Source organism: Tenrec ecaudatus, chromosome 3 (assembly GCF_050624435.1).
Source record: "Tenrec ecaudatus isolate mTenEca1 chromosome 3, mTenEca1.hap1, whole genome shotgun sequence".
NCBI classification, from domain to species: domain Eukaryota; kingdom Metazoa; phylum Chordata; class Mammalia; order Afrosoricida; family Tenrecidae; genus Tenrec; species Tenrec ecaudatus.
The window spans coordinates 208,113,717-208,238,658 of record NC_134532.1 but is presented as its reverse complement, the minus strand read 5'-3'; the positions used below and the strand labels follow the sequence as shown (position 1 = coordinate 208,238,658).

The 124,942-nt window shown below is 48.2% G+C and overlaps 1 protein-coding gene across 1 annotated transcript; it reads right to left on the bottom strand.

Moving 5' to 3' along the window:
- Positions 1–18,197: 18,197 nt before the first annotated feature.
- Positions 18,198–83,922, bottom strand: TAPT1 (transmembrane anterior posterior transformation 1). Its single transcript, XM_075544509.1, has 14 exons — positions 83,701–83,922; positions 67,018–67,148; positions 50,404–50,522; positions 36,190–36,352; positions 35,809–35,944; positions 33,172–33,269; positions 32,920–32,989; positions 28,141–28,221; positions 27,318–27,427; positions 25,376–25,435; positions 24,303–24,371; positions 22,083–22,159; positions 20,285–20,445; positions 18,198–19,443 (listed from the first exon to the last, which is right to left on the bottom strand). The coding sequence occupies exons 1-14, from the start codon at positions 83,885–83,887 to the stop codon at positions 19,214–19,216; spliced, it is 1,692 nt and encodes a 563-aa protein (XP_075400624.1). The 5' UTR covers positions 83,888–83,922; the 3' UTR covers positions 18,198–19,213.
- Positions 83,923–124,942: the final 41,020 nt, after the last annotated feature.

Genomic DNA, 124,942 nt, shown 5'->3' with positions numbered 1-124,942 from the left:
CTCATGTGCCCTTGGTAATTTATACATTGTTATTTTGTCATATCTTGCCCTATCCAGAGTCTCCCTTCAAATGCACAAGGCAATCGAAACTATCATGGCTTGGGTCAAGCACACCTCAAACTTCAAATTAAAATCCTTGCTTTTCAATATTCTAAAGAGGTCTTGTGTGGCAGATTTACCAATTGCAACTTGTCTTTGATCTCTTGACTGCTGCTTCCATGAGCATTGATTGTGGATCCAAGCAAGACAACATTTTTGATAACTTCAACCTTTTCTCCATTTATCATGATGTCACCTATCGGTCCAGTTGTGAGGATGTTGGTCTTCTTTACATTGACTCATAATCCATACGGAAGGCTGCGATCCTTGATCTTCCTCAGCAAGTGCTTCAAGTCCTCACTTTCAGCAAGAAGGCTGCGCCATCTGCATATTGCTGGCTGTTAATAAACCTTTCTCCAATCTCGATGCCACACTCTACTTCATAGAATCCAGCTTTTCGGATGATTTTCTCAGCACACAGATGGAATAAATGTGGTGAGAGGCTACAGCCCTGACACACACCTCTCTTGATTTACACCGTGCAGGGTTCCCTTGCTCTGTTGTTCACAGACCTGCCTCTTGATCCACGTGCAAGTTCCTCATGAACACAACAAAGTATTCGGGAACTCCCCTTCTGCTCAAGGTTATCCATGGTTTTTAACGATCCTCACTGTCGAATGCCTTGGCAGAGTCAATGAAACCCAAGGAAACGTCTTTCTAGTATTCTCTGCTTTCAGCCCCAATCCGTCTGACATCAGCAGTGCTATCCCTTTTCCAGGGCCTCTTCTGAATCCAGCCGGAATCTCTGCCTTCTCCCTGTGCAGGTACTGCTGCAATCTGTTTTGATGATCTTTTTTTTTTTAATTTTAACAATTTATTAGGGGCTCATACAATTCTTATCACAGTTCATACATATACATATATCAATTGTATAAAGCACATCTGTACAGTCCCTGCCCTAATCATTTTTTTCTCCTCTTTTCTTTTTTTACATTTTATTAGGGACCCATACAACTCTTATCACCATCCATACATATACATACATCAATTGTATAAAGCACATCCATACATTCCCTGCCCCAATCACTCTCAAAGCACCTGCTCTCCACTTAAGCCCCTTGCATCAGGTCCTCCTTTTTTTCCCCTCCCTCCCCCCTCCCCCCTCCCTGTTTTGATGATCTTAAGCAATCTTTATTTGCATGTGATATCCATGATATTGTTCTATCATTGGAGCATTCTGTTGGATCATCTTTCCTTGGAATGAGCACAAATAGGGATCTCTTCCAGTCAGGTGGCCAAGCAGGTGTGTTCCATGCTTCCTGGCAAAAGCAGAGGAGTGAGTGCTTCCTGGGCGTCATTGGCTTGTTGAAACATTTCAGTGGGTATGCCATGAATTCCTGGAGCCTTACTTTTGGTTAATGCCTTCAGTGCAGCTTGAACTTCTCCCTTCAGCATCATTGGTCCTTTCTCATATGCTACCACCTCCTGGAAGAATGGAATATCAACTAATTCTTTTTGGTACAGTGACCCTGCGTATTCTTTCAATCTTCTCTTACTGCTTCCTGCATCATCCACTATCCTGCCCATAGAAGCTTTCCAGATTGCAACTTGAGGCTTGAATTTTCTCTTCAGTGCATATTCAGCTGAAGAAGTGCTGAGTGTGTTTAACCCTTTAGGCATTTGCACATTTCATTATAAATTTGGCTTTGTCTCCTCAAGCTGTCCTTTGAAGTTTTCTATTCAGCTCTTTGGCTTCACCATTTCTTACAGTTGCTTTAGCTACTCTGAGATTAAAAAGCAATTTCAGTCTCTTTGGACATATACTTTGATCTTTCTTTCCCGTCTTTTTAATGAGCTTTTGCTTTCTTTATGAAGGATGGTCTTTATATTCTCCCACAATTTATCAGGTCTTCTGTCTTCTGTCCTCAATATATGAAATCTGTTCTTGAGCTGTCCTGGAAATTCAGGTGGGATAGACTCAAGGTCACATTTTGGCTCTTGTGGACTTGTTTCAATTTTCTCTAGCTTCAATTGATGATCTGTTCCACAGTTAGCCCCTGGCCTGGTTCTAGCAGCTGCTGCTGAGCTGCCTCATCATCTCTTTCCACAGGTTTAGTCCATTTGACTTCGGTGTATTTTGTGTTGTTGAGAAATAGTGTTTGCTATGAACAAGGTGTTGGCTTTGCCAGTTTCTATCATGCCATCTCCAGCTTCATTTCTATCACCAAGTTCTTCTTTTCCAACTACTGTTCCTTCCTCTTTGTTTCCAACTTTGGCATTCCAATTGCCAGTAATTATTAATGCATCTTGATTGCATGTTTGATCAATTTCTGCCTGAAGTCATTGGTGGAAAGCTTCAATCTTCATCCCTCCCTAGTTTCTGTGGTTTGTGCCTAAATCTGAATAATTGTTGGACTGATTGGATTCCTTGAAGGCAGATAGTACTTCAGCGTTGTACTTCGTGATTGATTTTGCAATGTCCTTTTGTTAATGACCGCAATGCCACTCCACTTGATTGGGTTATTCCCAGCACAGTAAATCATATGATTTTCTGATATCGGCTCATGCTCAGAATGTTAATCTTTGTACATTCTATTTCAATTTTGACCACTTCCAATTCTCCTAAACTCACGCTTCCTACATCTGAAGGTCCAGTCATTAACCGATTTTGCAGCTTTTCATCTTCCCTGGAGTCGTGTCCCATCAACATTTGGAGGTCCCGAAGTCTCTGCTCACACAGGCTCTACCTGCCTCATGTCACCATGGTTGACTCCACGCCAAGAAATCAGCTCCTTCTCAGTCACAGTTTGAGTGCCTTCAACCTGGGTGCCCCACCCTTGGGCAGTACCTCTGACAATATTTTGCTTCCTTTGTTTAGGCTTTTGGTATTTGACAATGTTATGAAGCTACGAATAAGGTTTTCAGCCACTCTTTCCTTTGATGTGAGGCGCCTAGCCTTTTTTAGTCTGTTCTGCTGAAACCTGCTCATTTTGGGTGATCCTGCTGGCTTTTTAAATATTCGTGAAATAGCTCCAGCATTATAGCAACATGCAAGCCACCCCAGTATGACACACTGACAGACAAGTGGTGACCAAACAGTGTCGGAAACCCCTGTCCTACACGGTCCCTGTGGGTCGGCATCGACTCGATGACAGGGAGTTTGGAAAGTACTGCAATTTGGTGGAAAGTTTACAGAGCGCCTCATTTTCTATTGAACGATGGATGCACATTTGACTTCATGACCCTGATGGAAAACTCCACCATGCGACGGCCCTCTTCGCCATTCTGCACCCCCATGGTCACCGTATACATCTTTCCCTCCCTGTCCTGATTTCTGAGCACAAGCCCAGAGCATGTGGTCAAACTGATCTCATTTCCTGTTTAAAAAGACCACAATGCTCAGTACACACACTCTTTCTAGACAGGCTACATTATTGCAATTAGTGTTTAGCTTCAAGAAGATGACAGGGGATAAAGTCATTTAAGGCTAAAGATGATCTCAGGGCCGCCATTTTGGAAGTTCATCCTCAATGGCTCTTGAAAGTCAGAAAAGGGGACCTTTGAAATTCACCCCTGCTTTCTTAATCTCTGAAGTGCTTCCACACGTTCACAGAAAGGCCAGGGACACACCCTCCTGAGAGCGCAGCTGTTTGTTCTGTCCACCCAGGAACCTCCTTCCAGGCCTTCCCTGGCCTCACCATGTGGCCATGCCTGTCATGAGGCCTAGGCAGCATGGGACCCCCAGCTGATCCCACCCACCTGCCCTCAGGACCCAGGGCCCAAAGGCCAGATTGTTGACGGCAGAGCCTTACCTATTGTGGTAACTCTGTCTCGGCGTTAGGAAACAGGATCCATCATGAGGAGAAGAATTCAGGGGAATCGCTACTACTCAGCAAGGGGCTGGGTGGATTGTTCTGAGATTGTCCAGCCTGTGGTTGGAGACTGGAAAGCCCCGAAGGAAGAGCACTGGAAGAAAGTCTTCTCAAGCCACATTCCCCCCAGGATGACCTCCACAGAGCTCCCAGCACTTAGCAACGCTGGTGCTTGATGCCTGGGGATGGCCTGGCTTCTCACCCCCACTCCCGCTGCCCCATCTCGCCCTCCCGTGCTCACACCTGCCCACCCGAGGCCTGAGCGTGGCTCGCCGGCCTGTCAGCTCATGGCATTCCATCCCAGGTCTGATGTGCTTGGAACTGAGGCACACAGTGCTTTCCAGGATTTGACATGAATTTAGTATGTTAGGGCCCACATTGAAACATGTAAACAGGAAGGAAAACCTTCCCGATGATCAGAATAAACTTTTCACCCTTTGGGGGCTCTGCTTCAGCTAATCAAACTAGCCCCCCAAGCCAGTTATAGGGTTCATGGCTCATCGAGAGCATTTGGGGTTTGTGAGGCTGTAAATCTTTACAGGAGCGGATACCTGACAACAGACAGGTGGGAAAGGGGAACAGAACACCCACCAGGAAGGTGAACTTAGAACGATGGCCCACTGGCGGTGCCGAGGGCAGCCCAGGGATGGAATTCGGGAGACAGGAAGGAATGGGAACGGATATCACATTTCTGGAAATGAGACCACAGGAAGGAAATGGGGTGAGGACCAATACTCGTGACATGAAGGGAAACTGGAGGAACTATTGAATGAAAAACGGGTGTGTTTGGCTCAATTTCACCCACATCTGCATACAAAGTTAAAAGACAAGGAAGCTTTTTTCCATTATGTTTGCCGGCATGCCCTGGGCTTTGTTATATTCACTAGTGTGATCTTTGTGGACATTTTTGAAAGCCGACGGTGTTGTGGGGCGCCGTTGAGTCGTTTCTGACTCTGAGCGACCCCATGTACGACAGAAGGAAACGCTGCCTGGTTCCAAGCCTTCCTCTCCACCATTCTTATGTCTGAGCCTTCTGCTGCAGCCACGGTGTCTGGATGGAGGTCTCCCTCTTTGGGCTGCGCCTCGCCGTTAGCCAGCACAATAGCTTTTCCGGGGCTAGACTCTCCTGACAACATGTCCTGAGACAGGGGAAGGGTGGGTCCCCGGAGAAACCTCCTCAAAGAACCAACCCATAAAAATAAAAAGTAGAAAACCAGAAAGCACAGAGGAGAGATTCTTCTACGGGAGCTTGGACCAAGAGGGACCCCCATGCCTGAACAGAGCAGATGCTCCAGCCAGATAGACCCACAGTCTTGCTCTCCACCACCCTCACCCACTGGGGTGCTAAAAATAGAAAACTCTTCTTTGAAAGATGTCTTTTAGAAAGGACCTGTTCTGGCCCTGCCACCCTGACAGTAAGATACCCTCCCCCCATGAGGGTGTCCTGATACACCATCCCATAATAAATCTTGCCAACGCCTCCCAGAAGCCTCTAGTGGAATCCACCTTGGAGAACAATTGCTCCCACGTCCCATTAGCATAGCCCAGCCTAACTGAAGCTGGCTGCCTCGAACTGATTCCCACTGCCACGGACCCTGTGGGACAGGAGAGCTGCCCTGTGCGTTTCTGAGACCATCACTCTGCTGGGCATAGAAAGCCTCGCCTTTCTGCTGAGCAGTGGCTGGTAGTTTCCAACTGTTGGCCACCATCGCATTGTCGACCTGGTGGTTAGCAATCCAATATGTAACGCACCAGACCACCACGGTTCAGGGCAAACCCTAACAACACCCCCCCGCCTTACTCCCTCAATTTTAATGACCATGTAGGAGGCCCTTCCAAAAAAGCCAAACAAACTCAGCCATCGAATCGATTCCGACTCATAGGTACCCTATAGGACAGACTAGAACTGCCCGTATGGGTTTCAGAGACAGCAACTCTTTATGGGAGTAGAAAGCCTCTCTCTGCCAAGGTGGTTTCAAACTGCTGGCCTTGGGGATAGCAGTATAATGCTTAATGATGTAGCATGGGAACTGAACATACCCTGTAAGCCCCTTCACTTCAGGGAGGCGAGGGTAGCAAGTCAGAGTCCCCCTCGCCTCCACTAACTTGCCGCTGCCTCTTTAATAAACCATTGCTCCTGTGGAAACATGCTCTTGATCAGCTGTAGGAAAGAGTCCTTCTTTATCGTCTTGGCTGGGGAACGGCGCCCCCCAGTGATAATCCGACGTATGTGGAACAAAGCCTTGCCACCTAGCTTTAGGGAGCAGGTTGGCTGTGCTTCTTCCAATAGGCTACATACAGCCTCCAGACTCTTCTACACCAATCAGCAGGCGCTGTGCCCCACTTCCCAAGCCCCAAGTGCAGCCCAGGGGCGCCAGAGGAACTACGACTAGCCAGTGTGGATCAGAGCTGCCAGCTGCTGCTGAGAGCAGTCTGGGAAGGTTCAGCTTCTCTGATGAGCGGGGCCGACTTCCTCCCTGCATCCTATCTTTAACACAGGCTGTGAGGCTTCACCAGGGAGGGGTTGCGGGGGATGTGTGTGTGTGTGTGTCCATCCCTGGGTAGTTCAAAAGGTTCACAGCTAACAGAAAGGCTGGAGGTTTGACTCCACCCCTGGGTGCCTTGGAAGTAAGCCCTGGCGATCAACGTCTGGAAAAGCAGCCTTTGCGGCCCCCACGGAGCACATTTCCACCGCGGTGCACACGAGTTGGAATCCACGCGATGGCGGCTGGTTAGCGGTCTGGCGAGGCCGGCAAGTGTGGCAGCTTCCTTGACGCCGAGAGTCAGGCGTGGGTCTTTCTGCTTCCAAGTCCCTGCTCTTCCCCATCGCCTCCAGTGGTTCCCTAACAGGGGCGCTATTTGAGAACAAAAGGTGATGTCATCTCCCTCCAATCCTAGGTAGCTCTGCATATGGTCCAGCCTCTCAGGTTATGTGCTCAGCAGGCAGACAGAATACCTACAGTGAAAGGCTTCCCACCCTGATGCACACCTGTCCTGGTTTTAAGCCAGGATGTATCCCCTTATCCTATGATCAGTGATTCCCAGAGTGGGGTGCTGGAACGATCCAGGAGGGGCTGCAAAGGGAGGTAACTTATTGCCATTAAGTTGATGTCCACTCATCGTGACCCTGTAAGACAGTCTGGAACTGGCCCTGGGCGTTTCCAAGACTGTAACTCTTGCAAGAGTAGCAAGAGCAGCCTTGTGGTTAGAAGCCCAACGTGCAACGCACTATGCCACACCAGGGCTCCTTAGATCTTGAATTACAGGCTAGAGCACAAACATTCTAGATTTTTAAAACACTGTCGGGGGTGGGGGTGGGTGGGCAGTATATATATATTTCCTGAAAAGAGTTGGCATTCAGTTGATGGCTCTTGGGGCCAGCAGGCAACACAATGGGAGATCCATGAATAAGACACAGGGTCCAGCTCCAGCAGGAGAAAGAGCAAGGGAATTCTGCTCGGTCGGTCTCTCTCTCTCTCTCTTTCTCTCTCACTCACTCATCCCAAAGGCCACACCCCCAGTGAGGTGTCATCAGGCAGCGACCTGATTGATAGGTTGGACACTGGTCCTACCTACACTCTAGGCATCACAGTGGTGCTGGGCATTCCTCGGTTTGTCCTCACATGACACCTGCTTCTCCAGTGTCTTCAGGAGAGTCTCTGTCGTCTGCAATTCTCCAACCAAACCTGGGGGCTTTGGGGCCAGGCCCAACTCCTTACAATAAGAACTGTTCCATGGGCATTCTTGGCTGCCATCTTTGTAGAAGCAGACCACCAGGCCTTGCTTCCTCAGCACCACTGGTGGGTTCCCAGCACCAAGCTCAAGATTAGCACCCCAAGGCCAAACAAATGACAATAAGCACTGCCATAAAGTCAAGTCCGACTCACAGCGACGCCGTGAGGGGTTCTGAGGCTATCAACCTTGAAGGCAGCGGAAGTATCATTTGTGTCTTCTCAGGACTTTCCCAAAGTGTAGACTAAACCCACTGCTATTGAGTCAATTCCACACTCTTCTCCCACAGAGTGGAAGGTGGCTTTGAACTGTGGATCTTTTGGTTAACAGGGGGGCATTTAACCATGTGCTAGCCAGGCTCTATGATACAACTATAAACAAAACCAAGAAACCAACCTTACTGACATCGGGCTGATTCCAACTCATGGCAACCCTCTAGGACGTCTAAGGCTGTGAATCTTGGCCAGAGCTCCTCTTCCTCCCAGGGAGAAGTGGGTGGGTTTGAACTGCTGACCTTGAGGTTTACGGTCCAACACCTAACCTACAGCACTGGTTCCTTTTACATACATCAAAGCCCCAAACCAAACCCACTGCCACCGAGTCGTTGCTGACTCCCAGGGAGGCTGGAAAGTTGACAAGAGTAGACTGTTTTTCTCCCCAGGAGCAGCTGGTGGGCTGGCACCACCAACCTTGCCCTTAGTAGCCCGACACTTAGCCGACAGTGCTGCCAAGTATAAGGGGCAGAATTCCATGACATATTTTTTTAGCGGGGGTGTGTGGGGACACAAGTTCACACCATGCCACAGGCTGGAAGGTCTTGCTTAGGACAGTGCAGGCAGTCCCGGTTCATAGTGACCCTACTACACCCCAAATTACGCCCTCTGGTCTGGCGCCATCCTCACGATTCTTGTGAGGTTTGAGGCCATCGTTGCCGCCACTGTGTCAATTCATCTTTCTAGGGTCTTCCTCTTTTTCACTGGACGCAAGTCCCAATAAACCCATGTTGCAGGGCACAGCTCTGGGTCATTTCTCCCTCTCTCGGTGCTTTGTCCCTGCTGGGGCTCGCCTCCAGGAGGAAAACAGCAATTCTCCAAGAGGCCGGATTACCAAAACAATCCAGTCATAATCCAGTTTCTAAAATAGCACCCAGCAAAGCCAGTCTGGGGAATCGGATTACAGGAGAGTCTGGAAGCCGGCGGCGGCCACGGACACTGAAGTGTGCCTGCTTTCAGTAGAAACAGATTTCCTTTCAGAAACCCATTTGGGGCCGATCTCCAGGGCAGAGAGCTTTGAAGGGCTTGGACTCTGTGATGGGACAGACTTGGTTTAAATCATGGCTCTGTTAGCGTCTAAGGTGCCCCAGCGGTGCTGTGGGTTCTGTGCTGGGCTGCTACTCACTGGTTGGTGGTTCAAACCCACCAGCAGCTCTGAGGGAGAAAAATGAGGCTGTCTGATCCCGTAAAGACTTCCAGGCTCAGAAACACTATAGGTCAGCTGTTCCCAACCTGTGGGTCATGACCCCTTTGAGGTCAAATGACCCTTTCACAGGGGTTGCCCAATTCGTAACAGTAGCAAAATGACAGTTATAAAGTAGCAACGAAAATCATTTTATGGTTGAGGGTGGGGCTCACCACTGCATTAGGAAGGCTGAGAACCACTGCTCTGGGTGGTCACGAGGAGTTGGGATCAACTCAATAGCAGCGGGTGTGGGTTTAGGTCGGTGGTTTTGCTGAGAAAAGAACTCCCTACGCCTCAGGGTTTTCCTCTGAGCAAGGGGGGCTTGGCTGGGAGCATCCGTGCAGAACACAGGTCATGCATGTTAAAGGACCTTGGGTCATGGCATCTAGTAGATGCTTAATTAAGCTGGCTTTTCCATTATTGCTGCCTTAGTGGTCATGAGTTGGGTTGCGGATCCACAGTCGGTTCAAACCCACCAGGCACCCTATAGGAGAAAGCTAGGGCTTTCTACTCCCATTAAGTCTCAGAAATGAGGGAGGGGGAAGCGGGGAGGGAAGGGGAAAATGAGAACCTGATGCCAGGGGCTTAGGTGGAGAGCAAATGTTTTGAGAATGATGAGGGCAATGAATGTACAAATGTGCTTTACACAATTGATGCGTGTATGGATTGTGATAAGAGTTGTATGAGCCTCTAATAAAATGATTAATAAAAAAAACAGAAAAAAATGATGGCAGCATATGTGCAAATGTGTTTGCCACACTGGGGAAATGTATGGATTGTGATAAGAGATGTAAGAGCCCCCCAATAAAAGTATTTTTTAAAATAAATAAATAAAAATAAATTAAAAAACAAAAGTCAGTGTGAGAAATGCACAAGGGCAGTCCTGCCTGCCCTATGGGCGCCGTGAATGGGCAGTGGCGCGGAAGCAATGACAGTGCTGCTGGCTAGAGTTCCCACTGGTTTGTCAGGGGCACAGAGAGGCAAGGAACTTCGTGAGCGGAGTCTGAATCTACACCTTTTTTAGAATTCTCCCGGGTTACAGAACCAGGCGGTCTGCTACCATGGAAGGAGGGGTCCTCAGGGCTCTCGAGACCCCTGGGACAGCAAGGAGATAGAGCCCCTTCTTTCCTGCTGGGCTTGGCAACGAGCAATGGATGGGCCCTGAAATCCATTTGGTCTATTCTATTTCATTCTGACAGCATCTTCCTGTTTCCAGTTCCCACCACGTGAGAGCCAAGGTCCCTTTCCTGCAGCTGGGGGAGGGGCGGCTATGTGCTTCCCCCACTCCACTTCCGCTCCTGAAGGCCCACATGCAGTTGAGTCTGGGAATATTCTGGAAGGGTAGCCTGCTGGAAGCTGTTCATCACATGGCATCCAGTAAGACACGATCGGACAGGAGTTGGTTTTTCCGCACTCTGTGGGCTCGTTGAAAGAGTAAGGCTCGATGACCATACCATGTTCCAGGTCCCGGCAGGGCCAGCTGTATGCTTGCCCATCTGAGGACAAGAGGGCCCCCCAGTCCTTTATCCCCAGCATCAACAGACACCCAGATTGCTTTTTCCCTCCGCAGCAGAGAAGTCCTGGTGGCACAGTGACTAAGTCTTGGATTGCTAATCGAAAGGTCAGCAGTTCAACCCCCTCAGTCGCTCCATGAGAGGAAGCTGTTGGAGGTGGGTCATGTCCTCAGCAGTGCTGCCAGTCCACCTATCTAGCACTAGAGCCTAGTCCCCCTCCCCAGCCTGCAGAGGTGGCCGGTGGATGCTTATCAAGGGAACGTGCACCTTGACCCAAGATTGGCAAGACGTGGAGAATTTCAAATCCTTCTGGAAATCAGACTTGCTGAAACCATTGTGGGGAGGAGGGGGGCAAGCCCCAAATCTATTGCCCGGAGCAAATCAATCTTCAAGCCTTGATCTGAGATAATCCCATAAAATCATCTTCAAATTAGACAACGATTTCAGCTCAGTGAAGAAGGAATGTTTGCATTGAGCTGTTTGCTGTTTAAGAGACCGATATGCAATCTGCAACCAAATTCCCAGCCATCGAGTCCAATCTGACACCCAGAAGTCCCCTGGACAGGTTGGAACTGCCTCTGTGGGTTTCTGGTGTTGTTAGTCTTTACTGGAACCGAAAGCCTCATGCTTCTCCTGCAGAGCAGCTGGTGGGTTCAAACTGCTAACCTTGTGGTTGGCACCTCGATGCATAACTCACGACGACACCGGGGGCTCCTAAACCGACAACAGCAACTCTAAACAAAAAAGTGGTTGAGGGGACAGAGCACCTAGGGTAATGGCCATGAGGCCATAAGGGTAGCAAGAGCGAGTGGGGTGACAGCACACACAGAACATGCTCCGTGTCCTTGACCTGCACATGGAGGGAAAGGTGCGTGGGTGTACGTGTTACCACGCACACGGCACCAGAAATATTTGGTGGGTGAATGTCCGGAGCCATGAGGCCCGGCCATTACTTGGAATTTATTAGGACTTGCCTGGAGCTGTGAGGCCCGGTCCTTACTTGGAATTTATTAGCCTGAGCTCTGGGCATTCTTCTACCCCAGCCTACGTGACAGAGCACTGCAGCTGTAAAGCTTGAGCAAACAAGGGGTGATGCTCTTTAGATAAGCACCCGTGTCCTGCATCCCCTTGATTGGGCAAAAGATCGTCCTCCCCTATGCTTGATTTGCATGTACATGCCACTCCTCTGCGTACCTAATTGAAGACTGTAAGCCCTTACTGACTCACGGGCAGGGCACGCTCCCCTGAACTCCCTGATTGGCCTGTTGCCAAGGTAGCCTAATCTGCATGTGCGGCTGAGGCTCCCCCCCCCCCCCCCCGCTGGTCGTTATAAGCTGTGACTCTTTGTTCATTAAAACAGGACTTGATCGGGATATTGTCTTGTCCTCATTCTTCGTGCCTCTTGTACCCCCCCAATTCCCACTCTCTCCTCCAGGATCCACGGTGAATGTCCCGTGGGACGGAGCAGGTGAGGCAACTCAGGAGCCAGTTCTAGAGGATGTCTGTGTGAGTGGCTTTGGGACAAAAAATGGTGACTAGATGGATAAGAAGGGGAATGGAGGCAGCCTGGCAGGAGAGCTGGGGACCAGCACAGGGCATGTCCTCGTCACCAGGCGTGAGAGGGCGGTTTTATGTCCAGTAGGCTGGGCCAGGACTCTGCCCCGAGGTGCTTTCTCACAGTGCGGTCCACCCCACGATGGGCTCTACTGTGCAGCAGCCCAGCAGGGGTGTGGTGGTGGCGGTTCCTCAGACACCATCTAGTCGGTTCCGATTCGTAGTGGCCCTAAGGACAACAGAAGGGAACTCCCCTGCTCTTGGACATCTCGGAGTTGCTTCTACACTGGAGTCCACTGTCACAGCCATGGTGTCAGCCCGTCTACTTGAGGGCCTTCCTCTTTTTGACTGCCCCTCCACTTTACCAAGTACAATGTCCTTCTTTCAGGCCTAGTCTTTCCCCAATACATGAGCTGACGTCCCTCCCTCCTTGTCTTGAAGGAGCATGCTGGCTTTACTTCTTCCAAGACAGCTGTGTTTGTTTTTGGCAGTCCACAGTACTTTGCATATCCTTCTCCAGCACCGTAACTCAAAAGCATCGGTTCTTCTTCAGTCTTCCTTATTCAATGTCCAACTTTCATATGCTTAAGGCAATTGAAAAGACCATGGCTTGAGTCAGGCGCACCTTAATCCTCCCTGCTTTTTAACACGTTAGAGTTGTGCAGATTTACCAAATGCACGGCATCTTTTGATCTCTTGACTGATGCTTCCATGATGCAGTTTTAAGCAAAACAAAATCCTTGACAGTTTCAATCTTTTCTCCATTTACCATGTTACCTGTTAGTCCAGAAAATAGGGTGGAGTACCACTTTGATGTGGTCACAAGCATGATGCAATAGACGGGAGGATCCATTTGGAGTATGGTTCACTCTGAGCACAGATTGACATCGGAGGAAGGAAGCTCACTTCTGCTGGGTCTGGATCCTGCATCAGGTGCATCGACCTCCTATCATAGTGTCTTCCGGTCCCAGGAACCATCAGCAGACCGCCAACTTTGGGTCCATTCAGCTCTGCACCCACCAGCCTGTGGTCTTCCTGCCTCATCTTTCTCATCCCTGTTCATCAGCTCCTGCAGCTAGGAGTCAGAAGTCCCCAGCTTACATCTGACCCACGGTCATGAACTTGAGTGGGCTTACCCACTTTTACAACTGTGTGAGCCAGGTCTTGACAGGAATCCCTTTTTATATACAGACAAATACAGTGGGTAGATGGAGGGTCATGGTCATTACTTAGGACTCTGACCACTGGGCCAGTTTAACCCTGTTGTCCCCCACTGGACCCTGGACAAGCTCTGCATGCATAGGCCTTAGCTTATTCATTTCTGCACTTTGCACAGTGTCATGGTTAAATCGGGTCCCTTCACAAGATGTGTTGGAGTCTGAGCCCTGGAATGGGGCTTTGATGGAGTAGTGGGTTACATGACAGGCTGCTAACCACAAGGTCAGCAGTTCAAACCCATGAGCTGCATCTCTGGGAGAAAGATGCTTTCTGCTCCTGCCAAAAGGGAAGAGTTTCGCCATGTCCTACAGGGTAGATATGAGTTGGAATGGACTCAATGGTAGTTATTGTGGCATTTTTATACCTGTGGATGTGATCCTGTTGGGAAATAGGATCTTCTTTGCAATGTTAATGATATCGCACTTGATAATCCCTTCTGAGTTATGAAGAGATCAGAGAGGCAAGCTGGCCAGCAGAAAACAGGCTGAGGACAAAGTGAGCTGCATCTTCAGGTCTGACTGCTCTCAGGGTTGATTACTGGCTACCAGCCATTGAGCCCTGGTGGTACACTGGTTAAGGCAGGCAGTTTGGATCCACCAGCTGCTTTGCAGGAGAAAGCAGTGACAGGCTTTCCAGAAAGAGCTACGATGTCGGAAACTCCATGGGGTGGCTCTATCATACCGGACTCAAAAGGTCATGCTGACTTAGAATCGATCCAATGGCAACAGGAAGTAGGTGACAAAGAAAATGACCCCAGGACCCAGACTCACACTCTAGCTTCAGACTTCCAGCCGCCTGAACTGGGAGAACAGGTTGTTCTTTTAGCTGGGAATATGTGGCGTTCCTATTGGAGCAGTGCAAGGAAAGGAACTGAGGGTGACAGGCAGGTGTCCCACTTGAAGCTGCTCAATCAAGTCATGCTTCAGGCATGACAGCCATCTCTCATCTCCCCTCTTACTTACCTTCTTCAGGTGCTGTCGCATCAGTCCCTGCTCCTTGCGTCCCCAAAGACAACAGGACAAAACACCGCCAGGTCCTGCAACCCCCTCCCTCGTGTTGTCCTCGAACTCACTGTTGCAGCCACTGTGTCAACCCATCCTCGTGTCCAGGGTCATCCTCTTTTCCACGGTCCTTCTGCTTCACCAAGCATGAGGTTCTTTTCCAAGGGCTAGTCTCAAGTGGTAACATGCCCAAAGTACCCGAGACAAAGTCTTGCCACCCATCTTCTAGGGAGCAAGGCTGTACTTCTTCCAAGATAGAGTGGTTCTTTTGGCAGTCAGTGGTACTTTCAATATTCTTCTCCAGCACCGTCATTCAAATGCATCGACTATTCCTTGTTCTTCCTGATTTAGCATCCAATTCCCACACACATGAGGTGACTGAAGATACCATGAATTGGGTCAGATATGATTTAGTCCTCAAGGTGACATCTTAATTTTTCGACACTTTCAAAAGGTCTTGTGTAGACCTTAAATATCAAAACCCAGACTCACCGCCATTGAGTCGTCATTGCCAACACACAGAACAGGGTAGAATTGTCCTGTGAGTTCCTGAGACTCTACGGGAGTAGAAAGCCTGGTCTTGCTCCCATGGAGCGGCTGGTGGATTCTAACCACTGACCTTGCAATTAGCTGCGCAAGAAATGGCCACTACACTACCAGGGCTCATCTGAGATGAGTGTGTTCAGTGAAAACTGTTTCCAAATTCACGCAAGAAAGTGACCCACTGCTCACTTTGTGTGACCTGTAATTCTGGATCTGGTCCCTTTAAAAAAAGGTGCCACGGGCGCTTTCAAGACATTCCCATCTGCCACAAAGGCAGCTGATTTTAGAAGCGGGATGCATGTTCCTGCCTGCAATACCAAACGACCTCATACCCAGCTCTGTAATACTGCGCATACAAGGACATGCCTTCCACTAGATGGCCAGCACATCTCCCGTATCTCTTGTCAAATCGCCATTTAGAACAAGCATGCCTTTTGTTCAGTGCTGCGGGTGTGAGCTGCTCCTGATAAGCACTCTTCTCCACAGAACGCCAGTGTTTGCTTCAGCAGCTCCCTCCCTGCAACTGTGCACATTCGTCAGAATCAGACTAAACCCACACCCTCTCGAGCATCCTTGATGTCTCTGGCACTTCCAGAACGAACTGCGGCATAGCAACAGCCACTGGGCGACACCATGTTTCACACAGGAACGGCGTTGAAGGCCCCTAACCACTACTTTCCTGATCATGGTATATCCTTCTCCAGGGACTGGTCCTTTCTGGTAGCACGATCAGAGCGCGAGAGTTGAACTCTTCTTAGGAGCCTCTGGCTGGGCTCTTGGTTTTTAAGCAGCAAGGAGTGTTCTAGAGGCACAGTCTCGGAAACTCACCCTGCCCTACAGTGTCGGCTCAGCTCCCCTCCAATCCCCCTGGGACAGGAGAACGGAGTCTGCTGGATAACCCACTAGCAGTGTGCACCATCTAAGGAGAAACGACTTCCTTATATTATATCCTGCAGAAGAACTGTCCAACTGCTGAATGATTATTTTAAGCAAATCCAATCGGAACACCACAAAACCAAACCTTAATTGACAGAAATGTCAAAGGACTGTATTTCAAAACTTACACACACCTTTGAGATCACGTGGCCATCATATAACTTATCACCAGCAGAAAAGATTTTTCTGCCTAATGGTGGATCTCCTTTCTCAGGAGAGATGGGACTTGAGCTTGCTCAGTGCCAATCCCAGCATCTAGAAGAGTCTTGGAAACCAACACGGGGAGGGATAGGTAAATTTTTATCGAGAGAATACATGGATGATGTTGAAACAGTGGTTTTAATTATTTTGGAGATGCCATTCCTCCTCTGCTGAACTGCCAGGAGTTGTATTTTGTGGGTCTAATTAAGACGCGTTTCTTTCCCTTTTATACGGTGGCGGTGGTTAGGAGCTGCTGGATGGAGTTAGCCTCACAGTGACCCCAAGTGTCCTCCCAGTCGGGTCTCCGACACCGTCATCTCTCAGGAACTGTGGGAGTTTTAACTGCAAACTTTTGGGGGAGCAGCGAGGCACCGAACTGTTGCTCTATCAGGGTTCATGTTTACATCCACGGAACATTAAGTCTAAATGTTGGCCAGCGCCACTGCTAAGGTTCGCTGAGCCCATGAATGACCCGTGCTCTCTATCTGGGTGGTAAATGAGTGCGGGTGTGACCTGTCGTGGTCCACGTCGATTTGCTGGGCCACCAAGGATGGCGTGAGCTTAGCAGGGGCTGTAAGATGCAGGTGTGTGACTGTCAGTAGCAGCGGGCAGCCTCCTCTTTCTTCCGCCGTCCAGTGCCTGGCCCCCAGCACCACTGTTGAGAATGCAAGAAACTTCCTCTGCTGACGGGGTTTCCCAGCATTCTATCGTCTGAGCCCACACAACCTTTTGGAAGACAAGATGAGGCGCTTTGCACCACGAAGGTCCGGGGAAGCAGGAGCCCCAGAAAACCCTGTCTCTTAAAATGGAGAAGTCGAGTCTGACCGACGCGTGGGTAAGACTGTCCCACGTCACGGGAAGCATTAGCAAAAGAAATCCAATGACCTTTTTAAAAAAGATTACAAAATTGAATTTATTGAGTTTTCACACAAGATGCACTTAGAAAATTAGTAGGGAACGCCACTGTAACAGAGAAAACGACCATTATCCGGGCGCCTCACAGCATCTACAGAGGAGGTGCATGTCTTCCCAGTGAAAGCCCAGACACAAAGGATCCCAGCTGACCGGAAAGACAGACACTGTCTGCCCGCACTCCTCGGGAGTGCAAGGCTGGGCCGAGGTGTCTCCAGCTTCTTCCTGCTCACGGATCTCCTAACTGATGAGAGAGGAGGGGGAGGCGAGAATAACAATCCCAACAGCAGGTTCCATTGACACACGTAACAAAGCCATGAAAATAAACGTCTTTTCATTTTTAACTGAAAATACATTCTGCTCTCACAAAAGCAGTTGTGTACAATTTCCTCTCTGACCCCAGCAGAGCACAACGCCAAATGGTTAAATTCACTTCTTGTATTTCAAAGCAACACGTGCCGAAGGCCGCTTTCTCTGTCACCCAGGAAACGGGCAGATGGTCTCAAGTTCACCTTGGGCTTCACTAATGGAAGTGAAAGTGTGCCCGAGACATCTGCACATGGGCTGGGCTTCTCAATCACAACCGTTCACAGAAGCATCATCTTCGGGACTGTTCTGAACACACAGCTTTTAGCTGCTTACAAAAGGCAGAGAGGAGTCTCAAGTACAACATGCTGGCAAAGAACCTGTCCTTTCAGGAGGCCACAGTCAGCCACGAAGCCGAGATGGAACCTGGATCGTGGTCCCTTGTGGCTGCCCACACCCACACCCACACCCTTCCCTGCTCCCACTGACCTCCGTCACAGCATGTTCTCTCAGCGCAGTCACTTCTCCCAGCATGCACACCCTGGCACCTGAACCCAGATTCTGTCCCAGGCACACGCAGCCCACTCCAGCCACACTCCTCATACAGACTCCACGCCCCAGTCACCCACACAGACCTCCTCCCACATTACATCCGACGCTGGCAGACACACCCCGGGTCCCTGTTCCCAGAGACACCACCCACTCTCTCTCCCCATACACACCCCGTACACGCCCTACACAAACCCACCCTTGGCACGGGCACGTCTTCCCCAGCGGGCAGACTCATACCCTACTCTCCCCATACAGACCCCTCCCCCTGGCACTCTCCCCAGACAGACCCCAGCCCAGGCATAGATCAAACAGTCACTCCCTATAGAGACCCTGCTCCTTGTATATATTACTGCCCCCTTCTCCCCTCCCCCTGGCACTCTCCCCAGACAGGCCCCAGCCCAGGCACGGGCACAATCCAGTCACCTACACGGGCCTTCTCTCTCACCAGACTGCCCCCTCCCTGCAGAGCTCCCCAGGGCACGGGCACCACCACCATACGCACCCACAGCGAAAGCCGCCTGACCTGATAAAGCCGGAGCAACAGTGCGCTCCCTGAGCCACTCTTAAATGGCTACTTAGAAAACCCGGATGAAGCGGGCACCTCTGGGTTTTGGACATTTACAATTTCCCGGTCCATTCAAACTCTTTTCTCAGTTAGCAACGTGTGAAGCACCGAATCCTCAGCGAGACCAGTTAGCCCTGCGCTGCTGCTCGCATCACCCCTTATCTCACCCCGAGCTTCCCGGGAGGGCCCCACACCCCGCCCATACAGCTTGGCGCTGGATGGCAAGAGTCCACATTTCCTCAGGGCTGCACACCCTTCGTCAACTGTAGCTTTTTTCCATTACAAATTGAACAACATGGCTTAGGTTTCATTTTTCCAGACAAAGTTACTGTGCCTCGCGTCTTAGTTAAGGTAGCCTTTTATTCTGAGGAGCTCGGATACACCTTCAGAGGATTAGGGTGGTGGGCAGGCCTTTCCTGCAAGTCTAATGATAGGTTACTGCTCTGGCAGATGGAGGAAGGTCTGAAATCGTGTGTGGACGTGGTGTGAGCCTGGGACGGTGGAGCTTCACAGTTTTCCAGGTGAGTCACGATACTGAAGCGGCCCCGGGGCGCACTAGCCGTTTCCAGAATGCGGTGCTGCTCCTGGAAGCATCCTGCTGCATGGCCAGTGGGGGCGTCTTCACAACCCGCCACCTCTCCCCAGGAGCTGAAGTTGGGGCCCTCACCCCGACTGCACTGCTGGAAGAAAGAGCCTAGTATTTGCTCGCTGTGAATAATTTAAGTTTTTAAATAAATATTTTAGCGCCCGGTGGCGTGGCTAGTGTCTGCTGCCCAGGGCTAAGTGGCTGGCACGCCCGCGGGCCGGGGCTCAGTCAATCCGGTTCCCACAGATCGTGAACCTGTCTATCTCGAGCAGATCTTTCTTTGAGGACCTGTGTTTCAGTTCGGGGTTTTCCTGCGTGATGTCCTTGTCGTCGCCGTCTGGAGTGGTCAGAAACTGGTCAGAGTTGCTGGTCACCAGAAGGGGGACGATGTTTTCCTTCGGGTGGGGCGGCTGGCTGGTGACTGATGCTGACAGCGTTTCTTCGGAGGCGAGGCCTGTGGAACAAGGCACCCTCAATCAGAAGGGGCTCCCCTGACACAAGCACCCCCTCTGCACGCTGAAGCCTGGCAGGCAAGCCCAGTGGCCCCCCTGCTGGGCCCACATGCCTCTGCCGGTCACTTCTCGCCTGACGCCCTGCCAGGCCACAGATGCCCGCTCCGCCCTCTGCCGACCCCTCACAGTCCCGTGTGCCACACAGCTTGGGCCTGCCCTTTGGAGCCTGTCTTCCACAAAGCTGCACACTAGCCTGAGGGGCAAGTGGGCGCACCTTGCTCCCGGCCCACCGAGGGGCCACCTCACCAGGCTGCTCCTGCCTGGAACCCCAGTTGGCGCTGGCCCCTCTGCCAGGCCCATGGCCTCCCACCTTCCGCCCCGGTCAGGGGCACCTCCCGTAGACTCTGACTTGCGCGCACTCACATCCTCCCGGGCGGATGACCTTCTTCAGCACTCACTGTCACCTGGCTAGTGCACATCCCCTCCTAGAAACGCCACCAGGAGGACACAGGCATGTCCCTAGGGGTGTCCCCAAGGCACCTGGAAGGCCTGGCCATCTCTGTCCTGAGGCAGCAGCCACTGAAAACCCCAGGGAGCGACGGGTCACAGGGGTCGCAGAGTCAGGGGCAGCTGGCTGCCTCGGCTTCCCAGAGCGAGGGTATAGCTCCTCTGGGGGACATGCGACTCAACAACATGCGAACGTGGATCACTGGGTCATGGGGCGCAATCTGAAGCTCAGCGCGTCACGTGCCAGCAGCTGAGCAAATGGCGATCCAGACTGCTCTGCTGGGCCTGCACTGGCCAGGTGCTGGTCACGCAGCCCCAGGCGTATGGCCCACGTACCTTGAGGCAGTTTACTTCTGCTCTGCGCCTGGCCGGGCGGTCGGCCGGGCGTGCCCATCGGGGGCGGGTTGAACAGCTTCTCTTCCATTTTGGCCTCCTTCACATACTGGCAGGACTTCCCCAGCAGCACAATGCTGTTCAGTACTTTCAGGGAGATCAACCTGGAACCGGAAACGGACACAAAGCTGCGGTCATTCCCTCTCCTTCCTGCCTGCCAGCCAGCTTTCCTCCCGGAAGTCCCCCCGCACGGGAGGGAGGCGTCAGCGCATGGCTCGGCTGCTAACAAGAGGCGGGTGGTTTGAAGGCATCTGGTGCCCTATGTGCCCCTGCTGCCCCAGGGCCTGGAGCCCACCCCAGCGCCTGCCAGTCACAGAAAACGCCCCCGCCGTCAGTGAGCGAAAGAGTTAAACTTGGCAAATGTACTCGCATTTCACACGTGTTTCTAGACCTGGACGAAATGATGGACTGCAGCAGATGTTCACGGTCTCCCAACAACGTGAAACCAGCATTGGCAGACTGCGCATTTTTAAGGAGTGAAATTCCTGAAAGGGTTTTTCATCTTCAAAGAGTTGTAGAGCACGGCTTAAAATAATACAGTGCTCATAAACTTGGGGGAAAAAAGAAGTGGAATAAAATCCTCTGCGAGAAGGGCTTTGCGCAAATGGCTTCAGTAACACTAAAAACAAACCGTGAAGATGACTAAGGAGGGCCTCCTACTTGATGTAACTAGAATTTAACCAAGCCCACACCCACCTGGTGCTACAGGACACACCGTGAAGCGAAGGGGTGGTAGCAGTGCAATTAGGGTGGGCTTAACCTCTCTTAACAGCTTCCCTTGACACAGGCAGCCCCTGATGACGGCAAGCCCTTTCTGTCTTTAACGTGAATTTAACAAGGAACAGTGAGGCATGGTCCATATCAGTCACCTCTTTACCTCAATGTCCCTTTCCTTGAATGAAAAAGCATACAAGAAACTTCCAGACCCACTGACACATCTCTGAGTCGACACTGCAGGGGAACGGCTGCCTTGCCGTGTGTCGCATTAACAGGAGCCTTGGGGGCAGAGAGTGTATGCGCACGCGTGACTCTCAGAAGAGGGTGTGAAGGGCCACGCGTCATGCAGCAGGTGAAATACATGCAGCAATGGCTGAACAACGGGCATGGGTTCTGCTGTGTGTATTCTCAACAGGTAGATGCACACAATGTACAAGGAAAGAAAAATAAACCTTCGCCCACACTACGCCCTGGCCACTCTACTCCTAAGTGTGTTCTTCAGAGGAAATCAAAGTGGGGCCCACCCGAAGACTTGACAGGAATGTTCCAGCAACTTTCTTGTCCGAGCCCCACACTGGGAATGGCCCAGAGACCCCTCACAGGTGAATGGGCCAGCACAGTGGAGATACTACTAAGCGATCAAAATGAGTCAGCTGTTGCTATATTCACCCCCAGAGAATCTCAGGAACAATGGTGCTGAGTGAAAGAAGCCACAGGAGCGCCCACGTGTGAGTCACGTTGGACAACTGAGGGCTCGGTTCATTGCCTGGAATGTGAGGATGTTTTAGGGTTTGAATATACAAAGATATGTGAAACCTGCCCGTTCCAGTTTGTATAGCTGGGGGTGGAACAACCCTTTCACAGGGTCGCCAGATTCATCACAGTAGCAAAATTACAGTGATGAAGTAGCAACGAGAATAATGTTATGGTTGTTGGGGGGTCACCACGACATGAGGAACGTAGGAAAGGGCCACGGCATCAGAAAGGTTGAGAGCACTGGGAGAGCTCATCTTACCCAACTTACCCCAAATAGAAGAGAATGCCACAGGCATAGGACAGGATTCCTTGCACTTTAATTGAGCTTGTTACCACTCTGATGAGCTAGCCAGGAACAAACACAAACAACACACACACACAAACATGTGGCATCAGTTAGCAGTTAGCTCAGAAACAGAAGATTTCCCCCACCTTAGCACACACCCACGGCTTCTGTCTAAACCCACTGCCTGGTCCAGGACTGCCCTCCGCTTCACAGCACCGTGAGGGGACCCTGCAGACCCTCTGGAGTCCCATGACACAGAGCTCACGAAAGGCCCCTAGACCTGCACCTACTGAAGACCCCCCCCAAAGTAGCAGCTTCTGAAACGAAAACTTCTTCAGGAAAGTGAAAATGAATTCTTACTACACATTTCCTAGCCAGAGGTGAAAAAGTTAGCGAGTGCTTCCTTTAACTTTGCTTTTGTTTCTTAAAAAAAAAAAAAAAAAATTTTTTTAAATTTAAATGTGTTGATTGATTTTGTTTTTTGCCACCCAGTGACTTGCAGGGAACACAGAGAAAAGGATCCATACAAGTCAGGGAAATGGGCTAGCACATGTTCACTCAAGTTTTTTTGTCAGGAAAAAGACTTGGGAGTGGAAACCCTCATCCGATTAAAGTCACCGTGTTCATGGAAGGCCAGAATTTTATTTCTTAGGCTGAGACAAACCATTTCCTTATTTAAGGCTTCATACACTTGTTTTTATCTAATGTAATACTAAAGAATTTAGAAATCTAGGTGGTAAGAGATCTTAGTATATGACAGTTTCTTTTACTTTTTACTTTGTTTTAAATATGAAGCTATTTTCGGACTCGAGGTAAGGATTAGAGGGAAACTGTCCAATGATGGCCATGGTCTGGGGTCATTGCTCCACACGTTCTTCACAGTCCCGGCCACGCTCGGGAGTGCCAGGAGGAGGGCTGCAGGGAACCCCACCTCCCTGGAGAGCAAGCGCTAGTCTCCAGAACGGTTCCCTCAACATGTCATCAGAGCACATCATGACCCCAGATGCTCGTTTAATAAAGGAAACGAGGCTAGAGTGGCCCCTTCAAAAGACCAAGCTAAAACCAAGTCACTATGCACAGCGCTTTCTGGGAATTACGAGTCCAGCTGACAAACGAGGGGATTATTATCTGGCAGAGCAGATCCAGTCCTCTGCTTTTTGTGGTCAAATCAGTTGGGCAAACCTAGGCTGATCCTCACACCTGCGGTACCATGGTTCCAGCCATCCAAAGTAACGGTGTAAATGTAATCCCTTATTTTAGCTCACTTCTTAAATAACTTTAATCTTTAAAAATCAAACCTTTCTGAAATTATGGGGGCAACAAAGCAAACTACAGACCTATATAACAAACTATTAATTGGAAATATTTAGGATGTGGTTAACTGGACTGTTGGACTGAACTTTAATTAATATGACTTCCACCATCTAAAAAATGTCAGACAAGCTGGCCCACATCACAGTTGGTCCCACTTGAATCTGCTTTATACTTTTCCTCACTGATTTCCATAAGACCCTGTGTCTGCAAAGAACTCCACATCTTTTTTTAGGCAAAAAGAATATAGCAACTATTTGCAAGGCTGTTGTGGATGGCATGCTTTTGAGTTGATTTCATTTACTTTCAGGAGAGCTTTTCACTGTAAGAAACTAGGATAGCATTTTAAATAAGTTATTACAATGGATATAGAATGTCTTTATTTGAGCAAACCATCTATTTTTTAACCTGCTGGTTTCTACAATTTTACTACGATAAATGTCATTATGATATACGCCCTCCCCTGTAAGCCATTTGGTGTGCCTGTGTACCCGTTTTATTCGGATGAACTCCCAGCACTGGAGTAACTGGACTGAATCAATAAAGTGACCCATAGAACGAATCTCCCACAAAAATGTTGGGTTCATTTCAATTTCTTCTTGCAGGTATCACAGTGGCCACTTCATGGCCAGCACCAGGTGGTCTTGTCATTTAAAATGTAAGCTTTTAGCCATTTAGCAAGAAAGAAAAAAGCGGATTCTCGCAGCTCGGAAAGCTTAGGCACCAGTGTTCCTTACCCTCGCCTCGTCTCTGCTTGGCGGCCAACTTCCAAATGAACACAGCGGTCAGGTCACCTTTTATTTTTAATCAATCCTGTTGATAAGCAAGCACCTACCCCAGCTCTAGAACCGCGGCTATCTCCGGCAGAGCCTGGAGAGAAAGCGGACTTACCAGCACAGCCAGCGGCAGAGGGATGAAGCCCATCCGGCGAGCCACGGAGTCGCTGTAATCCGTGTACGCCTGGGGAGGGGGAGGAGAGCATTCGGTCACGCGCTCTGCCCCACACACCGCCCGTCAGAGTGCGGTACACCTGGACAAACACCGCGTGAGAGCATTGAGCACGTGGCGCGTTTTCATAGAGGAACACGCTTTGATGAGGTTCCCGGGGGTGGGGCCCACTAACTTGAGCAGAGGAGGAGGGGAATTAAGGGCAGGGGGCAGTGAAGGTGTCAGAGGCAAGGCTGCTGGGGCCACAGTCACAGAGACACAGCCAGCTGCACAGGCGCAGGAAGGAGCTGGGACTGCACCCTGGACAGGACTCTTGCTACAGGCACATCTCTTTTACCGACACTCTATCCTGAAAGCAGAAGAGCACCCAAGGGCTATGTGACAGGGGCACCTCTCAGACACGCCCCCTGCAGGGCCGATGGATTCCTTACTGCAGCTCTTCTAGCCCAAGTCTCTCTGACTCCCACCAAACGACCTTTCCCTGCATGGGCTGGCTAAGAAGGTGGAGGCGGTGTGTGTGTGACACTGATAGGGTGCACCCGAGTAACTGCTCACAGGAGTAAAAGCACACTAAGGGCAGGAGGTGGTGGCTGATATCCAAAGTGACGGAGGGATACAGAGGGGGGCAGCTGAGATATACTGCACCTCCATCTTCTTGGGACCAGTCTTGTGTTAACTTTCATGAAGGAAACAGTTACTTCAACCACACCTTGAGGGAATGGTCACAAAGCCCGGGATTCAGGACCACGGCTGTGGGGGTGGGGTACTAACAGGTAAGTCCATGAGCTGAAAGGGAACCCAATACCTATTTAGGTAACTGAGTAAAACCTTGTAGAAATCTAACTGCTTAGGGCCATTCCAATGCTGCATAAACCGTGTATTCTTTAGCGGGTTGGGTGGTGCTGACTTGCAGCATGTGGAGTAGAGGGCAGGGACCTGGAGGAAGAACACTCCGGGAGCCTGACCTAAGAAATAAGCCCTGCAGGAGACAAACCATGAGGTCAAGTCATGCTCACGTTTTTCTGCCGGCTGCTGACGAGGTCAAAAGCCAGGCTGGCCCTGTACTCACTGTAGACCTAGAAGGAGGGAAAGACGAAGCATTAGTGACCCGGAGCAAAGAACAAGACTGCAGAGAGGCTGCTCCAACGGGAATGTGATGTGCAGTTCACCTTGGGCAAGGTCTTCCCAGGCACCTGGGGTCAGGTCCCTTCTCTAGCTGGCTTCCAAGAGTGAGGGTCCCTGTTAGGGCCAGAGCCTGTTAAAGACCTCTTTTCTAATTCAAGGAGGGAGAAATAGTCAATGATTAGGATGCTAAAAGTTTATAACTGTGGAAAAAATGACCATTTTAATAAGTGTAAGGTACACAAGGTAATTTAAAAGTATTTTAAATGAAACCTTCACAATTAAAAAATTAGTATTACTGAGTTTTGGCTGCTTAAAAAAGTAGGTACTGTATAAGAAACAGATGTTACAGAGGACTTGTAAATTGTCACTTCCACAAAAAGTGCTATGGGCCACCTGGGCAAGCCACTAAATGTTACCTTGGGAGCTGAGAAGATGGGTCCATGCAAAGGGGACTATTGTGCATTCACAGAGAGAGCATGTTTGACTGAGCTAGAGGAGAGCCTGCCAAGACCCACAGTCAAGTCCTCACAGCAGAGCTGTTGCAACTGCATTCAACTGAACATTTTTGCCTTTTGAAAATAGGAAGTATCACAATTTATTAAAAGCACAACCCAGTAAAATCCAGAAAGCGGATGAAACTCGATCTATTTGGGGGCCGAGGAAGGATGCGCATAGGGAAACGATGGTCTGTTTTATAGGTCATTAGCCTAGAGACACACTTCCGTTTGCAATTCTACAGAATATCTCGCCATGCGCTCTGGTGGTGGAGGTGGTGGTGGAGGGATGAGCTCTGTGCTGAGCTGCTGCTAACCCAAAGGTCTCGTTGGGACCTATCAGCTCTCCTCGGGAGAAAGATGAGGCTTTCTGATCCTAGACAGATCCAATAGCCCTTGAAACCCACGGGACAGTGTTACTCTGTCCTCTAGGATTGCGATCGGTCAGAACTGACGATGGCAATGGGTTTGCCGGTTATATCTGATGACAATATAAAGAACATCTTTCAGTTTCATCAAATATGTTCACCAGAAAAAGACAAGGAAGGCTCTGGCTTGCTAACACTTAGCAAGAACTTATTCATGAACTCAGGCCAAAAAATGCAAATGATAAAACATGTTTTTAAAACCTTCCCACACTGAAGCTACCGCCCTGGGAGAATCTTTTAAGGCCGACACTGAAACGACTCTCTGAAGTCAACTTTAAACAAACAGCAGTTTAGCTTAAAACGGAAAACATCTGCCTCTAGCACTGTGCTCTTTTAGAGACCTGTCTCTTCCGCTCCCGGTCAACTGACAGCAGGAACTAACAAGTTCAAGCGAATGCTTAAGGGGCAGTGAGCCCACCTTAGTGGTGGAGGAAGAGCCTGGAAAAGCCTGAGGGTGTTAAGAAAAGACTTGAAGAGTAATACATGCCACGGAACTGCGCACACAAACTTTTGGATTTATGTGTATATTGTCACCCAAACCCCAAAACACACATTTAAAATAAACCCAGCCAGCAGTCCTTTTTTTTTTGAGAAACAGCGTGATTTTAAAAACTTTAAGTGGAAAGATTATGGTGGTATAATATTTAATAATGCCCTTGAGTTAAATGACATGTGGACTTAAACTGCTGGGCAGTCTATCTTTTCACCTAAAAATATGGAACTAGGGCTGCTTAATGCTGAAATGAAACTGTAATGAGTTTTAGGAATTTAAAAATCAGAGTTCTAACTTCAAAATAGCCATAGTCTTCTTATCTTCATGAATACACCCATCTAAATTTAGCATTCCACAACGTTACAGCACTACGAAGGAAAAGCCATTGTAGATGCTGAACTGTGTGCGAGATACATACATCAGCAGTAATGTCGTTGAACTTGGTGATGAAAGCATGTTTGACAATGTCCACGGCAATTTCTGATGCAATCACCATACAGACATCTGGAAATAGCACCCAGAGGTGATCTGGAAAATTTGGGGGAACAAAGACAGCTAATTAAATCTCAATGTGAACTGATTCCACAGTAACAGAAATAAATCTCCACATGGCAAAAATGGCATTATTTTCTATAAACAATGATAGACCTATCATGCAATTAATCATGTTTTAGCAATTAAACAAGTGTCCGGGCCTGCATGGCTTCTAGTGTGGGGGGGGGGCGGGAGGGAGGGGAGGGATCAGCTTGCAATAGGATGGGTCCTAATCCTTCCTGAGGTGTGCTTCTAAACAGGGAGAGGAGACACGGCACATTGTGTGTGTGTGTGTCACACACACACACACGGAAGATGGTGTGGAGGGACGCTTTTGGACAAGCTGAGGAATGGCAGGAAATGGTGGGGTTGCAGAAGCTGAGAAGAGGAAGGATCTTCTCTTGGCGTCAACAGAGGGCACAGGGTCCTGATAACCCTCGGATGAACCCACCAGCCTTCAGAACTGTGAGAAACCACAGTTGTGCTCCTTAAAGTAGGTTCCTGTGGTCCCTCACCATGGCCGCCCCAGCCCACCAAGGCTGCGCCGCCCCAGCACAGAGTACCACCCTGTCTGCTGGCTCTGCAGAGGAAGGCATTCACACCACCCAAACAATGATGTTCTGGTGATAACTCATCTAAGTCCACATTAAAGAATGATTTGGGGCTCAAGAATAAGATTACATGACACTGTATGACAAGTTAGTTACCTGGATTCCAAGAAAATTGTTCCATGTTTCTGAGACACACTATTAGCAAAAGTACATAGTTTGTGAACCGTTCCTTAATATCTGAAAAACAAGCATCAGAACATGATGAAATTACTATGCTGTTGAACTATGTACAGTAGCACAGTGCCCTGTCCTGCGCCACCCTCAGCGTTCTTTTGAGCAGCCACCGTCAATGATCTTGTTGAAACGTCTTCTCTCCTCCGCTGCCCCGCTATGTTTACCAAGCAAGATGTCCTCCGTCAGTTCCTGATCTCTCCGAAAACGTGTCCAAAGTATGGGAGAGGAAGTCTCATTATCTTTGTCTTACTTCCAGGACAACTGACTGGACAAGAAATATTCTGACGGACATTCAGGATGGTGCCACACTGGTAAACAGTGTACGTCTTTTGTCACAGGGATTCAGGGTGAAAATTGCAGAGTTCTAAGTTTGAAAACTTTTTCAAATCATCAGTCTGTTCACACTGGGTCATCAGAAACCCCCAGTGACCTCTTCTTCATTCTTATAGAAGAGCAAGGAGTAAAACACAAGACTTGGGTGGGTACGTAAAACTGGCGTTCTCGACGATTTCCAGTCTGGTGGATGAGAAACACTCACGAACCAGCCAAATGCATCCTTCCGCTGAAAACACTGTTACAGTGGCGTCTCGTAGAATAAAGGGGAACTCGGGGAGCAGAAACCCTCACAAATTATTTTCATATCCCACAGTGACTGCTGTCTCCCTTCCCCCATGGCAGGGTGTGGGTGATTGCAATGTAGATCATTATGATCGATTTCCCCTCCCCCTCCCCCACTCTCTCCCTATCCTGGTATCACTATTCCCATTCCTGCTCCTGGATTCCGGGTGGCGTGACTTTTTATCTCTATCCCTGTGTATTCGTTCCAGTCCAGTCCAGAGAGCAGCAGCAGCGGGGTCCATAGTGGGGAGTGAGGAAGCCTCAAGGAACCAGGGGAATTGTGCGCTTTACTGCACTGACTGACTCATCTTTTCTCTGTGACCTCTCAGTGGAGGATGTTCCATTGTTTACAGATGGGCTTTGGGTTTCTGCTCCAACCCCCCTCGTTCTCAATCATGTTTCTGTTTGCTTGTTTGTTAAGGGTCTTCTGATGCCTGTTACCTGGTCCCCATGACACCTCATGATCACACAGGCTGGTGTGCTTCTTCTACATGGGCTGTTGTTTCTCTGCTGGAAGGCCGCTTGTTTCACTTCGAGCCTTTCAGACTCCAGATGCTGTATCTTTTAATAGCCGGGCACCATGTGCTTTCCTCGCCATATCTGCTATGCATATACTTTTCTTCAGCAATTGTGCTGGGAGAGTGAGCATCTCAGATTGCCAATTTGTTAGAACAAAGTGAAGAATCTAGTTTTAATGAATTCAATAAAAGTCCATAATTGCATTCCTGCTAAAGGTGAGTTTACACATTCCATGCTGTTACTTTCTTACAGAATCTAAGATGTCACTGAAAAATAGGATGGACTACATCAATTGATGTCCGGAGTAGGCCTGGCCCATGGTATGTGGGACTACCTAATAGAGGCCTGCAGTTAGGCACCACCACCCATACAGCAAGCTCTGCCTGTGTCCATACATTTGACCCAGGTCCCTAATAGGAGGGGCTTCAGAAAGTCCGTGGGATAATTCCATTCTCGCTTCATTCCATTTCCCCCTGGAACTAATAGCACAGTAAACCCTGGCCTCACCCACCCGTCCTAGAGAAGCTGACCAGGATGGCTCTCAGTCTCACCTTTGTTCCTTTTGCTTACTCCCACCTGTCCCCTGGGTGACAAAACAGAGACACTCACTGGAAGGATGGGCTGTCAGGTACACATGGGCCTGAGTCAGGCTCAGTTCAATGACTGTCCACGTCGCTGCTGCTGCAAGTCCAAAGCTTCATTTTCCTTTTCAGTTTTCACTATTATTGCTTCCTATTATCAATTATCTTTGTCTTTCAATGATCAAATCACTCAGAACTCACTGCCACTGAGTTAATGCAGACTAATACAGGGCAGAGTAGAACTGCCCCTGTGAGTTTCTGAGATTAACTATTTATGGGTGTAAAAAGCCACCCCCCACCCCCTTTCGCCATGGAGTGGCTGGTTTAGAACTGCTGAACTTGTGGGTCACAACCCAATGTATAACCACTCTGCCACCAGGCTCCCTTTCACTTAACAACAAAACTATGAAACTGAGGCTGTTACATGAAGATTTAAAAAACCAAACCAATTTCCACAGCTGGCTCTAACTATATACTGACCCTGCTCTCTGTGGCATCAGAAGCTCTGGTCTAACTCTCTAGAGTATTTAAATTACCAGCTACTTTAAGATCAGCGTTCTCAACCTGTGGGCTGCGACCCTTTGGATGGGGGTGTCGAGCGACCCTTTCACAGGGGTCGCCTGATTCATAACAGTAACAAATTTACTTACGAAGTAGCAAAGAAAATGTTATGGTTGGGGCGTCACCACAACATAAGGAACTGTATTAAAGGGTGGCGGCATCAGGAAGGTTGAGAACCACTGCTTTAAATACTCACGCACCTTGGCCTCTTAAAGAAAACCCCAAATGTCCTTGAACCTTTTCCCCCTATTTAAATGTTTTACACAGCTTTTTAATTTGAGACTCAAATTTGGCTTTGACAACTTGAGCCTTTCTAAAGTATACCGAAATTTAAAGAAAAGTTCTTACCTAATAAAACCTTATCTAGGAGAAGAGCTTTTTGTTATAGTGAGAACTAACAGATTCTGAGATGGAAACCTGCTGCAGACACTGGGTGAACACAGCGCACATTCAGAGTCTGGATTCACATGGGGAAAGAGAGTCATTTTACTTTCTTACAAGACAGGAAATCCAGGCAAAACAGAGGTGCTCACTCTCACTAAGACAGTGGCTCTCCGTCTGTGTCTTACACTCACTTCTTATAGTCAAGCCTATTAGGCAACTTTTTCCGTTGTCATCACCACTAAGTTGGTCACACAAAAGGGGCCTGGAAAAACCCATTAACTTTTCATTCCATGTTCCCACAAACTTTCTGAAGTTGCTTTAACATAATGTTTACTACCACCTTTTAAATGTGCAACGGGTGACTTACTGCCAATGGGCATTCAAGTCTAATGCCGCTGCCCGGGCTACATGAAGGCGGCAAGGTCGGTGGGGCCTGAGCCCGAGGGCCACTCCATCTCCAGGAGATCCACACTCCACTCCATTTCATGCTCCCACAGGCAATGCATGGAGAGAAAGTGCACGGTCAGCTAACAGTGTGAAGAGAGATACAATGATTCTAAGATGTCCTAACTATGTCTCTAATGCTTCTTGAGCCAGCAGAAGCACTAGACTGCACAGTGCAGATGGCATCTCACCTTCTGGGCAGACTGCTCCAGGAAAATACAGAGCTGGGTGCAAGTGTCCCTGGTGGCCGGCCGTGACACTGCAGCTGTGGGCGTCCAAGCAGCTGTGCCCTCAGCATCACACACATACACACACACACACACACTGCAGCTGTGGGCGCCCAAGCAGCTGTGCCCTCAGCATCGCATCACACACACACACACACACACACACACACACACACACACACACACACACACCCAGCACGATTAACAGCAGAGATGGCGCAGGTTAGTTTACTACTACAGCTTCCTTACCCAGGCATGTATTTGAAAAGCTATCTAAGGGTAAAATCATCTTTTACATTCTTCTAAAACTTGCAGCAGTTTACCCAATGCAAAAATTTGCTTTGGGAAAATTGTGTTGGTCTAGAATTTTTTTCTAATGATAAAAAACACATGTATGCTGGTGGCCTAGTGGGTTGGGACTTCCAAAGCCAGTGGCTCAAATCTACCAGCTGCTCCATGGGAGAAAGAGGAGGTTTCTGGCTACCTGACAGAGTTATAGCCCGGCTCTCCTCTCTCCTACAGGAACTGAACAGCCTATAGGTTTCTCAGTGATAAAGGAGCCTCTTCCCAGAGGTAAAGCTTGTGTATGCACCCCTCCTTCTACTGAAAGGAGGGAGGGAGACAGAACAGACAAGGCTGAGTATGCGGGGAGAATCCGGGGTTACCCAGATGGCTGCCTCTGTGTTGTTCTCTACCTGTTTCAGACAAATGTCTGTAGCAGTGAGAGGCTTTTGGAAAAGTATGGTTAGGTACTACAGAGTTACACAGCTCCAGGGGGAAGGAAAAAGTTCACAAGGAAGCCCAGGAAGCATGCTGATTGTTGTCTAGGTGCAGCCTACATACAGCAAAATGAACCCTGCCTGGCCCCGAGCCATGGACAATCCGTGTCCTGAAGGATCTTCCTCTTTTCCGCTGACCACGCATGATGTCCTTTTCTAGGGACTGGTCCCTGCTGATGACAAGTCCAAAGTCCATGAGATGAAGTCTTGACATCCTTGCTGCTGAGGAGCATTCTGGCTACACTTCTTCCAGGGGAGATCTGTCTGTTCTTCAAATGTATCGATTCTTCTGTGGTCTTCCACGTTCAGGGCCTAACTTTCACATGCATATCAAGTGACTGAAAATCCCATGCATGCATGGCTTGGGTACATGTTAGTTCTTGACACAAAATTCTCACCTCTGCTCTGTAACATTTTAAAAGAGGATGTGCATTGCCAGGTCTTTCCAATGCAAATCCATCGACGGGGCACGAGAGCAGAATCGCTACACACAAAGGCGCAGTGACCCACAGGTGTGTCACCGGGGTTTCGGAAGGAACTGCAGAGTAAGACTGCCCAGACCCACACGCAGATGTTCACCATACGTACCGCTATTGGACATCTGGAAGAGATTGTTCTTTTCAAACTTCTTGAAAACACTGCCTTTAATTTCAACAAACTGAAAGAGCAAACAAAAATATCATCTTTGTATGAGAGTTTCAAAAGCGGGCAAGCTAGCAGAAAACTTCTGGACAAGACGCGATGCTATCCTCTTTGTGGAGTACTGTGGCTACGCAGAGCCTGTTGACAAGTGGAAAGGCACTTTTACATGTACGACAATGCAGTCAGCCTCCGACTTACATTATTAGACATCATGATAGTAAGCAGTGACTTGTTGTGGGAGTTGAAGGCTACGTTGAGGGTTGTTGCTTGAACCATGATAAGAATTGCGTGTAAAACTAGCAGTGCGTGGCGTTAAGGAAAACACGGTGTATATTCGGACAGCCTGTGAATGTAGGCCAGCACACGTTGCAGGGACTCTACTGACACGGCGGCTGAGCATCGGCCACCAGCTAAATGAGCACCGGGGACAGATGTGGTCATGTTTCCATGAAGGTTACAGCCTTGGAAACGCCCTGGGGCAGCTTTACCCTATAGAAGGTCCAAATATGAGTTTGAATTGGTGGGTGCAACAGGCTTAGTATACAAGCTTTGACATGAATACCGGAAAAAAGGTGCCGGTGGTTTCTAAGTGAGGTCTTGAACTATTCACCCCATTAGCTAGAGCTGGCACGCATTCAGAGTAAGGTCTCTGCGACCCACACGGGTCTCCTGAGAGCAGAAACTGATCCTGTGGCCCGTCTAACACACAGCTGTTCACTGAATGAGGGGGTCATGAAGATTTTGGCGACCGTGAAAGGTTTCTGACCGAGCAACCACCAAAACTTACCGTATATACTAGTGTATAAGCCGAGTTTTCAGCACAAAAACTGCTGGAAAACTGGGGTTCGGCTTATACACGGGTCAGTGGTACCCCAGCGAGGTGCAACACCTCATGGGCAATTGCTGTTCCTCCGCTGTTCATTCAAAGCCCCCTGACACTACAGGGCTTTGAATGTTTGTTTACTCACAACTAACCAAGCAGAGCCATCCTATGACGTGGACGGCTCCAATTCGCAGAAGCACCCGTAGTGATTCACTTACACCAGCAACTGAACTGGTAAGGATGTGTCTGTGGCTGCGCTCCATCTCTCCACTCTGGTCTCTGTGTTAATTCACATCCTGTATTTTCCACACTAGGCTTACACTCGAGTAAATCAGTTTTTCTGGTTTCCCAGGTAATAATTAGGTACCTTGGCTTATACTCAGGTCGGCTTATATTTTAGTATATACGGTAATTAGAATTGCAGGCATCAGAGTCGGAGGTGCTCTTGGCAGAGCATGGCCAGGTTGCCCATTTCTTGGGTGAAAAGGGGACCAAGAGTAGGAAGAGTTTGAGCCGCCGCGATCTACAATTTATGGGAAGGGGCTTCGGGATGGGGGTGGTGTGCTTTCTCTGTGACACCAGCACTCGGGGGCTTCAGAAAGTGGCCTGCAGACAAGTTTCAAAATAAACGCACCTTCTGCACGGACACAATCCACCTTTGACAAAGGAAAAAGCCTCCAAATTGTCATCCTGAAGTGATCCCCCACCCCCAGATCTTTCGGAGGAGCGCTGGTGGCGTAGTGGTTGCGCGTTGGGCTGCTCACTGCAAGGTCAGCAGTTGGAACCCCCCGGCTGCTCTGAGGAAGAAAGATGGGGCTTTCTACTCCTGTAGACTGAGTCTCGGGAGCCCACGGGGCAGTGCCACCCTGTCCCGTGGGCGCTGTGAGTCTACAAGAATTGGATGGCAGAGGGTTTGAGGCTTTTTCTTTGGTTCTCTTCAGGGTGTGGCACGTCAGACGACAGGAACTGCCTGATCTCCAATAATTTCACTCCAGCTTCACTGAGGCACTCCATGGGCTCTGTGACAGGCTTTCAGTCTCACAGATACCTTCCCACCGGGGCCGTTCGTGTCCTAAGCATTCTACTACTTTCTCCCGAGTGTCATGCTTTCAGAAATATTACGAGGAAAAACAGTGATACAGCACATTCCTGTGAACTAGCCCTGGTATCAGCACACTAAAGTGGCTGCGTGTGGGACTCTCTCTCTCACTCTCTCGCCATTGTGAGAGTAAAACATGCACTCTCCAAAGAGGAATGTTTTAGCCAGGGAGGGGGAAAAACCTACAAAATTGCCACTCATCTAATTTAACTTCTAGACATCAAACTCAAAACAGACTGCCACCGAGTTGATGATGACCCACAGCGACAGGGTTGAACTTCCCCCGTGAATTTCCAAGACGGCAACTCTTTACAGGAGTAGAAAGCCCTGTCTTTCCCTCCAGAGGCTGGTGGTTTCAAAATGTTGACCTTGCAGTTAGCAGCCCCACAAGCTGCCTCCTCTGCTCTCGGTGACCCCATGCAACAGTAAGGAAATGCTCCAGCGGGTTCGGTAGGTGGTCCCCGTTACTGAAGTGATGGCCGGTCCTTCCCCAGGGCAGGTGCCAGGGGAACTGGAACCGCCAGGCTTTCTGTTAGCAGTCTAGGGCTGAGCTGCTGGGTTACCAGAGCTCCAGAGAGATACACAATGGGGCTTAGAAACCTTCATGGAGAAGCTCCATTATCTTGTTATTCCATGTTCCCGGTTCTTCCTGAAGATGCCTTGGACATAGGGATTTTCTTACCTCTGGGAAATCGCTGCCCCAGCCCAACGCTGCAGACCAGGGGGGCTGCAAAAACAGATGCCTACACTTTATCCTGGACGGTGGTGGAGGACAACATTTTCCATTGCCTGGGGGAGGGTGTGGAATAACTAATTTTTTTCTGAGAAGGAAGAAGTAGGCCAAAGACATCTGAGAACCGGGACTATAGACTGTGCCCTGGGGCTTGGGCTTCCCGGGACCCTGAAAGGATACAGACATAGAGGACGGCCATGAAAAAGTGCGGGATGACCCCGATATGGGCTCTCTTTCTTTCTTTCGGCTCTGTTGCCGTCCAGTAGAGCGCGTCCAATATATCTTGTCCAAACGATGAAAACAGGCGATCAGCTACCTGCCGAGAAAAAGAGGACAAAGGTGTGGGTTCGCATTCCACTTGCACACATGACGAAAAACCAGACCCCCTTCAGGTGCTCACACTGTCTCCTCCATAAAGAGTGACAGTTTCAGTCACCCACAGGGGCAGTTCTACCCTCCCCTCTAGGGTCAGACTCGACGGCAGTGAATTTGGTTGGGGTAGGTACTGGTGGGTGGAGAGATGGCGTAAGCCCCTGGCAGGCCCTCGGGGGCCGTACGCACCTCCAGCATGTTGTAGATGATGTAGAGCTTGATCACAGATTGCCCTCGGATCAGGTGGTACATCATGGAGTAGTCCACATAGTGCATCATGAAGTAGCAGATGACCAGAATGACACCCTTGAAAATGTCACACACCTGGGCCGGCTGGAGCAAGCGCCTGTCCCTGAAATGCACCAGAAGTCCACACTGAGCCTCCTTCTCCATGCACCCACAGGTTTCGTCCGTCATGCAAAGCTAGGAATCCAGGTCAGGGGCTTCTAACAACCTCACACCGGCAGGGGAGTTACCCCAAAGGGTCATCTGAGGCTTTCAGGCCCAGGGCAGGAAAGAAAGTTGTTAACCCCAAAATGGCAGCATGGTGCTGTAGTCGCCCTTGGGCACAGGGGAGCTGCTGCCGAGCACGGTTATGGGGAAGGAGTTACCGCCTGGGTTTCTAGGATAGTGACAAGCCCCATGGCCTTGAACCACACCGAAGTATGGCCCTCAAAACCACATAGGCGCTTTTTACACAATCAGCGTGTTCTACACATACCGTGGGGCAGCTCCACCATGTGCTCAGTGACACAGCAGAGCGTTCCTGGCTGGTACAGGGCCCCACCATTTACTTCACACCCCCGGGCAATAACAACCCTGCATGCTGCCTGTGAGAGAACAGCGGTAGCGGATCCTAGAACTGAAAATGCACTCGACACTGTGACAGGCTGGCTGACTTCCCTCTGCGGGAGGAGTGTGACTTTACACTCCCATAGCGGTGCGAGAAGGGCCCTCGTGGCGCCATGGGTTAACTGTCGAGCTGCGAACAGCAAGTCAGTGGTTCAAGCCCACAGGAGAAAGATGAGGCCATCTGCTGTGGGCCACATTGACAATCTTAAAAGTTCCACAGGTCGTTAGGAGTGCCTTCTGTTCTAAGGGTCGCTACGAGTGGCTTCGTCTCTGGGGTGCTAGCCCTGGGTGAATACGCCTTTAATCCCTGTGCAGCAGTACAGAGCGCGATTAGCTTGTGGACAACTGTCAACCCCGTTGGTGGAAAACGGCAGCCAGTGCAGCGGGAATGTTCAGTTCTCCAATAGGGATGGCGTCTGCTTCCATGTAGGAGACAGGTATATATCCCATAAAGTCCTCCTTCTTGTCTTTGCCCTCTGTGGTAAGAACTGAAGTCGACCGCTCACCTCCCACCTCCAATGAGTAGGCACAGAGTCATTCCTTCCTACGGAGTTGATGATGTGCACAGCTAAACTTAAGTTACAAAATGCTCAAAAATTTTAGCAAGACACAGCAAAAAAGAACTTAGACCAGAAGAGATCTGAGACCTGCCTCGGGGTGAGAGACTCCAGTCCCAGGTTAACTGCAGGCTGATGCTCAGCACAGAGCACCTGGGGCCCTGGTCGGGAGTGAGCTGTTAACTGGCAAGGTCAGCAGTTCAAACCACCCTTCTGTGGCAGCAAGATAAGGCGGTCTGCTCCTGCACGTAGATAAAGCCTTGGAAACTGGGACCGCGGTCCTCTGTGGCACCTCTGCGGGTGCCACCACTGAGCCAAGACAGGAGCTGCAGACATTCCACACTAGTCCTAGGACTGCCAAGGCAGACTCATGTCCTAGCTGACCACTGGCGCGCCGTCTCTCGTGTTGTCTCATCCACATTCAGACCCGGGGCTCCTTACTTCCAAAGACCTCTGACAAGCTCAACCATGTCCACGTCTACCCAACAGTTAGCTGAACATTGCAGTGCTGTGTCACTGTTGTGTGAGTGGCTGACATAGCTGCCTTCTCCTTTCCCAGAATGCATTCTGCGTGTTCTGTTAGGTCTGAGTTGGGCCCGTCTGTTTACAGACAGAACTTGGGCTAATGCTAAAGTCCTGAGAGAGAGGCCTGCTGGGAAGACTGCCCGGGAAAGAGAGCCACTGGGCTGCAGGCAGGAGTCTCAGTGGGGGCCTGCAGGCTCAACGTTGGACCATATGCCTGGAGATGGACTGTCACCTAGGCAAACTGTTCCTAGGGACACAACGCTGGATTTTGGTGAAATAAACCAACCCTCCTCACTGGTTCTTAGGCAGCCTGACACGTTCTCCAGCACCCTTCTTCTCTCTTGCCTTTTCTCTCACCACCCAACTACCACCTAGGGGTACAGATCTCTGCCAAGGGCTAGTTCACTGTCAAGGGATTTCCACCCCCACCCCCGTGTCCCCACCCACGACTGAAAATGTACACGTGTCAAGAGCTGGAGGGTGATCGCCTAAACACATTTTTCACTCTGACAATGCCTGGAGGAGACTCCTGGATGCTCTGGAGCTCCTGGCCTGCACCTGTCTATCTCCTGGGTGTGGCAGGGACCCCATGTGAGGGGCATTCACAGGGCATCACCCACCTCCTCCTCAGAGGTCAGCCCAGTTCAGCGAAGGCTGAAGACCACAAAGCACCCGCCCTGGACCTGCAGAGTCAAGCACGACAGGGCACACTTTGTGAATTAAAGAGAATGACAGCACACCTAAGCGGGGCCACTCTCAATTAGTTTCAATGATCACCAAGATGACTTTGATAAGTAATTACGGTAGAAAGCTATGCTTGAGCTTCCTTACTGGTGTGCACACTGCTAGATTAAGTGAACCCAGTCAACGTGATCCTACATGGGAGAGCAGGGCTGGGGTTGGGGGTAGGGTCCTATTTACAGCTGTGTTTCTTTAAAAAAAGATTCACATCAAAGGGACAAGGCTTCAGGATACCTAGGGGGAGAACACTAAGCTATTGTTACAAATTATAGCTACCCAAAGTTTATATACCCCCAAATGATATAATTACACAGATTACTAGCCAAGATGATAATAAATTAACATTTAAACATTCAGTCTAAACATCTTTCATCCAATTTCATGTTGGCTAGGTTGTGACATCAAGAGGCATGTTGTAGAAGCACCCTATGGTTCTGGACCCTTGTACATGTTCCTTTAGCATCCACAGAACCTGCCTGTGGCCTCGCAGAATGGGGTGGTTTGAGGCAGTCTGGTGACAGAGGCAGGCTTCTAACTACCATCCTATACTTTTTTAAAGAGGCACTTCTAAACTTAGAGAAACCAACGGTTTACCATCTGTCATGGGTGGAATTGTACGTCCTAACCAAATGTGTGTCAACTTGGCTGGGCCATTAAGTAATGATGCCATCATCCCATCACTACCCCCCATCCCCCACCCTATATGATCTGATGCGATCAGTCAATCAACTGTATGGGGAGGAAGGGTAGGTCACAGCCCTTGCCCAATGTAAGGGGCCTTTCCTGGGGGCAGCCTGTATCACCTTTTATCTTACAAGAGATAAAAGGGGAAAGGAGAAAACCAAGAAAGAAAGACCTAGCAACCAGCAGGAAAGAAGAGCTGGGAGCAAGTCCTTTGTGTTCAGGGTCCCTGTGCTGGGAACCTCCTAGACCCAGGGGAAGACTGATGCTAAGATACTCAGAGCTCAGCAAGAACGTGGGGCCCACAGATGCTCCAGGAGACAAGGACCTTCTGCCAGAGCTCACAGAGAGGAAGCTTTCTCCTAGAGCAGCGGTTCTCAACCTGTGGGTCTCGATCCCTTTGGGGGTCGAATGACTGTTTCACAGGGGTTGCCTAAGACCATCAGAAAACACAAACATTTCACGATATATAATTACATATTGTTTTGTGATTAATCACTATGCTTTAATTATGTTCAGTTTGTAAAAATGAAAATACATTGTGCATATCAGAGATTTACATTACAATTAATAGCAGTAGGAAAATTACAGTTATGAAGTAGCAGTGAAAATAATGTTATGGTTGGGGTCACCACGACATGAGGAGCTGTATTAAAGGGTTGCAGCATTAGGAAGGTTGAGAACCACTGCTCTAGAGCCCCTGCTCTAGACTCCAAATCAGAGGGAAATAATTTACTTTTGTGGCATTTCTGTTATAGTAAGAGTAGTTCACAGAGAGACTCCTTTAAGCATTTAATATAGTGAGTGCTCTGTTGCTGCTGAGTGGAAGCGGATTCAGAGAACCCTGTGGGGCAGCGTAGAATTGTCTTGAGAGCTTTCCAGGTTGAAGGTTTCCAGGAGCAGACAGCCAGCAGACAGCTTTCTCCCGGGCAGAGCACGAGCAGTAGTTGGGTTCCAGGAGCTGACCTGGCTACAGCGGAGTGCTCAGCCATTATGCCACTGGGTCTCCTTTCACACGCCACGGTGTACTTTATCTGTGAGCTGTGATCTCATTTGGAAAAGTTACTGTGCCCCCAAGTATACCTCCTTATTCACCATTTCTGCTCCTGCTAGCTCGAAGACTGCGCGTGGAAACAGCAGGCCTTGTGGCCCACCAGCTCCAGGACTCTGCACTCATTCCCTGCTTTCTTTGGGAAAACCTCCCGGCGCTGACCACTGGCTGCTGAAGAGGGCAGTGTGATTCTCCAGACAAAGACTTCAAGTCAAAGAAGGGATAAAAGAAGAACTCTGAAGACACAAAGGTCTTGCTTCCCTACAGAGTCCTGGCTAATGAGAAAGAAAAGCTGTAGAAGCTAGCCATCGCTTCTATGGCAGCATCTGAAAAGACCACCTGTATGCACCAGAGCATCTCTGGACCAGAGAAAGCTTACCTTCCAAATATAAGATGATCTGGTTAAGACAACTTCAACCACTCACCTTCTCTGCCAGGACAAGGGTATCGATCAACTTGTAAATTCCACGGGAAGCTAATCAATGGTCCTGCCAGTCAGCCTGAACAGGGCTTGTGAACCTTATTTTTGGGTCAAAAGTTCCAAACTGTTTTCCGTTGAGTGGACTCTGACTTTTAGCGACCCTACAGGACAGAGCAGAACTTGCCACTGGGTCCCCAAAGCTGGAATTCCTCATGGGAGCTGAATGCCGCATCTTTCTACCTTGAAGAGGCTGGTAGCTGAGTTCAAACTGCCAACTGTTCAGTTCAGAAAAAAACAAAAAACCTCACTGCCATCAAGTCAGTTCTGGCTCAGAGTGAACTATACATAGAAGGTAGAACTGTCCCTGTGGGTTTCCAAGACTGTAACTTTTATGAGAGGAGAAAAACCTTGTCTTTCTCCCTTGGACTGGCTGGTGGTTTTGAACTGCCAACCTTGCAGTTAGCAGCCCAACAGGTAACCATGATATCAGCAGGGCTCCTAACTTTTTGGTTAGCAGCCAACTAGTAGCAACCAATCCATGGGCATGGAATCAATTCTAACTTACTGTGACCAGATAGGCCTTAGCAGAGCCGACCCTAGGGTTTCCGAGGCTGTAAACCCTCATGGGAGGAAACAGCCTCATCTTTCTCCTGGGGAGGGGCTGGTAGATTTGAACGGTTGACCTTGGGGTTAGCGGCCGAGTGGGAGTTACTAGCCACTTGGTTGGCAAACGCTGAAGTCCTGTATGAATGCACCACAAAGGGCTGCTGGGCAAAGTGAAAACCAACCTGCCTGCTGCCCAGGGCCGGCAGTGAGGGGCCTCACAACACCAGTGTCTCGCAAACACTTTCAAACGGAGACACTCACCTAAGCTTAAAAACCAAAATTAACCTGTTAGACCAGCCACTGTTCCAGAAACCCAATTCTCCACCGTAGTTCTAAATTTTAACTTTGGTCCCAAACACTGCCCTTGCATATGAACAATGTACCACGGCGGCTTCTCAGAGGATGTTCCAAGGGCGCAGACTTGTGGTAACAGGCTAAGCCTGAGAGAAAGCTGATCAAAAGTAGACGGTTCCCTCCCCTTCTTTAGCAGCTGGTATCTGCTAACTAAGAGTAAAACAATTGACATGCCATGAGATTGGCAGGAACGAGGAGGCAGCGATGACAATGAGCGAGGGACGGGGAGTAATCCTTGCCCAGGTCATTTTCAAGTCGACGCTGCGACAAGTCAAGGTCGTACTGGGAGGTACTGCAGCTAGCACATGGAGGAGCGCCTGCGTTTCCTCGCTCTCCTTTGAACATTCGTAGCCGTGGATCCGTGGCACACTGCGCAGCTTGGAGAAATGCACGCAGGATTGACCTAGAAGGTGTACGCTGTGCGCCAGACGCACATTGTCTCAAGAGAAGTCCTTTCAGAATTTCAAACTCGAGTGGAGCTCAGCAGTGCCGCCCGCGCGCACACAGGGTTTCTCTTCACGGGAGGGTGGCACTTTTGCAATCAAGTTTGATGGACAGACACACAGCAGAAAAGGAAGTACTTGACCATTACACGGAAAGATTCAAGATCACTTCAAGCTCTACTGGGAAACAAAACAAAACGGGTACAGCTCTGCTGCGTGTCTCAAGAGGGGCAAGCAAACGCTGCTTCTACGGAAGGCGCCGTTGGCGGCTGGGGTGACGCGCTTGCTTGCTGTTGGTGCAGCAAAAGCATCGGCTGTCATGAAACGGCACCGTATGGGGTGCTCTTCCCAATCGGAGTCCATGCTGCTTAAGAATCACTGTGGCCCCGGCTTGTGGAGGGAGGCTGGGTGGTGTCTGAAGAAGGTCCTTGTCCTACACTGCTGCAGCCCGCCGAGCACTTGGCCAAGAGAGGAGGAGGGAACGCTGGGTCTACTCACCACAGAGTCCCGTGACACCACACCCCTTCTGTAAGGAAGTGAGAGTGCTCCTCCCTGGGGCTGATTCCCGAGCGAGAATGAGACGGCTGTAATGCTGCCGCACTACCGGGAGGACGGTTGTGGTGGGAGACGGGGGTCAACCAAGGCTGGCATCACAGCTGTGTCTACTCACACCAGACAAACATGCCTGCAGGCCAGCTAGGAGGAAAGTCCTGGCTTGGGGGGAGAGCGTGGCAGAAACACTCCAGGTGCCCCGACCCTGCTGTCACCCTTAGTTCCAGCTTGGTCTGAACAGTCCACGCCCAGTGACTTCGCTGGAAGTGTGAATCTGGAGGGGGCCAGGCACACAGGGCAGCCTGACAGGTGAAGACACCCAAGGCTTTGACAGTCATCCCTCTCTGGGGGCAGGGGATCAGTCCCACACAGTGAATGCTCAACATTAAAAAAAAACAAACAAACGATTGTCTCTTGTAAAAAAAAAAAGATTGAATGAAGCATCAAATAAGAGTGGTGTCTAAAGCCAGGTGAGCGATGAGAAAGTTTGCTAATCATTACAGAAAACCTATCACAGGTAACCCGGACACCTACAGTCACCACTGCCTGTAATGGTTCAGTGACATTTTAAATAGACGATGCGCTAGATTGCACCACTTTCTTTCATTCTCTTCCTCTGCTTTTTATTCCAAATGTGGCTGAGGATTCTAAGCCAGACTGAAGTCAGAGGTTTTAGGATGGAAGAACGTTCACCCCAAAGCTGGGGAGACGAAAGACACAGCACAAGTGCCCAGCCTGTCCTTATTCCACATTTGGGAAGATGATGCCTGACACGTTCTTAGCAGAACAGAGAAGGCACCACGGTGGCATAGTGGGTTATAAGCTGACTGCAAGGGCAGCACTTCAAGCTCACCAGCTACTTCATGGGAGGGAGACGAGGCTTGCTACTCTCTAATAGAGTTCCAGTCTCAGAACCCACAGGGACAAGTCTGCCATCTCCTGTGGTAGCATGGTGAGTCCGAATCGGCTTGATGGTAGTGCATCTTTCATAGAATTTGATCTTTTCTTGAGAAACAGGATGCTCTCATTCTCTCAAGGAACACAGACAGAACACAGAATAAATCAAAACTTAATTGTACATTCTGAGCTGTAGTCATAAAAAAAGTACTGTCTCCTGATTCAAGCAGCCTATCAGATATTTTTCTGAAAAACTACCACCCTATGGAGGATCCAGAGAAGAGCTGCACTCTGGGTGTGTCTCACCATCCAGGTGTACTTCTGCACCCTTTTTGTTCCATGATAAAGCATTTGGGGTCAAAGAGTTCTCAAAATGGTTTCCTAGTTAGAAACAGTTTCTAACCAAGGGCTTCTGAGAGCACTGCAGAGAGAGACGGACACTTCTGGAAACAGTCCATTCCACACAACTCCCAGCATCTCAAAATGAACACTATTTTAACAGGGTCAAAAACTGGCCAGTCTGGGTTTACTCTGGAAGCTGCAGGCCCACACCACCACCAGTCCTCATCCGCGGGCTGAGCGAGTCTCTGTGCTTTTAGGTGTCACTTCTGCAGAAAGCAAAGACACACACACACACACTCAAGAGAGTTTGCAGGAGACTTGCTACCACAGGATGCGTGGGGGGAAATGGCTGCACAAAGAGCCTGGTCTCACAAGGACCATTCTAGACCTTCTAGGTACAGCACACAGAAGCATCGAGTCTGAAAAGCAGGTGGCCCCATGCTCTGGTGCCCAAAGGGCAGTGAGACCCAGCAATTTGCTCCACTGTGCAGACCGGCCTCCTGACTAACTGGACATAGCTACTTGTCTCGGGGGCAGGGTACAGGGATATTGGGTGGTTTGAGAAGCAGTTTAATTAGCTGAATAAACAAAAATGATGATCTACTTTATGATAAAAAGTTTTAACCACCTCCATCTACAAACAAACATTTTTCCTTGAGTGGGGCAGTTTCAAAGAACTAAAAGGAGGGAAAGAAGGCCGCAGTTAGGAGAGGGGCAAAGACAGCAGGAGTCAGGAAGGACAGTCTTCCCTCCTGACCCTCTGACATCACAAAACGGAAGGACAAGGCCAGGCAGGAGGGGAAGCAGCAGAGCCTGCGGATGGAGATGTACCAGATGGGGCACCAGGAGTCAACCATTCTTGGAAGTCTAGACCCTGGTAGAAAGACAGCCTGGGGGCAGACTGGCTACTTCTGAACGACAGCTGTGAAAAATCAAGTGTGTTTTCACATAATCACGTTGAAATACAGCATGAAGAGTTAGCATTAACAACAGTATTGCTAATTTTAACTCTAAGACCTTTCCGTTGGGTTAACTCCCTCGCTGCCATTGAGTCCACTCCCCCTTCACAGTGACCCTCTGGGACAGGTAGAACTGCCCCTCTGGGCTTCTGAGAATAAAAACCACTCACAGGAGTAGGAAGTCGCATCTTACTCCATGGAGTGGGCTGGGGTGGTTTTGAACTGCTGAAATTGTGGTCCGCAGCCCGACATGTAACCCACTATATCCCACAAGGGATATGAAAACACGCTTGCTCAGAGACGCTGCTGTTCTAAACTGCTCAAAGAAAACACTGCAGCCACCAACACAAACGTCTGCATTTTGATCCAGTAGCTCCGGTCCTTCAGGAGCTAGAGGGGAAAGGCAGTCTGGTCAGGTTGTGTGCAAAGCAGCCCGCAGTGCCTGGACTTGCTGAACTTCTATTCTGCAATCTGGTTCACACGTTACACCTTCCCCAGAAACTCAGGTAAGGATTTATCTGTGCAAGCCTCAAACCTAACTAACTCCTCAGCGGGTCCTGGTGGCGTCTCTTAAAATGCAGAGCCCACAGGCTGCCCCATACTGTCGGTGCAGGCCACAAGCCCTTGAAAACAGAGACCAGTGGCCAAAAAGGTACTCAAATAATTTCAATCAAAAGTTAGTTTAAAGAAATATCCATCCCTCCACTCAAGTACTCCCTCAATGCAAGAATACTGTCTTCTATTAAATTCGCATTCTATGATGCTCACCTTCCCGACACAACCGATGAAGACAAAGCGGGTGAATAAGTAAATGTGGTGAAGAAAGCTGATGGTGCCCGGCTATCAAAAGAGACAGTGTCTGGGGTCTTAAAGACTTGAAGATAAACAAGCGGCCATCTAGCTCAGAAGCAACAAAGCCCATATGGAAGAAGCACACCGGCCTGTGCGATCACGAGGTGTCGAAGGGATCAGGTATCAGACATCGTCAGAACAAAAAATCTTATCATGGTGAATGAGGGCGGGGAGTGTGGAGTGGAGCCCCAAAGAACATTTGTAGGCCACTAGACATCCCCTTACAGAAGGGTCTCGGGGACGAGATGAGCCAGTCAGGGTGCGATATAGCAACAATGAAACATACAACTTTCCTCTAGTTCCTAAATGCTTCCTCCTCCCCCCCACTATCATGATCCCAATTCTACCTTACAAATCTGGCTAGACCAGAGGATGTACACTGGTACAGATAGGAACCAGAAACACAGGGGAATCCAGGGCAGATGATCCCTTCAGGGCCAGTGGTATGAGTGGCAATACTGGGAGGGGAGAGGGAGAGTGGGTTGGAAAGAGGGAACTGATTACAAGGATCTACATGTGACCTCCTCCCTGAGGAATGGACAACAGAAAAGTGGGTGAAGGGAGACGTTGGACAGGGCAAGATATGACAAAATGATAATTTATAAATTATCAAGGGTTCATGAGGGTGAGGGGGATGGGGAGGGAGGGGGGAAATGAGGAGCTGATGCCAGGGGCTTAGATGGAGAGCAAATGTTTTGAGAATGATGAGGGCAATGAATGTACAAATGTATTTTACACAATTGATGTATGTATGGATTGTGATAAGAGTTGTATGAGTCCCTAATAAAATGATTAAAAAAAGAGATTAAAAAAAAGAAATACCCATCAAATACCAGCCAGTAATTCTTGACTATAGTAATCATAGGACAGCTAAGCGAGGCCAGACCAGGGACACCCCCCACCACCAGCCCCCCACCACCTCTCAATGTAAAATGGGATACCCCCAACTGCTCAGTACTCAGAACAAAGAAAGATGTCTGGAAGTGTCGCACTCTCAGATAAATGCTGGCTTGCTAACTGTAAGGTTAGTGGTTCAAACCCACCAGCTGCTTCCTGGGAGACAGAGGAAGCTATCTGCTCCCATAAAGATTTACAGCCCTGGGAATCCTGCACAGGGCCACGGAGTTGGAACTGACTTGGAGGAAGTAAAGTTCTGTATTTTGGACTAAGGTGTCCTACTTCCCCCAGCTCCCACAGGGTGCTAGAAATGAATCAGATGACACCGAGTTCCAGACATCTGTACAGATGAGGAGGAGCCCTGATAGCCTTGTGGATTACGAGTTGGGCTGCTAACTGCAAGGACAGTGGTTCAAATTCACCAGCCACGCTGAGGGAAACGGATGAAGCTGCCTGTTCGAATCAGGCCCACAGCCTTGGAAACCCAAAGGGGCAGCTCTACTTTGCCCTATAGGCTCGCTATGTGTCAGACTAGTCTGAATGAGTCAGATCGGGTTGTTGGTTTGGTTCTGACAAGATGGGACTGTCGACGACCAGCTGAACTAAACAGGGAAACTGGCACATCACAATGTCCTGGACTGAGGTCCATCGTCCGAGAGCCATACCTGGACAGAGAGCTAGCAGGTGTGTATCTTAGTGTCGCATCTCCTTCTGCAGATGGACAGCTGAACAGGAATGCCTGTCAAAACCAACCACTTGAAAAAATTAAACTCAACTCACAGAACACCAACTGGCCTGGCATTGGCAGTTAGTCAAACAAAAACTCAAAGGCAGTCGAGCTCACAGAGTCACCGTAGAAATCCCTGCAGTGTATTTGTAATTTTATGCCAAGCAGCTTCACCTGCCATTACCCAAACTGCCCCATGCTGAGCCTCTATTCACTCATGTGCAATTAAGTCCTCGACTGCTAGCTGGAAGGTCAATAGTTCGAATCCACCAGCTACTCCACAGAAAAAAGTCAGAGGCTGAGGCAGTTGGCGTCCATAAAGACAGCCTTGGAAACCCTATGGGGCATTTCTACTCTGTCCTGCAGGGTCCCAGGGAGTCAGAATTGACTTGGTAGCAGTATTTTTACTTTTCATGTTTATTACGCTTTATAAAAAGGTAACTAAAATGCCAAGACTCGGCAATAAAGGATAACGGGAGCCCTGTGGTCGAGCATTAAAGGTGCATTAAAGGTGCAGCTACGTTGCCTTGGAAAGGCAGGCTCCCCAGAACGAGGCCATTCCCCAAGTCCCCAAAGGCAGGAAAGACACACTTGTTAGGTAGGTCTTAAAACCCATGGTGGAATTCCTCAGAGGATCCTTCCATTTGACTGATATGTAATTAACCAAAGACGTCTCACAATTGGCTCCTTCTCCACAAGGCACGTGAAATGATGGTATGAAGCGTCACCTCCAACAGTGCCATCGATGAGAAAGAAGCTCCTTGTGGCTAAGGTGCGTTAAGGGGCTGATATTGGAGGGCTCACTAAACTGGAGCTAACTCCATGGCACCTAACAATGCGGATTGAGATCAAAGAGCCCCGGTGGCCCCGTCAGCTCAGCGTTGGACTGCTAACTGCAAGTTCGGCAGTTCAAACTCCTGGTCGCACAGAGGCTGGGTAGGAATCGACTCAATATTAAGCATATGTTCATTTAAGGCACCTTGGGAAACACGAGGCTTTCTACTCCCATAAAAAGTTAGTCTTGGAAACCCACAGGCGCAGTTCTACCCTGTCCTATTGGGCAGCGGTGCCTTAGAGTCCATGTCAAGAGTGAACTTGGTGGTGCTGTGGGCCAGGTTCTGACCTGCTAACTATACTCCCCACCCCGGCCATGCCTCTGGAGGATGGTGAGGCCGTCTGCTCCTGTACAATGCTGGTTTTGGAAACCAGACACAGAGTCACCACTGTCAAAACTGGCTCCATTGCGGTGGGTGGAATTATGTTCACTTACTAGTTTCAAAAAGAATCTCTCAAGAGGACAGCCTTTAAAATAAATCATCTTTTAATTCTGTATGTAGACCAGTAATTTTCAACTGTCCTTGCAGTTACATTATTGATAACAATCTTATTAATTACATATCTTATGTACCATGGAACGTCATAAATGAAGTTTCACAAATTTTTGGCCATGCCAACTCTTTAACTTCTGAATGAATGAAATTAGGGAGACGACTCAAGATGAAACTGTCTGCTGGTCCACTCTGCTCAGAATGAGCACAGAGCAGAGAAAGGATGGCAGAACTTTACACACTCACCACCATCAGGTCGATTCCGACTCACAGCGACGCTACAGGGTTCCTGAGACTGGCCATGTTCATGGGAGAAAACAGCCTCATCTTTCCCTAGTGAACGACTAGTGGTTTTGAACAGAGACCTGGCGGTTAGCAGGCCAACACCGAACCCACAGCACCACCATGGTGCCTGTACATCGGGAGAGGAAATGGCCTTCCACCTGAAGCCCAAGAAAGCATTGATCAAGTACGTGTGACAGCTCACCTAGTCTGGGAATCGAAGATGGGAAGGACACAAGTATCTGTCCAGGTCTACTGGGCACCGATTCTGTCACACCTTCAAATCACGGTGGTGAGAGATGCCAGCATCTCCTTCTCACCGATGGGGAAGCTGCCCATAGCTAACCAGTGTTGGTGGGGCTGGGCTCCACGGTCTGTCTGCTGGCCCTGTGCGCATGCCGGAGGAGACCTACAGTGTTGGGGCCAGGATTAGAGTGTCAAATGGATGGTGAGGGAGCATGCTTTTAAGAGCCTCTGAAGAGACCCCTGACCCCCCACCCTCCCAGCCTGGGTTCAGTCCCTGAACAGGGTTAGCACTGTGGAAGGCAGGTCTTTGATCCTCAGCCTGGGGTGCTCCTTCCTCTCCCCCGCCCCCAGGTATTCTGGGGCTTTAAAACGTTTGGGTGAATATATATTTAAAAGATAATGTTATCTAGGGGTCAGGAGGGTGAGGGGTGAGAAGAAGGAGAGAAAAAAGAGGAGCTGATACTAAGGGTTCAAATAGAAAGTAAATGTTTAGAAATTGATGATGGCAACATACGTGCAAATATGCTTGTACAATTGATGTATGAAATGTTAATAAGAACTGTAAGGGCCTCCAACAAAATGATAAAAAACAAAAGATAATGCTATTCTCTTATGAACTTTCTAAAGCCCCCTCAGCTCACATAACACCCATTAAGAGACAGACATCCTAGTTTAAACATTTATTTATTAATTTTTAAAATATCCCCAGCTTAAGCACAGAGGGAATCCTCGGTGGCATGTGGACGACAACTTGAGAGTTACTATCCACTAGGTCAGTGGTTGGAACTCACCCGTTGTTCTGCGGGAAAGATGAAGATTTCTAAAGCTTCCGCAGCGTTCCAGCCTGGGAAACGCATGGGGCTAGTCTAATGTCCGTGCTGTCCTGTGGGCTCACTCTGAGACTCGACAGCAGTGAGTGTGCGTTTTGATGATGGGTTAAGCATCATGAAGGGCCAGCATGTGAACAAAGAGGGACCAATGACCCCCAACTGCGGCAAAAAAAGCCTGCTCCAGTGGCGACTTAGTTTACAAATACAAGAAACCATAGAAAGAAATGAGCCACCTAAACCAATGTGGGTCTGACACTTACCTTAAGCCGTAACAAGGCAACGTGAAGAGGCGAAACAGCGCCAGGAAAACCCTCAGGGGGAGCAGGGTGAAGACGTAGAGGAACGCATCCAGGCACAGGAAGATGCCGAACACCATGAGCTAGGTTTTCAAACCAGAAAACAAAACAAGACAAAACAAAACGTACGTGTTAAAGAACTGTCGATGCAAACGTTAAGCAACCAAAAACCAAACCAAGCTCACTGCCATCTATCTAATCGAGACTAACTCAGTGACCCTCACGGCAGGGTAGACTAGCCCCCGTGAGTTTCTGAGACTGAACCTGATTATGGGCGTGAGACACCTCATCTTTGTCCCGAGATGTTGGTGGTTCTGAACTGCCAGTCTTTCAGATTGCAGCAGCTCATCACTAAGCACTACGCCCCCAGGACTGCAGAGGCTGTCTATAACGTGTGGGACTTCCCTCCTTCTTGTAGTTCAGCTCTGGGAATCACAAACTCACAATTGTACTTGTATGTGCACCTCACTTCTAAGAACATCCTCTGTCACAGTGCACGTGGGTGCTACTGCCTCCAGAGTCTTTTGTTCGCCCAGATCCGAAGTCAAGCCACTCGGAAGGGGCGGTACCTGGCCCAGAACCACCAGGTGCCATTGGCTTAAACTTTGACGCCATGACCACAGGGCTGACAAAACTTGTAAAATCTAACTATACTCCTCATTCGTTTGATGATTACTTGTTTACACAGAGAACGTTTCACTGGTGGGAGAGGACTCTCTATGGAATTAAACATCTGTTTCTCTCACATTAAATATGCATATGCAAAATGATCACTACTTTAAACACAATTCCTTTTGCATTCTATATCAGTGACCCTGAATTTCAGAGGACTAGTTGCTGGCTGTTCTGGTCTTTCTCTGGGCTACCTGCTGCACCCTTCCCTTAGGTGGGGGCTGGGGGCGGTATTCACACATCTTCACCCATCACTTGTAAGGCTGTATTTCACGGGAGGGCAGAGCCTTCTGATCGTTTGTAGAAGCAGGCACACCCAGCCGGCTCCAGAGTCAACTTTGCAGGAGCAGTGTTTTCTCACTGCCTGACACACACAGGGCACCACATGTACACACACACACACACACACACACACACACACACACACACACACACAAACTTTGCCCCTCCAGTTAAAATTGTCATACATCAATTATCATTTAGTATCCACCATTAATTGAAAGACCACATCTTATTACTTTTTGATGAAAATATTTTTTAAAACTGCACTTAGATTATTTCTATATATGCATATACATGCCAGGCTCCTTAATCAGAACAGATTAATTCCGAGAGCCCTACTCTTCCGTCTCTTTCTCTTTGAAAGGATTTACGCTCCTCATGAACAATGGCGACACCGAGGGCAGTGTTCAACCACAGTCACGTGTGCAAGACTCAAAACCAAACTCACGGCCACCCCTGAGGTTAGGTGCCCCCTAGCCCACAGCGTCACCTCTACCCCTCTTCATCTCTTCCTTCTGAGTTGCTGGCCCGGAGACGTGGGAGGGGGTAGGAGAGAACCAAGGTCAACATAGCTGACAAGAAGCTGTCCCACCGACTTGTAGCAAACTGACATCCACAAAGCTTGCGAGAGGCCACGGGAGGGGGTGGGGGGGGGCTGCTACCCTGGGGACTACGAGCCATGTCGCAGAATTAAACGCCTGTTTATCACTGACTGAAAGTCAGTATGTTTTGTAACCATTTGAGGCACAATAAAGTTTAAGAAAAAGAAGATGCAATAAAATCTGTGTCTCTATTCTTGTGCTTCATGCAAAGGAGCAGGCAGCATCCGTGTGCAGTTGGGGTGAAGCTGTCGGCTCCTCTGCCGCCTGCTACTTCAGCTCTGAAAGCAGGAGGTGCCAAAAGCAGACCTTTCCAGAAGGCATCTTGGTGAGTGCATGAGATGGGGTGCGAAGAAGGTGGGGTTGCCTTTCTCACCATTCGTGGGATCAAATGGTCCAGTTGAGCTGTTCTCAGGGACTGTGCACGACTCGTTGAGCACAAACGGGCCTGCCCGGGTCAGCTCCTTCAGCCCATGGCGACACTAGTAGGTGAGTAAGAAAGGCCCGGCAGTGCTGGGACTGCCAGGGCAGAACTCCGTATGCCGGGGCAAGGAGGCGAGGGTGAGACAGACAGACAGACACACACACACACACAGACCACTGCCAAACTGACCTCGGGAAGCTCCAGAAAACGCTTCATGGATGAGGAGGTGAGCAGGGCTTCTGGAGAGGAGGAGCAGGCGGCAGAGATGGGGTGAGGGGAGTGGGGAGGGCAAGGACAGGCGCGTGAGGAACTATGGAGACGGACACTTCCTCTTAGAGATAAGGGCAGCCACTCTTGGGCCGCGGCGGACTTTGTATCATTTAAGGTGAACAAGCAGAGCTGGAACTCTCCTCAGAAGGGAGGATGGGGCACGGGGACATGCTGTCAGGAGATCAGAACACCGGGGAGGGTGGTGCAGGACCGGTAGTGTCTCCTTACACTGCACCTGGGTCGTGATGACCTGGAACCCAATCATAGCCCACAGGCCTTCTCCCTCACACTTCAAACCAGTGGCTGATCATAGCCCCCAGGGCTCAACGACCATCAAAGGAGGTAGCTGGATTCCAAAGAAATGCCGCCTGGGTGCAAAGCCATCCCACAGCCAAGAGCACACCCAACACTGCAGCATCTCAGTGACAAGCTTCCCCAGAGGAGAAACCAAAACTCACTGCCCTGGAGTGTGTGCAGACTCATAGTGACCCTATAGGACAGGAGGAGAAACCAAAACTCACTGCCCTGGAGTACGTGCAGACTCATAGTGACCCTATAGGACAGGACAGTGCTGCCCTGTGAGTGCCCGAGACAGTGACTCTTTACAGGAGGAGAAAGCCCTCGTTTGGAACTGCTGACCATGCGGTTAGCAGTCCAATGCTTAACCACTCCGCCACCGGGGCTCCTGGGAGGAAGAGGGCAGGCACAGTTGTTGGCATGCCTCGCTTTCCCACAGACCACAAAGATACTGTTAAATTCGTGACAGAGGAAATGGAGAGAACTTCATGCAGAGAATCTGGAAGCCCTGCTTCCCTGGAGGAGGGAGGGCTCACTGGCCTGGCCCCGCTCGGGGTGAACACGGGTGAGCGTTTCATTTACCCGGGGCCCAGGCACTGGAAGGGGCTGCACAAGAAGCCGCAGCATGCTGCCGAGTGCTATGAGCATCCTAATAGCCTGTACGGTGGCCCTCTCCCCGGCTCCCCGCAAGCGAAGGCACAGCTCAACGTGCCAACACAGGCAGACCTCCTTCCACACAGGGTTCCAACTGCACAGGGCTCAGCAGCACAGTCCTTCTGTTAGACGCCAGGGCGCAACGAACAAGGGCACCTGCTCACGGGGGAAGCTCACCTGCTAGTCTCATTAGGCACAGGGGTTAAGGCAACTTGCTTTGTGCTCGCTTGCCATTTGCCAAATTCCTAGTAGTACATACAAAATGCACAAATAGCGGCCAGGTATTTAATGAACCGGCTTACAAAAAGGATCAAAAACATTTCCCATTTAGGTTTGCTGATAGCTTTGAAATATCATTGAGAACGGAAATTGAGCATAGATTATTAACAACAAGAGTGCACACGTTCTCACCTCCAGTTAATTTGCACGGCATCTTGAGAAGAACAGGCAATAACTATTTCCTTTTCATTTGAACCAAACCAACACAGCGCATTCACACGTTCGTTGTGGCTAGGGTGCGCGCTCTGCTGGTGTAGTGGTTATGCGATGGACTGCTAATCAGCAAGGTCAACAGTTCGAAACCACCAGGAGACAGACGAGGCTTTCTATTCCTGTAGAGTTCCAGCCTCCGAAACCCACAGAGACCCTTCTAACCATGTCCTATAAAGTTACAATGGGTTGTAATTGACTTGATGGCAGCGAGGTTTTGTTGTTTGTTTAAGTTCCTCTTTTGATACATGCAAAATCACCCTGCCCTTTAAACCACACTCAACATGTCAAGATCGGCAAGATGGTGTGGCTGGAATACAGCAGCAGCGGTCGTCGGTGTGTCTGGGTGCTGCTCCTTGGCCAGCCTTGCCTGTCCCTGGAGGGCAGAACCTCCCTCACAGGCATTCCTCCTTCACAGGAAGGCGGCACCAACAGTGATCATGTACAGAAGGGGCAGCGGGAGACTGAAACGCAACAGAGGATCATCTGAGCATCATCCACACACCTGCCAGGCAGCCGCTCACTGGAGGGAGGCTTGGTTTCAGCTCTTTCCTCTGCGGTGGATGTGAGGAAAAACCTCCCTGGGGTTGGACAATCTCCCGGGGGAGTCTCCACCTCCCCTCCCTAACCGAGCACTTACTAGAGTGGCAGAGTCACGGCAAATGACGAGCTCACTCTCTCCACAAGTTCAAAGTCTAGCAAAGGAACTTATGTTATGGCCCAAAGATTACCACAATCCACAGGTACAAAGCTACACACCCACGCACTTTTGCTCCAAGAAATGCAGGGTGGTAGTTTCTACTCATCCCCCACCCTTTTTTTACATGCCCCCCCATTTGTCCCTACACCCCTCAAATCCCTGTTTAAATAAATAATGGTTGGCCTCGCTACACTGATTCATGCTCTGAGCAGCCACTGCTAGGCAGCATCTGAGAGCCTGTCAGTCCCACTTTGTGGGCAGGCAGGGAAGGCTGAGGCGATCCCTCGCTCAGCAGCCTCATCAGGCAATGAAGATACTTCACACTGGCTTCAGGGAGCTCTGGGCAGGGCTTACATTTTTGAGCCAACACACACAGGGCAGTTCTTTGTACCAAAATGAATGAAAAGCATCCCATTACAAATTGCAGAGGCTCAGTCTAAAGTTATTCCTCTCAAAATTAATTCTCAGAGCAGACATGCCCCCCAAAATCTTTTAATTATGTGACAAGTAAATTTCTCAAAATAATGCTCTGCTTCCTCAATGAAGCTCTTCTCTGGAAATCAAAACATAACAAAGCTCTCTGCAAAAGCTAAAAAGGGCAGGAGCCTCCTGGGAGACTGGGCCTGCAATGACTTCAGAAGCCGCTAAATTTCTGGGCAAGACAGACACCTGGGCACCGGGCAGGTATGCGCCTCTTAACGTACACACTACAGTCTATGATGCATGGCATTATGGGGTTTTTCTTTAAAATTTATCTATCTATTTATTTATTTATTTACATTTTATTAGGGGCTCATACAACTCTTATCACAATCCATACATATACATATACATACATCAATTGTATAAAGCACATCCATACATTCTTTGCCCTAATCATTTTTATTTTATTTTATTTTTTAAAATCTTTTTATTGGGGCTCATAAGGCTCTTATCACAATCTGTACATACATCAAATGAGCAAAGCACCCTTATACATTCGTTGCACTCGTCACTCTCATAATTCACCTTCCACTTGGGTTCCTGGAATCAGCTCGGTTTCCCTTTTTTTCCCCCCATCCCCCTCCCTCCCCGATCCCACCCCTGGTCCCTTGATAGTTTATAAATAATTATTATATCTTATCTTACACTCCCCGGTGTCTCCCCTCACCCGCCTCCCCCTTGCCAATCTTCCAGAGAGGAGGTTACACATAGATCTCCGAGATCGGTTCTCCCTTTCTACATGCCCTTCCCTCCTGGTGTGCATTATGGGGTTTTGACGATGTGTGAACATATCCCTGAATAATCAATACCATAAAAATTGTTGTTTAAATCGTAAGGAGCCCACTAGACAAATGGTGAGAGCTGTGTCCACTGAACCTAGGTTGGCCACACAGGTACCAGGAAGGTGGCTGGTGGTAGTGGCCCATGGGTATTGCACCCTGATGATGCAACAGCTTCCTGGTCATGTGCTGCAGCATTGCCAGCATCACCAGCACATGCAGTGAGGAAGTGAAGGAGGAGCAGGTTGGGCACTGGGGATGAAGGGTGACCCCTGTTTAGCAGGTGAAGAAGCCCCTGGGTGAGGAAGAGGATGCTTGGAGGGGCCCACGATTTGCCCCAGAACCTTGATGCTCATCCAGTCTGGGGGCTTGGAGTCTACAAAACCAGTAGGGCTTAGGATTTTTTGCTACCTTCTGAAGAAAACAAATTAGCGAGAAGTGACATTAGTTCCATTTAAGATTGAGCAGTTGTACCCCAACCCCCCTACAAGATCGCTGAGGACCAAAGGGGTGCATAAGCAGATGTCGAGAAGACAAAGAATGGTGCCCGGCTATTAAAAAATATAGTGTCTGGGGTCTTCAAGGTCTGAAGTTAAATAAGCGGCCATCCAACAGTGATGCAACAAACCCACATGGAAGAAGCACATCAGCCTGTGCAATCGTGAGGTGTCATCAAGACTGGGCAACGGGCATCAGAAGACTCACAACAAACGGTAAACAAACAAAAATACACTGGTGAGAATGGAGGGGGGTTGGAGTGGAGACCCAAAGCCCATCTATGGACAATGGAACATCCCCCCAAAGAAGGGTGGCAGAGAGGGGATGAGTCAATCAGGGTGCAGTAGAGCACTAATGGGCTACGCAATATACCTCTGATCCCTGGAGGCCTTCTCACCCGCTGCTATCATGACCCCAGGGCCGCTTCCCAATGTAGACTAGACGGGAGTATGTACACAGGTACAGGCAAGAGAGAAAACTCACAGCACATGGAACCCAGGAACAGGAACGGGAATAGCGCTATCAAAAGGGTAGGGGGAAGAGGGAGAGATGTAGGGAGGGAGAGGGGAACCGATCAAAATGAATGGCACATAACCACACACCACCATCCAGGGAGAAGAAGAACTGAATCCAGAGGGGAAGGGAGATAGTGGTCAGTGTGAGATCTGAAAATAATTAACAATCTACAATCTATTAAGGGGCCACGAAGGTCGGGAGCTGTGGGGGAGGAGGGAGGGAAAAAAAGAGGAGCTGATTCCAAAAGCTCAATTGAAAGTAAATGTCTAGAAAAGAGTGATGGAATATATGTATGAATATGTCAGATACAATTAATGTATGGATTGTAACAAGAGTTGTAAGAGCCCCAATAAAATAATTTTAAAAAAAGACTGAACAGTTGAATTCAACTTTTAAAAATTTATTAAACACCTGTAATACACAAAGTAAAATCTAAAATTATTTTTTATCTTAGCACCCTCTATGATAGCCAAAAATAAATCAACTGCACAACTGTGGAAGAGAAAGTAATTTAGATAGAAAGTTTAATAATGATAACCTACACCTGACTTGCATTTAACACATGGGAGATTTTATAGCAGGTGATGGGATGAAATTTGTAGATAGTGATGCAACAGTAAAGCGCTTGGCTGCTGAATGAAAAGTAGATGGTTCAAGACTACCCAGCAGCCCCATGGGGACTAAAGACCCGGTGCTCTGCGCTAGGCTCCGGTCAAGGCTACCTCAAAACTGTCCTGGGGCGGCTCTACCCTGTCATACAGGGTCACTGTTCACCAGAATCACCTCGTTGGCAGTGTTTGGTTTGAGAAACAACCCCCTCCCCGACACCCTACCCCTAGCAGTTCCACTGTCAACGGGGTTGCTGCCAGAAGAGCTTCAACAGCATGAAGCCAATGCTCAGGAAAGAACCCAGGGCATCTTGCTTCCTCCATGTCCAGCCTGTGGTGACTGCTGCAATCTGCATTTTTCAGAAGCGCAGCTCTGGGGGCTGGTTAACCCAGTAACCACCCCCAGGCCTTCCCACCCTGTCCTGGTCTCTGCTTCCCCTAGGGGGGCTCTGCAGTTCTGTTTGGTCACTAAGAGCAAAGGGGAAGCATGTGGCTGCTTTATTGGAGGGGGGGCTGGGCTGGTAGCACTGCTCCGACCCCCATCTTTCTGAGCAGCATGCAAACGTTGATGCCCAGGTCACAGCGGTCACCTTTACATTATAATGCACCAAGCAAGAGGACCAAAAGCTGGAATGCTGGGGTGGGCAAAACAGTGAGGTAGAAATGACTCGGGCTTCCTTAACACTACGTTTATGGGACTCACCGTTTTGACTCATTTTGATTTCCTCAATGAACATTACGGAAACCGTTTCTATTTACCTCCTACCATGTACCTTATCCATTGCACGAGACAAATGTATAACCAAATTCATTTTCTTCTAAGCACGCTCCTCTCGAAACTCTGTGTGGTATACCTATCTCTACAGACATGTGTCGATTTGACGACGTAAACATGAATTGAGTATTAATCCCAGTACATCGGTTTCATTCATGAAAGCATTACTTCCGTCTTATATAAACACAGTGGAAAAGTTCTTAGGACGTGAACACCAAATGTGAAGACAACAATTCAGCAGATTGTCAAACTGACCGACCCAAGTGACCCTTACGATATGTCAAACCCAGCTTCTCTAATATACTATGTTAAATATGATAAAGTCCATATAATTATGTAGTATCACAGCTTCATTTATAAGTTAATAGTGTATGATTATGTTTATAAATAAAGTCAGTTGCTTTATAAAGAAACTGCAGTTCCATTCACATGTCAATTTCACGTGTGTCCATAGAGATAGGTATATGAGAAATGCCCTTATACCTACTGGTAACCTATAACCCACCACCATCAAGTTGACTCCAACCCTGGTGGCACAGTGGGTTAAATGCTGGGCTGCTCAGTGCAAGGTTAGCACTTCCAACCCACCATCTGCCCCACCAGAGAACGAAGAGGCTGTCGGCTCCGATGAAGCGTTACGATCTTGGAAGCCCACAAGGGCAGTTCTACTCTGCCCTGTGGAATGACTACGAGGAGTCCCAGGCTGCAGACACGTTGAAATACCACCCCGACTGGTTCTGGCCACAGCTGGGTTCTGTTACAGGCGGCCCAATGCCCAGCTGAGAAATACAAGTTCCTCGTGCACAGGCCCGGCAGCCAGGCTGCACTCTCTGCAGCCGGAGCCCAAGCCATCCTTCCAAAGTGCACTGGCTGCGTCTGGCGCATGCGCACAGTTCCCTACCTTGGGATCCACCTAGCACCCTCCTGTATGTGCACATGCTCCGGGTGTGTATCAAGCAACTCAACCTCTTCTTCTCATGCCTGTCTTTTAAGCAAACTTTCCCTCCTCAAAACGCTTACGGCCTTGTTTCTGCTAACACCTGGCTCGCTCTGCAGCTTCTCTTGTAACCAATTATGCAGCCCTCAGACCCTCCATCGCCCATCAAGTCCGTATTCACACAAGCGCCTGCAGCACCGTAACCGCTTCTGCCACCCAGCCTCCCGCCTTCCGTGGCTCTGGAGTGCCTCTGGGCACTTAATTTAGGGAGCTGGGCATGTTGATTCAGAGTGTGAGCTGAATGTCTTCAGTTGACGGCCTACATCAGTGTTACGCCTTTTTCAGGTATGTTTCAGCAAGCCCGAAATCACTTTGTAACACCATCCTGATGAACAACTGTATCCTGGGCATTTCTTCCGAGCATTACAAGCTGTTAACCTCCTTAATAAGCCCTTGCAGTGTGATTTGGTCTGAGTTCTGTGCAGCCATTGCTAAGGATATGAGAGCCTGGGTATAACGTGAATACGACAGTTAGGACTGGGTGGATCCATTCCCATTGCTCTGGCCCTCACCCGTGGTCTCGTCTTGGGGGAGCTACTGACCTGGACCTGGGATTTTAGCAGCTCACCTGGCACTAAGGAGGTGGGGGGCTTTAATGCCGGGCAGTGCTGGCACCTGGGCATTGCCTGGTCAATGTGGCTTTGCTATGAACACAGAAGCAGTTGAGATACCACAGGCTGAATCATAGTAAGCATGGAGCCAGGACTCGCTGCTCCCAGGAATGCCCTTGCTAGGCTGGCCACCCCGGCCCGCTTTCACCAGGGAGCTAATTACACTACATGCACACGGACTGAGGTTGGGAGTATGACAGAAGACAGCAGGACGCCAGGACTCTGCTTTCCTCTGGCCAGTCCCTGTAGTCAGCTGTTAGGAGGACTGGGCTGAGAGAGGAGGCCTGCCCCCTTGCAGGGTTAGGGCAGCCACACTGCATGGCATGCAATGCAGACTATGGAGATTAAAAGTATAACATGACAGAACAGCAAGGGGAGCAGAGCAGGAAAGCCCAAGGGAATACCAAAAATAGACTTTGGGGCCAGGGCGTGGCACCTATCAGACTTGACCTGAAAATACTCCTAAAGGTCAACAAACAGACCTTAACTATTTACAGGCTTTTCTTTTCTTTGCCATTGGTGGTGTTTTTTTTGCCTTTGGTGTTTTGTTGTTTTGTTGTCCTTTTGTTGTTGCTTTGCTCTATCTTGTTTTTGTGCATATTGTTATCTCTGCAGGTCTGTCTAGATATGATAGGTGGGATGAACAATCTGGAGGAGAAAACCATGGTACCCAAGGTTCCGGGGGGGACATGGGAGAGGGGGATGTGGGGGAAAGGAAGTGGTATTAACAAACCCAGGGACAAGGGAACAACAAGTGATCCAAAATCAGTGGTGAGGAGGGTGTAAGAGGTCTGGGAGGGCTTGATCAAAGGCAATCTAACCGAGAGGCATTACTGAAACCCAAACGAAGGCTAAGCATGATAGTGGGACAAGAGGAAAGTTAAAGGAAATAGAGGGAAGAACTAGGAGGCACAGGGCATTTATAGATGTCTAAATAAAGGCATGTACACATGTAAATATATTTATATACGATGGGGAAATATCTCTATGTGCATATATTTACAGGTTTAGTTTTAAGGTAGCAGATGGACATTGGGCCTTTACTCAAGAATGCAAGAACACTTTGTTATATTAAACTGGCATTCTGTGATGTCCACCTTCTTGACATGATCGCTGAAGACAAAGTGGGTGCATAAACAAATGTGGTGAAGAAAGCTGATGGTGCCTGGCTATCAAAAGACATAGCATCTGGGGTCTTAAAGGCTTGAAGATAAACAAGCAGCCCTCTAGCTGAGAAGCAACAAAACCCACATGGAAGAAGCACATCAGTCTGTGTGATCACTAGGTGCGGAAAGGATCACTTATCAGGCATTAAAGACCCAGAACAAAAAAGTCATTATCATTGTGAATGAGGGGGAGTACAGAGTGGAAACCTAAAGCCCATCTGTAGGCAACTGGACATCCCCTTACAGAAGAGTCACAGGGAGGAGATGAGCCAGTTAGTGTGCAGTGTAGCAATGATGAAACATACAACTTTCCTCTAGATCTTAAATGCTTTCTCCCCACCACTATCATGACCCCAATTCTACCTAACAAATACGGCTAGACCAGAGGATGTACACTGGTACAGATAGGAACTGGAAACACAGGGAATCCAGGGCAGATGAACCCCTCAGACCAGTGGTGAGATTTGCGATACCGGGAGGGTGGAGGGAAGGTGGGGTAGAAAGGAGGAACCGATTACAAGGATCTACATATAACTCCCTCCCTGGGGGACAGACAACGGAAAAGTGGGTGAAGGGCGACGTTGGACAGTGTAAGACATGACAAAATGATAATTTATAAATTATCAAGGGTTCATGGGGGGATGGGGAGGAAGGAATGAGGAGCTGATACCAAGGGATCAAGTAGAAAGCAAGTGTTTTGAGAATGATGAAGACAACAAATGTACAAATGTGCTTAACACAATGGATGGATTGTGATGAGTTGTACGAGCCTCCAATAAAATGATTTAAAAAAAGAAGTATAACGTGAGTCCCAGCAGCTGGGACCTTGGAGAACCCTGGAAACCAGTCTTCCCTATCACCTCCTGCAGACACACCACCAGGCAGCTGCTCCTACTGCTAGGGGACAGCCACTGGAATGCTGCTGGGTCAAGAGCTCACTGGCCAGGCTACTTCCCTCCCAGGCGTTCTACAGTCAGGCAGTCTGTCAGTGGGCAGAAGTGCGGAGCTAGGTCGTTGTTGTTGCTAAGTGCTGTTGAGCTGTTGCAGGCTCACAGTAACCCTGTCTACAACAACAAAACACCACCTGGTCCTGCGTGCCCACCCCCAATTGTTATGTTTGAGCCCACCGGTGCTGCCACTGTGCCAATCCACCTGAGTTAGTGTTACCACGTAATGAACACATTACACACACACTCTACAGAGGAGGCGACTGAGGCAGAGAAGGGTCCTGAGGCAGAGAAGGGTCCTGAAGGTCCCAGGCCTCTCGGACTGGGCTGTCTGGCCTTGGAGGCCAAGCCCTCACACACTTGGATATGTGCCGGAGAAAGTGCTGCCGGCATGTTGATCACACTGCTCAGCTGTGTGGAAGTCAAAAAACAAAAGCTGACAGGCCACACCGGACACCTATGTAGCTACTGGCAGATCTGGGACATGAACCCATGCAGATTACTTCACATCCTTACCTCAGTGCTAGAAGTTTAAGTGTGAAAAGAACTGCCCACATCTGGAAGTAGCACTTTAATATCAAAGCAGTTCAGCTCTATTAAATGTCATGTATAGGTGCTTAACTCCTGACAGGCTGACACGGAAATTCTAGGATCATTTAACATCAGGAAACAGGCTTACTGAGAGTGACTGGGTTGGCCTTTCACGGACCAATATCAATTACAGGTTTCATTGTATTCACATCCCTACAGAAGTAAAGTGTTTTTTCCCGTTCAAGTTTCTTTTTCTAAGAATGGTAGGCAAAAAAAAAAATCACAGCAATTACCAAAAGTTGAGGGGGGAGAAAGCGAGAGTAAGATACTATATAGTAGAATAGAAAATGGGAACAAATAAAAAATAATTAAGACTGGCCTGAATATCTAGATGGGCTCTCAAGCCATGTAACAGCCTTAAGTGAAAGGCCCAGAACCACCACACCGCACGGACACTGTCAGGGAGAGATTAGTGGCTGGCATTAAATTGGAACCAGTCGTTGCCAGATGCAGTCCGTCAGACTGGATTTACAGCGAGGCTGTGCACAGCAAGAGCAAGCTCTGAGGCGGGTCCTGCGCAGGCCTCACAACTGCTATGGTGGCGCCTACTGTGGCCACCACGGTGTCAATCCATCTCCTCAAGGAGCTTCCTCATTTTCAATGACCCTTTAAGTCCTCTTCAGTTCTGCAAGCAAGCAGGGGTGATTAATGAGCCTTCCTCTAATCCGACCCCACCTTCCTCTTCACATAGCCCAGCTCCTGGGATTATTTGCTCAACGCGCACGCTGCAGAGGTATGGTGACAGGACACAACCGTGTCACACGTGCAACCTGAGTGTAAATGGCGCTGCATTCCCTTGTTCTGCTTGAACGTCTGCCTGCCTCTAGGTCTGTGCATGCACAAGCACAAGGAGGTGTTCTGGATTCCCCCTCTTCCCACTGTCTTCCACACGTTACAGCCCTCGTAGTCGGGTGCCTCCGCAGTCAGTGAGACATATGTACCCATCTATCTCGTAGGCGCTGATTTCAGCTGAACCTAACCCTGCTTTCACTTACTTTTCTTTTTCTTTTTTTTAAACAATTTATTAGGGGCTCATACAACTCTTACCACAGTTCATACATATACATACATCAATTGTATAAAGCACATCTGTACAGTCTTTGCCCTAATCATTCTTTTCTCCTCTTTTCTTTTTTTACATTTTATTAGGGACTCATACAACTCTTATCACAATCCACACATATACATACATCAATTGTAAAAAGCACATCCATACATTCCCTGCCCCAATCATTCTCAGCTTTCACTTACTTTTCAATTCATCTCCAGAGCTCAGGAAAAAAACAAAACATACAACTCTTTTTCCCACATGTTAAGGATAAAGTTGCTCAAAGTAATGTTCTGAGAGACTAGATCAAATTTTCCTAAACAGGTCTAAGGCCCAAAGTCTCCTTCACAGGTGATGCACAGAACTCGAAAATCAATCCAGATGTGTGCATGGTGGGGTCGATTCCAGCTTGTGGTGCTCCATGTGTACAGAGAACAGCTTCCTGTGGCTCTCAAGGCCAGCCCGCTCGGCCCAACAGCCTCTGGGGACCCCAGCCACTGGCCTTGCACCTCACAGTCGAAGGCTTAAGCACGGATGCCCATGAATTCAACTTTTCACAGACATATCAATGAAACCACAGGTCTATGAGATAATATTTATCCTCAATACAGGCAATGTACAGTCCGATTTTTCCTATTCTTTTCTTTAAGAATTCTGATCGCAACCTGCACATGGTAAGAAAAGAGACCCATGCATGACTGCATCAGAGTTCCTGTTTCTGCCACGAGGGGGTGGGAGGGGCCGGATAGCCGCCTCCCTGTTTTGAAGTTGACCCCAGGCTGCGTTGTAAAAGCTTCCCTGTGTAGGCTGTGAACACATCCCTCACAGAGGGCAAGGGGGGGAGTAACACTGCTCAGACCGGGTGGGGAAAGACTGCCCTGACTAAGACGCTGACCTCCGTAGTGTCCTCACCACCCACCCCACTGCTTCGGATCAGAAAGCAGAAAGTACGCAGCGAAAAGCAAGTTGAAAGTCTCAAAAACAACAACAAATGGTTTAGGTTTTCTGTTCCCCAAACCTAAGCGCATCCGACCTCCTCCTGACAAACTCCAGAAACTGTTAAACTGCATCCGCTGCTGGGGTTACAGAAGGAGCCTGGTAGTGTAGGGAGTTACTCACTAAGCTGCTCCCACAGGTCAATGGTTCAAACTCATCAGTTGCTCCACAGGAACAAGATGAGGCTGTTACTGTAAAGATTTGGTCTCAGAAACCCAAAGGGGCAGTTCTCCTCTGTCCTGTAGGGTTATGATGAGTCAGAATCTACTTAATGGCTGCAGTTGGAAGTGGTGGCTGGGGTCAGAGATGTTGCTGAAGAGGGACCGCCACTGGTCCCTTGGACTTCCTCCCCTCCCCCTTACTTCCTCTTTCAGGCTCCTCCCTGGAAAGTGGCCAAAAAACAAACACACAAAACTAAAACCCTCACTGTTATCCAGTGGATTCTGGCTCACACAGCCTGGAGGCTCGGTTGAGCTGCTAGCCAGGTTGTTGGCCCAGCCCACGGGCCGCTCTGCAGAGGAAAATGAGGCTGTCTGCTCCTGTAGAGATCCGCAGCCTTGGCATCTGCAGGGCACTTCTACCCTGTCCTGTAAGGTCAACTAGGCCTGCTTAACGACCTCGGTAAAAGGTAACACTTGGCTCACGCTTGTCTGCTCTCTCTGAAATGTGTGCTTATTCTTAACCTCCCTGAGGCTCCCCCAAACACAGAGCCCCCCAAAAACCTCAGCACGGAACACTCCACTAAGAACCAACACCAAGCTGTCCCTCTCGGCCTGGCTCTCTTCCTTCCCTCACCCTGATGGGCTCTGACGACATAACATGGCTGGCCAGGGCAGCTGGCTCCGTCCTTCCGCGTCAGCCACACCCTAAACCAGTGCTTCTCAAGCTCCCTCAGGCCGGGACCCTTTACTACAGTTCCTGTGGTGGTGACCCCCAACCATAAAATTATTTTCATTGCTACTTCATCACTGTCATTTTGCTATGGTTATGAATCAGGCGACCGACCCCTGTGAAAGGGTCATTTGACCCCATGAAAGGGGTCACAACCCACAGACTGAGAACAGCTGCTCTAAACCAACGGCTCCAGGGCAGGAGTGAAGTCAGCACGAAGAGGAACACAGTCCCAGGCTCCAGTGCAGCGGGAGCTGGATTATCTTCCCAATCTTTCCTCCTCTCGGGAAGTCTGGGACAGGCTCAGACTCACCAGCTCTGCTCTAGCAATGCACAGGAGAGCAAGATGCCCCGCCCGGGGGTCTCTCGAGGCTCAGACACCAGTGACCGCTGAGGAAGGCTCAACACCGAGACTCCTGTTCTTTGAAGAGATGATCCTTTAGGGTGTTAAATATGTGGGATAAGAAATGGAACTCTTAAAAAAAGAAAAGATGGTGTATGTGTGAGCTGAGATGAACTAGTTTTTCTCGCAGAAGGGGGGAAAGCAAACAAGTGCACATGTGTTTGGTGAATAAAACGGGTGAGGCGAGAGCAGAGGACGGATGAGGCTGCTCTAGGCCGGAGCCCCTCCTGCATGGCTGGACAGGCGCAGAGGGAAACAGGCAGTTCCCCGCAGGAGTCAAACTGCCGTGTGTCAGAACTGACTCGGCGGCATCTCCCACAGGGATGGCAGGTCCCAGGATCCTGCTCGCACCATAAGGCAAGCTTTCAGAAAGGCCCTCTCCTATCACAGGGCTGCAAACCGCCAGCCCAGCAGCAGTCTGACACCACCAGCCACTCTGCGAGAGAGGTGCGGGTTCTGCTCCGGGAAAGACTTACCGCAGGGGACCCTGTGCAAGCTCGCCAGCAGTCAGGAGGGCTCCACGGCAGGGGTTTTCTTCCGACACGGGAATCCCGACTCCATAAATCATGGCCGCCAACTAGACTCCGACTCACAGGGACCCCACAGGACAGAGCAGAACTGCCCCAAAGGGCTCCCCTGCTTTGTCCGCTCCTCTTTCTCCTCCTGTGCTGGGCTTCAATCACCAACCTGCTGGTTCGCAGCCAGGTGCTTGCTGCTGCCACCAGGGCTTACTCACCAGCAGTTATTTATTTATGACTACATTATTTCCAGTCTTAAAGAAACCTTAGTTCGAACTTTTTACACAGGGCCCTTCTTTTGTTGCATCATTAACATGTTGACATACCTTTCAAGAGAAGTCTGAGAATGAAAAAAAAAGTGTACCTTTTCCAATTCTCTTGGTATTCGCATACAAGTGTACACTCTTTCTCTTCGTTCTGTGTACTTGGCCTCATTATGTTCAAGGAAGTACCCTCTTGTTAGTTCAGCACTGAGGAACCTCAACAATGAAAGTTCTACAGAAAAAGAAAATGACACAAAACAAAAAGAACAGTATTTATCAGGAAACTCACACGCTACTGGGCCACAGGTGATGCACGCATAAAATAAGAGAACCAGACCAGGCTGTCTGTGACTGAGCTACAGGCCCTCGTTGCCGTGCGACAGCTGAAAAGAGGCTCTCGGTGGTGAGAACTCAGAAAATGCCCTGGGGTACGCAGAGGGGTGTGGTCAGGAATAGGGCTTTCTCCCAGGGCCCAGGCTTGGGTCTGGCAGGCGAGACAGGCAGATGGAAATGCAGAGAAGGGGAAAGAGCAGATATCAAGAAGGCAGAAAGAATATTCCACATGTGCTGAGTCCAAAGGGAGCTGAGCCACCTAACGGGCAGCGCTGTAGCCCAAGAGCAGCCAGTGCACCTTCTCCTCCTCGGTCCAGGCTCAGGGATGTTGATGCAGGTCTCGCAATGCCATCTGTCTCTGTGAAGGCTTCCCTACGTGACGGCAATCACTACTGCTAAGGAAGCAGAACCTCAGCTAGATGCGCAAGCCCTTATTTTCCCTGGCTCGTCCGTTCCATTTGCCTATTTCCTCTGTCCCATCTAAGCACATGCATCTACGGCATCTCGGGCTGCTACACCTCCCACAGCATCTCAGGTATCCCTCCACACAGAAGAAAAGCACGGGCCCAGGAGGATGAACGCGCCCACTTCTCCATGCTGGGCAAGCTGGAGATGAGGCGCTAAGGCTGCTGAAGCAGGGCCCTAACTTCCTGACCTGACTCAAGATACCAGGGGTTTCCAAGGATCTTCTTGGCTCTTTACTGGTCTCCTGGTACCTTCCCACAAATGTGCTTTCCATGGGTGCTCCAAAGGATGGCAAAGAGGGCAGTCTGGCTTCATTTGTACATGTGTCTCACTAGTATCTCACTAGTGGAGTCCCTAGGTGGCACCTCACCACTAGCCAAAAGGTTACTGGTTCAAATCCATTGAGACACCTTGGAAGAAAGGCCTGGCATTCTGCTTCCAAAAGACCGCAGCCATGCAGACCACCTGGGGTGCTGGTCTATGCTGGGATGCATGAGGCTCTACAAATAGGGCTTGAGTTGATGGCTGTTGGCATCTAGTTAAGATCCGGGATCGGAAGTCTACATCTTCTGCGACTTTTCCTATGGTTTTCCCTAGAGGAGGCCATCACGCTTGGTAAACTGGAGGGTCAGCACAGAGCAGAAGACCTTCCAGGAGACGACTGGACAACAACAGGCTCCGTCATGTCATGATGATGGCGCAGGGCAGGGCAGAGTTACTTCTATTGTGTACAGGGTTGCTACGAGTCTGAGCCATCCTGAGGGCACACCTTCATATAAGGAGTCAGCAGCATATTGTCAAAGATACCCTTAAGACTCTCTTAGAAAGACAAAGCAGAGACTGCCTTGCAAGTTGCTTACTTCCTTCCACCCTAGAACAATTTACTATTTCTTGCCTTCTCCTTGCTTTTATTTTCCAGCAAACAAAAACAAAATCAGTACCAGTGCCCATGGACTCAATTCCAACTCACAGCAAACAGGGTGGAGCAGAGCTGCACTGTGCCCTTTACAGAAGCAGCTGACATACCTGTCCCCCTCGGAGCAGCTGCACACTTCAACACTGCACCACTAGCGCTTCTTGCTTGTATTTTCAAATGGAATCCAAACCTAGCACTGTGGAGTTGATCCTGACTCAGAGTGACCCCTAAGGGGCAGAGTCAAACTGCCTCAGGATTTCTGAGGCTGTAAAACTTTACAGAGACAGAATGTCATGTCTGTCCTTTTGAGTGGCTGGTGGGCTAGAACCAGCAACCAGTCAGTTAACAGACGAGTTCTTTGACCACTATGCCACCAAGAATCCCAGCTACTTATGTTTAGCAAGCCATATATTTTACAAAAATGGACCAACCAACAACATCATGATGGCGTGAGAAAAGACGGAATGAAGTGCTCAAGGATTTCATTTTGCTCGAATCCCCATCAAAGTTCATGCAAGCAGCAGCCAGGAAATCAATGGTGAACTAACTGCACAGGGCCAGCCTGTTGCACAAGGCGTCCTTAAAGGGCTAAGGAATGAGGATGTCACTTTGAGAACTAAGTAGTACCAGACCCAGTGATGGTGTTTTCAAAGGTCGCCCCACGTGCATGTGAAAGCTGGTCAAAGAAACAGGAAGGCTGCAGAGACGGATGCATTTGACTAATGGGGTTGGTGCACGATACTGAAAGTACCACTGGACTGCCGGAAGAACCACATCTATCTCAAAGAAGAACAGCCAGAGCGTTCCGCAGGAATGAGGATGTCGTTCTTACTGTGGACACACTGTCGGGAGAGGTCAGTCCCTGGAAGAGGACATCCTGCTTGGGAAAGGAGAGGGGCAGTGCAAAGAGAGGACGGCTCTTGAGGTGACGAGCTGACACCATGGCTGCAGCGATGGGCTCGAGCAGACGAACAGAACTGTGAGGACGGTGCAGCGGCAGGCGGGGCTTGGTCCTGTGTACACAGGGTTGCCATGAGTCCAAAAGGGCTACCGGGCCCCTAACTATCTTACACAAAGCGAAAGCACATTTATTTAAATCCCCGAATTCCCTTCTGTTTGCAGCCTGAGAGACGTCCACAGGCATCTGGGAGATGAGCGATGAGGGGAGGCAGGCCCCACTGCCCACTGTGCCTCCACCTCTCGGCACTTGCACAGCTGGCGCCGTCCTGTGAGGTCAACGTACACACCAGTGTGTGGGTGTCTAGATCACAGAAACTCGCAGCATACCACCTTGGCCTGGACTTCTAAGACTCTCCCGGATGGCTGGCAGCAGAGGCTGACCCAGTGCTGGAGGAGCAGGAGCAGAGGCAGAAGTCTGCAGAACGGAGGCACCAAGGGTTGTCAAGAACAGGTGGCGGTCAGAGCCAGACTCTGGCCAGGTGGTTTCCAGCAGGGAAGGCAGTCTTCATCAGCTGAAGCCCATACAGCTCATTCTTTCTGGACACAAACTGAGCAGCAACTGGGCCTCAGAAAGCAGAGGTGGTCCCCTGAGCAGTTCACATTGACCCTGGGAAGCCTGGAATTAAGAGCACCTGCCAGATGGTCCCTCACCCTCCACCCTCCAATCCTGGAATGTACCTCCCCTTTGGGGACACAATTCTGTCCCATCTCTCTGGTGACTTTACGCATCTCTCCCCATCCGCACCTGACCTTTCCCAAGCTCCCACCGCATCCTGACCCAGGGCGCCTTACAGGAACACCCTGGCCACTCTCCCAGGCACCCTTGGTCTCCTGTGCCTTTGCTCCCTGTACACATTTTGGACTGCCCCAGCCATCCCCAAGGCTTAAACCAAATCCCAACCCTGAAGTCCCAGGTCTGAGCCATGGGCCCATAGATCCTGGGCTCCTGCACCCACACAGCCTACCATACATCTACCACCTCCATATCCAAACCTGGCACCACCCCACACCTGGGCCAACGTCTGCCCCTCCCTTGCAGGAGCATCAGGGAGCCATGATCTCAGGACCCCTCAGGGAATGGAAGGGGAAGAGGCTTACTGGCAGAGCCTCACCCCCATATAAGAGCTGGCGGGATCCACAGAAACTTCGGTGTACCTTAGTAGGCCTGCTGCCTCAGAGACTGTCACTCCCAGCGACTCCGCAGGACAGAGCAGAACTTCCCACTCTAGTATCCATAACAGTCCACTGTGACGAGAGCAGACAGACCCACCTTTCTTCCACGAAGAGCTTATAAGTTTGAACTGCCGACCTTGCAGTTAGCAAGCCAACACTTAACCCACAGCACCACCACGGCTCCTTGAATTTACATGTGGTGTACCAAGAAAGGTATCTGAGCCTCGAAGCCCCCCAAGAGAAGTGAGCCTGGGTCAGGGCAGGCTCCAGGCTTTAAGGAAGGGGCATGTGCTTGTACAAAGAAGGGGCATGTGGCTGTACACAGGAAGGGCAGCACGGGCAGCCCTATATTGTGCCATCTGTTACAGGAAAACAGACATGGGTGGCTGCTCAGCAGGAGTCAATTTAAAGGACAACAGAGATAAGAAGGCTTAGACAGCTCTCCCAGTGTGGACTAAGAAGCCTCTATCAAGGGGTCTTCCTGGTGACTACAAGGGACTCAATTTGTACCTCGAGGGGTCTGTGGCAATCCCTAAGCGCTCAGGGTTAGACACAAGGAGGAGGCCCTGGGACCCTGGTCAGTGTACACATCTCAGAGACTCCAAGCAGCCTCTAAGCCCTGCTCACGAACTCACCCACCTCCCACAAAGGACTGTCACATGCCACGGGAGAATCTGGAAGAATCTAAGGATACACACAGCCTGGCCCCGTGCTGAGTGCTGGAATCCCGAGTTTGGTGAGATTTACCAATCCTGGTTGGGCAGCAGCCCGAGGCTCTAGCGGTGCTTGGGCTGCCAACACGGCGCCACTGGATGCATGGCTACCCAAGAGGAGAGGCCCAGCCTCAAACACAGCTTTTCTGAAGCCCGCTGAAGCCTCTGCACATGGACAGAAGCTACTGTTTGCAAAGCCCAGCAGTGACCTTCCCTCTCTACACCTTGTCTGTCTGTCCATCTCAGTGATACTTGGAAATTAAACCCAATCAGTTTTATACAGAGAATGCAGAGGGGGTAGATTTATCAGAATTATACAAGATGAACATTCCTGCTACTCTCTAAAAAAAGAACACATATTGTTGAAAATAATGACAAATCTACATAATCTAAATTAGGTCACTTTCAATAAGCAAGTTCTTACACAATATAAACACACACACACACACCCAAACTCCCTCAAACTCAAACTCACTGCCATGAGTTAATTCTAACTCATAGGGTAAAACAGAAGTGCCCCTATGTTAGTCTGGGTAAACTAGGGAAACAAATCCACAGAAACTCATATGTACAAGAGAGAGTTTTATATAAAGGGTAAGTGTGTATTAAGAAAGCATCTCAACCCAGTGCTGTCCAAGGCCTTAAGTCCAACATTAGCCCATATATCCAACACCAATCTAAAGTCCTCCTCCATCTCACATAACACATGCAATGATGCCGACTGCAGGAGGAAAGCCAAATCAGTTAAAGTGTAAGCAACTCAGCGCTGGCAGGGGTCTCCACACAGCTGCTCCAGCACCAGGGTTGCATCAGAGTAGGTCCATGCGGCTTCTCCTCAGAGATGTCTTGCAGGAAGTGAGCCTTGCAACCTGAAGCATGAAACTGGTTAAGGCAGCTGCACCCTGGTCCAACCATCAGCAAGCAAGAGACCCGAGAACTAGGAAGGTGAGGTTCACTGAGCCATTTATCTTACCACCTTACCTATCTGAGTACCTGTGGCTTGTAAAGCTTTGCAGGACTAGAAAGCCTCATCTTTCTCTCACGGAGCAGCTGGTGGGTCCCAACAGTTGACCTTGTGGTTAAGAGCACAGTGCATTAGGCTACCAGGGCTCCTAAGCACAGAGATGTTCTAAGTATATTCTAAACACAAATGGCATCTCTGTAGTGCTCCGTCTCCAAAGTGAAAGGATTTGAGTTATAAACACCGATTTAGATTCCACAGCAGGGAATTTTAAAGTGAGCATTTAAACACACCATATGTGAAAAGCAGAAGACATTTTGAGGTACAGATCTCAACGCTCTAAGGCGGCTTCTACTGCTTCTACTACGAGTTCATTTTGCAGACAAGGACATCAAGGCAGCCCTCCAAGGCTACACAGGGAGTAAGTGGAAGAGCTAGGAGCAAAGGCGAGCAGTCTACCACTGAAGTCAGTGCTTCGTCCCTCCCTACCACCTGTGCATTCTGCGTTTCCATGCCTCCAAAGTCTTGCCAAAGCAGCCAGTGTGTTCCTTCAGGAACATGGGGCCGTATGCCCTGCTTCCCTACTTCCCTCCGTCACCCTCTGTGCTCCTGGAGACCCAGGGCTCACTCATTGTCCTGCACTGGGTCACACTCCCGCACAAGCCCTCTTTAAAGTGCTCAGAAGCAATGAGGTGATTCTGAGGACTAAGTTTACCTGACCCAACCATGATACTTTCAAACATCTCATATGCATGTAAAAGCTGGACACTAAATAAGGAAGACTGAGAAGTAGCAATGCCTTTCAATTACGATGCTGGTGAAAACTATTCAAAGTGCAAGGGGCTGCCAGAAGAATGCTCCTGAGAAGCAGGGATGGCGAGACTTTGTCTCATGTACTTTGGACATGGCATCAGGCAAGAGCCCAGCTCCTGGACAAGCATCCGCTTGGTACAGGGGACGGACAGTGAAAAGGAGGAAAGCCCGACAACATGGACTGACACACCGGCTGAAGCATAAGAACTGTGAGGACGCCACAGGATCGGGCTGTGCTTCGTTCTGTTGTACACACGGTTGTCGCTGTGAGCGGGAAGTGACTTGATGGCACTCCACAACAACAACATCACAGTAGCTATGTGGCTCCCTCACCAGGCCCTGAGCTTTCTGGCTGAGGCCCACGTGGTCCTAGGTTTTGGCTGAAGGCAGTGCAATGCTTCATTCACCACTGAGGCCAAGCCATTGGTCTAAGGCAGGGGTCCCCAAACTACAGCTTGCGGGTCACATGCCGCACGCCGAGGACATTTATCCGGCCCACCGGGCGTTTTTGCCCTGCTTTTTTTTAAAATAAATCTTTTTATTGGGGCTCATACAACTCTTATCACAATCCATACATACATCAATTGAGCAAAGCACCCTTATACATTCGTTGCACACATCATTCTCAAAATTCGCTTTCCACTTGGGTTCCTGGAATCAGCTCGGTTTCCTTTTTTTCCCTCCCTTCTCCCCCTCCCCGCTCCCCCCTTAATAGATTACAATTATTTTATCTTATCTTACACTGCCCGGCGTCTCCCCTCACCCACCTTCCCATTGCCCATCTCCCAGAAAGGAGGTTACACAGAGATCTCCAGATCGGTTCTCCCTTTCTACACCCCATTCCCTCCCGGTCGCCACTCCCACCGCTGGTGTTGAGGGGTTCATCCGTCCTAGATTCCCTGTGCCTCCAGATCCCCACTGCACCGCTATACATCCTCTGGTATAACCAGGTCTGCAAGGTAGAATTGGGGTCACGATAATTGGGAGGGGAGGAAGCGTTCAAGAACTAGAGGAAGGTTTTGAGTTTCATTGTTGCTACACTGAACCCTGAGTGACCCATCTCCTCCCCACTACCCCTCTGCAAGGGATGTCCAGCTGTCTACAGATGGGCATTGGGTCCCCATCACGCACTCCCCCTCATTCACGGTGATGTGATTCCCCCACCACTCCCCCACCTTTGTTGTTGGAGACCTGGTCTTCTCTGCCCTTCACGATCACCCATGTTGATGTGCTGCTTCCGTGTGGGCTTTGTTGCTTCTGGACTAGATGGTCGCTTGTTTGCTTTCAAGCCTTTAAGTCCCCAGACGCTATATCTCTCAGTAGCCGGGCACCATCAGCCTTCTTAACCATACTTGCTTATGCACACATTCGTCTTCAGCATTTATGTGAGGAAGGTGATCACACAAAGATTGTTTTTGTTCCTTGATGTCTGCTACCTGGTCCATTCAACACCTTGTATTCGCTTAGGCTGTGTGCTTCTTCTCTGTGGGCTTTGTTGTTTCTGAGCTAGATGGCTGCTTGTTTGCCTTCAAACCTTTAAGACTCCAGATGCTATCTTTTTGATAGCCGGTCACCATCAGCTTTCTTCACGTTTGCTTACACACACACGTCTGTCATCAGTGATCATGTCGGGAAGGTGGGTATCATGCAATGACCGTTTAGCTGGGCGAGGTGCTATTGTATTGGGGGAGTATGCATGAGGAGGCCCAATGTCCATCTGCTACTCTACTACTGAACCTATAAATATATGCACATAGGTCTATTGCCCCCATAATCATAAATATATTTACATATGTACATGTCTGTATTTAGGCTTCTCTGTATGCACTTTGCCTCCTACTCCTTTCCTCTATTTCCCTTCGCTTTCCTCCTGTCCCACTACCATGTTCAGCCTTCATTCCGGTTTCAGTAATTCCTCTGTTACCTTGCCCTTGGTCACTTCCTACCAGTTGCCCTGCTTTTTTAACTTCAAAATAAGATATGTGCAGTGTGCATAAGAATTTGCTCATAGTTTTTTTTAAAAAAAAACTATAGTCTGGCCCACCAATGGTCTGAGGGACAGTGAACTGGCCCCCTGTTTAAAATGTTTGAGGACCCTGGTCTAAAGAATGGTTTCAAAAAATACAGGAGAGCAATGCTTACAGAGGAGCCAAGCTTCCTCTGTTGAGTATTTCTGCAGCTCTACCTGCCCACCCTCTTGTGCACCTGAGCAGTCACTTTCTGGCAAAATTGCCGGCTTTCTGTACAATTCCCAGAGCTCTCCGCTGCCCGCCACTGAGTCCCCCAGAGGACAGGGTGGAAGAGCCCCTGTGGGCGTCAAGCTTGTAACTCTTCATGTGAGTAGGAAGCCTCCTTGCTCTCCTTCAGATCGGTTGGTGGTTTCAAATTGCTGACCCTGCAGTTAGCAGCCCAACACATAACCCGCTATGCCACCAGGGCTTCATTTTCTGAGTTTGGCAGCGAAATTGAGGAAGGCCCATGATGAGATGGACGGACACAGTGGCTGCAATCATGGGCTCACACAGAAGGACACTTGTGAGGCTGGCGCAGGACCAGTGGTGTTCCGCTGTGCTGTACATGGAACCCACGCAAAGCCGCCACCGCCGCCGAAGAGCGTGGGGTCACAGCAGTGAAGAAAACTGTCCAAAGTCACCAAAAAGGCATAAGGGGCCGCCTGAGAATAGAACCCAGATCCCAAACAACCATCCATCCGCCTAAAAATCCCACAGAGAAGACGACCTGGTCCTGACAGGGACCAGCACAGCAGGTGCTGAGCCTCCTTAGTGACTCCTACACAGAGGGAAGGGGTGGTCTGTCTCCAAACCCCGCCTGCTGCTCGGCTGGCAGACCAACCCTCCCTCCATGCCCATGCACAGTTGGCTGTGTGCTGGTCAGTCTTGCTTCCCAAGTGTACTTGTGCTCCATGCTTTGTTTGCTTCTGCTGTTCACGTTTCAGAACCGCTCTTCTCAGGCATTCTGCAGAGCCATCGGGGCTGACTCGTCCTGTGATCTCTGGGCACGGCTGCTGAGGAATAGCTTCCAAAAGCTGCCATTCTTCAGGGGCCCTGCTGGCACCAAGGGCTGGAACCCGCCGGGCCTTTCAGAGGAGGATCACCCGGGGAATCTGCTCATATGATGGCTGCCGCCAAGGACACACGGTGGGCAGTTGTACTTGACCCCACAGGATAGCTGTAAGCCTCAGATGTGATGGCACAAGCCTCGGTTTCTGACTCAGAAACCGCAGAGCGACCTGCACTTGTGCGTTCGCCTTACTCCGGTGGCATTCTGTTCCTCCCCAGAAAAGCACTCACTCGCTTCTTCCGTAACGCCACACATCTGTCCGCGCTGACACTGACAACCATCAGATGCCGACGATGGTTTCTGGTCAGTATTCATCTCCTACCACAGAACTGGTTGGCGGCTCGGAGACTATATTGCAGTAAAGGACTGCAGACCTTGCTGCCGCTTTCCCTCCGTATCTTCTGAGAGAGCTTATTCGGCAATAAGAAAACCTTACATCTGTTCTTCATTAAAAAATAGGGGTGGTTATAAATATAATTATATGTTCAATAGTATGTCTAAATATATCTTTCTTAATATAGCACTGATCATTTGGAGGGGAAATCACAACTAATACTGGTCTGCTGTCTGTGACACTTCAGTAAAATGGCACTGTCTGATCTCAGCTGCAGATAACAAAGGTGAGGTCAGGGTTTGGAGTGTCGCCAGAGGACACGCATACTGTGTGGGGCCACTATGGCTCAAGGGCCTGCCATGCACAGACGCTGATCTGTGTCAAAAGTGCCCACTCTGCCGCACACAAGAACGGGTATGCTGGAGTGCCAAGGCAAGAGTAGTAGACCCCACTCGGCCGGACGAGACACCCAGCCAGGTATGTATGGCCCACTTAGGCCCACCTCCCGTGAAGGACCACCATCCAACCTCAGGAGGGCGGTGGTGGTGGCAGCAGCCAATACATCTCAAGGATGTCAACACTGTGCAGTACAGTAAGTGTTCTATTTACTTTGTACTATTTACAAAGGCTCACGGATATCCAAAGTCTTAGGAAATTTAATACTAATACACAACACTGAAGTTTCACTAAAATATTCAAAGGAAATATAGACACGCTCATCTCACAAGCCAACGAGGGATCCCCTTTTTTCCGGTCATCAAGGCAGTACCAATGCTGCTTCCCACAGACTGATGTAAATCAAGGGGCCAGATGACACAGTGCAGTTAAGAGGCACAGAAGTCCAAAGATCCATCTGCAGGCAGCCTTGTGTGTGAAGCATGAAGTCCATGGGACTGGACCAGATTTGTCAAGAAAGGGGTATTCGTCAGGAGGACTGGGAGGAGCAGCAATGTCCGCTTGGAGAAAGTCTGAGGAGGTGGGATCCAGAAAGGAGAGGCTGGAGACAGGCAGGCGCCCACAAGAAGGTGGTGTCACAGAAGTTGAGTCTCAATAAAGAGGATGTGATGTGCGACGGTGGATGCTGCGGAGGGCATGCTCACGTGCACAGAGTAACATGACGGTAAAGAACCGAGACGAAGTGTTCAGAAATTTCTCACAGAAACAGTCACTCTGTCCAAGGTCACAAGGTACCTAGTAAAGGACCACACCTGAAACCAGAGTATCACTAATCTGAAAGCAGCGCTGCCACTTTCCCAGCAACCCCTGCTCTCCAAGGATTCCCCGAACTGAGTCACCGGTGAACCGCTATGGATGACTCTTAGGAAACAAATTAGTTGAAGCTGAACATTTTTAAAAGCCAAGACACTGAACTTGTCAAAGGTCAAGGCAGATGACTTCAATGCTTGCTGAGGTGTAAGTATAAGACAAGCCAGCACTGAAAAACAAAACACAAACTGCCATTGAATTGATGACTCACAGGGACCCTATAGGACAGGGTAGAACTTCCTCTTGGGTTTCCAAGGCTGTGTCTCTACACAGGAGTAGAAAGCCTCATCGTTCTCCAGTGGTGCAGCTGATGGTTCTGAACTGCTGACCTTGTGGCGAGCAGCTAAGTGCAGCAGTTGAATGCAAGGCTCCGGTCAGTTAGAAGAGAAGATGCCACTTTCAGGGCATCTGTATCAGGGTGGCTGGCTGTACAATTATCCTTGTTTTCCTTTGCAAATGAGAAATTAATTGTGCTGAGAACATCATTTCAGAAGCAGCCGACCCTTAATTACCCATCAGGATAAACACAGGGCCCATAGCACTCACACTCTACGGCAGAGGCCGGTGGGGGTGAAGACTGGTGAGATAAAAACTAACGATGCTAAAAATGTGGATTTTCTAAGAACCTGCCTTCGCCTCACCCCGGATCTGTTGTGGGAATGGCTAGCCAGGACAATACCTGCTTTTCCTGAGTCTGCCTTCCTCCTGTCCTCTGCTTACTCTCGTGCCCGGATAAATCAAGGGATCGGAGGGCAGAGAAAAGCAGAAAAGGCCAGCAAAATGAACTGGGCTGTGCCCAAGAGGTGGGGAACCAGCAGCAAAGGTCCCATGGCAGTCACTAGCACCAGCTCCGCTCAGGCTTTGTGCTTCACCAAGAGTCCCCAGCCCAGCTGTGACACAGGTGCTGGCTCGTCTTCACAGGCAAGCTTTCCACTGTCAGCCCCACGGGGACCGGAACCAGTGCAGACGCCCCAGAGACCAGACTAGTGGCTGGCGGTGTTGTGAAAGAGCCGAATGGGCTTGGAGGGCAGGCTAAGCATATAGAGGATTAAGCAATTCAGTGACAGAAGCCAGCCAAGAACACGGATTACCTCATTCTCAGTCTAAAGGTGACTCGCTGGAAGATCTGTTGATGAGCCAAGTGGGAGCGAGCACAGAAACAGGGTTGTACCCGCTCATCCTCTGGGCTTAAGTCAAAAATGGCAGTGGCGGCGGCAGAAGCTGGGAGAACTTTTAAGAGTGGGAAACAAAGAACACAGATCAATCTGCAGCATGTGCTAGGGACCACTGACGCCCAAGTTCAAGTTCGATGGCCACACAAAGCAGCAGCAGCTTATGCAGTGACCATTCCGAGAGCAATGATGGAAACGGGAGCCACTAGCAGAGAGAAAGGCGCCGTTCTTAGGTGCAGGACGGTGACCGGACTAGCAGCGCAGAAAGAAGCCACAGCCTACTGCCATATTGCATATACACACGCAGCAGTCTGGTGGTGCAGCAGTTACGCACTGGGCTGCTAACTGCAAGGTCAGCAGTTCGAAACCACCAGGTGCTCCACAGGAGAAAGATGAGTCTTTCGACTCCCAGTTAGTTCTGGGGGGTACCCGCTTGTGTGTGCGTGTACATGTACATACACAAAACCCAGACTCACTGCCAGAGTCGACTGTGACTCCTCATAACCCAGAGGGACAGAGTCTCTCTGCCCCTGTGGGTTTCTGAGGCTGTAAGTCCTTATGGGCCGGGAGTTTCAAACTGCTGGCCTTGCAGCCCAAGAGGCAACTCACTGCGCCACCAGGGCTCCTGCATCCATAACTACAGAACATGGACACAGACAGGACCGAATGAACAGCATTTCTAACGGCCCTGGCTGCTGTTGTTAGGGGCCACCTAGTGTGCTCTGACCCATGGCAACTCTATGCACAGCAGAAGCTCCCTCTTAGACCAGCAAACGGCAGCTCGAAGGACCCAGTGCTGAGAAGTGGAAAGCACAGCTTACGCATATATGACACACGGCTGTATACACACATACATGCTCTATACTTTCTGAACAAATGCATGGAGAAGGGGGAGCATAAAGCAGAAGTGGGACTCTCACACCTCGGGCTGGGCTGGCCTGCTCCCCAGGGGAGGGCCTGGACAGCACCTGGTCTGCTTGTGAGCACGCAGGACTGGTCGCTTCTCCTTGTGATGGATAAGGGCCCCATGAGTCACACAGCAGGTACCAAGGCTGGGAAGGCAAGCTGACAAACGTCTTACTTTTATGAGCCCTGAGTTCCATTGAAGGAGCCCTGGTGGTACAGTGGTTTGCAGTCCACTGCTAACTGAAAGGCTGGTGGTTCAATACATCGCTCCTCAGTGGGAGGAAGAGATGAGCTAGCTTCTGTAAGGAGTGACAGCCTTGGAAACCCTAGGGGGACAGTTATATGCTGTCCCATGGGGTTGCCTGAATCAGAATCGACTCAACCGACTTTTGTTTTTGTTCTGTTTTAAGTCCCTAGGGGAAATGGTAAAAGGGACCTTGGAACCAACTGACAGTGAAGCCACCGGCATAGGAAAGTTCCAACTTTCAAACTGGAAAGACAGCGGCTGCCCTAACGCTAGGCAGACTGGGGCTTCGGTGGTGGAGTGCCGGTGGTGGCACCAGGGACATGACAAATGGGCACTAACACAGTGCCCGGTCTGGGGGATGTACTTTCCATCATGACGCTAGCTAGGTTGTGGTGCTCAGAGGCCCAGCAGGTGAGGAAGTTCCTGAGAAGCCGCTCTCTGGATTCTTGAGAGGATGCCAGCCAGGAGCGCAGCTCAGGGGCGGGGAGCACGGCTAGAAGTCAGGGTTAAGGTTAGTGGCACTTAGCAGCCCCGATGTTCAACCATTTGAATCTGGAGCAAAGAAATCAAAACCAAACCTACTGCCATCGAGCCAAAGAAATCAAAACCAAGCCTAGAGCCGAACTGCAGGCCAGCCTTATGGAGGCTGAAAATCTCTCTGGCGGAAGCAGTCCATTACAACTTTCTCCAGAGGGGCGGCGGAAGAATTTGACCTTTCAGTTAGTGGCACCAGGACTCTTTTCTGAGAGGCCAGTCTCCTGCAGATATGTCATCGAGGACAGCAGCAGTGGCTTTGAGGGGGTAGAGTGAGGAACAAGACTGGCTAGGGACATCTCAAACAGGGTACTCCTGGCCTCTCAGCCTGAAGTGGGAGCTGGACGGGCACCTCCCCTCACATGTTAAACAGGTGACCCTGGCGGGTATTGCGTGCCTGCCCTACCACTACAGTCGGAGACGGATTTTAAAGTGGGGCCCACACCAGGTAAAGCCCTGCTGCTTTCAGGTGGGCGAGCATGCTGGGCAGTAGCGCTTATAGAAGAAGGCGGTGCTCCTGGTACTTATGGGACCCTTCAAGGGAAGCAGGGAGGACGCACTCCACAGGCCCAAGATCTGCAGTCCTCAGCGGGCTGCTGGCAGGCTCTCGCTCGCTCCATACACACCACCACAAAGCTTTTTATAACATTGGCTTTTTCCAAACTCCAGAAATACTTTCAAGAAAGTCGAGCACAATCTGGCAATAGCTGAATGCTTTCTGAGGAGCCCTGGTGGCGCTCAGCCTTCTCCACTGCTGTGGGGCAGGAGCTATGCACCACTAGCTAGGGTGGCAGTTCAAAACCACCACCTGCTCCTAGGGAGAAACTTGAGGCTTTCCAACTCTGAGTAAACAGTTAACAGTCTCAGAAGCCCACGGGGGAGACTGTTCTCAAACAGGGCCACCATGGGTCAGAATAGACTCCACCGCAGTGAGATTGGTTTGGGTTCGGGGTGCTTCTTGAAATAAAAAATAACAGACAGACAAGAGAAAGATTCCGTATCTCACTGGACCTCTAGCCGGTGGGTCGATTTTGACTCGTAGTCACCCTCTAGGACAGAGCAGAGCTGCCCCACTGGGGCGCCAAGGCTGTAAATCTAGGAACCTTGGTGCCATACACTGGGCTGCTAAGCTCAAGGTCTGAAGTTCTAAGCCACCAGCAGTTCCTACCCACTAGCCTGGTGGTACGGACACAGGTAAGGCTTCTTGCTCTCATCAACAGTCGCAGAAACCCACAGGGGCAACTCTACTCTGTCCTACCGGGTTGCTATGAGTCGGAACGGCTTCGATCCTGAGGAGTACCTTGACCTAAGCGGACTGCACCTGCTTTGCTCCCCCAGAGCAGCTGGTGGGTTCAAGTCGAGAGACCTTTAGATTGGCAGCCAAGCTGTGCGCCACCCGGCCTCTCTATCTTCTTCTGGGTGAACAGTTACAGTCTCCGTGTAAACTGTGCCAGTTGAGAAAGTAAATACGCTGGCAAGCAGGTGCTCAACTGACAACTAAAGCAAACAGAGAGAGAGAGAGCGCGAGACGGAAAGTGGTTGGATAGAAAGGACTTAACCTGGCAGTTTGTGCTTAATTCTTTCAAGGATATGAAACCTCTTCAACATCTAACCTGGGTCCAGTCCTGAGAATGAACACATCCCAGAGGTTTTTGACTTGATCAGCCTTATAGTCCCTCAATAATCTCTCCTTTGAATGCCAAACCTGGTCACCCATGCAGTCAATCTCACAGCCTATCCAGTTGCTTTCTACCTTCATAAAGAGAATTCGCCTTAGAAACCCACAGGGGGAGTTGTACCCTATCCTACAGGGTCACTAGGAGTTGGCATTAACTTGATGAGTGCTTTCTGTTCATCATCCAGTTATCTGCATAAACCATAGAAACTACCTATTACTACAGTCTCTATTCTGAACGCCAGAAGCATTTTTTTTTCCACGTCGGAAGAAGTTCAATGGAGTTGTACTTCAACTGCTTTCCAAACCTGAATGATGTAAGGATTTAAAAACCCCGCGACCTTCCTGAAGTCAGTAAGACAAGACATCTCAAAGCCTTCCCTTTTCTCTTAAAGGCTAATGCGGTTACCGGAAAAAGAAAAATGGTAAAAGGATAATAAACCACTTTCAAAACAGGGCAAAGATCCTACAGGGAACTGTCATATTCTAATAATACGTCCAATACCAATCATTCAAACAGGGCTCCTGAAGACAAGTGTTCTTATGTCGCTTACTATTGTTTTACACACACACACACACACACACACACATATGTAAGCGACTTTAAGTTTCGGTTTAGCAAGTTGAGGCCCTCTGCTCCCCCTGAAGACTTGCAGCGGAAAGCCTGCAGGGGGTCCCTATGTGCCTGACTCAGACTGCAGCGGGTTGGGTGGGTCGGTTTGCATGTTTCTCGTGTGGCTGGAGGAAAAGTTCACAGGTCACCTTTTGCGGGGCGCTGGACAGACGGGGCAGACGAGTGAGGTCGGCCGTGCTCCCCACGCTGTCCGCCGCGGCTGGGGAACCCGTCCTTGGAGGGCTGGGTAACAGGTTTCTATGACTCAAGTTCGCTCAAAATACACAAGCGCCCCCCAAAAAAGTCACCTTGGCCGGAATCCACGCAGGGGGTGGCCGCGCTCGGAGACGCGCGCCGGGGGCAGCAGCGTTGTGCGCGGGGCGGGCGGGCGGGGGGGTGTTCTTTGTATTGGGGGACATTTGGGGAACCGAACACCTTTGCGAAGCAGCGGCGCGCGCCGGGACGGGGCGCGCGGGGCCGCGGCCAGCCTTCCGCTCGGACACACCTGGCGGCCGGCGTCGCGGGCCTGGGTGGCCGCGCCCTCGGGCTGTCAGCGCCCCGGGTCACCCCGCCGCCCCCGACCCCGCCGCGGCCTACGCCGCCCGGCCGCCCGGCGCCTCACCTGCGCGGCCGCCGCGCCGCTTCTCCCGGCGCCGGTCGCTCTCGTAGAAGCCCAGCGTCTCCGTGTGCTGAGGCGCCGGCGGGGGCCCGTGGCCGCCGCCCGGCTGCTCCGCCTCGCCGCGGCCGCCCCGCTCGGGGCCGTCCGCGCCGCCTTCTCCCGGGGCGGCCGCGTCGCCGACGCCCGCCATGTTCCGCGCGCCACAGGCCGTCCCCGCCGCCTCCCTCCAGCCCGCCGCCCGGCCCCCGCCTCCGGCCGGCCCCCGCCCCGCCTCGCCCCGCCCCTCGCCGGAGCCCGGGCCGCCGCCGCCGCCGCCGCCTTCCGCGGGCCGCCGGCCGGCGCGCGCCATTGGCGTCAGCGGCGCGCGCGAGCTCGCCGCCGCCGCCGCCGCCGCCACGGCCGCCGCCATCTTCCGCCTGCCCTCGCCGTAGCGGCTGGGCTCGGCCGGCCGGGGCGGCGCGCCGGGCTCCATGCGGCCGGGCCGAGCTGCCGGGGACCGCGGGCGGCGCCGGGGGCGTGCGGCGGCCGGAGGCGGAGGTTCGGGCGCCGAGACCCGGGTGGGCGCCCGCGGCCCGCCGTCTGCCAGGTGGCCGGCCGGCCGCCCGGGGCCCCTTTTGGAGGCTCGGTGGCCCGAGTGCGCCGGCGCCGCCCGCCGGGACTTGGCACCGCCCGCGCGGCCGCGGCGGCCCCGCTCCCCGTCCCCGGGCCCCGCCTGGCTCGGCCCCGCGCCGCCGCCGCCGCCGCCGCCGGCGGGCTCCATCCCGTCTGCATATTTATGGGCGCCGGCCACCCGCCCGGGCCATGCTTTCGACGGCCCCCCAGGCGCTTGAGCCGGGGGCGTCGCCACAGGTGGGGGCCCGGCCGGCCCGGGGAGCTGGGGGGCCTTCAGCGGGGAACGCGCCTTTCGGGTCGGTGCTCGGCGCGGGCCGCGGGCCGTGGGACCGTGTTGCCCTGGCTCCCGGAGGCCACTCGCTCCGGGCCGCCCCTGCCCCTTCCAGCTGGCGTGTGTCTGCGCCCCGAGCCTGGAGACCACCCGCCGCAGGAGTCGGGGAAGCGAAGGTGCTGGGACCTCCATCCACCCCCGCCTGTCCTGTGGCGGCCACTTGGAAACTCACCCTTGCCTTGGTTCACTTTTGATTAGCTCGGGGGAAAAAACCAAAACAGTTCCTCCCCTGACACTAAAGTGACTGGAAGCTTCTCTCCCCCCCCCTGCCCCCCCAAGGGCCAGGGAGACGCTATAAACAAGTCTGGATGGGACATAGCTTGATTGTCCTCAGACCCTGGGCGTTCGATTCTCACTAGCGAGTTAGCCGGCTGCAAACTCACGAGCCAGTTAAAAGCAAGAGAGGACTGCGAGTCCAGGGCCCGGCTGGAGGTTGTGGTGAGACTGAGCTAAGCTTCCACGCTGGACGGGTTGGGTTTCCAAACTGGACTGTAGCGAACCTCAATGAATTAAGCCCAGACCGACCCCCGGGTCAAATCTTCCATACCCTTTGGAAAATCAAAAGCTATTAAGTATATGGCCAGTAATTTTATTCTTCTGATATCCCCCTGCCATTGTTCACTGATTGGCAAAGACCTAGGCTTCTAGGGCTGGTTCGTGTTTACTCTTTCTCCATCCTCATTTGCAGTGGCAAAAGCCTAAAAGACGAGCAGTGGGAAAATCTTATGGGAACAAGAGAAACTTGTTTCTCCCCAGAGCTGGGCTAGTGGCTTTGAACTACGGACCTTGAGAGTTAGCAACCCAGCTCCCAACTCACTCGCCATCAGGGTTGGAATCTCTAATTCTGTTTTCTAAGAAGCTGGTTATAGTGCTATCTCATTTTCCATATCAAGACCGAGGCATGGCCATCCCTTTCCAAAGGCTGTGCCCAATGGTCAGCAGAGAGAACAGGGCTTCTAGAGACCAAGAGAAGTTAGGAATGTGGGGAACTGAGGAACTTCATCGGATCTGCAGTGTTTTCTCTGACGGAACTGCCCCATTGCAGACAAGCCCATAGTGAAGTCAGCACGTTTTTCCGTTCACACTGCGCTTCCCTTATCTAAATGTCAATAGTGAACCTGTCAGTTAGTTGGTAGTATATGGGACCTTGTTTGAATGAGCTCCGCCCATCACATCCTATTTAGAATCCAAAAATGAGTGTTTGCAAATACATAGCCCACATCTTCCAGATATTCAGCTGCAAAAAACCCAGAGGCCAGGATATCTTACCCAGCAGGGAGGAACCACCCCTTCTCTGAGGGAAAGGAACTAGCCTGAAAAGATCGCTTCTTTCTGTCAGCTGTAAACAGGAAAACTTGTCAGTTAGACATCCAGTCACCATCATTAGAGGAACAAGAGGCAATTTCGAAAGCTTGGCAGCTCTCACCATTACAGAGACACCAAATGACCATCTGAGCTATCAGAAAAACAAGGTTTAGAGGACAATGAGCCACAGTAGTTCAGTCTAGGTGTTAAAGAAATAGCATAATGGCGTATGTCAGCACAACCCCAAAGTGGCTGCTGGCAAAGAAACTCCATTGGTGGGGACTCGAGTAAGGAGAAGGAAATTGTGCGTGGGAAGAATAAGAACAGGTTCAGAAATGAGGTTAAAAAAATCATGCGAAAGAAAATTGAATGAGTTAATTTACATATCCGACAATCATAAGTTATGCATAATTGTATGGTGATATGAACTCAAACCTGCTGCTTCAAGTCAGTTTGGACTCATGAGGACCCATAGGACAGAAGGACTACGTGGGCTTTCCAAAGGGCCACGTCTTTACTAGCTCAGCCTCCTCTTTCTCCCCGGGGTGGGTTTAAATTGTTGACCTCGTTGACCTCGCAGCCCCCATCTAACCCGTTGTGTGTCTGGGGCTCCTTCAACCAGAAACCAAACCCATAGCCACGAGAGGATTCATATACTTAGCGACCTCTGGAGCAGAACTCCCTCTGAGTTCTTGAGGCTATATCAAAGCTATGCATATGCTCAACTTTTCTGGTGCCTTCTGTTGGTAGTAGGCACCTGGCAGGCTTTTGTATTTTGAAAACAGAAGTACCGGGATTTTTTTTTTTTAGAGACTGAGGGTGGGTTGGGTGGGTGATTAATATTCACATTTGTTTTTCTAAGTAACTTAGATGACCTTGTATTAAAGATTCTGTGATTGTGCAGCGAAACAAAACATTTTGTTATGTGAGCCATGGATATAAATTCCAGAGGATCATCTTAATGAGCCATATAAATCCACACTGCTTGATGCCTAAGTACATCATTCTAGGCCTCCATTATGTGAACTCCCCGCCCTCCTATCTTCCTCCACCCCTAACTCATGCCCAAGCCTTCTTCCCTCAGAGTTAGTAGGATGGTGCAATACAAAGAATGATGAGTCTGCAGTTAGACTTTGCCACGTTGCTCTCTTGACCACAAAGTTAGCTGTGTGGCCCTGCAATGATACCCATTCTGACCCTCATGCCATCCATTGGTCAATGAGGGCAAAGCCTGTCCTTCACAGTAGATGTTATATTCCATCCGGTTGATTTCAACTCCTCGTCACCTTCGAGAACAGAGTAGAACTGTTGCAAAGGATTCCCAAGACTGGAATCTTCAGAAGCAACAATTTAGAAAACCCAAGTATTGCCTCAGGCAAATCTGTAAAAGATCTCAAATTCTGAAAGAGCAAAGATGTCACACTAAGGTGCACTTGACCTCAACTATGGTGTTTGCAATCGTTCGGTATGCTTGGGAAAGTTTGGACAATGAATACGGAGCACGGGAGAATTGATGCCATTGGATTATGGTATTGGGGAAGGATTATGGACTATCAGGAAAAAGAGTGAACAAATCTGTTTTGGAAGAAGTACAGCTATAGTGCTCCCTTGAAGTGAGGATAGCTAGACTTTGTCTCTTGTACTTTGAACATGCCATCAGAAGGGACTAATCCCTGAAGAAGGACATCCTGCTTGGTAACGTTGAAAATTTAAAAAATGGAATCAAGCCTACTGCCCTTGAGTTGGATAGGACACAGGGCGACCGGAAAGGACAGTAACACGGCCCCTTTGGGTTTCCAAGGCTGTCCATCTTTATGGGAACAGAAAGTTTCATCTTTCTCTTATAGAACAAGAGGGTCAGCACGTAAGAGACCCTCCACAAGAGAGATCCACACAGTGACTGCAGCAATGGGCTCAATAATAAGAAGGATTGTGTGGATGGGGTAGGACTGGACAGTGTTTTGTTCCTTGAACACAGGGTCCCTGTGAGGGAACCAGTCCTATGCTCCTAACAGTAACCGCAGTGTCCTCAGATGCTGAGGGCCTCATCTCCCTCCCCAGGAAAGGCTGGTGGGTTCAAACACTGACCTCTTCGTTAGCAATCTGTGCCTAAGCCCTGAAAAAACAGAAATTTTCTTATTTTCCCCTCTTAGTGGTAACTTCAGATGTTGCCTTTGGACCGAATAGTTTTCACCTTTTCAGCAAAGCTACCTCTCTCTTGATAGCACTTTTGATACATTGTGCCTAAACTGTGTTTGAAGTGAGCTCCATCTACTTTTCCTAAGTTAACAAAAACACCAAGCACTTGGACGACCTGAAAGAACTCTGGACAGTAAGGACACTTGAGCTCCCGGACTTCCCTCAACTTGCTACGTCTTTTGACCTGAGGCAATACGGCTTACTTTCCCCGCCTGAAGAGTACTGGAGAGGGGACCCTGATGGCTTCTTCTGGCTCCACACTTTTGTGGTCATACTCACACCAATCCCTTTGCAGACTCCTGGATACCTTGGGGTTAACGTAAGGAATGCCCACCTTAGCAAAGTCATTACGTATTGAAAGTACCTTGGGCTGCTGGAACAAACAAATCTGTCTTGGAAGAAGTACAGTCGATTCGCCTTAAAAGTGTGGATGATGAGACTGTCTCACGCGTACTTTGGACAGGTTGTCAGGAGGAACTTTGTCGTGGGGTCTAACATTTACATAAAGGGATTCTAATGCAGCGACTTCATTTGTAGGTCAACCGGAGCGTATTTGAAATCTCCGTGCACTTTATGATCTAGGCTAACAGGAGAATGATCACTGCATTCCTGGGGTCCTCCGCCTGCCTGGCCTCTAAGACGCTGCCTTTCAGGCCTCAGATTTCTGTTTTGAAGGACTTTCCCAAATTGATGCACACCTGTGGCTAAGAACGCTGCTCAAGGTGACCTTTCACAATGGCATTGCCCATGACTACTGTGTATTTTTGATATGTAATCAAGAGAGACCAGTCCCTGGATAAGAACGCTGTGTGAGGCCGGCTTGACTAGAGGGAAAAAAATCCAGTGACATTCCCATATGTATAAGAAAGAGCTTTATATCAAAAAGCAATTATATCTCAAGAAAGCATGTCAATCCAACTCATGTCACAGTCCAGTACTAGTCCACAGGTCCCTCTTCAGATGCACACAGCAACATGCAATGCTGCAGAATGCAGGAAGATCACAGGCTGGTGGGTGCACCATCTGGTGGATCCAAGGTCTGGGGAAGCATGGCAGGGCTTCCACACCTCTCAGGGTGGCCAGCAAGCAGGAAGGAGAAAGCAGAGAGAGGGGGAGGTTCCCGGGCCCTCCTTAGGAGAAGGCCACACCCCAAGGAGGCACCATCAGGCTGGGACCTGATTGACAGGTTGGATACCACCCCTAGACTTCTATGCATCTCTGAGTTGACACGACATGATCCATCACAGACAGAGGGACCCTCAGGGAAAAACACAGGAAGACCTTCAGCAGGATGGATTGACCCAGTGGCTGCCACAATGGACTCACAATTGTGAAGATGGTATTTGCTGTGTTGTGGGGACGGATTCAATGCCCGACATTTAGCCGACAACAATGTTGCTTTGGTTAGATTTCAGAGTGGATTCAACCTCTGAGCAGAATGCAAGTGTCTTTCTAAGTTGAAATTTTATTTCAGCTGGCTTCTGTTTTCAGAACCATAAACGCCACCAAGCTCAGTCCTGAACTTAATGCGCTCACTATTTTGTCTTCATAGAGAAAAACAGGAGCTGATCGTCTTGGGAAGACCAGAGCGGCTCAGCAGCTGGCATGGCACAGAAAGAGAGCTGACTGTCTTGCCCAGAACAAGCCTTTGCTCTCAATGGATGAGAGTACACTGGACACTTGGGCCTCAGTAAGAATATATTTTTTATATCTTCAGCCATCAATTTTTGGACTGGTACTCTGTGTTTTACCTCTTTGGACCTTTATTCCATGGATCTGATAAAGGAGATCAACTCAGTTTACTTCTGGAAATTGAAGTGCCGTTGGTTTTGAATGTACCTGTTGCAACCCGAGGGAGCCGTGGTGGCACCTTGGGCTGCCAACTGCAAGGTCAGCAGTTTGACACCACCAGATAGTGTTTCCTGCCGTCAAGTCGACTTCCAACTCCTAGTAACCCTATACGACAGGCGAGACTTGCCTCTGGGTTTCCAAGACTTACTATGGGAGTAGAAAGCCCCATCTTTCTCCTTATAACCTAACAGTCATGCACACAAGCTGATGTCTGAAAGCACTCTGGCATAAGTACATAGGACCGGAACCATTCTAAACAGGACAGACTAAAAGCCACGTTTTCTTTTATACGGGAGCCCCTGTGGTGCAGCTGTGAAAGGACTGGGCAGTCTGTTCCCCTAAAGACTGAGGCCCTGGAGACCCTTGCCAATTCCTCGATCCCCTGAGTCAGAGTGGACTTGATGACCATGGGTTTTGTTTTTTTGGGTCGATGAAAGATACCTCGTTTGTAAGCCCTTAGAGTGGAGGCTGTTTAAGTAATGAAAGCATGTGAGCTCACATCCACACTTCATTAGATACGACCAATGATCCAGGCTCAGGATTTTACATTCCAGAAAACAGATTTAAAGGATAATGGTGATGACTTAGCATGCTTCCCACCAGAAGAGAGAACCGTGTTCCTGTTCCATCCTCAAGATAAAATGCAAAAAGACATGCTACATTTGGAACTTTCAATCATTTAGCCAATCAGTGAACAAGCATCGGTTTCAGAAGGGACAGACCTCGTCCCGGCAATTTTCCCATCACTGCCAGCTCCCTCCTCTTGAGGAGGCGCAGAGCAGAAGAGCTTTTGTTGGTCACTTAGTGCAGGCTGCACATCCTTTGGGATTTTCCCTTTCCTTCCGAAATCTTTGATTGTCCAGTTTTCAGGACTCCCCAGTGGTGAGTTCTTTATGATGTCTTTTTCAACACTCAGCCTATAGCGACTGTAATCAAAAGATTTCGCAGGATATTTAAGATAAAGTTTGACTTTGTTCTAGTCCGTATAGTTGAACTTTCAGCGCAAGAGACTCAAGTGACTGTGCTCTTTACTGCCACCCACTGGAAGTTCTTTGAAGAGGCGTTCACGTGCTGGTACTCTTCCTAACAACCTTTCATTCTGCTCAGGAATTGGTACTTCTGATACTTTCCCCTCCTCCATCTCTTTTTCCCTTTTGTTTCTTATACATGAAGGCACCCTCTGTTTCTTATCAAGATCTATCAGAGTGGTCTCTTTTATGTAAATCTATGTCTTGCCCCCCTCTTTTTTTTTTTTTAACCAAACTGTACTTTTTGCGAATGCATAAAACAATTTCAGGTTCTCAAAAAAAAAAAACCTTTTGCTTTTCTTTCTTGGGTTTTGACTTTTTAGGACTGGACTTTTTTTATTGCCCATGTTTTAACTACTCCCCAGTGGAGAGGACTGTGTGACATCTTTTGGGCACTGGTCATGCAAACACACTCATAGAGGGCTAGGACAAAGACCCTGTGAGTTTCTAAGACTGTAAATCTTCAGGGGAGTAGAAAGTCTCATCTTTCTCCCACAAAGTGGCTGGTGGTTTCAAACTGTTGACCTCTTGCAGTTAATAGCCCAGGTTATAACCCATGACGCCAGCAGGTCCCCTATAGTGTGACTAGTAATCAAAAGATTTTGTGGATTTTAGGACAAAGTTTGGCTTCGGCCTAGGTTTAAGGAACTTGTAAATCTGTTTCCCAGGCTTTGAGCTTTCCAGGGTGTTCTTTGCTACATTCCCCTCTGGGCTGGGCTGGGACGTTCATCCAACTATAAAGAAGAACTTTCTATCAAGAAGTAATCTTATATCAAGAAAGCATCCCAGCCCAGTCCAACTGAAGTCCTTGGGTCTGATGCTAGGCAGAGCCCTCCTCAGATACATGTAGTTGCAGGCCATTGATGCAGAAAGGTGAAGTACAATGCAGGGAGACCACAGGCCGGTGGGTGCAGAGTCACATGGATCCAAGGGCAGTGGAAGCATGGCACCGGCAGCTCTCAGGGTTGGGCAGCCCCTATGAGCCAGAGGCAGGCATGGAGTCCCAGCAAGCAGGAAAGTGAAGGGACAGAGAGAGAGAGAGAGAGAGAGAGAGAGAGAGAGAGAGAGAGAGAGAGAGAGAGAGAGAGGATGGTGTCCCCAATAGCTCCTCAAAAGGCCACACGCCCCAGGAGAAATCATCAGGCTGCCACCCGATTGCCAGTTTGGACCCCACCCTTCTACAAGTGCATGTTGACATAAAATCTAACTACTACCCACTCTTCTCACTATCAGTCCGAGTACAGTTATGTGCCTTTGTGAAGTGTCGCTGTTGTTTCCGATAGCCTCCAAGTTAATATTCAAATGATCAGCAAACCGTCACCAGCTTGTCTTTCAGGTGAATGCTTAATAAACACTGTAACTTAGTATAGCTCCATGAGGGAGAACAGTACTGTGGAGAGTTTTTTTTTTTATAACAACAATTAAAAGAAAAAAAGCCAACAAACCTGAAACATGTGTTTTGGCTTTTAGCAAGAATTATTTTATTGGGACAGCTTTATCCCCCTAATTGGTTCACCTAAGTGACACTAATATTCACACACACACGATTACATGCGCTGTGATGACAGGCATGTACCGGGGTTAAAGTTTTGGCATGTGTAATTCACACATAAATCTTGGATTGTGAAGAAAAGAAGGGAATCCGACACTGATCATTATTTATCATCTCTTAATGTTCATTCTGACCTCTCACTCATTGTACAAGCAGAGTCACTTACATGCCTGCAAACTGTATTTATTATGGCTCCGGTATCCATGATTTTACCTGATTGACTAAATATCATTTTTCTAAACAAAGCTAAGGAGCCCTGGCAGTATAGTTGTCCACTTGTCAGGCTGCTAACTGCATGCTGCAGTTTGTAAACAGCAGGGGTAGGAATGTATCCTGGGGAGCCCTCGAGGACATGCACTGACAAAGTGGCTACGGCAAAGGGCCCCACTGAGGGGCGCAGTCGTTGTTGTGCACAGGGTTGCCGTGAGTCAGACCGAGTTGGTGGCGCTAACAGCAATGGCACTTTACCCTGGAGGATGGGCTAGCATACAAACGTTTTTCATTGCCGGGGTGGCTCTGAGTAATTTTATTTTTTTCCTGAAAAGGCGCAGTAGTCCAAATAAGCCTGGGAACCTCTTATCTAAATGATTTTGCTGGAAAAGAAATAACTTTCTTTGTAACTCCTTTCTTTAATATATGACTAGCCTACCAGCAGAGCCTTTCCTTCCTTAAGTTCTCGTTGCTCTCTTCCCGAGTGTCCACAGAGAGACAGCGTCAGTCGCCCCATCCTTACACCCGCAGGTGGGGCCGCCCCTGTGATCAGTTGTAGAGCGCTGCTGCTTTTCCTGAAGCAGTCTGCTTTAGTTTTGTTTTGCTTTTGTGCCAAAGTGGATGGGCTCATTGTTTCGAACCAGACCCTAGAATTTAATCTCAAACGATGGCAACTGGATCGAAATATCGTCAGATGGAGTGACAGCAAAGAATGATGGGAATGACCGTGAACTTGGCGTTGAGGAACCTGGGTGCAAGCTCTGGACCTGCAGCCTGCGAGGAGTTCTAAGCCTCAGCTTCCTGACCCCAGGTAGCTCCAGGTGGACGAGGTTGCCTCAAATTTTCCTTTTGGCTTTAGAATTAAGGTGATTGTAGGATAAGGTGACCAGATTTTAACATTGGTAAAGCAGGACACCAGTGGGACACCATTGATAAAACTCATATCCTGGCAAAATAGCCATATGACAGCCAAAAATCGTATACCCTAGCTTGTCGTGCATTCTTTCCAAAAATTGGGACTTTTAAAAAATGACGCAGGACATGGGAAAAATTATTAAAAATCGGGATGTCTGGTAGCCTTATTCTAGGAACCTCTTGAGTTAATTGAAGCTGGGGTGAAATGTGGGCTTGGGATGCTTTTTCTTCTGACCAACTCACGTACCCCTTTGGACTTGTAATGTTTATCTTAAGTTACACTTTCAACTCAAGAGACTTTAATTTTTCTGATTCAGTGAACATTTGTTCAGCATCTGTCACGTGCCAGGTCATGTTATTGTACAAAGCCCTCGAGATGAACGGACTGTGCTTCCTGTCCACAGTAAATACGTGGCAACGTGGGAAGCATTACAACAGAGGCTCGAGTGAAGGGCCACGGGGCTCAAAGGAGAGGCAGCGTCATTCTATTTGGAGCTAGCCCGGGACAGCAGAGGGCGGCGTGGCCATGGAGTGAGCCTTGAATGATGTGTGAAAGGGGTTGAGGAAGGCCACAGAAGGACTTCACAGGTAGAAGGAGTAGCAAGAGCAGAGGGAGAGGGAGAGGAAAAGGCAGGGCGTTTGAGCAGAACGTCAAAACGGAGTTTCTGTTTCCAGGGTTAAATCAAGGGAGGGGAACAGGCAGGGCTTTGATTGTACCCAGAAGTCAGCAAGAGATGGTCTGGAAGTGGAATAAAGAACTAGGGGATTCAAAGCACCACCTCTTGGACGTCTGAAGAATAATTCATAGCATTTTTGAGCTTCATCTATATTGTATTTCTACTCATAATCTATAAGAATAATTGTGAATGACCCAGGACAGGGCAGTGTTTTGTTCTGTTGTGCATTGGGTCATTTTGAGTCAGGACCAACCCAACAGCATCTTGCTAACATCACCACCACCACCACCGTATACGTGTTTAAAAGAATCCATTAGTTTGTGTTTACTGAGCAGTTATGGGGTATACATTGGACTGCTAACTGCAAGGTAAGCAGTTCAAAACCACAGTCCTTCCTCAGTCGAAAGATGAGGCTTTCTACTCCCTAAAAGAGTGAAATTCTTGGAATCCATGACCTGTAGGGTTGCTATGAGTTGGAATCAACTTAATGGCCAAGAGTTTGGTTTTTAAAGAATTTATTCTTAATGTCCCAGTCCAATATCTAGTTGAAGAAAAAAACACCAAAATCCACCTTCCCCCCACCCCCATTTTATCTGAAAATCACATTGGTAGAATACATAGTTAAAATTGTTGTTTGTTTTGCTTTCAGACTCTAATTATAAAATAACGATTAGACATGCCAATGGGGAGATGTAGAGACACACAATGCTGCACAACGTCTTCTTAGGACATTTGTCACAATCCCAAATTAAACTATTTCAATAGATTGAAGGGATCAAATGGGAAGATGCCTTTGGAGCTCCTCTTCATTAACATTAAAGTTCTAGGGTTTTTTGAGTCCTGGACCATCCCAGAAAGGCTGTCCTACTTACTGAATTTTACAGCTGGGTCTCAGCCTCTTCAGTTCGGAGGTGAGGTAAGAACTTTGTGTCAATTTGGAATCAGATTCTGCTTTGAGCCATTTAATTTAGATGCTTATTATTGTAAGTGATTCCAGTTTGGCAGAGACATGCCATTTTAATTAGGCTTTGGAACCCACAGGACCCCTTGATGAGGCTCCAGACATGAAGAAATTTGTGCATCAGGGCCTGCCGGAGGTCTTCCGACAGCGTCCAAGAAAGATGCACTCAGCATAATGCTCACCGCTTCTGAGAAATCAGCCACACTGGCATTTATCCTCTTGCACATTTAATCATCTGAGTGTTCTGAAATTTCCAAATATTGGCAGTTGCCGCTTCGTCATCCACACAACACTCAGAATATTAAATGCTGAGACTTACTCCTTTATGGATAGAATGTTGCCTCCATGCTCGCCCTGCCCTCCAATGGGTTGCAAATGCTCACTACTTAGAATTCCATGTGGGTTTGCTCTGGTATGTTGTGGAGACAATATTAGGGTAGGGTATATTTTAAGTCTGTTAGAGGATACCACCCTCCAACAGCCGGAGGGTCAGTAGGTGCAATTGTACGACGGTAATATATAAAGATTATAGTAAAGTCATAGAGGATAAGAAAGATAGGAGAGGGAGTAAAATAAAGGAGTCAGACACATTTTACGATAGCATGCTTGCCTCAGCTCCTCTTGATGGACCATGTGGAACTGGGAGAGGGGAGAGAGCACCTTTACTATCTTGGAACATTTATAGGTAGCCATAAGACATGCATATTCAGTAGTTCCATGTGTCACAAAGTGGGTGGTATCTACATTAAGGTCCCTCAGCTCATAGGTGAGGAAACCTACACTTGATCTTATCCAAAAGGCTGAGAAGTGATGGTGAGGAAACCTAATACCTGCATTGGGGGAGGTTACCAGGGGGGTTGGGTGTCATGGTGGGAAGAGCGAGCAAAAGGATAATGTCTGCTTCTCTCGGGAAATATAATAAACCACGTGCTCACTTTAAGGCAGCAAGCTGTTAAGGGGAGAATCGGTGGGAATGATATTTAAAGCAGGATAATGTATTGGACTTGACCTCTAACTTACCAAAGTGTAGGCTTTCCTACTGTGGAATACCAGCTTCCCAGATTCCCCGTTATAAGTTAGGGAATATAGCCCTCATAATATTCCCCACATAAGTCATTTGCTTTTAGAGATGGAAAGGAGATTAAATGAGCAAGGGAGCAAGCAGCGATGGCGGGGGGGGGGGGGGTAGAGATGCCGTGCCTTAGGAAGATCAGCAAGGAGTCAAGGAACAAGGATCTCCCCCAAAGCTGACAGAGACAACGCCTTTCCTCAGAGCTGGTGTCCTGCATCCAGACCTCTAGCCTCTAAACTTTGAGAAGATAAATTCTGTTCAGGAGAGCCACTCACTGTGGTAGTTCTATTACAGCAACAGTAGAAATGACAAATTCCCGTTGTCAACGCTCATAGAGTTCAGCGGTTCTTGGGTGACATCAAGTCAGTTCCAACTCACAGTGACCCTGTATCCAACAGGAGAGCACACTGCTGGGCCCTGCTCCATCCTCACCAATGTTCTTAGGTGTGAGCCTGTCAATGTAGACATTATGTCAATCCATCTTGTCAAGGACCTTTCTCTTTTTTACTGTTCCTCTATTTTCCAAGCATGATGTCCTTCTCTTGGGACTGGTCTCTCCTGACCATATGTCCAAAGTACATGATGTGAAGTCCTACCTTCTTTGCCTCCAAGGAGCATTCTGGCTGTACTTCTTCCAAGACAAACGAGGGGGTACCTCCCCCCCCCAAAAAAAAAACTGAAAAAAGCTCTGCTGTGCAAAGCTTTCATAGTATGCATTTCCCCCACTAGATGAGCATCCAGAAACTTGCTCTGAGTTAGTGCACTCATTGGTGTCACCTGGGAAGGTTCTCTCTGGTCACTGTGATTTTTTCATAAAAGCAGCTTCACTTAACCTCTTTTTTGTGATAGCTGATTTAAGAGAACAGTGTGTGGCTGTGAAATTTTGTTTCTTGCTGGGGAAAAATGTCCAGAAACTGTTGTGATATTGAACGCAGCTTACATGGACAGTGCTATGGGGAAAACTCAAGTGTATGAGTGTTGTTGTTGTTTTTTAATTTAAAAAAGGTGAAATGTCGATTGATGACAAACCTCACCCTGGATGTCCATCATCTTCCTGAACAGATGAAAGTATTGACTTGTGCATTTGGAGTTTGTTCCACCAGGTCAGATTGTTAATAAAGCTTTATATTTGGAGTTATAAAAATATTGCATAATAGTGTGGAACAGAAAAGGCCTGATTTCAACAGATGCACATTGAGCTTCACTCAACTACTCCCTCAACATAAGAACACTTTGTTCTACTAAACCAAAACTCTGTGATGCTCACCTTCTCTGACTCGATTGCTGAAGACAAAATGGGTGCATAAGCAAATGTGGTGAAGAAAGCTGATAGTGCCTGGCTCTTAAAAGATATAGCATCTGGGGTCTTAAAGGCTTGAAGATAAACAAGCAGCCATCTAACTTAGAAGCAACAAAGCCCACATGATCACAAGGTGTCAATGGGATCAGATATCAGGCATCAAAGACCCCAAACAAAACAAAAGAATCATATAGATGTGAATGAGGGGGAGGGCAGAGCAGAAACCCAAAGCCCATCTGTAGGCAACTGGACATCCCCTTTCAGAAGGGTCACAAGGAAGAGATGATCCAGTGTGTGTTCAGTATAGCAATGATGAAACACACAACTTTCCCCTAGCTCTTTAATGCTCCCCACACCCCACTATAAGGACCCCAATTCTACCTTACAAATCTGGCAAGACCAGAATATATACACTGATACAGATAAGAGCTCACAATACAGGGAATCCAGGACAGATAAGCCCCTTAGAACCAAGAGAGTAGCAATACTAAGATGGTAAGGGAAGGTGGGAGGAGTAAGCAGGAACTGGCCACAATGATTGACATATAACCCCCTCCCAGGGGGACAGACAGCAGAAAAGTGGGTGATGGAAGAAAGAGGTAAGTGTAAGACGTGAAAAAAATAATTTACAAATTACCAAGGGTTCATGAGGGAGGGAGGATGGGAGAGGAAGGGGGAAAAAAATGAGCTGATACCAAGGGCTCAAATAGAAATAAAATGTTTTGAAAATGGTGGCAACATATGCACAAATGTGCTTGACACAATAGATGAATGTATGGATTGTGATAAGAGATGTAAGAGCCACCAATACAATGATTTTTAAAAAGGAAAAGAAAAAGCTTGATTTGTGGCAGCCAGGCGACTGGTTTTGCCACCATGACCATGCACTGCTCACACAGCCATCTCAGTGCACCACTTTTTGGCAAAAAACAGCATGCCTCTCTTGCCCCAGGCACCTGACTCACCTGACCTCACTCCATGTGACTTCTTTTTGTTTCCGTGTATGAATAGGACATGGAAAGATAGCGATTTGATGAATTAGAAGAGGTGAAGAAAAAACATGAGGGAGGTGCTGTCAGCCATCCAAACAGGAGTTTGAAAAATGTTTCCAAGAATGGAATGCCATATTTGACAAATGTATTGTCAGGGAGAGTACTTTGAAAGTGATAAGATTGCTTATTTAAAAAAATATATAGCCTTTTTTGGGGGGAATCCATTTTTTTGTGAGGGTACCTCATGTATTCGCTTGCTCTTTTGTCAGTCCATTGTCCTTTCAATTCTTCACCAACCCATAATTCAAATGCATTGACCCTTCATCAGTGTTATGTATTCAAGGTCCACTTTCACATGCACATGATGCTGTTGAAAATACCATGGTTTGAGTCAGATGCACCTTAACCCTCAAAGTAAATCTCTTTGCTTTTCAACATTTTCAAATAGGCTGTGCAGCAGATTTACCCAACACAGTGCATCAATTGATCTCCTTACTGCTGCTTCCATGAACACTGATTGTGGATCCAAGAAGGCAAAATCCTTGACAACTTCAACCTTCTCTCCATTTATCATGATGTCATCTATTGATTCAGTTGTGAGGATCTTGGTTTTCTTTGTATTGAGTCATAATCCATATTAAAGACTTGCATGCTTTGATCTTCATCAGCATGTGCTTCAAGTCTTCCTCACTTTTCAGCAAGCAAGGCTGTGTCATCTACATATCACAGGTTGTTAACAAGCCTCCCACAAATCCTAATGGTGTATTTTTCATGTAATCCAGCTTCTCCCATGATTTGGTCAGCATCCAAATTGATACCTTTCCTAATTTTAAACCATGCCATATGCCCTTGTTCTGTTTACACAGCTGCCACTTGATCTGTGCACAGGTTCTTCATGAGAGAATGAAGTGTCCTGAATTTCCCATTCTTCTTAAGGCTATCCATAATTTGTTATGATCCATACAGTCAAATGCCTTGGCATAGTCAGTAAAATACAAGGAGACATCTTTCTGGCATTTTCTGCTGTTAGCCAAGACCCATCTGACATCAGCAACGATAGTCAGTTAAGCTGATATAGGTTAATCATAATTACTATGTATTTGTTGTGGAAACCTGGCCAAGTTACTTATATTTTGAGCCTCTTTAAAAGAGGATGGCAATACCTGCTATTCAGGTTTACTGTAAAGTTTAAATTAGATCCATCTATTAGTTTGATGATTATTATATAAGGCCTATAGCATGTTACTTGTGTTTATCGGCCAGGCTGGCACACATGTCCAGTACTGTGCCTGTCCCTACAAATAGAATGGTGATTGTTATGAATGAAATTGTTTCCATCTCTCACACCAGATGTATGCTGGACTCTTGGTATCTGTACCTTTATATGTGATGTGTTGTAATGACTTTCTATAATACAATCTAATATAACCTTACTGGGACCATATCACTGTAGGCTGAGGCATAACCCTCATTATTTAGAATCAGTATTGGTGTGACTGTCCTTTTATCTCGACAGAAGGAGATCAATAGTTATAACATAGACGAAATGTGCTTAAGGCCTCTTTGTGGATGACAAAACTATCCCACTTGACCTGACTTCTTCTGAGGCTATGGCCCCTGTCCCTCAAGCCCATGATCTCTTTCCCAGAAGGTGTCTGGTTATGGCTGAGTGCAATAGGAGGCTTGGTGGCGCAGTAGATTATGCTTTGGGTTGCTAACTGTGAAGTCAGCAGTTGGAAACCACCAGCCGCTTCACAGGAGAGGGATGCGGCTTTCTACTCCCAGAAAGTCTCAGACACCCATCAAGGAGGCAGTTCTACTCTGCCCCATAGGGCCATTGTGAGTTAGAATGGCCTCCATGGTGGTGAATTTTAAGAGTGTAGCAATTTTTAAAGGATGACTAGGAATTTACCAGCACAGGCATCATAGACATATGGTTGGGATGGGGTGGGAGGCATGATTTTGGGGAGAAGGAGAAGCATATGAGATATCTGGAGACATACAGCGAAAGGCTAATCCAAGACACAGATGTCGTACAGCAGTAGCATTGGGGATGAAAACGCTGTGAGGGTGCTGGGCAAGGCAGGCTTGGGCGGAGGCCTCTCTGAACAGCATACAATCAGATGGGCAATTTGGAAAGATCTTTCACTTGGCAATGGGTGGGGTGGTTTGAGAGGATCAAGGGAAGCAGGGTACCCAGTTATGAGGCTGCAGCCTTGAAGACAGGACCATAGTGGTTAAGTGATGGAAGACTGGGAGGAGCAGTGCTGTCCAATGGAGAGGGTGTGGGAAGGCAGGATCTGTAAAGGAGAGGCAGGAGACAGGAAGACATCCACAAGAAGGTGGTGTCCACAGAAGTCTAGTCAACACAGAGGAAGTGGCCAACCATAGTGGATTCTGCAGAGAAGGCACACACATAGCTGGGTGACAGCATATATCCTTGGGTTGAGCAATAATGAGGTGCAGTGTATTTCTGGCTTCTCCTAGCCTTAAACTTTATAACCCTTATCAAATAACTACCTGGGACTGTGCAAATGAGGTGCTCATGGGCCACTAAGGAGATTGGAGAGGTTGCAAATTATGTAAATAAGGTGCATGATATCCTGATGGGTGGGACCATGAGAGATGCTTATATCTATAAAGGAAATGTAACCTTAACAAGGGAATTGGTCAGTTTTTCCATCTGGATAGTCTTCAAATGAGCCCCCATGGAGGTGAAGAGGGACACCTCGAGACCACCAGGAAAAAAGAGCTAAGAGTGGAATGCTCAGAGCCACCGAGGCAGAGGAGACGGCGAGCTGTCACCTTGGAAACAGTGAGTGACGGTGATGAGCCCCAGCAGAGAAACTGCAGCAGTGTGGTCAGTAGACCAGCCAGAGATGGATAGAAAATTGAGCACCGTCGGGCAGGAGGCTTGCTGGTGGCACGGGGGTGCCTCCAGCCACTCACTGGTGCAGCTGAAGAATTTTGTACATGAGCCTGAGTAAGGCAGAGGCTAAAGGGGCCACAGGGTTGAGAGGTCCAGGGCTAGAGAGAGTCAGGCCTGTGGCTGACTGAGAACATATCCTGACTGAAGAACTGTATCTGGGAATTTTTTCTGAGCCTGATTTGTAGCCTATTATTTCCCTAAGAAACTCTATATTCATGAGTGAGGTCTGGGGGTTTTGTGTGACCATAGAAATGAACCAGTGAACCCAGCAGAGAAGTAGAAAGTGCCTCTGAGGGCTGCTAGCAGAGAACTCCCTCCACAGTGGGATTATAACAGCAGGCGCAGAGGCTAGAAATGATACTACATTACAAAAGGCACTATGGTTAAAAAGGACCCCATTCATAGGACCCATCTCATCTTTGTTGGGTGGTTTATTTGTTTGCTTTGACTGGGAAGACTTGTATTTCAAAGGGCTGATTGGCTGACAGGGAGTGGCCAGACATACAGCAGCGTTGGAATGGGTCCCCAGTCCTTTTGGGATTGAGGGTTAATCTTACTGTGTCAAGCTCCATATCCTGAAACTTCAGGAGCATGTGGCCAACGAGACCGAACCCAACTTCAGGCTGACCCATCTCAGTTGTCTGATAACACCTGTGGTTCCTCTGGTGCTGGGGACACTGCCCTGAACCGTCTCCGCCTGTTTGCCATTTCACTGCACCCCCCAAAACCTAAGGCTTTCTCTCTATTGTCCCTCACCCCACAACAACAGCAGCAGCCTGGATCCTCGAATGCCTTTGAGAGTCTTGCTGCCCCATTTTCTGAGAGAAATCAGCTGTTTTGACGTCCTCCCTCTTGCGTTGTGAGCTGGGGGCCAACCGCATCTACTTAGAGCTGCCGCTCACAGGTCAGGGATAAGACAGGACAAAACCGAATACTCAGGGGTGTCCCTGCTCCCCTCCAGGCCCTTCCCTTTGTCCCAAGGCCGCACCAAACCAGGAAGCACAGTCATGGAATAGAATCTGTATCACAGCAATCCCGTGGGACAGAGCAGAGGCTGCTTCTTTGGGTTTCAGAGGCTGTGGATCTTTACGGGAACAGAAAGCCTCATCCTTCTCAGACAGAGCAACTGGTGGGTTTGAACTGCTGGCCTTTGGCTAGCAGCCATGGAGTCCACCCACTTGCCACCAGGCTTCCTTTGAGGTAGCATGAAGCAAAACAAAACTCACTGCCACCAACTCGCTCTTGACTCGTAGTGCATGGCAAATTTTGGGTCACCAGTTCTTAATGTAGCATAGTGGTTATGCATTGGGCTGCTAACCGCCAGGTCAGCACTTCAAAGCCACAAGCCACTCCTCAGGAGAAAGATGAGACTTTCTACTCTCATAAAGGTCTACAGCCTCAGAAACCCACAGGCCAGTTCAACCCTGCCCCATAGGGTTGCCATGAGTCAGAGTGGACTCTATGGGAGTGAGTTTGGTTTGGGTTCATTAATGAACAGACGACGTATTGCCCCACTAACTGCAAGTCAGCCATTGGAAGCAGTTCTACCCTGCCCTAGAGGGTTGCTGTGAGTAGGAATGTTCTCGATGGTTTGGGTTTTGGTTTATTCATCTGTTCAGCTACTGACCTGAGCAGCCAGCCAACTCTTCCTCCTTATTTGTTGGCGGCGTCCTTGCTGGGCCCAGGCGCTGTGCTGAGCAGCGGAGGTCACCACATGAAGTCGTAGTGCCACCCCTCCTGGAGCTCACAGTTCAACTGATGGGTGAGCGATGTAAACAGTGCTGGCAATACCGTGTGAGGGTCGGACAAAGGAAGAAGTCAAGCCGCACACACACAACCAGTCAGTCTAGGAACACAGGGAGGGACAGATTACCCGTAGTATTTTTTGTTCGTTTGTTTTTTGGTAGGTGCTATAGCAATCTAATGAGCCAACTGAAATGTGATTTGCTTATCCTAACGGAAGTGTTTCACTGGCAGCTCACAGAGTTCCAAAGGTCAACTTTGTTTTATGGGTCTTGAGAGGCTCCAGGACTGGGCTTGGCTTAGAGGACACTCGTACAGCATCAGCTTCTCTGAGCCACGGAAGAGCGTGCATTCTCTCAGAATACCTTTAATGTTGTAGTGCGTGGAAACCACACGAGTATAGCGTAGCGAACCTGCCCCTGGGGCTCACTGATCTGTGACCCTGTGGGAGCAGGTCGCTAGCCCTGTCTTTGGAGGCACCTTTGGGTGGGTTGGAACTGCCAACTTTTTGGTTTACCAGCCATGCATCTAACCATGGGGGCCGCCTACTCAACTTGACAGAACTGAGAGCGACACCATCTTTTCAGCTGCCTCCCCTTTCCCAAGTCCCTGGGCCCCTTCTTGAATTTTCTTCTACTTTTTTCTTGGGTCCCAGGAGAGAGTGCAGGGCCATTTGGCTGGCTAGTCCTGAGTCAAAGATGTTTGTTTGGTGGCACTTCATGCTGGGCGCGTGAGTCCAGTAAAGGTAGACCAGCAGTGCTTATTGGCATCTTCCCCTGTGAGCTCTCCATGCTGTCCCTCTGCCTGCTTTTCTCTGCTTGGACCTCACTGCTGGCCTACTAGCTCAGGGTCGGGCACCGACATTACATGGGTAGGACTCTGGGGTGAAAGAGGCCTAGATCTGGGAGAATTCACAGCAAGCCCAAGACAGTCTGGCTTTCCTTTCCCTGTTGTTGTTTCAGGAACCCTGGTGGCACAACTGTTAAAGCACTTGCCCACGAACCCAAAGACCAATAGTCCCAACCCACCCAAGAGGAGGATATTGTTTATATCTCCACAGGAGAGGGAGAGAGGGACCAGACTTCAACCTGGCATGCCAAGACGTGAATGCAACATACTGGCATGAAGCAGGGAACCAATAGAGATTTGGGGGCTGGCCCCAATCCCAACTACGTGGACACTTACCTGCTCCCCGCAGAAGAATGCACTCCAAAGGATAGCACTGAAGCTATAGCTCAAGGAGATGGGCACGTTTGATCAGAGCTCACAGGAGCAAAAGAGGAGGGAAGGGCAGAGAGTGGAATACATCCTGGCTCACCAAGCCCCAAAGAAAATTTTCCTGCTCAGAGCAGCCAATGCACAGAGAGGCCCATAAGGTTGGGCCCACCGTGAGACACGACATCCCTAACTGACCCATAGCACTCTGGGGGACAACACTGGAGATACAGTGAGGGAATTGCACTACGGGCAATACACAAAGGGCATGCAACAGAGCAGCAAAGGGAGAAAAGTAATGAAGTAAAAAATGGGTATTCCCCAGGGAATACCAAAAGTCCAATATTCTCCAGGGAATATCAAAAGTTCAATATTCCCCAGAGAATACCAAAAATATACTTTGGGGTCAGGAATTGCACCCCATCAGACTCAACCTCCTAAAGGTCAACAAATAGACCTGAGACTATTTATAGGCTTTTCTTTTTTTGGTCATTGCCTTTTTGTTGTTAATTTTTTGCTCTGTCTCATTTTTGTGCTTATTATTTTCTCTGAATGTCTATCTAGATAAGATAGGCAGGATAATCAATCCAGAAGAGAAAACAACAGGACCAATGTTTGGGGGGGGCACGGGTGCAGGGGAGGTGGGGGAAGCGAAAGGGGTTATCAACCAACTCAAGGACAAATGAACAAGTGATCTAAAAATGGATGATAAGGAGGGCATAGGATGCCTAGTGGGGCTTGATCAAGGGCAATGTAGCCAAGAGGAATTACTGAAATCCAAGTGAGGGCCAAACATGATAGTGGAACAAGAGAAAAGGAAATAGAGGAAAGAAGTAGGAGGCAAAGGGCATTTATAGAGGTCTATATGTATATATATTTATATATGATGATGGGGAAATATATCTATGTGCATATATTTATAGGTTTAGTATTAAGGGAGCAGACAGATATTTGGGCCTCCATTCAAGTACTCCCTCAATGCAAGAACACTTGTTCTATTAAGCTAGCATTCCATGATGCTCACCTTCCCGACATGATTGCTTAAGACAAAGCGGGTGCATAAGCAAATGTGGTGAAGAAAGCTGATGGTACCTAGCTATCCAAAGATATAAATGTCTGAGATCTTAAAGGTTTAAAAATAAACAAGGAGGCATCTAGCTGAGAAGCAACAAAGCCCACATGGAAGAAGCACAGCAGCCTGTGTGATCATGAGGTGTCAATGGGATCAGGTATCAGGCTTCAAAGACCCAAAACCAAACCAAACAATCTTATTGATGTGAATGAGGGTAAGTGTGTGTGTGGATGGGGGGGGGGATAGAGACCCAAAGCCCATCTGTGGACAATTGGACATCCTCTTTCAGAAGGGTCACAAAAAAGAGATGAGCCAGTCAGGGTGCAGTATAGCACCGATGAAACATACAGCTTTCCTCTGGTTCTTTAATGCTCTCTTCCCCCACCATCATGACCCCAATTCTACCTTATAAATCTGGCTAGACCAGAGCATGCAAACTGGTACAGATAAGAGCTGGAAACACAGGGAATCCAGGACAGATAAACCCCTCCAGACCAATAATGAGAGTGATGATACCAGAAGGTGAAGGTCAGGGGAGGGTTGCTGGGGAGAAGGAACTGATCACAATGATTTATATATAACCCTCTCCCAAGGGGATGGACAACAGAAAAGTGGGTGGAGACATCAGTCAGTGTAAGACATGGAAAAAAACATAAATTATCTAGGTTTCCTGAGGGAGGGAAGGTGGGGAAGGGGGAAAATAAGCTGATACTAAGGGCTCAAGTAGAAAGAAAATGTTTAGAAAATTATGATGGCAACATATGTACAAATGTGCTTGACACAGTGGATGTATGGATTGTGATTAGAGCTGTAAGAGCCCCCAATAAAATGATTTAGAGGGGGGAAAAAAAAGACCCATAGGCCCAATCTATCAGCTGACCCAAAGGAAAAAGCTGGGCAGCCTGTTCATGTGAAAGATCACAGGCTTGGAAACCTTGAGGGGATGTTCCGCCCTGCCCTGGGTGGTCAGAACCAACTCAAAGGCACTGGGTTTTGGCTGTTCTGTCAGCATCTGCCCCCAACTCATGGAGACTCCCCACACAACAAAACAGAATGTCCTGGTGCTGAGTCTTTCCTAGGTGCGGGCAGGGGAGCACTTGGGAATCACAGCATTGTGATCCCTGGTGATTTCACTGCCCGGTTTTCAGAAAGTAGATCACCAGGTCTTTCTTCCTAGTCTGTCTTAGTCTGGAAGTCCTGCAGAATCCTGTTTATCAAGCCTGGTAGTAGCTGCTTGTGAGGTGCTTTGGCTGGGAATCAAACCTTGGACTCTGTGGGGCAGTGAATGATTCAACATCAAGGCTGCTCTATCCACGGTATTTGTAACTCCCACCATGTGATTGGTGGGACCATGCAGAATGAGTATAACTTTTCTTTTTCCCTGTCTGGGTAAGAGCAGGTGGAAGATGATGCTGGTGTGATTGCTTGATACAATTGTGAGTGATTGCTAACAGGATAAATTAATTATAATTGTAAAAACTTGGAAATCTAGGAAGGGAATTAGTCAATTGTGCCACCCACATCGGACCTCCTTGATCCAGTTATGACGCCACAGAATTGGGAGAGCAGTGGTGGCAGCAGAGCCAAGATCCAGAGCACAAGGCAGAGTGGGGGGCTTCCTGGCCCAGGTAGCAAGTAGAATGGAGCGCCCTTGGCCAAGAGGCACTTTCAGAACAAGATGCCTCAAAACACTTACATGTGGAGCTAGTTTGCTGACCCAGAGAGTTAGAGCTGAGAGCCTTCAAGATGAGACTATGGTGTAATGGCATGCCCTTTGAGTCTTTATTGGAAGCCCTTGAAAGAGCTTTTCAGAGGCCAAGGGGCCAAGTCTATGAGAGGCCAAGGACCAGAGAGAAACCTGCTTTCAGGCATGGCTGGGAAGAGTCTGTCCTGATTGAAGAGCTGTGTCTTGAATGTTTCTGGTCCTGATTTGTAATCCATTACCTTCTGTAATAAAACTCATAATGAATGAGTGTGGTTTGTGAGTTAGTTCTGTGTGGTCAGGAATTATGTAACCCAGCTGAGGAGAGGGTTCTGTGGGAGGGAGAGGTGGAAAGAAGATTGGAGGGTGGAGACATGTCAGATCGCTGCCTTATAGAAATCAACCTTGAGCTGGTGTTGAGTTTGATTGTCCTTCCCCTTTGTGAAGTGAGAGGAGGTCAGGTGTCACCTTCGTGGCCTTCATATGGTCTCCAAAGTGAAACACCACTGCCCCCTTGTTTTCCTGTGCCAGACTGCAGCAATGGTCTCAAAGATATAAAAGATCATGATGACTTCACAGGATCGAACAACATTTAGTTCTGCTGCTTATAAGGTCATCAAAAACAGGCACTGAATCGTTGGCAACTTATGACAACAGATGTGCTGTGTTTGCTTCAACAGATTTCAGAAGCTCTGTAACACAAGTGTCAAACAAGGATATTTCTAAATCAAAGATTTGTGTTCTTTGTGCTCCCTGCCTTCCCCAGGAGGCAGGTAAGAAAGGACAGAATAAAAGCTTCTGATATCAAATAAAGAGCAGGTACATCTCCTTTTGGGTTATAAAATTCCTATTGAAAAGAGGGCTATATATCTTGCAGTTGTTCCCCTGGACACTTCTTTTAGTAGTGTGACACTGATAGTTAAATCTTCATTGTTGTTAGTGTGGAGGTAAAAATAGATATTGCCCAGCTATTAGAAAGAATAGCGTCTGGGGATGTTATTGAAGGCCTTTTTCAAACAAAGAGTCATCCAAGTGAGGTGTCAACTAATCCACATGGAAGAGGTTCACTAGCCCGTGTGATCTAAGAATTGTACATAATGAAATCCAAATATGAAGGAGGAAATAGTCTCAGACCTTAAACTATGTGAACCCTATGTTTGCAGGAGGCTGTGGATGACAGTGGAAGCCAAAATTCATTTGCAGGGGCCACTCATGGATGAAGCCTGCCTTGAATCCCCTCCGACCATGAACCAGGGCTGTGAATAACCTTGCTATCATGCAGAGGGCAGTGGAAATCGGATTACTGCAGGTGCAACAAGGTTAAAAATATTGTCACATGATCTCCCCTTTTGACTCAGTTTTAATTTTCTCTGGTGTTTTAACATGTTCCTGCTTTCTTTTCAATTTTTTCCTCTGTTCTATTTTGGTATTATTGTTGTTTTTGTATGTTTTCTGTATATAGACTCCAGGATAGGTAACCTTATAAAAATATTGTCTGCTTTGTGATGGTTTCTTGGGGAGTAAGGTGGAGGAGTTTGAAGGGAAACGTGGAGTTGATAACAGTGAGTACAAGAAAGAAAAAAATGTTCTAAAATGATTGTATAACTATTTCAATGTGATTGGATTATTATATTGTATGGTATGTGAATTATATACAATAAAACCTGTTCAAATTTAGAAAGAAAATGTAATTATTGCAATTCCATGTTGGGTTATTATTCCTGTCACCAAAAAAATCTACTAGAGATCAGTCTCTGAGGATGGGTTCCCCAGAAGCAGAGAAGGACGGTGATTCTGGAGGGGCATTCAGGGCAAAGGCAGTGAAAGGAGACCAGGGCAGGGCAGAAATTCTAGCACAGATGTGGTCTTCCCTGGCGTCCAGTTTGAGCCTAATCTTACAAAGAGCTCTGGAGTCTCAATGGCACCATAGAGTAGATCTTTTCTTGAGGGAAGAGGTAGAAATTTTCAGTTTCAGATACCATCAATCATAGTTCCTGGGTATCTCGGAAGTTTACGTTCTCAGCTGCTCACCAAAATGTTTGGCCACTTGAATTCACCCAGAGGTACCTTGGAAAAAAGACCAAGTGATGTGCTTTTGAAAGAAGAAACAGTCATTGGAAACCCCATAAAGCACAATTCTGCTCTGGCACACTTGGAGCTACCATAAGTTGGAGCTAGCACCTGGCCACTGGCTTTGTTCAGAGAGTCATTGGCTCCACTGGCTCTGAGCAGGAGATGTGGAGGCATGGCTTCCTGGACCATTTTGGCGGACAGCATTCTCATGTACATTCTTTGCCTCACCTACATTGAACCTGCTCCAACAACATCCTCTACACCCACTAGCCTGGAAGCAAATAAGTGAGGAAAGGGGACGTCTCAGTGGATGAGAAACACAATCTTATGGGGAGCACATTGGGAATACTGCCATGGGGATGGTATTTATGTTTATGTGATATCTTCCTGTGGGGATACATGATGGAAGCTAGTCACCAAATTTTCCAAGCTTTATGACGTGGGGCTCAGATAACTTATTAGTATACTTAACCAATGATGGCATGATTGGGTTGACATGAATTGGGATCAACTCTGACAATTGGCTTGAAGTCACTGGGTGAAGCTTGACTGCTCACAAAATGGTTGATGGAGAGGCCCTTGGCCGAAAGAGATGGCAATCTGCTTCCAGAATATCAACCCTGGAAAATCCCATGGGGCACAGTTTCCCTCTGACATCCCTGGGTCACCATGAGGTGGCGTCAGCTCCATGGCAGATGGTACTATCAGTTGAATTGTACACAAATCCTGTTGCCCGCATACAGGTACTTAGATTCCATTGGTACAGTGGTTGTGAGGGCTGGGCTGCTAATAGAAAGGTTGGCAGCTTAAACCCACCGACTACTCTATGGGAGAAAGATGGGGGCAGTCCACTTTTGTAAGGATTTATAGTCTTGGAAACCCTCTATGGCCATTCCATTCTGTGTCCAGAATTGCTGTGGAGATGTGATTGGTGTGGTGGACTGTTAAAGGCATTTTCTTAGAGCTGAACACAAGACATAAAATGTCCTATTAGATCAGCCTGCTTTGTATAAACATGAGGATTAAGGGAGGTCTTGACATAAAAAACATGGTGTCCAAGGAACTTAATTTTTTTGTTTTAAATCCCATGTTTTAGCAACGATTTCTCCTTAGTTGGCAGAGGCTTGGGAAAGGAGTGGCAGTGTTTGCATAAGGATCCTAAAAACTTCTGGAGGTGGCAAGGAGAGAGGTACCCACCCCTTCTACCAAATGTTACCTGCGAGAGTTGACTGTGGTGTCTCTGATAAAGGCATACGGCTAAAGAGGACACTAAGGTTGCCACGGGGCACTCACCACCAGGCAGGGTGGACTACAACAGGTCCACGCACAGGCGGAAGAGCTTACCCCGGTACACCCTGTGCGTGAGGCCAGAGTAAACTCTGAAAGGAGCCAGCCAGCGAAGGCAGGTTTCTTGAAGAGCCTAGAAGCAATTTGATGCTTTCAGGGCCATGGAAAGATCTCAAGCAAAGCAATGGCTTGGTTCTTATATTAGAGAGCTCATTTTGGTGAGTATGTGGAAGCTCTATTTAAGAACAACAACCATGGAGCCCGGAAGGTTGCTGTCACAGTCCAGAAAAGAAGAAAAGGCCTTTCTGAGGCAGGGAGGGAAGGACGACATTCAAGGAGTACGACATGGCTCTGTTAAGACTTGGTAAGTGACCGGTGTGGGAGAACGATGCTTGATTTGTTTGCGACGGTGGACATTGGGCTAAGTGGCCAGTGAGTCCCTTCTTGATTCCACTGTTCCCGCTGCTGGTCTCTACCAAGCAAATGATTAAAATGGTGCTTTGATTAGCTTTGTTTACTTTCATAACGTCTGTGGCTCTCATTCCCGGTTTATTGAGTGGACTCATTGTTTTCATTTGCATAAGTGGCTTTTTGATTTGCAAAGATCCAATTACATTAAAAGCAAGATATCAATTGATACAGGAGGGCAATTATCTAGATATGGCCGTGACATTAAAGAGAACAAATGGCTCTCTAGAGAGTTGGCCAGCATGTCCATGGAGTTAATTCTGCCTGCCAAAGAACTATGGCAGGGGAAGGTAGAGACAAAGGAAAAAAGCAGTCTTAGCTAACTGGCACCTCTGCAGATGAAAAGGAATGAGGCTGAGGTGGTTTTTAGAACTTTAACCAAATTGTTTAAGATTAGAATATCTGCATATTATATGTGTGTCTGGGTATATATTCGTAAATCAGTGAGGTTGTTGAACAGCATCATTGAGTAGGTTCCAACTCATAGCAACTTTATGTCCAACAGAACAAAACTTGCCCAGTCTTGTGCCATCCTCACAGCCGTTGCGATGTTTGAGCCCATTGCTTCGGCTGCTGTGTCATTCTCTCTTAGTGAAGTCTTTCTTTCGCCCCTGACTTTCTACTTTACCAAGAAATGACATCATTTTCCAGAGATTGGTTGTTCTTGGTGACTTGTCCAAAGTATGTGAGATGTGGTCTCACCAGCCTTCCTTCTAAGGAGCCTACTGGCTGTATTTCTTCTAATACAAGTTTATTTGTTTTTCTGATAGTTCCTATTCCAGTCCAATATTTTATGCCAACACTGTAACTCACATGCATCATTTATTCTTCAGCCTTCCGTGTTCATTGTTCAGACTTTGAACGCATGTGAGGTGACCGAAAATGTCCTACCTTAGGTCAGGCCACTGTAAAGAGGTCTTTTGAAACCGATTGGCCTTTGCAATGTGCCATTTGATTTCTCGCCACATGGCTCCCATGGCTGTTGATTGTGGATACAAGTGTATGAAAGCTCTGTCAGCTTCAATCTTTTCTGCCTTTAGCATGATGTTGCTTATTGGTCCGGTGGTGAGGAAGTTTGTTTCCTTCATGCTGAAAAGGAATCCATATTTAAGGGTGTACACTTTGATCTTCATTGGTAAGTATTTCAAATTCTCTCTGTTTTCAGAAAGCAAGGCGATGCCATCTGCCTATTACAGGTTGTTAGTGAGTGATCCTCTAACCCTGATGAAGCATTTTTCAGATCGCCCAGTGTCTAGGGTTATTTGCTTATCATACATATTGAAGAAGTATGCTGAAAGATCACAACCTCCCATGCACCCCTCACCTGATTTTAAACCATTCAGTAGCCCCTTGCTCTGTTTCAATCTCTTCCTCTTGGTGTATGCACATGAGCAAACTTAAATGTTCCAAAGTTCCCGTTCTCCATGATGCTGTCCATAATTTGTTATGACTCGCACAGGTGGATACCTTGGCATAATCAATACAACACAATCTTTCTGATATTCTCTGCTTTCAGCCAAGATCCACTTGACACCAGCAACGATACTCCTTCTACATGCACGTTTGAATTCAGCTTCAATTACTGTTAGTTCTCTGTTGATGTACTTGTACAATAGTTTTTTTTAATGATTATCAGCTCATTTTAATTGCACGTGACATTATTGATGCCGTTTTATATTTTCTGCTTCCTTTTGGATCACCTTTCTTTGGAATTACAATATGATTCTCTTCCAATTGGTTGGTCAGGTAGATGTCCTCCAAATATCTTGGCATAGATGAATGATTGCTTCTGTTGTTGCATCTGTTTGATGAAACCTCCCAATCGATCTTCTGTCAATTCCTGGAGCCTTGGTTTCACCAGTGCCTTTAGTGCAGCTTTGACATCTTCCTCTCTTAATATCAATTCATGATCATATATATATATATATATATATGTATATATATGCTACTGTGTTAGTCCGGGTAGACTAGAGAAACAAATCCACAGAAACTCATATGTGTATAAGAGAGAGTTTTATTTAAAGGGTAATTTTACATTAAGAAAGCACCCCAACCCAGTTCAGTCCAAGCTCATAAGTCCAATATTAGCCAATATGTCTGCTACCAATCTATAAAGCCCTCTTCAGACTCATGAAGCACACGCAGTGACACCGAATGTAGGGTGATCACAGGCCAGTGGGTGGAAAGTCTTTGGATCCAGTGGTGTTGCAAGTACAAGTATCTCAGTGGTGTCAGGGGTCTCCATGTGGCTCCTCCAATTCCCAGGGCATGGGGTCTATCAGCATAGTGCCATGTGGGTTGTCAGTAGAGAGTCTCCAGGAGAATGAGCTGAGAGACAGAGACAGAGACAGAGACAGAGAGAGAGAGAGAGAGAGAGAGAGAGAGAGAGAGAGAGAGAGAGAGAGAGACAGACTGTCTCCTGCCTCCTAGGAGGAAATCCAAGAATCCCCAGAATTCTCAGAAGGCCATGCCCACACACAGGCCTCATTGGCTATAATCCAATTGACAGACTAGACTCCACCCTTTTACTCCACCCCTATTAAGTCTCAATTTGACACCAGATTATGTAACTACCACAGCTACTTCCTGAGATGATTGCTTGTCGACTAATTCCTTACAGCTTTTCTTGATGCTTGTTACCCATAACATTTTCCCACATTGCCACTGGACGCTGGGTTTTTTCTCCAGACTTTTCCAGTTTGCTGGTGCCTTTTAGTTTTCTATCCTCAGGCCTGTGCACATTCCATTTTAATGGGGAAAGACCTTGGTATCTTCAATTCAACTCTTGGTCATTTCTTCATTTTGCTTTAGGCACTGTATGTCCTAGGGTTCAAGAGTTATTCATTGGCCAAATTGTTAAAAAATCATTTTATTGGGGTCTCATACAACTCTTATCACAATCCATCCATCCGTCCATTGTGTCAAGCACATTTGTACATTTGTTTCCATCATCATTCTGAAAACATTTGCCACCCCCTCACTCATGAACCCTTAATAATTTATAAATTATTATTATTTTGTCATGTCTTACACTGTCCGATGTCTCCCTTCACCCACTTTTCTGTTGTCCATCTGCAGGGAGGAGGTTATATGCAGATCCTTGTAATCGGTTCTCCCTTTCTACCCCACCTTCCCTTTACCCTCCCGGTATCGCTACTCTCACTCCTGGTCCTAAGCCTGTCCTGGATTCCCTGTGTTTCTAGTTCCTATCTACCAGTGTATATCCTCTGGTCTAGCTGGATTAATGAGGTAGAATTGGGTTCATCATAGTGCAGGGGGATTGGGGAAGAAGCATTAAAGAACTAGAGGAACATTATATATTTCATCAGTGCTACACAACACCCTGACTTGCCCATCTCTTCCCTGAGACCCTTCTGTAAGATGTCCAGTTGCCTACAGATGGGCTTGAGTCCCCACTCCCCCTCATTCACAATGATATGATTTTTTGTTCTTTGATGCCTGATACCTGATCCTATCAATACCTCGTGATCACACAGGCTGGTGTGCTTCTTCCATATGGGCTTTGCTGCCTCTCACCTAGATGGCTGCTTGTTTATCTATTGATGGGAATTTGGGTTGTTTCTAACTTCTTTGTAATTGTGAACTGTGCCACAATGAACATTGGAGCACAGATATCTGGTCGTGGTGTGTTTCTTGTCTCTTCTGGGTATATGCCCAGTAAGGGGATTGATGGGTTGTATGGTAGCTCAATTTCCGTCTGTTTCAGATATCACCAAATAGATTTCCATAGTGTCTGTACATACCTACATGTCCACCAGCAGTGGATGAGAGTTCCTATCTCCCCACAGCCCCTCCAACACGTGTTGCTTTCTGAGTTTTTGAATTGGGCTATCTTTGAGGGTGTTAGGTTGTATCTCATTGTTGTTTTAATTTGCAATTCTCTTATGGCTAATGATAATGAACATTTTTTCATATGTTTATTGACCACTCAGACTTTTGCCCTTGTGAAACTTCTGTTCAGGTCCTTTGCCCACCTCCTCAGTGGGAAATTAGTTTTTTGTTTCTTTTTGGGAGCTAGCAGAGTATTGTAGATTTTAGTAATAAGGCCTTTGTCTGATGTGTCATTGCTAAAGATGTTTTCCTAGTCGGTGGACTCTCTTATTACTCTCTTAGTGAATTCTTTCGATGTACACAGGCATTTTATCTTCAGTATATCCCACTTGTCAATATGTGACTCATCTGAATTTGTATCCTTCCATATTTCTGATAACCTATGTATTCTCTGTGCCAAAGTTCTTAGGTTTCCTCAAATTCGCTCATTGATGGCTAATAGTTTGGAGTTTTACCTCGAGGTCTGTGATCCACCTTGAGTTTATTCTTGTGCATGGAGTGAGATAAGGGTCTTGCTTCATTTTTCTGCAGGTAGCTATCCATTTTTTTCCAGCACCACTTGTTGAAGAGGCCATCTGCTTCTCATTTGATATTTTTTGGGCCCTTGTCAAATATAAGTTGTCTGTATGCTGATGATTTTATTTCTGGGCTTTTAGTTCTTTTCCATTGGTCCAAGTATCTGTCATTATACCAATACCATGCAGTGTTGACCACTCTGGCTGTATAATATATGCTAAAGTCAGGTAAAGCAAGCCCTCCCAGTATGTCCTTCTTCTTGAGGAGTTCTCAGCTAATTTGGGGCTTCTTCCCTTTCCATATGAATTTGGTAATCAGTTTTTCCATTTCTTTGTAAAAAGATGAGGGTAATTGTATTGGGATTGCATTAAACTTATATAGTGCCTTGGGCAGAACCGGCATCTTTACTATATTGAGTCTTCCAGTCCACGAGCATGGGATAATCATCCATTTATTGAGGTCACTCTTGGTTTCTTATAATATTGTTCTGTAGTTTTCTTCATATAAATCTTTTGTTCTTTTAGTCAGGTATATGTCTACATATTTCAATTTGTGCTTGGCTATTGTGAAGGGTACAACCTTTTTGATCTCCTCTTCTGTGGTCTTATCTGATGTGTACAGCAGTCCAGTAGTCTTCTGTTTGTTAACCTTGTATCCTGCCACTCTGCCAAACTCCTCTCTTGCTTCAGGTACTCCCCTTGTGGAGCTTTTGACATTTTCCATATATAAAATCATATTATCTGCAAATACTGATAGTTTCACCTCTTCATTCCCCAGGATGGAGCTTTTGACATTTTCCATATATAAAATCATATTATCTGCAATAATCATAGTTTCGCCTCTTCATTCCCCAGGCAAATACCTTTGATATTGTTTCTTGGCCTTATGCTATTAGCTAAAACCTCCAGTACGATGTTAAATAAGAGTGGGGACAAGGGGCATCCTTATCTGGTTGGTCCCCTTTTTCAGTGGGATTGTTTTCGTTTTTCTCCATTGACTAGCACGTTGGCTGCTGATTTTTCATATGTAGCTTGTATTGTCTTGAGGGATTTTCCTTCCATTCCTATCTTCTTAAGTGTCATAAACAGGAATTGATGTTGGATGTTGTAGAATGCTTTTTCCTCATCTATCGATATTGTCATGGGATTCTTATAGTTTTTCATGTCAATGTGGCAAATGATACAAATGGCCTTTCATATGTGGAACCATCCCTGCATCCCTGGTATGAATCCCACTTGATCATGGTGAATTATTTGTTTTATATACTTTTGTATTCTATTGGCCAGTATTTTGTTAAGGATTTTTGCATTGATGTTCATTAGGGATATTGGTCTGTAGATCTCGATTCTTGTGGGATCCCAGCCAAGTTTTGGTATGAGTTATACTAGCTTCATAGAAGGAGTTCAGCAGTTTGCCCTCTTTTTTGATGTTCTGGAAGAGTTTGTGTAGGATTGGTATTAGTTCTTCCCTAAATGCTCGGTAGAATTATCCTGTAAAGACATCTGGTCCAGGGGCTTGTTTTGTTGGTAATCCCTTGATAACCTTGTATATTTCTTCTATTGCTATGGGTCTGTATTGATTCTCGACATCCATCTGGGATAGTCTAGGGAGGGGTTGTTTTTCCAAGAATTTGTCCATGTCTTCCAAGTTGTTGAATCTACTGGAGTACAATCCTTCGTAGTACTGTGTAATTATCCTTTTGATTTCAGTAGGGTCTGTTGTAATGTCCCCTCTTTCATCCCTCATCCTTGCTATTGAAATTTATTCCTTTCTTTCTTTGGTTAGGTTTGCCAGCAGTCTGTCGATTCCATTTATCCTTTCAAAGAACCAACTTTTAGCAGCGTTAATTTTTGATAGTCTTCTTATTTTCCCTCTCCTACATCTCAGCCCTGATTTTATAATTTCTTTTCTTTTTTTTATTAGTAGGATTGTCCTGTTGACTCTACTCCAGTTGCTGTAAATTTTGTGCTCGAATATCAAGCATAATTCTCTCTTCCTTTTTCATGTGTGGATGCATTGTTATGAAACTTCCCCTGTTGTCTGCCTTTTTTGTGTCGCATAAGTTTTGGTACATCATGTTCTCATTCTCATTGGTTTCTAGTAATTTCCTAATTTCATCTCTGATCTGGGGCAGTATGTACTCCTTTTGCAATAAGAGTTGTTCATCCTACAATTGTTTGCTCTTGTTTTCTTCATCTTCCTTTTTGTTGATTTCCAGCCTTATGGCAAAGTGATCAGAGACAGGTCTGTATTATATGAATGTGCTTAAATTTATGCAGAGATGCCTTATGCCCCACCCAGCATGTAGTCTATCTTTAAATATGTTCCATGTGGGATTGAAAAGAATGTGAATTTTTTTTGTATTTGGATGAAGAGCTCTGTAAATATCTATCAGATCAAATTGTCTAATTGTAGTGTTTGGAGCTCTAGCTTTTTTGTTGAGTTTCTTTCCCTGTGATCTATCTTTCTCGGAGAGTGGTTTACACTTTGAGGTCAATTTTATCTGAGATTAGGATTGAAACCCCTGCTGTTTTTTGAATTGCTGTTTATTTGCTATGCTTTTCTCCAGCCTTTGGTTCTCATCCTATTTTTGTCTGTACTCTTGAGCTGTGTCTCCTGTAGGTAGCAGGTTGAATTTTCTAAGCCAGTCTGCTAGCCTCAGTCTATAATGTCTGAGTTCAGTCCATTGATATTCAGGGTTATCATCTCCATCTGTGGACTCTGTGATGTCATTTTACACCTATTGTGTTGTATGTTTTCCTATCTCCCTTTCTTATCAGTGTGTTTTGCATGTGTGGTTCATTCTTGACTTCTTTCCACCCTTAAGCCGATGCTATATTGGGGCTGTTTTCTCTTTGTTGCCCACTGGGTGAGGTTGTACTATTCGGCGGTCTTTTATTTATGCTTGGTAAGTGCTGTTGTTCTGCTCATACTGGGTTCACAAGGATCTTTTGTAGGGCTGTGTTTCTTCTAACATATTCTTTGCATTTTTCCTTGTCTGGGAAACTCTTACTTCTCTATCTATCTTGATATAAAATCTGGCTGCATAGAGTATTTTTGGGTTTGCGTTATTTTCCTTCAAATTTTGGAATATGTTACTCCACTCTCTCTTCTTCTTCATAGTGTCCGCTGATAGACCAGAGTATATTTCTATTTGGGAATATGTGATTGCTTGTTTTTCCCTAACTGCTCTCATGATTTCCTCCTTTTCCTCAAAGTTGGATAGTTTAACTATTATGTGCCTTGGTGACTTCTTCTTGGGGATTCAGTCTAGTTGGTGTTCTTTAAGCCTCCTGAATGGTTGCCTGGTTTTCATTCATTAAGCTGGGGACGTTTTCCTCCAAGAATTCTCTCACTATTGTTGCAGATGACTTCTTTGTTGTGTCTTCCTTTGGTAATCCAATTATTCTGCCCTTGTTCCGCTTCATAGCATCAGACATAGCTCTAAGGTTTTCTTCAGCATCTCTGATGATTTTCTTAGATTTTTATTCATGTCTGCTTGGCTGGTCCTCTAGGTCACTAGTGTGATTCTCTCCCTCCTCCACTCTATTGGCAATGTTTGTGATTCTGCTACTGGTTTTTGTTATCTTGTCCCTAAGCTTTTGTATTTCCCTTTGGTGTATGGTGTTTATCTCCTCTATCATTTCATCATTTTTCTGTATTGTTTCCCTCAGATCCTGTATGACTCCAAGCAGCATTCTGAAAATTTCTTTCTGTGTTGGATCTTCTATGCACATCATTAGGTTCAGGACATCTTCTATCCTGCCTTTTGTTTCTCGTGTTTTTTCATTGAGGACATTGTGCTGATTTCTATTTGCATTGTGTTATTTCAGAGGAGCCAGGTGCCATTTTCCAAGCAGTTGAAGAGCACTGGCTCTCTCTGGAAGACTTGTTGGAATGCTTCTTTGAACTGCCTGCAGCCAATTTCACTATGAAATTGGCCTACCGCTTTATCCTGCTGTGGCTCGACTCTTTCCCTAGCCAATCAGTCTTCTGTTATTTGGAAAGTAAGCTGCATGGTCCTCTCAGGGGACACTGGTTGGGTTGTTGTGATGCCATGAGAATTGTGCTATACTGGGTGATCTCACAAGAAACTGTGATGGTGAGGTCCACGGCATCTAGGGACACTACAGAGGGTGTGCGGGGGGTATCTGCTGCAACAGGAGTGCCACAGAAGGCTGATGGTTTGCCCGCTTTTGTGTAGAGCACCGTGAATGATGGGCGAAGTTGCCCTGGTCAAGTAGATCTCTGTGGAGGTTGGACAGAGGTTCCCGCAGCAGTGTGGAATGTTGGCGAGTGTTGGCCGAGCTGCCTTAGGCTGTGTGAGGCAGTACAGTAGGCGGGAGGAAGTTCCCTCAGTCATGTGGGATCATAGAGAATGGGTAGGAGCTCCCCTAGCTACGCAGGCAGTATTTCCCTGAAGATGGTGGGCAGGATTTCTCCAGCCACGTGTTAAGCACTGCAGATGGTGGGTGGGATATCCTCCGGAAGAGGGTGGTTGGGTTCTTCCTGAAGAAGTTGGGTGGTACATCCTCTGGTAGAGGGTGAGCGGGCTTTCCCCAGCCTTGAGTTACTATGCAGAGGGTGGAGCTCTCCCAGCTGGATGGAGAGCAGGCATAATGCCCTAGACTAAGGGGAGTGGTCTGGAAGCTGGAAATGGCATGTGGAACAATAACAACAACAACAACAACAACAACAACACTAAGCCAGGTGATATGGGGGCGGGGGGCGACAGAGAGAAGAGAGGGAAACAAAAGTAATAATATAGTTGAGCCCTGATCCCTGACAGTGGGGCTGGAGGTGTTTAAACCCTGCCCCGAGTCAGTGGCAAGCTAGGCTGTGTTGAGACCAAGCCCCTACACCGGCTCCAAATGATCCCAGCCCCAGCTGAGACAGTGGTGGGGTTAAGGTCAAACATTAGTTGGCCTCCACTGTGGTAAGCCCAAAGACCCCAGATCCTAAAACCTAGTGGATCTTTGACTACTTTTCTTTATGATGAATTTCCCTCTTAGGAACTCTCCTGCACTGATTTCTGTGGAGTTCCTGTGGTAAGTGTTACTCAGAAACCATCTTCCTGAAAGTTGGCCAATATATTTTGTTTTGAGAAATAGATTTTCAGGTGCATTAAAGAGCATGGGAGGTCATTTCTGACCTTCTTTGGCTACTCTGTTGCCAAGAGTCAGGGGCAGACATGTTTCCTCACCCCATCCCTCCTTACTTACTCTGATACCAGCCATTCCTCCCACAGCACTCTACTTCTGTGCTGGGTTGATAATTTATTGCAATAGCCACTTGGAACTCACAGACTATGAAATTATGGAGGGTTTATTAGCAATGTTAATAGGTTACTCCAAGTTATAGTCAATAAGCAGTAAAGATACTGTCATTGGTCCACAACAACACCTCCCCTCAGCCAGCAGCCAATTCTCTCTCTGGTCCTCAGCCTCTTAGCCATGTGGCCAAAGACCTAGAGTGTATTCTTCAGACAGAGATCTATAATGTGCTCTTCTGCTGGGCCTGGGATTTATCTCTGTTCTGAAATGACTCTTCTACACTTTGATTGGAGTGAGGTTTTTGTCTTTTGTATCCCCTAGGAAACAAAGGATGGTGACTTAAGTCACACCCTCTATTAAAGCAGACTCTAAAGACACATCCCACCTTAACCCTGTACAGATAACTCCCTCAATAGAGTCCAGAATTATAATACATAAGGAATTACAGCCCCAAATCTAACCAAACTCATTGCCATCGTGTCCATTTGGATCCACAGCAACCTGATAGGATAGGGTAGAACTGCCCCAGTGGTTTTCTTTATGGAAGCAGAAAGTCTCATCTTTCTCCCAAGGAGTGACTGGTGGTTTTGAACTGCTGACCTTCATGTTAGCAGCCCAACATGTAATCACTACTCCACCTGAGTTATAGCTAGAAGGACTAGATTAATTGACGATATCTCATAAGGTATTTCTTCCTGTCCAGTTTATTCTTGAAGCTCTGCTGAAGTATTTCCACCATGGATCACCTTACTGGGATTAAAAACATCAATGGCAGAGCTCCCAGCACCACAGGAACACACAGAGCACCTTTGTATCATGAGCTGAATGGAAAGACTACAGGACTATATACGAGTAATCCACACTCCCAACCTCTTACTGCCAGGACTCTTTCTAACCCTATTCTACACCACTTGATGACACAGTGGCTGCAGCAGTGAGCTCAAGCATAGGAACAGTTGTGAGGATGATGTAGGACCAGGTGCTGTGTTGCCCAAGGTCGATATGGATGGGACCTGAATTAATGCACCTGCAACAACAACAACAACACCCAATGAAACTGAGGCTATAGCTCAGTTTACCTAGTTTATAGGTGGTGAGTTGGCCTTAAATTCCAGAGTTGAAACTTTGCACCAGTGTTCCATCTGTGAGAAGGGGAAGCATGGTTCCATGGCAGAATTCTCACTGTCCACATAGGAGACCCAGGTTCCATTCCTGGGCAATCCACCCCCTGTGCAACTCCCACCCATCTATCAGTGGAGGCTCGTGTCTGAATCATGCCACACATGTTTCAGAGGAGCTTCCACACTAATGTGGACTCAGAAGAAGAGCTTGATAAGCTACGTCCCAACATCAACCAAGGAAAACCCGATGGGTTGCTAGATTCTGATTTGCCACCCAGCATGGAGGCGGTGCAGCAATGGGCAGCCTGGAATTATTTTCTGCATTGGGTCACCAGGCATTGACAGTAGCTAACAATAGCAATGTGTGCTAGACTAGGCAAAGAAAAACACCTAGCCACTGTTCACACACTGCTGGGGATTCTTCCAGGTTGAGGTGTCTTTTAAGTGATTCCATTCAGGTTACAGCATCTCTGACAGCGCCGGTCTCAGCATGGGTAGCTTTGTCCCATTTCTTTCTGTGATAACGACTGCTTGAGGATTCAGTTCAAGCTCACTGTTGACGAAGGGCTAGAATTGCCTTTGGCCAGAGTTGTGACCACACGGGGACTGTAGGCTGAGGGAATACGCACAACCTGATGGCCGATGTGACAATCACTAGAACCCAGGCACCTGGCGATCAGTATCACGTGAATCAGAGCCGAGTGGTTGTGGTGGTGTGTCGGGGAAGGGATACTACTCAGAGGTAGAAACTCTAAATTAAGGAAGGGAGCAAAGTCAGGGAAAGATTGTTAACCCCATAATACTCAGCCAATGAGGACCTGCAGGAGGGACTCACAAACTGAAGAATGTATAATGCTCATGAAACCATTGGTTATTCATCTGAAGCTTGGGTGCCTGACTTTGGGAACTCAACTCTCTCTCACGAAGGTGAACACAGATTGGATTTTGTGAGTGTTCATCACTAAGCACTCATGATTACCCATTGGTAATCTCTTATGGGATAAGGCTGTCGGCCCTAGTTCTCAACCTGGAGACTCATAGGGTAAGGTCAAATCAGGGGGTTATACCTACCTGACAGTTACCAAGAGGAGCTGAGAGGGTATCAGGTGCCAACAGCATTTCTCTCAGATGTAAGATGACTCATGGTATTTAATAAATAAAATCATTAAATAATCAAAGCATTCATGCTCCAGGAGCTAGGATAGCCACTGGGATAACAGTGAAATTGACAAAATCCTTTTCTTCAAAGCTTATGGTTTAATTAAGAATACAATGGTCTCTGCCTGAGGTTGACCCCCTTAAAGACTCGGCCTGGATTTTTTCTGGGTGCAAGTATAGGGAGGGAAAGGGGATTTTAGGAGTAAATAATGATGGCAGGAATAGGAAGGGAGCATCAGAATGGATGGTATTTACATAACTATTTTTAAAAGCTATTTAACTGTGTGTGTGTGTGCTTAAAAATTGACGTGGTCATGATCGCACAATTCTCCTTGGTATGTTTGAATGATTGAATTGCATGATATGTAAATTATGTAGAAATAAAACTGTTGGGAAAAAAAATCAAAGTTAACTATGAAACAAAACAAAGCTAATGGTTTAACTTCCTCTACTGGACAAGAAGAGTCACATGGGGAAAGGGACAAGAATCATAGCAAGTCTCCAGTACCCATCTCTGTTCTCTCTCTAGCCCTAGGAAACCGAAGTCCTGGTGCTTTCATCTCAAATACAATCCATAAGGAAAACACAGAAAGACTCGCTAAACAGTAGCAGAAGGCCCCCTCTTTAAAGAATTACATAAGAGAAATTTGGAGCAGAGCTTTGTTGAGAAATCAGCTGGTTTTCCAGATGAATATATCATGTTTCTAATGTGAGTGCTCCATAATGTAATACTAAAGCTGAGAGTGGGCATTCAAGTGTCTTTGGCCCGTTTATAAATTGCCACTGACCTATATTATTCAACATTTTTTTTGCCAATATCAATGTCTAATTCAAGGGAGCAGGGACAATAGGAATGAGAGTGGAAAAGTTCGAGTTGGGAAGCCTGGACGAGAGCCCTTGCTCTTGACCAACTCTTAGCCTTATGGAAATGACGTGCCCTCTTCCTGTTCCAGATGACTCATTGACATACTGGAAGCTAAAAAAATGCAATCTGTCTTATAATATTGTAGAGATGGTATTAGCTAACCCTTGTAAAATGCTTAGCATAGAGCCTCTTGTGTAGTGCATGGAATCATGTTGCTGTTGTCTGGTGCTATTTGAGTTAGTTCCAATTCACAGCGACCCCATGACCAACAGACGGTATCACTGCCCGGTCCTGCAGCAGCCTCACAATTGTCCTTCTGGTTGAGCCCATTATTGCAGCCACTGCGTCCATCCATTTATGTGAGGTGCTTCTTCCTTTGCACTGTCCCTTTACTTTACCAAACAGGGCCTGGTCTCTCCTGAAAACATGTCTGAAGCAGGTGAAGAACATCTTGGTTCTATGACACATTTTGGCTGTACTACTTCCAAGACGGAAGTGTTGTTTCTTTTGGCAGTCCACAGTACTTTCAATACTCTTCCTGCCCAATGATTCAAATGCATCCATATTTCGGATTTCCTTATTCAAAGTCCAACTCTCACATCTAAATGAGGCAATTGAAAATACAATGGCTTATGTCAGGTGTACCTTCGTCCTGAAAGTAACATTCTTGCCTTTCTGACTTTAAAGAGATCCCGTGTAGCAGATTGACCCAAAGTAATGTGTCCTTTGATCTCTAGCCTGCTGCTTCCATGAATGTTGATTGTGGATCTGAGCAAGATGAAACCTAGGCGGCTTCCATCTTTTCTGCATTTACCATGGTTTTGGTTCACGTAGGAGGATGTTGCTCTTCTTTTCACTGAATGTAAGGCTGCAGTCCTTGATGTTCGTCACCAAGTGTTCAAGTCCTCCTCACTTCAGCAAGCAAGCTTGTGTCACCTGCATATGGCAGGTTGTTCATAAGCTTTC

Coding starts and splice junctions, on each gene's coding strand:
- TAPT1 (XM_075544509.1), bottom strand. CDS start 83,887: ATGGCGGGCGTCGGCGACGCGGCCGCCCCGGGAGAAGGCGGCGCGGAC. Junction 50,523..67,017: donor TACCAAGAGAATTGGAAAAG/GTACACTTTTTT, acceptor TTGAAAACCTAG/CTCATGGTGTTCGGCATCTT. Junction 33,270..35,808: donor CATGGCCGTCCTCTATGTCT/GTATCCTTTCAG, acceptor ACGCACTGCTAG/TTTTACACGCAATTCTTATC.